Raw genomic sequence first — 144,179 nt, 5'->3', positions numbered from 1 at the left:
AAAACACTGCAGATATATTTGCCCAGGTTAAATTTCACGAATCTGGTTTACATCCACTTTAAGGCCCCGTACAGACGACCGAACATGTCTGCTGAAACTGGTCGGCGGACCAGTTTCAGCAGACATGTTCGGTCGTGTGTAGGCCCGAGCGGGCAGGATTCCAGCAAACATTTGCCCGCCGGGCCTTTTCCCAGCGGGAAAATATTTCTGGACTTGTTTTAAAACATGCCCGCTGAAATCCTGCCCGCTCGGACATGTTCGGTCGTCTGTACAGACCTACCGTACATGTCCGAGCGCCCGACATCCCTCGCATGCGTCGAATGACTTTGACGCATGCATGGAAGCATTTAACTGGCAGGGCCGCCCACGTCGCCGCGTCATCATCGCGGCGATGGCGCGGACACGCCCCGCGTATTGTTTACGCGCGGATTTCTGTATGATGGTGAGTACAGCCACCATACAGAAATCCTCGGGCATACATGTACTGTGAAAACAGTCCGGCGGACCGGTTTCATCATACATGTATGCTCGTCTGTACGCGGCCTTAGTGTAAATGGTAATGCACAGTTACAGTACGTTACGGCACATTACATTAATACTCAGGTTTGCACATGCGCTCCTTCAGATGCAAAGCTGTAAAAACAGCTTTGTTTTGAGACTGAAATATATTTATTTAGGCTCACAGGTTTTTTTATTTTTATTGAAGCGAACCTTCACCAATAGAGTGAATCCATCTCTGCTTCCTCCCTTATGTATTTACAGACCGTTTCCTGATTTTTTTTTTTATGATAAATATCTATTTATTTATTTTTGTGCAGTCGACGCTTCCTGATTCCCCAGGTAAGAATGATGTAGTAATGGCCTCCTGGGATAGCCACGTTACACATCCCAGTGTTGCAGTGTTGGACAAAACGTCACACTATTTGAATCTGGGACCCGTCATGAAAATCTGTGGCATGTCTCCTCATGTGAAAGATCTTGTGGTGCATTATCAGGAGGCCGGATGTGAGAATGAGGAAGCGACCGACATCTACCAATGATAAGAGGCTCGGGAATAAGGACACTTATTAGAGGACATGTTTAGCTTTGCTACGAAGGATGAAGTGCAATTCCACATTATCATCTTATATATGGCAGATTTCTTGTAATTTATCAATCACAATCAGTTTAGAAAGATTTAGAGAACAATGTGTAACAACTAATAAATACAATCATACATTTTTTTTCTTTCGCTTTGGATATAGTATTGATCGGTTAAAATCCCTATAAGTTAATTTTTTCTAGTCTGTGTCTCATTGGCAGACATCCCAACCTGCAAAACTCATTTCAGGGAGGTGGCAAACCCATTTCAGGGAGGTGGTGCCATGCGGTGCGCCGCTCCGTGCAACCCCCCTCCCCCCACCATCAGAGTCTGAACAGTTCCCCTTTACTGTAGCACCTCGTGGCTCCTGCTCACATGCTTTGTACCTATGTTTAAATATGTATTCCTCTTTCCAAAGGTGTAACTATAGCAAAGGTGTAACTATAGATCAGGCAACTGCTATGGGGCTCATAAGCATGGTGTCCGCTCACTTCAGTCTAGTACATGGCTTGGCTATGGACTCCATAGCCAAGCCATGTACTGGATCGGAGTGAGTGGACAGTCAGACACCATGCTTATGAGCCCCATAGCAGTTACCTGATCTGTACTTGTGTACTATCTCTGGCTATACACCTTTAGAATGAGGAATAAATATACAAACATAGGTACGAAGCATGTAAGCAGGAGGTGCTTAGTGTTTAGACGGTATCTGCAGCCACCCCTGTGGACATATATTTTTGTAAGCACTGCTTGCAAAGTGGGGCAGAGCAGAAGAGGAAAAGTCAGACAGCTGTTGATCTGAGCCAGGTGCCAGTGCTAAACAGTGACAACACAGACAAAGATGACGATCATAACTCTCACACTGCACACAGTACTCCAGATCAGAGTCTCCAGACAGGACTCGTCTCCAGGCTGCTGTGCTCCTTTTACTCCCAGAGTCCCAGGTCAGGACCCAGACTAGTCACTCTGCTGTATGATCAAGTCATCAGGTGGCGGACCATGGGCGCCAGAGAAGGTGGGTGGAGCCACTGCAGCACTAACAGGGGCCTCACTCCTGACACAGCCTCACTCTGAGAGCCTGTGTGTGTGACGTCACTGATTGCTAGACACCAAGCGGGACGGCCCTAGCAACCAGTTCCACCGGTGATCAGTTAGGGTGGCTGCCTTTGGCTGTGTGTCCTCTATTTCATTCCAGGACACTGTATTGTCCTGGAATGAAGGTGCCCAAGACCTGGGACAGAGATGTAAATTGCCAGACGGTCTTAGGCAATTCAGGACACGTGGGCACCCAAGCGGCTTGGGCTGCTGCGGCTGTCAGCCGTGAGATCGTGCCACACTCGCCGGTGTCCGTGAGCCCGCTGTCAAATGCGGGAGACTCCCGCGAGGCACGGCACACTTGAGATGTCTTTATTGGAGCAATTAATTTTCACTTCCTGTCTCAGTGGTGCAACAGGAAGTAAGTGGAAATCCTTCCACAGTGCGAGGGATTTCCCTGTCAGACAGTTGTTACAGCAGGTGCTCCATAGGAATGTTTACCCTCATCTCTTGCTTTGGTGACAACAACTGTAAACTTTTACATTTCCCATCAGCTTCTGTCTCAAGCACAGTGGTTACCAGGACAAACAGAGAGGGTGAATCTCCCAACTGGAGGCACAGACAGCAAAAAAAAAATGACATTTCTAACACTTCCCTACTCTATGCCAATCTAAAGAGAACCCTTTTGGCTACACATTTAATTTTAAATTATTTGGGGTAAAGTAATTGTCTTAAAGCGGAACTTTACAGCTTGATGAAAAATAATGTTCTAATGCAAGGAATGTGCATTCCACATTAATAATTATTCTACCAAAAAGTAGTGTTTGCTCTGAAATACTTCCAGCATTGCTCCTGCTTCTTATTGCTACTGCCATTTTGCGGAAGCCCAGAGCCCCTGAAGAACAGTAAATCTTTAGGCTTTTAGCAGATCGGACTCTAGTGGCTCTGATTTTCATCACAGTGCCAATAATGAAGACAACTGGGCATGTGCAGAGCACAGCGAGACAGTGTATTCCTGCATTTTAAACAGGCGCCTATTTTTAATATTTTACATAGCTATACAGTGAAACCTCGGATTGCGAGTAACGTGGTGTACGAGCGTTTCACACTACAAGCTATTTAAAAAAAAAAAAAACCTGACTCACTTTACAAGCGTTGTCTCACAAGATGAGCAGAATTCAAGCCTCTGGGGTGTGCAGTACCACATGTGACCAGAGGTGCGGGGGCGCTCGTAGACACTGGGAGCTGCTCCGAAACACTCCGTTCCTGGGTGTCTCTGAGCGGTCTCCAAGTTTTTTCGGCACCCCGCACCTCTCCAGCCACATGTGGTACTGCATAGACAAGCAGTGACTGTGGAAAGGATTATCTGAGTTTCCATGATTTTCTATAGTGAAACTTGCTTTGATATACGAGTGCTTTAGATTACAAGCATTCTTTTGGAACAAATTATGCTCGTAATCCAAGGTATTACTTTACCTGCAAAAGGGGCCAGCCTGACGTAATCTAGCAGGACTACATTTTCTTACTAAAATTCCACTTTAAGGCTAGGTACTACCGCAGCTGCGATTTGATAGGATTTTCAATGTGATTATGTAGTACGATGCAATTTTCATGTAACTGTGTTTTTGTATCATAAACATGTCAAATTGTATGTAGATGCATTTTTTGGTGCATTGAAGTCCATTGAAGTCTATGGGGCCAAAATCTAGGTGGAATCACTCCAAAGTGGTACAGAATCATTCTCCAAAATCGCGTCATGCTGTGCTGCAATGAGTTGAACGGGCACCATTGAAAACAATGTGATTTCCATTGTCATGCGATTCTGCGTGACTCAAATCGCATCAGAAATCGAACTAAAGTGAACCAGGCCTTAGAGTGAGCTTCTGAAAATAACCCTCATTTGAAGATGTCCTCCACTAAAGCCACTAAATTCTAACCATGAACCGTAATTCCTGTTTGGAATTATTTATCTATTTATTACAAGTACATACGGTATATAGTGCCGTCAATTAACGTAGCACTTTACACATATATATTGTATGTAGCCAGGGCAGGACTTAGGGTGGTGGGGGCCCCTGGGCTTGAGTGTTGAAGGGGACCCCTGGAGCAGAGAATTGGGGGGAGATCGAAGATGTTGAGCGAGGGGGGGTTCCTCTCACCTGTGCCGACAGCCACAGACTGTCATTAGCCCGGCTGTCGGCTTTCTTCCCTTCAGCAGCCACAGTCCTCCACACACCGCTCCGGTTCCTCCTGCTTCCGTGCTACCTCCTCTTGCAGTACGGGAAAATTTACCCTTTCGCGGGACTGCGGGAAGAAGCTGTCTGTGCGGGAAAGTCCAGCAGAATCTGTGCGTGTTGGGAGGTATGCGCAGGGCCGCCACCAGGAATTTTGGGGCCCCTTACACAGCTTAAGTCATGGGCCCCCTGAAGCAGAGAACCAGGGGGGGTGCTGCCACCAGAAATTGAGAAGCGGGGGGGCTGCCGCAAATTGAGAAGTGGAAAAGGGGGGGGGGGGCCTTTACAAAAAAAAGAAGAAATAAAGAAATATAATAAAAATAAAAAATAAACCTCTGGGCCCTTTAATAAAAAAAAAATACACATTTATAAAAAAAGGGAGGTTGCCATCCGGGGCCCTGGGGACCTCTGGGCCTTTTAATAAAAAATAAAAAAATATAAACAAAAATAAAAAAATAAACATTTATTAAAAAAAAAGGGGGGGGTTGCCACATGGGGCCCTGGGGACCTCTGAGCCCTTTAATAAAAAACAAATATATAAAAAAAATGTAATATAAAAAAAAGGGGGGTTGCCATCCGGGGGCCCTGGAGACCTCTGGGCCCTTTAATAATAATAATAATAATTATATATATATGTGTATATATACATCCGGGGGCCCTGGAGACCTCTGGGCCCTTTAATATATTTTTTGTTCTAAAAAAAAAAAATAAAAAAAGGGGGGGTTGCCGTCCGGGGCCCTGGGGACCTCCGGCCCCTAAAAAAAAAAAAAAAAGGGGGGGGGCCTATTGGGTGGGGCCCATGGGCTTGAGCCCAGTCAAGCCCAGTGGTAAGTCCGGCCCTGTATGTAGCACTACCCCCGAAGGAGCTGCTGGATTAGATTTGGCCCTTGCACGTTACCTTAACATTCGTTGTCTAGGGGGAAGAAAGTCTGTAAAGAACTACAATGTCCACACAAGTTGTAAAACCTTTAACTGTTAGGTTTTATTTTTCTCATAACTTGCAAGAAAGTAGAAGGATGGAGGAGCAGGGAAAGGTTCAGGCGCATAGTACAGGAGAAAACGTCTAAGTTCCAAAAAAGTCACTCGCCACTTCCACTCAAGTGGTTATTGCTCACCCGGGTAGGCCCCTCTCACCTGGCCTAGCAGCCGGAATGATGCACGAACAATGATCAGTAACAGTCTCTGCTACAGACTGGTTGTAAGCAAAAGTGAACAGTCCGGAATCCTCTGCCACATGATTTGGTACCCGAACATCCAGCCATACAATTTAAGAGCCTTTAAGCCGACCCGGCGAAACTGTAGGGTAACATGGATTGTAGATTATCCCTTAATAGAGTCTCTATACCCTGTAAACCAGGGGTGGCAAACACAAGGCCCGCGGGCCGAATCCGGCCCGCGAGACCTTGCCATGTGGCCTGCGCAACGTGCTGTCCGTTGCCACTAGTGATGCAACGGAACATGACCGATCCGTGGTCCGCGGAGCGCACCGCTGCCTCGGCCTTAGGAAAGGCCGCGGCTTCGGCCTAGCTCCGGAGCGGTCGGCCATCTTGGTACACCCGGCTCCTATGATGGACGTCCTGGAGATCCAATCACAGGACCGCGGGACGTGTGACGTCCATCATAGGCGCTGCAGACTCCAGAAGGCGGCAATTACAAGCCTCCTCAACACCATGCACTAGGGAGCAGAATATGACATCACTAGTGCATGGGCGGGCGGCTCTCCTCTCCTCCCCTCCTTTCTGGCTGGCTGGATGCTGTGACACATGATGTCAGGTAGGTCCATGTTACATGTATGTCAGGTAGGTGAAGTCATTGTGTATGTCAGGTAGGTCCATGTATGTCAGGTAGGTGAGGCCAGTGTATGTCAGGTAGGTGAAGTCAGTGTATGTTAGGTAGGTCCATGCATGTCAGGTAGGTCCATGTATGTCAGGTTGGTGAGGTCAGTGTATGTCAGGTATGTGAAGTCAGTGTATGGCGGGTAGGTCCATGTATGTCAGGTAGGTGAGGTCAGTGTATGTCAGGTAGGTGAAGTCATTGTGTATGTCAGGTAGGTCCATGTATGTCAGGTAGCCCATCCCATCCTATCCCACCCCACCATACCCCATCTCATCCTACCCCACCCCCATCCCATCCTACCCCATCCCATCCCACTCCACCCCATGCCATCCTATACCACCCCATCCCGTCCCCATCCCATCCTACGGCACCCCCCCCACACCATCCACCCCCATCCCATCCTACCCCATTCCACCCCATCCCATCTCATCCCACTCCATCCCATCTCATCCTACGCCACCCCATCCCAGGGTGGATGGAAGGAGAGTGGAGGGTGCAGAGGTCATATATTGCACACGTCCATAGCATACTCCTGTATCCTGCATTTTGTACGCAGCAAACTCCTGAATCCTGCGCTCCATAAAACCAGTAATAAACAAATGCAGTGACAATTATTTATAATAGTGGACACGTAGTCTTACAGATACAACTGGCCCTTTGAGGGCAACCATACTGCTAAAGCGGCCCCCAATGAATTTGAGTTTGCCACCCCTGCTGTAAACAGTCATTTCAGCAAAAAAAAATAAAAATTCCTTTACAACTCCTTTAAATTCCCTTTAGTCCATTTCAAAATCAAATGTTAAAATATACATCGTCAAGGCAACCAAATGAAATATTTCAGGACTTTCATACAAAATTTGCATAGTCACTGATGGTATTTTGGAATGCTCTGACAATCGTTTGCACAAGAATCTAACAATGTAAGGCCAGCTTGACTCATCCTGCAGACAGGTATTAGGCTCAAACTTGAGAGATAAGAATGACTATATTTGCTCATCATTATTGTGATTTTGCACTGCTCTATAAAGTCTCCTTGATCTATCAACTTGTTTTTACTAAAGCCCCGTACACACACAAGCTGAATGTTGGGAGACATCGGGCAGTTTATAAAAAATTACTGACATTCGGGCCCGTGTGTGTGCACCACCCTGTACGACAGAAGCCGGCCAGCAGCCAACTGACTCCCAATCAGCATTATACTAACTTTGCATAGTTAGTAAAGCGGCTACGACCTACAGTTAGGGTAACCACATTTCCAAACTACCAATCAGGGACACCCTCCCTTCCCAAAAATCAGCTTGTGCCGTAACGAATCACATCACAGTGATTGGACACAAGAGGGGGGATTTATGATTTCTCCAATCACAAGCAGGGGGCGGGGATTGTGCTCCTCCAGGCATTTCCGGCCAGGACAAGTACTGTCAGTGAGTAAAGCAGTGATCTGGTGGCCTTTTTTGGGGCATCAGATTGGCCCAGGGGGGCGGCTGTGTCAGTTTCATTCCGGGACACTGTATTGTCCTGGAATGAAGGTGCCCGGGACAGACCTGCAAAATGCAGGACGGTCCCGAGCAATCCGGGACACGTGGTCACCCTACCTACAGTTTGTATGTACTTACTTACAGCCACCAATCAGATTCAAACTTTCAGAGCAAGTCTGATTCTGATTGGTGGCAGAGGAGAAGTAACTCCAGTCCTTCAATCTGGAAGAACAAAATGATACATAATTTTTTTTTTTTTATCCCCAAAAATATTTTCTTCCTCTAAAATTATAAATACCTAACATACCTCCCAACCCTTCTGGATTAGCCGGGACCTTCCCAGAAATAAATTCCAGCGTCCCGCAAATCCAAGCTGCGTCCTGCAGCGGAGCCAAATCCCAGAAGTTCAAATACTTTGCTCCACTAATCCCCCTGTGCAGTATGCGCCGCTCCATGCTGCAGCTGGCGAGGCTAATGCCCGCTCAGTACACAGCCCTCCCACTCACCTGCCCCGTTGGCTCCAGCTCCATTACGAGGAGGGAGGAGGAGGTAGGCGGCTTCACCTCCTCCCTGTGTCTCCCTGTGCCTGCCCTCAACCCCTGGCATGCAGCTAATGCTGTGCTGTGAAGGGGTTGTGAGGGCAGGCACTGAGCAGCCAATGTACACGATGCCTGCCTGAGCCTGGGGTGAGTGAATACTCTGCTCTCTCTCCCATGCGCTGTAGTGATCCCTCCTTCCTTCCTTCCATATACGGTAATGATCCCTCCTTCCTTCCATGTACAGTAATGATCCTTCCTTCCATGTACAGTAATGATCCTTCCTTCCATGTACAGTAATGACCCCTCCTTCCTTCCACGTACAGTAATGATCCTTCCTTCCATGTACAGTAATGACCCCTCCTTCCTTCCATGTACAGTAATGACCCCTCCTTCCTTCCTTTCTTGTACAGTGGTGATCCATCCTTTATGTCTTCCTTATACTGTAGTGATCCATCCTTCCTTTCATGTGCAGTAGTGATCCATCCTTCCTTTCATGTGCAGTAGTGATCCATCCTTCCTGTCTGGTACCGTAGCGATCCTTCCTGCCTTCCACGTGCCATAGTGATCCATCCTTCCTGTCTTCCATGTGCCATATGGTTCCTGCCTTCCACGTGCCATATGGTTCCTGCCTTCCATGTGCCATATAGTTCATGCCTTCCATGTGCCATATAGTTCTTGCCTTTCATGTGCCATATGGTTCCTGCTTTCCACTATGCCACAGTGATCCTTCCTGCCTTCCATGTACCATAGTGATCCATTCTTTCTGCCTTCCATGTACCATAGTGATCCATTATTCTTGCCTTTCATGTCCCATAGTGATCCTTGCTGCCTTCCATGTAGCATAGTGATCCCTCCTTCTTTTCTTCCATGTATCATAGTGATCCTTCCCTCTCTCCCTAAGAGTTGATTCACACTGGAACACAGTGCAGGAAAGGGGCGTTCTGTGTGCATTTCACGCACTGCATGCAACCACGCTGCCCTTGTGAGACGCATGCAGCAGCGTGTTTGCACCACCAAACCACATGGGACTGCAGTATTATGCAGCTTGGTGTTGTAAGATTTGAAAAAAAAGCAGATTTGAAAAAGCAGTGCTTTGCAGAGCGTCCCCATTCACTTGAATGGGTCGCGGTCAGTGGGCAATAGTTAATTTTTTAGAAGATTATTTAAGAAGGATAAGGCACTATATATATTTTTTTTCTTCACATGATACACGGAATATTGGGGAGATAATAAATGTTTAGGACTGAAGAAATGCATATATAAAAAGCACTAATTGACCTATACTGAGAAGTAGGGTCATATTTATAAGGTGGGAGCACAACCACATAGGATATAGCATGGCAAATAAGGAAGAAGTACACACATGGACTAGTATAAAAAGGACTTGGGCGTTTCAGTGATCCACTATTATTATTTGTGTAATATTGGACATTTATTTATTTTATATTATATTTTGATATTTTTTGGAGTGTTATTTTAGAGTGTTCACAATTCTGAACAAGACTGCATGGTGGAATAGCGCTGCAACATTATAGTGATCAGCTTTATACTTGACTAGAACACTTTATGGTCTAGATAGAACAGCAGCTGATTAGTTCACTGCTACTATCTGTTCAGCTGATTAAGGGCTCTTTCACAGAGATAGACCGATCATGTTCGCCTGTCAGTTTTTCAGGCGGACCCGATCGGACCCTCTAGTCTTTTTTTTGGAGCAGTGCGTGTCAATGGACACATGTGTCTTTTGAAACCCGCCAACATCCGATCCTGTCCGCTAGAAACAGATGAACGGAGATCCGTTTCCCATCTGTCTGATGGATCGAAGCGGACAGCTGGGTATAAATGGACATTTACATCCGACTGCCTATAGGGGAGAGCGGGCTGTGTCTGTGTCCTCTCTGCATAAATAGAGCAGACATGGACCAGCCATCTGCCTGCTCAGCGGGGATCAGGGGACAGATTCCCTGCTGAGCAGGCAGACTCCAACAGGGCCCGTCCATGTGTAAGGCTGCTTGAGGCATCATTATATCTCTGTCTTATGTGTCAATGAAGCCAGGTGTCTATGCACACAATCTCAGTGTTTGTTTTATCTCTTTTGCAGATTGCAGATCTGGAATACACACATGGGAAATGTGATGCGGGATGCTCCGTTTTACTCATGTCTGGCTGAGGTAGTAGTTTGTGTAGTTAGGGGGCAGTGGTGTTTGCCCATGGAGATAACTAGACAAACTACTGCCTTGCCAGATGTGGGAATTGTCTTCAGGATCATCCGTATACTGGGACTGGATACCTCAAAATGAATCAGCATGACCTACAATCTGTTCTAATGTCAATGTGCATTGGATTGTTTGAAACACGTTTTGTGTTTCATATCATGCAATGGCTTACAAATACTGTATATTGATACGAGATAACAAATGTCTGTTAGAGAATTATTGGGATGCTCAGTGATCTTCCTTTTCTGCTCTTGTCAAAGGTACTTCATAGATACAGTACATTCTTATGGTAACTGAATTTGAACATAAACTGGCATAAACATACATATATCCTCAAGCAAATAAATGTTTTCAATTATTTGTGTGTAGAAGATAGGTAGCTTAAAGCTGTTCTGAAGTTATGGGGGGTTATCCACAAAAGGGATACGCCAGCGTATCTACTGATACGCCGTCGTATCCCTGTTTCTATCTATGGAACTGATCCACAGAATCAGTTTACCATAGATAGGCAGAAGATCCGACATGTGTAATTGAATTACACTGTCAGATCTTAAGGATGCAATTCTAGGCCGGCCGCTAGGTGGCGAGGCCATTGCGGCCGGCCTAGAATATGCAAATGAACACTTACAGCGATCCACGAACGTTTCGACGGGCCGTCGCGCTAAATCTACGTCGAGTTACGCCGCGTAAAAATAGGGCTGAGTCCTATTTGACTAAGCACTATTAAGTATGGCCGTCGTTCCCGCGTCGAAATTTTCAACTCTACGTCGTTTGCGTAAGACGTTCATGAATGGCGCTGGACGCCGTTAACGTCTAAGCAAATGACGTCGGAGCGACGTCAGTTAGCGCAATGCACGTCGGGTAAGTTACCCGACGGAGCATGCGCAGTACGTCCGGCACGGGAGCGCGCCTAATTTAAATGGGAATCGCCCATTTGTATTAGGAACGCCTTGCGCCGGACGGAGTAAAGTTACACCGCCGCAAATTTCCAGGTAAGTGCTTTGTGGATCGGCACCTAACTTGGGAGATTTGCGGCAGTGTAACTTAACTCTGAAAAGTTAAGTTGCGCTCGGCGGCTGTGGAATCTGGCCCATGGTTCTTACCTAGACTTTAAAGCCACCATACACAGTCAGATTAAAGAATAACTCCACTTTTGTAAAAAAAAAAAAGAAGCCATGTTTAACCACTTGAAGGCCAGGCCCTTTTTTGACACTTTTGTTTACATTTAAAAATCTGTATTTTTTGCTTGAAAATTAGCTGGAACCCCCAAACACAATTTTTTTTATGTCACACGCTATTTACTATTAATAGAAGACTCTAAAAGCCTACCACTTTAGATTTACACAGGGGGTTGGTGATAGAATTACTGCCTATGAACTGACTGATGTTTATGGTGATACCTCACATGTGTGGGACTATCACTGTTTGCGTGCTAGTGTGACCAACACGCGTGTTCGCCTTTGTGCACAAGGTGATATTTATTTGATTATTTATTCGAATTTTTTGCTTTTATTGCTGTCAGAAGGAATGCAAACATCCCTTCTGACAGCAATAGGCATGTGACAGGTACTATTTATGAAGAGATCTGGGGTCTATAAGACCCCAGATCCCTCCTTTGCCCTTAAAAGCATTTGATCACACCAAGATCAGTGTGATTGAATGCTTTTGATTTTTAAATATGGCGTTGTGTACATCCAGGATAACTGGCAGTGATGTCAGGTCATCGCTTCTGGGTTACTATTTCACAGAGCTGAACAAAGTTTATCTGGTCTTTGTACGGCTCTGCAATCTTCTGTGCATTTCCGCTGGCTGGTTGGGACTCCAGAGATCCCAGTGAAGCAATGGAAGGTGGTGGGAGGGGGAGGAAGTCCTTCTTGCTGCTTGTAAAAGCAATTCAGCAGCTAGTTGGCCATTAGGATTGCTTTTACAAGAGAGCCGACCACCGGCTGTAAAAAAAATTGGTAGCTTCAGGCATCATCCTGGTATAATCACTTGAAGTGACAGTGACATACCAGGTACCTGATTGGGCATCTGCAGAATTGTGATTTTCTGTAAAATTCCATGCAATATGACAACCTGGAGAGAGTTCCATACACAGTTGGTGTACAGAATGCTCCCAGAGATGTCATTTCCTGATTGTGTGATTGGCTTACTCATTTTCCGAGAAGTCTGCACTAAGATACAAATCAAATTTTAGGCATTCTTCACAACACAAATGAAGGTTGGTGAGATGCTACTAAAAGGTTAATCACCTCTAAAGGAATGCAGACCCTGTCACTCTCTTCATTAGAGCCCTACAAGTGCATCAGCTGATTAAAATGAAAAAGTCACTCCCGTTCATTATCAGTCCTACACAATCCTTGCAATGTACATAGATCACCCAGAGGGGAGTGATCTTTGTCAACAAAAATGTTACTCTTCAAGCTGTCTATACACTAGGAGATTTTTCAATGAACATTTGTATGAAAATTCTTTGTACGCTCAATGACTGGAAAATTCAGAATTTCATTTGCTGTTAACATTTGATTTTGGAGTGAATGTAATTTCTGGAACCAAAACCACATACCCTGTTTGAAAAAAATAAATCCATTCTACAACTGCAATTTTTTTTCTCGTCACTGTGTTAGAAAATAAACATCGATGTGACTCACTAACGATTAGAAAAGCAAACAAATGTTCTTAAAATGAAAAATTTTAAGCAAAATTCTAGTAGTGTATAGCCAGCTTTAGACAGACAAGGGCAATTTGAGACTAATGTAAGCCTAAAGAGTAGAAGACTGAATAAACCACATACACGGGATGGTTTGGTTGATGACATGAAGGGACAAAGAAGAACAGCAGATGCTGCTTACATGGCTTTTCTTCTAGGGAAGAGTAATGGGTAAGGGTTCTAATCTGTTCTTTAGATATAGTAACATTTCTGTCTTTGCAGATGACACCAAGCTATGCAGTGGAATAACGTCCTTACAGGATGTCTCCAATTTACAAGCCGACCTCAATGCTCTGTCTGATTGGGCGACTAAGTGGCAGATGAGGTTTAATGTAGATAAATGTAAAGTTATGCACTTGGGGGCTAAGAATATGCATGCATCATACATACTAGGGGGAGTACAACTGGAGGGATCCATAGTGGAGAAGGATCTGGGGGTTTTAGTTGATCATAAGCTCAATAATGGCATGCAATGCCAAGCTGCGGTTTCCAAAGCGAGCAAAGTCCTTTCTTGTATTAAGAGAGGTATGGACTCCAGAGACAGAGATATAATTTTGCCCCTGTACAAATCATTAGTAAGACCTCATCTGGAATATGCAGTTCAGTTTTGGGCACCAGTTCTCAAAAAGGATATAGGAGAACTGGAGAAAGTGCAGAGAAGAGCAACCAAACTGATAAGAGGCATGGAGGAGCTCAGCTATGAGGAAAGATTAGAGGAACTAAATTTATTCACTCTTGAGAAGAGGAGAATAAGGGGGGATATGATCAACATGTACAAATATATAAGAGGTCCATACAGTGAACTTGGTGTTGAGTTATTCACTTTACGGTCATCACTGAGGACAAGGGGGCACTCTTTACGTCTAGAGGAAAAGAGATTTCACCTCCAAATACGGAAAGGTTTTTTCACAGTAAGAGCTGTGAAAATGTGGAACAGACTCCCTCCAGAGGTGGTTCTGGCCAGCTCAGTAGATTGCTTTAAGAAAGGTCTGGATTCTTTCCTAAATGTACAGAATATAACTGAGTACTAAGATTTGTAGGTATAGTTGATCCAGGGTAAATCCGATTGCCTCTCGGGGGATCAGGAAGGAATTTTTTCCCCTGCTGTAGCAAATTGGATCATGCTCCGCTGGGGTTTTTTGCCTTCCTCTGGATCAACTGTGGGTATGGAGTTGGGTGTATGGGATTTTACTGTGTTTTTTTATTTTGTTTTTTGTGGTTGAACTGGATGGACTTGTGTCTTTTTTCAACCTGACTAACTATGTAACTATTGCACCCCAGTCTGACCAACTGCCATCAGTACTGTCAGCTAATTTGTACTATCTTTTTCCAACTAATGATCTGTTTCCTTTAACCACTTCCCACCTAACAGCATCATATGACGTGGCAGACTTTGAGTGGGGATATCTGAATGATGTCTGCAGTTACCAGCATCATTCAGATATCATCTTTTACAGCAGGCGGTTCCCTGCACCATAAATACAATCACAGCGGTTTTTCAGGAACGTCCCCCCCCCCCCTCGATGAAGAAATCCATGGCGGTGGAAGTTCACCATAGAGAATCCAGCGGACCAGATGGTCCCTGGCAGTCTCTATGACCTTCAACATTATTACTTCAGGCCTGGCCTCTGCAGATGTAAACACTACCGTTGCCTCGGTTAGAAAGCTGAGATTATTATTTTATTTTAGGCTTTCTAGCCTAGAGGCGAGATCTGGGCACTTATAGACCCCAAATCTCCCTGTAAAGAGGACCTGTCATGCCCTATTTCTATTACAAGGGATGTTTACATTCCTTAGAATAGGAATACAAGTGATAAAAAAATAAAAATTTAAAAGGACAGTGTCAAAATAGAAAAAAAAAATAAGAGTGCTAGCTCATAAAACCGAAGGCATATATGTAAACAGCGTTCAAACCACACATGTGCAGTATCACCGCAAACGCAATAATTCCAGATCAAGATCTTCTCTATAACTCTAAACAGGTGACCTATAAAAAAAAATAAAACATTGCCTATTGCCATTTTCAAGTACAGAAGTTTGGCGGCATTCCACGAGTGTGCGCAATTTTTAAAGTGTGACATGTTAGGTATCTATTTACTCAGAGTAACATCGTCTTTCACATTATACAAAATCGGCTACGTTTTTTTTTTAGTAGGATGTGTTGGTTTCTAATTTGAATATGAAAGTCAGAAGCTGATTGGTTGCCACACACAGCTACTCCAGTTTTAGTAAAATCACCTTTTGTGTCATTACAATTATAATTAATATTATGGCGTCAACCTATGCTTATACTGTTTGTGCAGCTACTGTATCTGGGTTGGAATACTATAGAGTCCCAGGTAATGCAAGTGACTTCCTTCTTTAGTAATTTTTCAGGTATGTGATGTTTGTATGCATGCTGTCCACTGGAGTCAAATATTGTACATTCCATATTCCATTCCCGATTTGTGTACTCCCTCATAGAGAGTGATAATGAAAATGTCTTCTGTTTATTAAATAATAAAAATATGTGTTAAAACAATGTTCATTAAGCTTAGTTTGATGTTCTGTGTTTCGTTTAATCAATTATTAATACAGTAGATATTAGAAATAATTTGGAGTTTAACCACAATGTACATGGTAAAAAGATATTATCCAAAAGTAAAAAAAAAAACTGTATAGATGTTGTGATGGTATTTTTTAAAGTGGGAATACACTGCAATCTCCCATGCATTAAAAACGTCAATCTGTGACGGAACACGTCTGGACACATGGTGACGTCACCACGTCATATTAGAGGAGGACGGGCTCCTGTACTTTGCCAGCCGGCAACTTTTTAATACGATTCTTCTGTGTACATGTAAGTGCATTACTTTTATCCAATAAACATCGAGATGGTATCCCGCTATGGTCCATCTCCCTTTCTCCTTTTGAGTTATCCATACTAATGTCACAGACCCAAATGACACGGTGAGGGATATCCAGCTGGTCATTCCGCTTCCTGGTCCAAATCACTCTGTACTGCAAACCAAAGGCCGCGGCTGGGTCATAGCCGAATGCTCTTTGTGCTTGCCCTCTGGTAAGCTGCTATTCGTTACGGTGGTGGACACTTTCATTTTTGTTGAACACTGTGGTGTTGCTCAAGGAGATTTATTCCATTAGGCTGGGTTCACACTACGGTTTTCCCGTCCGTCAGCCGCATACGATTTATATGGAAAACCGTATGCGGCTGAAACGGACGGGAACGTATGGAACCGCACACATGTGCGTTTTCCATTAACATTAATGTTAAAGGAAAACGTATGCGTTTGCCATACTGTCTTAAAAACGACCGCAAAACCGTGGTTGAACACGGTTTTGCGGACGTTTAAAAAACGTTTTGCCAGCAAATCGTACGCACCCGGATGCATCTGAGTGCATACGATTTGCAATGCATTCTCTATCTATACGTTTTCCCGTCCGGGCCCGTACGTTTTCAATACTGAAATCGTATGCGGCTGACGGACGGGAAAACCGTAGTGTGAACCCAGCCTTATATGGACTGCAGTTTGATTTGCATATTGTATAGCCTAAAGACTTTTTAGTTTGTCATGTTAATAGTTTGCGCAGTATTGATGTATGATATGGGCTCATATTAATCTATGTGCATTACTATTCTAATATGTCATCCTAAGGATTGATGTGTGTTAAATTTATATTGGCACAGTTTACAACCTTTTTCTGCTTAAACCCATAAAAAGGCTTACCTGTAGGTACTGTAAATATCTCCTAAACATGCACCGTTTAAGAGATATTTACTGTACATGCAGCCGGTAATGTTACTGGCACATGCGCTCTGAAGGAACAGCATACCCGTTAGTCCTGTGCCATAAACAGTGTCTCCTGCGATAATGCGCAGGAGTGAAGTCATCGCGGCTCCAGCCACTCACACAGCCAGAGTCCGTAAACCAGGAAGGAAGACCAGATGAAGATGGAAGCTTCTTCAGCAGGGACAGCGCGCCACTGGAAGGCTTCGTTTTCAGGTACGTTTCACATAATGTGCTAGTATGCTGTGCATACTAGCACATTATGGCATTGCCTTTTCAAGTTTAAAAAAAATAAAAACACCCAGTGGTTTACTACTACTTTAAGCTCACAGCTATATTTTAAGACACAACTATATACTGTATTCTGGTATATTATTCTTGGAAAGGTTTCTGCAATAAACAATATAAGGCAGAAAAAAAAGCTCAACCTCACAAATCCCCTGCAAAGTTTTACTCACATATCCATTGTATTTTAGTAACATGGGAATTGTCCAATGGAAAGTTGAGCTATTGAAAGCAGCCTATATAAATGATTATTTTTATTTTTGCTTTTTTATTTTACGTTGAACCAGCGCACACCTGAGCTCAACAAGCCAAATCCTATTAATTTTAATGGCCTCTGTTAACATATGAGGGTTATGTTGCCTGAAGCAACACGGCTGTTGCTCCAAAAAGTACATGAGCTTCTTTTTGGCAGCATTTTTGTCCCCATAGACTTCAATAGAAATGCCTGATTTGAGCGTTTTACAAGCGCTTTGATGCACATTTTCTGTTTAAACTGCAAATCTCCACCCCTAATTTCAAAAACACACTTGTAATATTCTTCTAAAAACGCTCAAATACTCTCAAATAAAAATACCAGGAATTTGCTACACTCAGGTATGAATGCTGCCTTCCTTTTAGCAGGAATCACCAACAATTAAAGCCACGTATGGCAGGCTTTTTTTGATTTCTGCAAGTCCTGCAAGATTTGGAGTCCTGCAAGCAGCTTCTTTGAGGTGCTTTTTGAAGCGTTGTATACACCGCTCCTAAAGCGCCCCTGCAAATTGAAATCAAGCCTGAGTGCTTTCACGCTGGGGTGCTGCGTTGGCAGGATGACAAAAAGTCCTGCAAGCAGCTTTGAGGTGCTTTAGGAGCAGTGTATACATCGCTCCTAAAGCACCCCTGCACATTGAAATCAATGGGCAGCACCGCTGAAGCTCCTGCAAAGCGCCTCGGCAGCGGCGCTTTTAACCCTTTATTCAGCCACTAGCGGGGGGTAAAGGCACCCCGATAGCGCTCGAAAAATTACGCAAATCTTTACAGCTGACGCCAGGGTGAAAGGGTTCATAATTGATGTAAGTGATTTCTAGCTAAAGAAAACAAAATCTTTAGGCTTCATTTCCACTGGCGTTTTTACAGCCACTGTTAGCCTTTTTTACAGCTTAAAAACGCCTGTCCATGTTTATTTTGTAAAAAAAAAAAAAAAATTTTTTTTTTTTGTGAGCTGCAGCTTTAAAAGTACCGCGGTCGCGTTTTTGCGCGTTTTTGAGCGTTTAACATCTGGCGTTTTTACAGCTCTACTCCGGAGCTTCAGAACGCCCTGGTCCTGCGTTTTTTTTACAGCTCAAAAACGCCTATGCCATTTGCCTATGTGGGCATGATGCCATAGAATAACATGGACAGGCGTTTTTAAGCTGTAAAAAACGTTTTAGAAAAGTGGCTGTAAAAACGCCAGTGGAAATGAAGCCTGAGGCGTCATTTCCACTGGCGTTTTTACAGCCACTTTTCTGAGCGTTTTTTACAGCTTAAAAACGCCTGTCCATGTTATTCTATGGCATCATGCCCACATAGACGTTTTTGAGCTGCAAATGGCATAGGCGTTTTTGAGCTGTAAAAAAACGCAGGACCAGGGCGTTCTGAAGCTCCAGAGTAGAGCTGTAAAAACGCCAGACGTTAAAAAACGCTCAAAAACGCGCGAAAACGCTCAAAAACGCGACCGCGGCATTTTTAAAGCTGCAGCTCACAAAAAATTTTTTTTTTTTTTTTTACAAAATAAACATGGACAGGCGTTTTTAAGCTGTAAAAAAGCCTAACAACAGTGGCTGTAAAAACGCCAGTGGAAATGAAGCCTTAGCCTTTAAAAGATGTTGTATTTAACTCAGGGAAGGAGATATTCTTGGCAAAACATGGCACAAGTATATATTACTGTGGCACAGGAAATATCAAAATTGCTGCTGCTGTATTGTGGTGCCACCATTAGGGCTTATGGGAATCCTTAAAGCGGGGGTTCACTCGAAAAACACATTTTTAACATTAGATTGAGGCTAATTGTGGGAGGCACAATCGGGTGTTTTTTTTTTAACCACTTGCTTACTGGGCACATAAACCCCCTTCGTTCCCAGGCGAAATCTCAGCGTCCGGCACTGCGTCGCTTTAACTGACAATTGCGCGGTCGTGCGACGTGGCTCCCAAACAAAATTGGCGTCCTTTTTTCCCCACAAATAGAGCTTTCTTTTGGTGGTATTTGATCACCTCTGCGGTTTTTATTTTTTGCGCTATAAACAAAAAAAGAGCAACAATTTAAAAAAAATATATATTTTTTTTACTTGTTGCTATAATAAATATCCCAATTTTTTTTTAAAAAACTATTTTTTTTCTCAGTTAAGGCCGATACGTATTTTTCGACGTATTTTTGTAAAAAAAAAAAAAAAATCACAATAAGCGACTGGTTTGCGCAAAAGTTATAGCGCCTACAAAATGGGGAACAGAATTATGATTTTTTTTATTATTTTTTTTTTTACTAGTAATGGCGGCGATCTGCGATTTTTATTGGGACTGGGATATTGCGGCGGACGTATCGGACACTTTTGACACAAATTTGGCGCCATTCACATTTATACGGCGATCAGTGATATAAAAATGCACAAATTACTGTATAAATGTGACTGGCAGTGAAGGGGTTAACACTAGGGGGTAAGGAAGGGGTTAACTGTGTAGCCTGGGTGTGTTATAACTGTGTGGGGGGAGGGGGGTGACTGGGGGAGGGGACCGATGCTGTGTCCCTATGTACAAGAGACACAGATCGGTCTCCTCTCCTCTCACAGCACGTGGAGCTCTGTGTTTACACACAGAGCTCCACGTTCCTGCTGTCACCTACCGTGTCACCGACGATCGCGTGTACCCGGCGGACATCGCGGCTGCCAGGTACACGCATCGGGTCTTCGGCGATGCGTCGGGACAGTTTTTACCCGCCGCGCGCCACCCAGTGGCGCGCGCGGGTAATGCACATAAAGGCCGTTTTTAAACGGCCACTTGGCACTTGAGAGCCGCGCTGCGGACGTATTTCGTCTATAGCGCGGATCTCAAGTGGTTAATCAATGCAGTACTTACCGTTTTAGAGATCGATGTTCTCCGCGGCTTCCGGGTATGGTCTGCGGGACTGGGCGTTCCTATTTGACAGCCTTCCGACCGTCAGAAAACTGCGCGTCACGAGTTGCCGAAAGTAGCCGCACGTCAGTGCGCAGGCGCCGTATAGAGCCGCACCGACATTCGGCTTCTTTCGGCAACTCGTGACGCTCTGTATGCGACGGTCGGAAGCCTGTCAATCAAATAGGAACGCCCAGTCCCGAAGATCAAACCCGGAAGCCACGGAGAACATCTATCTCTAAAACGGTAAGTACTGCATTGATTTAAAAAAAAAACACCTGATTGTGCTTCCCGTAATTAGCCTCAATCTAATGTTAAAAAAAAAATTCGGGTGAACCCCCGCTTTAGCCAGTTATAGGAACTGCTATAATGAGAATGTCGGCTGCAGAGCAATAGAGTAAAAGATATGGCATACTATTATTATTCTTACTAGGCTATCAGGATGTATATAGTGCCTACAGTTTGCACAGCACTTTACAAAATTGAATATTGGTTGGAGCTGAAGATTGCTACAGATAAAAGTAAGTTGTGGAATTCCAGAAAGTAGAGTGGTTTAAAGTGTTAGTAAACCCAGGACTCTGCATTCACTGTTTCTGGTCTCCCACAGAACATAGAAATGCAGATATTTTAGTAAATATAAACTGCTAAATGCCTTTTCTCATCAGCAGTATATAGCAGTCGTGTGACTTATATGGCCCCGTACACACGACCAGTTTCCTCGGCAGAATTCAGCTTCCGACCGAGTTTCTGGCTGAATTCTGCCGAGAAACCCGGCCGTGTGTACACTTTCGGCCGAGGAAGCCGACGAGGAGCTCGGCGAGGAAATAGAGAACATGTTCTCTATTTCCTCGTTGTTCTATGGGAGCTCTCGGGGCTGAACTGGCCGAGGAACTCGATGTGTTTGGCACGTCGAGTTCCTCGGCCGTGTGTACGGGGCCTATCAGTGTCTGGTTAAAGCTTGTAGAAGGTGTTTTCATTCTACTGCCCTATGAGGCTGCAGGACCCCTGACCTTCTGTCTGAACAGTACTGATTTGCAGGACAGATTTAAACAGCCTTTTTACACAGTGCAGAGGATTAGGTTCCACAGAAAGTATAACCAGCATGCTTTACTGCATATACAGACTGATTTTACTGTTGTGGGTTTAGTAACACTTTAAATTATTTTATTAGGCTGTACATGCAAAAGAGTTCAGTTTGGTATACATATTGGCCCGGATTCAGAGAGCAATTGCACCTGCGTAACCATAGTTACGCAGCGCAATTGCTTGCTTGCGCCGGCGTTACGAATGTTCCTGATTCAGGAACATCGTAACGCTGACTGCAGCCTTAAATCTGCGTGGCATAAGGCTCTTATGCCACGCAGATTTTAGGCTGCATTCTTGCGATGACCGCTAGGGGGCGCTACCATTGTGCTCAGTGGCCCAGATTCAGAGAGCAATTGCGCCTGCGTAACCATAGTTACGCAGCGCAATTGCTCGCTTGCGCCGGTGTTACGAATGCTCCTGATTCAGGAACATCGTAACGCCGACTGCAGCCTAAAATCTGCGTGGCATAAGGCTCTTATGCCACGCAGATTTTAGGCTGCATTCTTGCGATGACCGCTAGGGGGCGCTCCCATTGTGCTCAGTGTATAGTATGCAAATTGCATACTAACACCGATTCACAATGTTGCGCGAGCCCTGCGTACACAAGTTACGGAGTTTCTGTACGGCATCTTTAGCGTAAGGCTGCCCCTTCTAATAGTAGGGGCAGCCAATGCTAAAGTATACCCTCCGTTCCCGCGTTTTCGTAAGTGATTCGTGAATGGCGCTGGACGCCATTCACGTTCACTTTGAAGCAAATGACGTCCTTGCGACGTCATTTGCCGCAATGCACGTCGGAAAAGTTTCCCGACGGAGCATGCACTCTAAGCTCGGCGCGGGAGCACGCCTAATTTAAATGATTCCCGCCCCCTACGGGATCATTTACATTAGGCGCCCTTACGCAGGGCAAGTTTACACAGCGCCCCCGCAATTTACGGAGCTACTGCTCCGTGAATCGCGGGTAGCGCAGTAAATTTGCGGGGGCGCAGGGCAAAAACGCTGCCCTGTGCCTCCGTAAGAAAGGGGCAAATTCTACCTGAATCTGGGCCAGTGTATAGTATGCAAATTGCATACTAACACCGATTCACAATGTTGCGCGGGCCCTGCGTACGCAAGTTACGGAGTTTCCGTGCGGCGTCTTTAGCGTAAGGCTGCCCCTTCTAATAGTAGGGGCAGCCAATGCTAAAGTATACCCGCCGTTCCCGCGTCGTGAAATTTTAATTTCACGTCGTTTGCGTAAGTGATTCGTGAATGGCGCTGGACGCCATTCACGTCCACTTTGAAGCAAATGACGTCCTTGCAACGTCATTTGCCGCAATGCACGTCGGGAAAGTTTCCCGACGGAGCATGCGCTCTACACTCGGCGCGCCTAATTTAAATGATTCCCGCCCCCTACGGGATCATTTACATTAGGCGCCCTTACGCAGGGCAAGTTTACACAGCGCCCCCGCAATTTACGGAGCTACTGCTCCGTGAATCACGGGTAGCGCAGTAAATTTGCGGGGGCGCAGGGCAAAAACGCTGCCCTGTGCCTCCGTAAGAAAGGGGCAAATTATACCTGAATCTGGGCCATTATTAACAACGTATGTTTAAAAAAGCCATTGTTTTTTATCTATAGTGTTGTTATATGTTCATAGAGTTAGCAATATTTTCCCATTACATATGCAGCTCTGCTTTCTGCTTTGCAGTGCTACACAATGGGTATATTTGTTATGCTGTTTCTAACAATGTAATGCGTCTAATTAATTGATCAATTAAAAATGATTCACTCCCTGTGAGACAAATACCTTTTCTCTACAGTGGTTGAATAGGAAAGGTTAGTTAAATACAAATCTCCCTCTAGTGGTTTATCTAAAAGATCTCTATATTTATTTCTATAACAAAAATACAGTAGAAGAGTAACCATTTACAAATGTGAAAGTAAACTTTCAAATAAACACTGAAATATCTAAAAATGTGTGCTCACAAAAATATACTGTAGTTTACCTTGAAAGCCACTCTGATCCCAATAAAAAAAAAAAAAATGCAAGTTAAAAAATAAAAATAAGAATCACAAATAAAGAGGAAATATACTCACCTCTCATGTTACCCATAGCTCTCATTTTCACTGTCTTGCAGGTCAAATGCATCTTCACATTCAACACCCTTCTGATTGTGTCTGATGTCTGGTTTCTCAGTGGTGCCCACATCAATACCGGACACAGGGGCGGATCCAGAGTCTAGTCTCGGGAGGGGCACTACCAGAAAATATTTTTTGTGGGGGGCAATTTATCAGGGAAATGGCTGGTGTTAGCGATTCAATGATCCCGGTACCATGGTTGTTATGGTGTCAGGATGATTGAAGCGCATTATTTATTTTATTACATTGTAATATAAAATGAAATGGTTCAACTCACCATAATGCAGAATCAGTGGGAGCCCCGAGTGTGTCACTTGCCACGTCACCTGCCACCAGATCCAGCTTGTCACCTGTCACCAGATGCAGCTTGTCACCTGGCACACGTTGTAGATTGTCACTTGCCACGTCGCCTGCCACACGTTGCGGATTGTCACTTGCCACGTCACCTGCCACACCTTGCGGATTGTCACTTGCCACGTCACCTGCCACACCTTGCGGATTGTCACTTGCTATGGTGGTGTTTTGCTTGTCAGAGTCAGGCAGCAGAGAGATGATGTAATCTCTCTGCTGCCTGCACAGTGACGGCGGAAATTACTGCAGGGATGCAAGGCGGGCATGGGGCGGTGAGAGTTGATGTCATCTCTCTGCTCCCTCGGCTTGTTGATTGGCCAGCCGCCCGCACACCCACAGAGCCGACCAGTTACCCGCCCACTCTCTGACTCTCACTTGCCGCGGAGCCGCCCGCTCAGACCGCAAATTCCACGACTAAATCTAATTTCCCGGGGGTGGCAATTGCCCTGTTGCCCCCCCCCCCCCGGATCCGTCCCTGACCGGACTTAGGGTAACACATAGGGTAAGTGCACTGTTGGAAGTGTCAAATGTGAAGATTCTTCAGGCAGCCTTAGCTCTTAAGACAACTGGAGATCAGAGGAACAGGACAGATAAGTATATGATGGAGCTACAGTATATAAGTACCTGTAATTTAAAAAAAAACGTCTTCTTGTGCTAGTTGTGCTTTGTGACAATGTGTTGCAATTCAATGACAGAGCCACTTTGATTATTCAAGCCTACGTGTTGCTTCTTTTTCTTACTATAGCCAATTTTGCCAATATAGACTATATGCAGAAGTAGTCAGTAAATATACGTGTAAATATTTTTAGAACATATCAATGGTTTTTATTAAGCTGTCATGTACAGAAAGCCTTACATAGTAGGTGAGGTTGAAAAAAAGACACAAGTCCATTAAGTCCAACCTATGTGTGTGATTATATGTCAGTATTACATTGTATATCCCTGTATATTGTGGTCATTCAGGTGCTTATCTAATAGTTTTTTCAAACCATCAATGCCCCCCCCCCCCGCTGAAACCACCCCCTGTGGAAGGGAATTCCGCATCCTTGCCACTCTTACAGTAAAGTATGGTATTTCTAAACTGAAATCATATCCCCTCTCAAGCGTCTCTTCTCCAGAGAGAATAAGTTCAGTGCAAGTTTGACAGTGCGGGAACTGCAGATAAGTCACAGCACACAGCAGAATGGACAGAGAGTGCTGTATTTCAGTGCTTGATGGGCATAGGTGTGCCGTGTGCGCAGCCTATTACATGAGGCATGCGCTTTTCTTTGCAGGAAACGCAGGCATGGTGGCCCATTCAAATGAATGGGCTGCTGTGCCTGCGCAAATGTGGGCCGCCAAAACACATACATGTGAACCAGCCAGGCCCAAAATAAGCCCATCAAGCAGTTAAATACAGACAGTAATGCCATGTGCTCTGAGGCCTTACTCAGCCTGGACTGCAGGTCTGGTCTGTGATTTAAAGAGTTCCTCTATTTTACACATGGCATGGGGTCCCATGGTGCTAAAGCAGAATGGACAGACGGTGCTGTGACCCTATGCCATGCCATGTGTAAAATAGAGGAACTTTTTAAAACACTGACCAGACCTGCAGTGAATCATCAAATATTATAAAGACTTTGGGCACACTGTACAGAAAACGTCTATTTACAATATAGATTAGCAAACAGCGACATACCTTGAGGTGCAGGACATGAAGAAGTCAGCCTCGGCAAGAACAAACTGGGGATGTTATAAAATCACATTCTAATTCACTTTTATATACAAGCAGCACCCAGTGGCAGGAAGGGAGAAGTGCACGTCTAATGGGAAGCCAGGGGTGCTGTACATTTTAAAACACTGGGAAGGGAAGCAGTAGCGTGCCGCTGATGATTTTCAGCGCTGATTTGTGGGCAGCTCAGGGGCTTAACGGGTGGCTCTGCTTTGGGCCCCCAACAGTGACAGGGCCCTGGGCAGCTGCCCCCGGTTGCCCTATGGTAAAGACGGCCCTGTCTGTGGGTTTGGTGCACTTTCTAAATGCACTTTCAGAAAATACATCACACCTGCAGGATATAATAGAAGTCTATGGCAAAACACAGCTAACCCAGGAAAGTTGCAGATGCATTGCACCCGCGGTGTGGGTAAATCGCAACACATTGGTGTGAAAGCAGCTTTATAGGGGGCTCAGAATAGTAAAGATTCATTTACATTTGCAGTTTGGGGGTGGTAAGGCCTGATTTACACCTATGCAGTTTTAGTGCTTTTTGCATTTTTCAGATTTGCACTACAGTCCATTTAACATGTTTTCGTATGGAACACGTTCTGTAGTGCAAATCTGTAAAATGCAAAAAGCACGAAAAAAATGCATAGGTGTGAATCAGGCTTAAAACCCCATAGTTAAGACGTGTTTTTATCACCTCGTCCCAACCGCACCCCCTTCAGCTACAGTGGCCAGGGGTGTACATGTGTCACAGCTGCAGCAGGAGTTATACACCCTGTTATGGTTGGTGGGTGCCAAGCATGACCCATTCAAGTGAATGAGGCCACTCTGCAAGTGCCCTGCAACCTTGTGCAGTACAGCAAACAAGGGGTTAAAGCAGGCAGCATTGTGTTGCTTTCTCACCACCGGCTTTAACTTCTTGGACCCCGCAGAAGCATGCATTTGTGGGGCACTTACAGAGTGGCGCCGTTTACTTGAATGGGTTGCGATTGGCATGCAAAAGCACCCACCAAAAGCAACAGGGGGCCCAGCAGCTAAAGGAGATATGAATTAACAGTAGGGTTTTACGCCCAACTTTACGTGTGGACAAGCCCTAAGGCTGCTCCTCTGAAAAGAATGTGTTTGACAGGTGGGGAGGAGGCAATATGTTGCCTCCTCACCACATGATTTAAACCCATGATTGCCATGCGATTTAAATCAGGTATGAGAAGGCAACACTGCGCCCCGTGATCTTTGAGTTCTCCCATGTTGTTCAGGTAGATCTCCACCTCTTTAAGGTTGCCCAACTCTGCTATACTGTACAGCAGGGATATGCAATTAGCGGACCTCCAGTTGTTGCAAAACTACAAGTCCCATCATGCTTCTGCCTCTGAGTGTTATGCTTGTGGCTGTCAGAGTCTTGCTATGCCTCATGGGATTTGTAGTTCTGCAACATCTGGAGGTCCGCTAATTGCATATCCCTGCTGTACAGTATACCTTAAAGCGGGAGTTCACCCATTTAAAAAAAAAAAAAAAAATCTCCCCTTAGCTTCCTGCTCGTTCGGTCTAGGGGAATCGGCTATTTATATTAAAATATGAGCAGTACTTACCCGTTTTCGAGCTGCATCTTCTTCCGTCGCTTCCGGGTATGGGTCTTCGGGAGCGGGCGTTCCTTCTTGATTGACATTCTTCCGAGAGGCTTCCGACGGTCGCATCCATCGCGTCACTCGTAGCCGAAAGAAGCCGAACGTCGGTGCGGCTCTATACTGCGCCTGCGCACCGACGTTCGGCTTCTTTCGGAAAATCGTGACGCGATGGATGCGACCGTCGGAAGCCTCTCGGAAACCTGTCAATCAAGAAGGAACGCCCATTCCCGAAGCCCATACCCGGAAGCGACGGAGAGGATGCGTCTCGTAAACGGGTAAGTACTGCACATATTTTAAAATAAATAGCCGATTCCCCTAGTAATAACGAGCAGGAATCTAAGGGGGAAAAGTGCCCTCTAAGGGTGAACCCCCGCTTTAAATGAATTAATGCTATATGATTTCATACCACTAGGTGGCCTACCTTATCTACATTTTAGCTCACATTTCTTCTGTTTCTTGTTTCACAGTTGTCTTTCTTTTTTTATTTACACTCAGCAAATTTTAAAGTGGTGGTAACGTAGTTTTTTGGACTTGTACCTACAGGTAAGCCTATAATAAGACTTGTCTGTAGGTACATTAAATATCTACTAAATTTGTGGTGTTTAGGAGATATTCCCACTGGATGCAGCCGGTGACGTCACCAACATATGCCCTCTGAAGGTCCAGCATACCGTACCAGACTTTCAGATCTCTGTGTCGCAGCAGACGGCTCCAGCGCGCATATGCAGGAGTGACATAATCGCAGGCCCAGCCACTCATACAGCTGGCCCGGTTCACACTGGTGCAAAATGAAAAAAAAAAGTCCTGCAACTGTCGATCCGACTTTGCCCTGCAACTTTGGTCTGGCTTCCATGCATGTTAGGTATCAATTTACTTTTTCGTAAAACATCACATTATACATAAAAAAAAAAATCAGGTTATCTTTAGTGGATTTTTTTTCCGATTCATGAAAGTTTTTTTCCAAAAAAACACGTTTGAAAAAATTACTGCGCAAATACCGTGTAACATAAAAATCACCATTTTATTCCCTAGGGTCTGCTAAAACAATATATATATAAGGTTTGGGGGTTCTGAGTAATTTTCTAGCAAAAAAATGATTATTATTACATGTAGGAGAGAAGTGTCAGAATTGGCTTGGGTGGCAATGGGTTAATTACCATAAGTAAGTAATTTACAAACAATTATATATTGTTTTTAGGGTAATTTACTATGTTTTCAAAAACTGTACGCAAGCAGGTGGTTTAATGGACAAATTACTGAAGTTGGAAGTTATAACTTTCAACCAGTAATTTCACAGTAAATAGATAATTAGTTTTTTTTATCGAAAGCCCATGGCGTGTGAAAGACACTCAAAAACTTCACCTGGTGCCAAAAAAAATGTGCACAACATAAAGAGGCGACACAAAAATGTGCAAAGGGTGTACACAAGCCCTCTAAAATCAGAGGGCCTTGCCCTGAATCCCCCGGGGCGTTAGGCTCCTGACAGGGAAAAGGGTACTTAGACTTTGGTCCATCTTGCCGAGACCAGGCGGACCCCTTTCTTTAGAGGGTCTGCCGAAACGGACCCACCCAAGTACTAGGTGGGGCTCCCCCGAAGGGAGACCCCATGAGAGAGGGCAAACTAAGCCAGAAGGCCATGCCCCCTCCCAAGACTTTCAGGGCAGGCCCGAGGACCTACACCCTACCAGTCACACAGTGCAAACCGTATACAAAACTTAAAAATACAAAAAGGTGACACACAAAGGAAATAAATAAAAGAAAGTGGGGGAGGAATGTGAAGGTGAAGAGTGAAAAGTGGCCATTGTGCAATACAATGGTCAGGACCTCCGACCAGGAATAAAAAATTCCTCCGCTCCCGACCAAAATGCCCAGCCCAGGAGGCAGGTGCTAAAAAAAAGCGTGTTCTGGTGCAGTGACCGTGGTGACATAAATCAATGTGACCCTCACTCACAGTGATCTTCTGGCACCCCTGGACTGCCACTCCAGGGGCACATATACCATAGGCTTTCTAGTTCCTATCCGACCCCCCGACTGGATCAGTGCAGCCCTCCGCCCCCGTCGGATAGAGAGCCCTTCAAGGTTTTCTCAGGGAGAGCCACTGTTCAACCTCAGCTGCCTCCACCAATACTAACCCTTCCAGGCCCCCATCAATCCGGTGGATTTGCATGGCGCCACCCTGCCTTGCATACAGGGCCACACCAGATTGCCGACAGGGACAGCACTTACACCGACACCAGCCAGAAGGCCGGAATGAAACCTGGCAAAAAAGCCAGACCCAGTGCAGCCACCCATCCTCACCAGGAGCACCCTTCCAGACAGCTCAGACTCGACCATGGGCCGGCCCCCTGTATCTGTCGGGCAGCTTGGCGTAGTCACTACAGAAACCGTCCTTCCAGGTGCAATGACACCATTGGATTTGCATCCACCCTCCCCACTCTTGGGAGCAGCTTCAGCGCCTCCTCTGGAAACTGATAAGAACAGATACTACACTTGATCTTAGCCAAAGGGCAGAGAAATAATAATGTGTTTAGGTTATAGCCCTCCCTTACTCTATCCAAAAAAAGTTTTGCCTATAGTTTTACTTTAAGTTCCTTTTAATGTGCTCATTGTATCAACCATATAGAGCACATACACTTGGAATACACACAACAGGTAAATCTCCAAGTCTCAACCACTTCCGGACTACCGCACGACTATATACGTTGGCACTTTGAAAAGGGATATCTCTGTTACGACAGCAGCTAGCTGCCATAACTCAGATATCCTCGTCTTCAGGCAGCGGTCCGGTTTACGATAATGGAAGTCTCTTCGGCGGATTTGCCGCAAAATCACTGCTATCTGCGGCGGGAGAGGGGCCCCCCACCACCGCTCTCCCATGCCCTCTGCCGTTTACCGGAGCCATCGGCAGTGGCAGAGGCGATTGGGTCCTTCCTGTGGCTAGGTTTGGAGACAAGTGAAGGGAAGATGGCCCTCACCCGTGTCCATACCATAACAGGGCGGAAGCGACGTCAAAACGTCACTTCGGCCCATAGCTCTTAAAGGGACTTTTTAAAATTTATTTTTTCCAAAAAAAAAATGTATTGCATTTAAGTCTAACTATGAGATCTGATGTCTTTTTGACCCCAGATCTCATATTTAAGAGGACCTGTCATGCTTTTTTCTATTACAAGGGATGTTTACATTCCTTGTAATAGGAATAAAAGTGACACAATTTTTGTGTGTAAAAAATCTAAATAAAACGTAAAATAAGATTTTTTTTTTTTTTTTAAACACGCCCTGTCCCGCCGAGCTCACGTGCAGAAGTGATTGGGGACCCATGCCATAACGATAATTAAAAGGTATTATAAAGGCACTATCAGCATGTCATTTTACTAATCCCTTCCTTTTGATATATGTTTTTTCTTAAATCTGTGATATTGTGTTAATGAATTTGAATTATTGGAGCTGTTTTGGCAGGGATTTTGTGACGTCATACCAGTCTGAGGGTGGGAGAAGCTTTGTTTTTTTGTTTTTTCTGATTGGTTGATGGTTATTTAACCAGTAGTTCACCGCCCGCCGTCATATGACGGCAGGAAGATGAACCTCTTGTTCTGGGTGGATGTCTGCCGGGCATCCACGATTGCCCAGTAACTGTAAACACACAGATCCACGTCCTGTCAGGGAGAAGAATGGTGTGTCCCTTGTACATAGGGACACTGATCGGTCACCTCCCCCAGTCAGTCCCCTCCCCCCACAGTAAGAATCACTCCCTAGGAAGCACATTAAACCCTTGATTGCCCCCTAGTGTTAACCCCTTCCCTGCCAGTCATATTTATACAGCAATGAATGCAGTTTTATAGCACGGATCGCTGTAAATGTGTATAAATGTGAATGGTCACAAAAATGTGTCAAAAGTGTCCGATGTGTCCGCCGGAATATCGCAGGCACGATAAAAAAATCGCAGATCGCCACCATTACTAGTAAAAAAAAAAATAATAATAAAAATGCTATAAATCTATCCCCTATTTTGTAGACGTTATAACTTTTGCGCAAACCAATCAGTAAACGCTTATTGCGATTTTTTTCTTTACCAAAAATATGTAGAATAATACATATCGGCCTAAACTGAGGAAAAAAAACAGTTAAAACAAAATTTGATATTTATTATAGCAAAAAGTTAAAAATATTATGTTTTTTTCAAACGTGTCCCTTTTCTTTTGTTTATAGCGCAATAAATAAAAACTGCAGAGGTGATCAAATACAACCAAAAGAAAGCTCTATTTGTGGGGGAAAAAAAGATAAACATTCATTTGGGTACAGTGTTGCATGACCACGTAATTGTCATTCAAAGTGTGACAGCGCTGAAAGCTGAAAAATGGCTTGGGCAGGAAGGGGGTGAAAGTGCCCAGTATTGAAGTGGTTAAATACTTTTTAGTGTTACCCCACATTTATCACATGCCTGACAAAGGGGTTCTGCTTGACTCCGAAATGTTGCACTCTCCTTGTGTTGTGATCATGCAATAAATTATCAGTTTGGATGCTATTTATGTTGTTCCATGGTGTGCTGGCAAATATCTTTACTGCCACTTATGCATGCAGAAGCAAACGCATACGTGAGTAGCGCCCGCATATGAAAATGGTGTTCAAACCACACATGTGAGGTATTGCTGCGATCGGTAGAGCGAGTGCAATAATTCTAGCCCTAGACCTCCTCTAACTCAAAACATGTAAGCTGTAGAATTTTTTAAACATTGCCTATGGAGATTTTTAAGGTTAAAAGTTTGTCGTCATTCCACGAGCGGGCGCAATTTTGACGTGTGACATGTTGGGTATCAATTTACTGGATGTAACATTATCTTTCACAATATAAAAAAAAAATTGGGCTAACTTTACTGTTGTCTTATTTTTTTATTGAAAAAAGTGTATTTTTTCCCCAAAAAGTGCGCTTGTAAGACCGCTGCACAAATACGGTGTGACAAAGTATTGCTATGACCGCCATTTTATTCTGTAGCGTGTTAGGAAAAAAAGTATAATGTTTGGGGGTTCTAAGTCATTTTCTAGCAAAAAAAAATGTTTTTAACTTGCAAACAACAAATCTCAGAAACAGGCTTGGTCCTTAAGTGGTTAATGGAGCCAATGTTTTGAAGAAGTGAGCTGAAATAAAACAGCAGTGAGTGCAGCACTGATTACATTCTTCTTGCCCTAAATAAATTGATGCTCATAACTAGAGATAGAAAAGCCCAAAAAAAACCCCCGAAAATTTGGAAAAATAAAAATAATCAGGGTTTTTTCCAAAGCGTTTTTTCCATAAAAAAATAAATAAAAAATAAGTGTGGAATATGTTCTTTTACAATGATAAGTAATATATCTATGCCATGGTATTCAAACTATATAACATAAAGACCTTAACCACTTGCCGACGGCGCACCGTCATTATACGTCCACAAGGTGGCTCTGCTGGGCGAGAGCACGTAATATGACGTCCTCTCTCCCAGCCGCCACTAGGGGCGCGCGCGCGCCGCGCGCCCCCGACTCCCGTGCGTGTGCCCGGCGGGCGCGATCGCCGCCGGGCACACGCGATCGCTCGGTACAGAGCGGGGACCGGGAGCTGTGTGTGTAAACACACAGCTCCCGGTCCTGTCAGCAGGGGAAATGCTGATCTTCGGTTCATACAATGTATGAACCGAGGATCAGTGTTTCCCCTAGTGAGGCCACCCCCCCCCACAGTAAGAACACACCCAGGCATACTTAACCCCTTCCTCGCCCCCTAGTGTTAACCCCTTCACTGCCAGTGGCATTTTTATAGTAATCCAATTCATTTTTATAGCACTGATCGCTATAAAAATGCCAATGGTCCCAAAAATGTGTCAAAAGTGTCCGAAGTGTCCGCCATAATGTCGCAGTACCGGAAAAAAAATCGCTGATCGCCGCCATTACTAGTAAAAAAAATATAATAAAAATGACATAAAAATACCCCCTATTTTGTAAACGCTATAACTTTTGCGCAAACCAATCAATAAACGCCTATTGCGATTTTTTTTTACGAAAAATATGTAGAAGAAAACGTATCGGCCTAAACTGAGGAAAAAAAATGTTTTTTTATATATTTTTGGGGGATATTTATTATAGCAAAATGTAAAAAATATTCATTTTTTTCAAAATTGTCGCTCTATTTTTGTTTATAGCGCAAAAACTAAAAACCGCAGAGGTGATCAAATACCACCAAAAGAAAGCTCTATTTGTGGGAAAAAAAGGACGCCAATTTTGTTTGGGAGCCACGTCGCACGACCGCGCAATTGTCTGTTAAAGCGACGCAGTCCCGAATCGCAAAAAGTACTCTTTGGGCAGCAATATGGTCCGGGGGGTAAGTGGTTAATTAAGCACTTCTGGACCAAGCCCAGGGCAGTATCTTGGCCTAGGCCGACATGGCCCAGGCCTAGGGCGGCACTTTGCGGGGGGCAGCGCCCCCCCTGCACGAAAATATCCCCCCCGACCCGTCCTCCCGGCTCCCGCGGCCTCCTCCCGGCTCACATACAGCCTCCCGTGTGCACACATGTGGCGCCGGCGGCCGCATCCACCGCCCAGAGCCACTGAGGTGCCTCACCAGTGCAGAGTTATCTGCAGCCTTGCGTGCTGCGCCAGGGTCTGGGAGCGTGGATGTGTCTTCTTCAGACATTCCGCCCACTGCTTCAATATGCAGCGTGACATCCAGCCCAGACTCAGATAGGAGGACACCATTGTAAGGGGAGAGTAGGGAGCCCGAGTGTATGGCAGCCAAGAAATAATGCCGCGTACACACGATCGGTCAAACCAATGAGAACGGTCTGATGGACCGTTTTCATCGTTTAACCGATGAAGCTGACTGATGGTCAGTCGTGCCTACACACAATCGGTTAAAAAAACGATCGTGTCAGAACGCAGTGACGTAAAACACAACGGCGTGCTATAAAAAAGCGAAGTTCAATGCTTCCAAGCATGCATCGACTTGATTCTGAGCATGCCTGGATTTTTAACCGATAAAAGTGCCTACAACCGATCGGTTTTGTTCTATCGGTTAGGCATCCATCGGTTACATTTAAAACAAGATTGTTTTTTTTAACCTATGGATAAATAACCGATGGGGCCCACACACGATCGGTTTGGTCCGATGAAAACGGTCCATCAGACCATTCTCATCGGTTTGACCGATCGTGTGTACGCAGCATTAATGTATATGAGGGGCCGGGGGTGGAAGGCTGTGCAGTCTCACTGTGTTTGGAGGACTGGTGGCAGCCCGTTTTTGCTGGGACTTGTAGTGCACTGTGGGGGCTGAAATATAACAGCCCCGTTTTTCTGGGACTTGCAGTGCACTGTGGGGGCTGAAATATGACAGCCCCGTTTTTCTGGGACTTGTAGTGCACTGTGGGGGCTGAGATATGACAGCCCCGTTTTTCTGGGACTTGTAGTGCACTGTGGGGGCTGAGATATGGCAGACCCGGTTTTTCTGGGACTTGTAGTGCACTGTAGGGGCTGAGATATGGCAGCCCCGTTTTTGCTGGGACTTGTAGTGCACTGTATGGGCTGAGATAAGGCAGCCTTCTATGCTGGGACCTGCAGTGCACTCTGGAAGGGCTGACATATGGCAGGCTCCTATGCTGGGACTTGTAGTGCCTTAGACTGTGGGGGACTGAGGAATCTTCATTCCGCCACTGAGGGCACTACAAGTCCCAGCATAGGAGGCTGCCATATTTCAGCCCCCCCAGAGTGCACTAAAAGTCCCAGCATAGGAGGCTGCCATATTTCAGCCCCCCCAGAGTGCACTAAAAGTCCCAGCATAGGAGGCTGCCATATCTCACCCCCCCAGCGTGCACTACAAGTCCCAGCATAGGAGGCTGCCATATCTCAGCCCCCCCAGAGTGCACTACAAGTCCCAGCATAGGAGGTTGCCATATCTCAGCCCGCCCGGAGTGCACTACAAGTCCCAGCATAGGAGGTTGCCATATCTCAGCCCGCCCGGAGTGCACTACAAGTCCCAGCATAGGAGGATGCCATATCTCAGCCCCCCAGAGGGCACTACAAGCCTCAGCAGAGCAGGCTGCTCTTACAGAACAGGAGAAAGAGCTGGGGGTGTACTGGGAGGGGAGAGAAGGAGGCATGTTTGAGATGAGGGGGGATTTTTTTCTGAACGTGAGGATTTATGCTGGAAGGGGGAGATGGGGGAGGATTTGTGCTGGGAAGGGGAGATGGGGGAGGATTTGTGCCGAGAGATGCAATTTATGCTGGGGGGGAGATGGGGGATGATTTGTGCTGGGAAGGGGAGATGGGGGAGGATTTGTGCCGAGAGATGCAATTTATGCTGGGGGGGAGATGGGGGATGATTTGTGATGGGATGGGGGATGATTTGTGATGGGAGGGGGGATTTATGCTGGGAGGAGAAGATGGGGGATGATTTGTGTTGGGAGGAGGGATTTATGCTGGGAGGGGGAGATGGGGAAGGATAATCATTTTATTAACTCCATCACACTATGTACCAAATGAGGTTTATTGTTCATAAATGTAAAGGGGCTAAGAATATGCATGCTTCTTACATATGGAGGAATTCATAGTGGAGAAGGATCTGGGGGTTTTAGTTAATCATGAGCTCAATAATGGCATGCAATGCCAAGCTGCGGTTTCCAAAGCGAGCAAAGTCCTTTCTTGTATTAAGAGATGTATGGACTCCAGAGAAAGGTATAATTTTGCCCCTGTACAAATCATTAGTAAGACCTCATCTGGAATATGCAGTTCAGTTTTGGGCACCAGTTCTCAAAAAGGATATCGGGGAACTGGAGAAAGTGCAGAGAAGGGCAACCAAACTGATAAGAGGCATGGAGGAGCTCAGCTATGAGGAAAGATTAGAGGAACTGAATTTATTCACTCTTGAGATGAGTAGATTAAAGAGGGATATGATCAACATGTACAAATATATAAGAGGTCCATATAGTGAACTTGGTGTTGAGTTATTCACTTTACGGTCATCTCAGAGGACAAGGGGGCACTCTTTACGTCTAGAGGAAAAGAGATTTAACCACTTGCCGCCCGCCAATGACAGATTGACGTCGGCAAAGTGGTTGTAGAATCCTGACCGGACGTCATATGACATCCTCAGGATTCTGAGCCGCTGCGCGCCCCCGGGGGGCGCGCATCGCGGCGATCGTTGTTGCGGGGTGTCAGTCTGACACCCCGCAACACCGATCTCGGTAAAGAGTCTCTCACGGAGACTCTTTACCACGTGATCAGCCGTGTCGAATCACGGCTGATCACGATGTAAACAGGAAGAGCCGTTGACGGCTCTTCCTCACTCGCGTCTGACAGACGCGAGTAGAGGAGAGCCGAACGGCTGCTCTCCTGACAGGGGGGGTTCGCGCTGATTGTTTATCAGCGCAGCCCCCCCTCGGATCGCCACATGGACCACCAGGGAAGCCCACCCTGGACCACCAGGGAAGGGCAGATCAAAAAAAAAAAGACAAAAAAAAAAAAAGGCTAAAAAAAAAAAAAAAGGCAGAAAAAAAAAAAAGGCTAAAAAAAATAAAAAGGCTGGAAAAAATAAAGCATTAAAAGAAAAAAGATGCCAATCAGTGCCCACAAATGGGCACTGACTGGCAACATAGGTTAATCAGTGCCGCCCCAGTGTCCATCAGTGCCACCCTACAGTGTCCATCAGTGCCACCCCACAGTGCCCATCCATGCCCAGTACCCACCTATCAGTGCCCATCTGTGCCACCCATAAGTAGCCATCAGTGCCACCCATAAGTGCCGCCCATGAGTGCCCAGTGCCGCCTATGTGTGCCCATCAGTGCCGCCTATGTGTGCCCATCAGTGCCGCCTATGTGTGCCCATCAGTGCCGCCTATGTGTGCCCATCAGTGCCGCCTATGTGTGCCCATCAGTGCCGCATACAAGCGCCGCCAATCAGTGCCACCTCATCTGTGCCCATCAGTACTACCTCATCGATGTCCATCAGTGCCATCTCATCTGTGCCCATCAGTGCCGCCATATCAGTGCCCGTAATTGAAAGAGAAAACTTACTTATTTACAAAAAATTAACAGAAAAAAATAAAAACTTATTTTTTTTCAAAATTTTCAGTCTTTTTTTTAGTTGTTGCGTAAAAAAAAAAAAAATCGCAGAGGTGATCAAATACCACCAAAAGAAAGCTCTATTTGTGGGAAAAAAGACGCCAATTTTGTTTGGGTACAGTGTAGCATGACCGCGCAATTGCCATTCAAAGTGCGACAGTGCTGAAAGCTGAAAATTGGCTTGGGCGGGAAGGTGTATACGTGCCCTGTATGGAAGTGGTTAATCTACAAATAGAGAAAGGTTTATTCACAGTAAGAGCTATAAAAGTGTGGAATAGACTCCCTCAAGAGCTTTTTCTGGCCAGCTCAGTAGCTTGCTTTAAAAAAGGCCTGGATTCTTTCCTAAATGTACAGAATATAACTGGGTACTAACATTTATAGGTAAAGTTGATCCAGGGAAAATCTGATTGCTACAGCAGGGGAAAAAAATCCTTCCAGATCCCCCGAGAGGCAAATTGAATCATGCTTTGCTGGGGTTTCCCGCAATTGTGGGATTGTATGATTTTTTTTTTTATTGGTTGAACTGGATGGACTTGTGTCTTTTTTCAACCTGACTAACTATTTAAAGGTTGAATTTGATTTAAAATCAAAAATCATTTTTTGATCCGTAGGTCTCATCATCCTATTGAGTAGATTCATTCCATATTGACATTTTAGGATAGATAAAAAATCATTGAAGTCAGTCATTATTTTACTATAAACATGATGATTCTTTATTAAGAAGTCAGCTTGTTCTTTACTTTTTAGAATTTCCTTACATTTGCCATGTAATCCATGTGCTTTTAATAAGGCTGACTGCAAGCAGTTGCAAACATGTAACATACATTTAAATAAGAAAATATAAGCTTGATAAACTGAGTCTTTGGGAAAAGGGTTTTATGTTAAAGTGCTTTGCATTTGCTGTGCTTCCAGAATATGCCGTCGAGGTAATGCACCGTCCATGTGCCCACTCTTATCATTATAAACACGTCATCCTCTGTTTTCCATTGTTCAGTTGCTCCGTTCACCATTCAGCGGAATAACAAAGACGGAAATGTCATCCAAAGAGGCAAGCTTTCCATTTGGTAGCCTCCAGCCACTCTCTTTCCGAACTCCCCTTGTCCGAAGAACAAGCTCTTGTGCAGCAAGGTTATATCTGTAACACATACAACCATGTAAAACCTATGCATTTATTTTCAGAATGTAATGATCTCTTTAGCTTTAAAAAGTGTAGTACATAATAAAAGTAAAGGGCCAGATTCAGGTACATTTGCGGCAGTCTAACGTATCCCATTTACGTTACACCGCCGCAAGTTTTAAGCGCAAGTGCTTGATTCACAAAGCACTTGCCTGTAAACTTGCGGCAGCGTAGCGTAAATCCGTCCGGCGCAAGCCTGCCTAATTCAAATGGGGCGTGTATCATTTAAATTAGGCGCGTTCCCGCGCCGAACGTACTGCGCATGCTCCGTTTTGAAATTTCCCGCCGTGCTTTGCGGGAAATGACGTCGCACCGACGTAATCTTTTGAACGGCGACGTGCGTTACGTCCATTCCTATTCACGGACGACTTACGCAAAAAAAAAAAAATTCAAATTCGACGCGGGAACGACGGCCATACTTTAACATGGCAGTCTAAATATAAGCCATGAAATAGCAGCCGTAACTATCCACCGGGAAAAGCCGACTAGCGACAACGTAAGAGAATGCGACAAACGCGCGTACCTTCGTGGATCGCCGTAAATTAGCATAAGCATATTAGCATAATAATTAGCATACCCAACGCGGAAAACGACGCGAACTCCACCCAGCGGGCGCCGAAGTATTACACCTACGATCCGAAGGCGTACAAAGCCGTACGCCTGTCGGATTGAAGCCTAAAGCCGTCTTATCTTGGTTTGAGAATTCAAACTAAAGATACGACGCTGCAAATTTGAAAATACGCCGGAGTATCAGTAGATACGCCGGCGTATTTCTACTGTGAATCTGGCCCAAAATATTTAGTACATGCAGAAATATTTAGCTATTCCATTTCATACAAACCCAAAAAACAAACAACTCATATATAAAGTTTTATGTTTTACTTGAACAAATGTGCTTTTTACTATTGACTGTCCTTCAAAACAAAAAACTGAACCTAATATAGTAGTCAGATATCAGAAATTCTGCCTGCGGTCTGCCTCTGGATGACAGCAGTTATCATGATTCAGACAGTCTACATCTCGAATAATGACACCTCCCTTTGCTTCCCACTATATAATTAGTTAGCCAAAAACTCTAATGTCTAAAGTATAGTTTACTGGACACGTTTGGAAACTTTTTACAACCATGTCACACCAAGGCCCGAGAACTTGATGTAACACAAAAGGTCTCAATCTTATTCCGACATATCCCTGGGTTTACCAACTGAATCAGTGGCCTGAACTTTCTAAGTTTGTTTTAAATAACCATCTTTTAAATTGTCTATATGAAAGAATCTCAAAAAAAAAAAAAAATGATCCACAACACTCCTCAGACAAAAACTTTTGTCAAAAATAATTTAATCTTGGTTAAAAGATATTTTTCTGCCCCTCTCCACAATACTAATGAAAAAATATAGACCACCACAAGAGATTGACCTTTACCACCCCATCACAATACTTGCATGCTTATATCACAGTTTTTAAATTTATATGAAGGAGAAAATATATTACCTTCTTTTTTACTGAAACATGTGCTTTTTATAGCTTGCTGCTGCCTAAGGCCTCGTACACACGACCGAGTTTCTCGTCAAAAACCAGCAAGAAACTTGCTGGGAGATATTTTTTTGCCGAGGAAACCGGTCGTGTGTACATTTTCGCAGAGGAAACTGTTGAGAAACTCGACGAGCCAAAAAGAGAGCAAGTTCTCTATTTCCTCGACGGGAGTCTCAAATTGGCCCGTCAAGTTCCTCGACGGGCTGGTTTCCGACGAGAAACTCGAGCGTGTGTATGCTAAGAAACCCGCGCATGCTCAGAATAAAGTATTAGACGGGAGTAAAAGTAGCATTTGTAATGGAGATAACACATTTTTCAAGCTGTAACAGACTGAAAAGTGCAAATCGTCTCTTAACAAACTTTTACTTAACACGCAAACACATGAGATTAGCAAAACCAGCCCCAAGAGTTTAGCCAGTGTCATCGTGTTTGAGAACAAGGAGATTTTGTCTTGACAGTGTGTACGCAAAGCAACCTTGTCGAGTTCCTCGACAAGCCTAACAAGGAACTCGACAAGAAAAACGATGTGTTTCGCCCGTCGAGTTCCTCGGTCGTGTGTACGAGGCCTTAGGAACTACTACCTCCCTAAAAATGTTCTCTACCCTGCTTGCTGCAGCCTAGGTACTGCATGTACCCTACCAAATGCCAATTCTTTGGTTTTTATGTTTGGTTTCACTGCCAACAGGATGTTTCTGGTACTATTTTAAAATACCCCTAAAACAAGTTTTATTCTCTAAAGTTCTAGCACGGATGACCTAACCCCATCCACCACAAAAATGTTAGTTTTTGTTTTATTGTTGTTTTCTGTATCCAGCCAAATGAAGCACCTACCAGAACAGATATGATAATTTAACAACCTCCTTAGCAAAATAGAATTGTCATTAATATTTCAATCTGGACATCAAAATGTGTGATAGACTATTTTTTGGCAAAAAAATAAAATAAAATTTAAAGACAAAAGCTAGATGCCAAGCAACTTATCAAACAGACCATGGGCTCAAAATGTGACATTCTATTCTAACTTCAAAAGTACATACCGTATTTATCGGCGTATACCGCACACTTTTTTGCCCTGAAAATCAGGGCAAAATCGTGGGTGCGCGGTATACGCCGATACCCGCGCCGAGTTTGAATACTGCGCCGACATATACCGAGCGCAGTACACTCGGGTATAGTCGGGCAGTCTCGGCTCCTTCCGCGCTCACGTCCTGGACGTACAGGATGTCAGTTGCCGAGCCTGCCCGACAATACACGAGTGTACTGCGCTCTGTATATGTCGGCGCAGTATTCAAACTCGGCGCGGGAAACGAGTGGGGAGGACGCGAGGATGCCGCAGAAGGACGTCGGACCCGACGAAGAGGACACCCGAAGCCGAAGACGGACGCCGGACCCGACGAAGAGGACACCCGAAGCCGCAGAAGGACGCTGGACACGACGAAGAGGACACCCGAAGCCGCAGACGGACGCCGGCTTTTCCACTGAAATATCTCCCTTCCAGATTCACCAGCTCAGAGGTGGAGAATCTGGGAGAGAAGCTGGTGTGATTAGAGGAAGAAGGCTTATTTCTTCCCAATATCAGCACCAGTGGGTTAAATATATATATATATTTACTGTATTTATTGGCGTATAACACTCACTTTTTTACCCTGAATATAGAGGGTAAACTGTGCCTGCGTGTTATACACAGGGGGGCTGTGGAAAGCTTTTTTCCTGAAAATTCCCTCTTAAAGTTAGGGTGCGTGTTATACGCATGTGCGTGTTATATGCCAATAAATACGGTACTTAGTTATCGCATGTCTGAAAACATGTAGGAAACAATTCTCCTCTGTGAACTGAAGTTCTCAGTTTAATAACACGGCTGCAGAGGAGATAATTTTCCTCTGAGAACTGCTGAGAACTGAACTGAGAAAAAATCTAGTTTAATAAACCTACACCACTCTGTGATCAAACCATGACAAAAAGACCACCACCAATCCTATAAAACTCCACACGGCATGCCCAGCCTCTAGTCAGAAGTACCTCACTTTTGAAAATTACGTGTAAACCTCCAATTTACCTGCTTGGCTCATCAGGCCCATGAGATGCAAGCACTCTTTGAACAATTTCTGCCACTTCATTGTCAGTAATGACGTCCCATAGTCCATCTGTACCCATTACCACAACATCATCGGGACCATGCTCACATTTTAAGAGGTCATAGACTTCTACCTATAATGTGAAAGTAAAAAAGCTATTTAGATTTGTATATTTACTGTATACTTTTATACATTTTTTTATTGTTAAAAACATATAAATACTTAATATGGTTAGATTTTTATATAATATAAATATTTATTCAGTGCTCATGTGACCACAATATCTGTGTCTTCCACAGTGTGCACCAGGACCACAGGTGGGTGGAAGCTGCATCATCCAACCTAGGTAGCATTGCTACTGGCTTCTTTACAAATCACATCACATTTGAGGATCTGGCTGAGGATCCCAAATCTTGTGAAATTGTTCTCCAGCACAGTGTAGGATCATCTTGTCTTGAGATTTGGGATCTCCAGCCTACCCAGGATATTTCCAGAAAGAGTGTGATGTCACTGTTGCCTAGATGCCATGGGCAAGAGCTAGAGTTGTGTGTGCAATGTCATTGTAGTCAGGCAGCACACTGGCACCTTTGCTTCCATGTGCTGAGTGTGCTCCTGCCCCTTTAATGAGGGATGGGCTACCTCCAGTCACCTGCCCCTTATCTATCCATCAGCAGTCATGTGCTCCTACTGAGGAGACTTAAAATGTAATGTTATAGTTAGGACTGCAGTATACAGAGCGCCTTGACGGGGCCTGCAGCTTACACATGAATTTGCAAATGCGTGCAACTAAACCTTTGTTTTTAACGCATACTGTTAGACAGGTGAATTTGGTTGGTTGCTGATTGGTCGGTAAGTTTGAGCCTGGATATTCTACGTTTTTGTATGTATATGCGCCCTTTCCAGTGCTCCTTATTGTATAGACCAGTCATAGGTAGGCGCAGTGACTTTTGTTTGTTGTATTTATGTCATTGTGGTCAGGCAGCGCACTGTCACCTTTGCTTCCATGTGCTTAGTGTGCTCCTGCCCCTTTAATGAGGGCTGGGCTACCTCCAGTCACATGCTCCTTATCTATCCATCAGCAGTCATGTGCTCCTACTGAGGAGACTTAATGCAATGTTATAGTTAGGACTGCAGTATACAGAGAGCCTTGACGGGTCCTGCAGCTTACACATGCATTTGCAAATGCGTGCAACTAAACCTCTGTTTTTAACGCACACTGTTAAACAGGTGAATTTGGTTGGTTGCTGATTGGTAGGTAAGTTTGAGCCTGGATATATTATGTTTTTGTAAGTATATTATCACTTTTCTTTGTAACTAGAATTTAACTCCAGGTTTTTACATACATGTGTCTAAGGCTGGGTTCACACTGCTGTGTGGAGTGGCTCACAGCAGGGGTCCGGTGAGTCCCTGTTATGTTTCAGGGATGAATCAGGCACACATTTTTGTCTGGATTCGGACCTGAAATGGACCAAAAGACACACAGGACTCTTCTGCCAAACGCTTTGCTGCCGTCCCGGAGCTGTGTAAACTGGCTCCATTGAGAGCCGGTCACAGTCTCATGACATGCAAATTGGATGTGGAGAAACCCGCATCCACCGACCTTGCATTTTGCACATCAGCTGGTGGCCGAGCAGGGATTACGGTGCACCACCAGGAGACAATGCCAGGGGCGGATGCTTGTTTACCAGGGACACACTTTAAAATGGGGGCTGTCCCTTGGGAAACAGTGTTAAATAGATTGATATGCTAAGGACATGTTATGTAAACTGCAAAAGAGAGCTGAAAAACAGGTCTATCTGCAGTTGTGAAAGAAGAGCATTATGTACAATGATACTTGATACATGCAAATTTGCACAGTACTCATGTCAACAGCTGTTTCTCACACCCTGATGTAATTTAAACATATTGACTAATTAGCTACCACTGTTTGAGTCTGTTTGCCCTTTTAAACCATGACAAATAAGTGTTTCAAGACTTGCCAGTACCTTTACCTTATTATACCCATGACTATTTTCAGTGCCAGCAACAAACTGCCATCTCTCTTCATCTTCCTGGACAAATGACCAGGAATAATTTCTACAGACTGCATAACCTCTACAAATAAATACCACCCTAACCCCCTTGTAATCTAGGAATTCATGGCTCAACACTCCACTACTACAGGACACCCATCATGATAGCTACTCCAGATGCAAATGGAATATTCCTGACCATGTCCCGATTGGCTTATGACCGCTTTTGCTTCCACCTGAAAAACCCTACAGTCTCACTAGAGTAACATTAACAGGGCCGGATTCCAGACAAGGCCAATGAGGCCAGGCCTCGGGCAGCAGTGGGTGCAAGGGTGACGCCACTGACGGCTAGATTGGGATTTAGCCAGCATGCAGAGTAGTGTGTAATAAGTTCTCTCTCATTTCACTCTGCTCCCTGGCGGCCCCTCCTCTCTTCTCGTTCATCCCCATTTGCTTGTGACATCATCTGGGATGGATGAGAAGCGAGGAGAGGCCGCTGGGGAGCAGAGAGACATGAAAGAGAACTTATTACACACGCTTCCTGCATTACTCTGCATGCGGGCTGTTAAACGATGTGCCCTGATGTGCCATGTGTCCTGATGTGCCCCGTGCCCTGATGTGCTATGTTCCCTGATGTGCCCTGTGCCCCGTGTCCTGATGTGCTTTGTGCCCCGTGCCCTGATGTGCCTCGATGTGCTGTGCCTCAATGTGGTGTGCCCTGATGTGCTGTGATGGGCCCTGATGTGCTGTGCCCTATACCCCGATGTGATGTGCCCTGTACGTGTTGTTCCCTGATGTGCCCTGATGTGCTGGGCTCTGTACCCTGATGTGCTGAGCTCTGTACCCTGATAAGCTGAGCTCTGTACCCTGCCCTGATGTGCACTGTACCCTGATGTGTTGTGCCCTGGGCCGGTCTGGATGAAGGCCCCTTACAGTATGTGATGGTGTGTGTGTGAGGGGGGGGGGCGGCATTAAAGGACCCGGCCTTGGGGCGCAAAGGGAGTTAATCCGGGCCTAAACATTAACATCACCTTGGACTAGAGACCACTCTTTCTCCTAGAAACAGTGGAACCCCCCCCCCCCCCCTCAGATATCAAACAATTCAGCTGCTTAAAAATTAATTGCCAAGCTATTACTAGACTTGACAGGCTTCAGAAGTTTGTTGCACAATTGCAGAAAATCTGCATTGAATGACTCCAGAACAAGTTTGTTTGCAAACATTGTGCAAGTCTGCTGCATGTTCTGGTTCAGTAATGTTGTGCAATAGCCACAAGGGTCACTGTGGCTGAATTTTCATGTTGTAAACTTGCAGAGCTCTTGCTGTAGACTCACCACTGCAACTTTGCTCTTGCTAGAGACTTGCCACGCAAGTTTGCTACAAATTGGAAAAGTGTCAACTAGGACTTGTGCTTCAAGTGCTCTGCAAGGGTACAACTTGTCATTGAAAAGGTGCAGCAAGTTAACAAGACTTACAATTCAACACTGCCACAAAGTTGTGGCAAGTTATCCTTGCTATCTGGGCCTCAACTGACCACTATTCTTTTTCGCCGGAACGGACACAGCCACCCAGAAATCCATCTGGGCATAACACAAACCTGCCCATAACGGCAATGATGGTCAACCTTACCATCCTTCCTTCCAGAGAAAATGACAGCCACTCACTTGCATTCCCCTGGACTGAGGAGTTAACTTCAATAGAATCTAATGGCCATATAACTACTCCTTTCCCTGAGTTACAAACACCATGGGCACCCTCCTGGAATTACATCCCCTTTTACCATTTCAGAAACTGATGTATGGCTATACCACTTAAATGGCACTTTCACACTGATCCGCTGCAAAAATGTTACCATGATTGCGGTGCGGTTTTTAAAGGACGTGTGAAACCGTACCAAAAACACATCTCTGATGCGGTTTTTACCGCATTTTCCATTGCTTTCAATGGTACGTTTTTTCCCTAAACTGTTTTTTTCACTGCAAAGGAAGCGCACTGTCCAAATGTGAACAGTGATCATCGATTCATACATTTTTAAAGGGAAGCGTATTTCTCAAGCTTTTCAGGCACAAAAGCTCCTGTGTGAAAGGGCCCTTAGGGTTGACCAATACCCACCCAAAATTCCAAAAGGACACCCAGAATTAAAAATGTTAATGCCATTTCATGTGTGCACTGCTGAACAGATAGACATCTACACCCCTATGACTTAGAGCACCTGTATTCCCGTACACTAATCCCCCACAGGTTGTTTCCAGCATCCTTTAGAAGTACAGTGCATCTTTATTCAAAGATAGATCCACGTAAAAGTATTATGTACAGTTTATGCTTCTTTGGCTAAGTACATGACAGATATTTTTTTTTATATTTTCTTTAATGCTAATCATGTTTTATTAAACACTAGAAAAATTATCAAAGAATACAAAATGTCTGTGAAAATTATCCTGATGCCTGTTCAATGCTTTAATGACAGGTTTAATTAGCTTTAGCAATTTATATACATTAGGTATTTTTAGCACTTTCTGTGCAGTATAAACCCTGTGCAACACAAGGAGGAAGAACCATGTATGACACACATATGTTGTACAAGGTGAGAATAATATACTTACTCCAGGCACAGAAGATAAGAATGGCTTGATGTAGATATTTGAGTTATATACTTTAAGGTCATGATCTCCAAATCCACGTGTTACTCCAATGGTGGCCATAACCCTAGCCTGCAAAAAATGACTATTAGATACGAAGACACACAAGCTTATAATTTCACATGGATTTTTTCAACCGTCTTCCTTCTGTGTCCGTATAATCTATTTCATCAGGTTAAAGTTTCATCATTTTCACCCTTTTTTGAATTTTCTACAGAAGTGTTAATGAACAAAGCAGCCATATATAATGTGAAACAAGCAGTTATATTTACTGTACGGAAGGGTGATTTCTTTTTAGATTATACGAAGATGTTATCTATTTTTCTTTCTTTGTGTTCTCCACTTAGGCCTAGGTGCAGGTTTAACCACTTAAGCCCCGGACCATATTGCTGCCTAAAGACCCAAGGGGTTTTTACAGTTCGGGACTGCGTCGCTGTAACAGACAATTGCGCGGTCGTGCGACGTGGCTCCCAAACAAAATTGGCGTCCTTTTTTCCCCACAAATAGAGCTTTCTTTTGGTGGTATTTGATCACCTCTGCGGTTTTTATTTTTTGCGCTATAAACAAAAATACAGCGACAATTTTGAAAAAAATTCAATATTTTTTACTTTTTGCTGTAATAAATATCCCCCAAAAACATATATACATTTTTTTTCCCCTCAGTTTAGGCCGATACGTATTCTTCTACCTATTTTTGTTAAAAAAAATCGCAATAATCGTTTATCGGTTGGTTTGCGCAAAATTTATAGCGTTTACAAAATAGGGGATAGTTTTTTTGCATTTTTATTTTTTTTATTTTTTTTTACTACTAATGGCGGCGATCAGCGATTTTTTTCGTGACTGCGACATTATGGCGGACACTTCGGACAATTTTGACACATTTTTGGGACCATTGTCATTTTCACAGCAAAAAATGCATTTAAATTGCATTCTTTATTGTGAAAGTGACAGTTGCAGTTTGGGAGTTAAACACAGGGGGCGCTGTAACATTTAGGGATCACTGTGTGTGTGTTTACTAGTGTAGGGGGGTGTGGCTGTAGGAATGACATCATCGGTCGGATCTCCCCTATAAAGGGGATCACCCAATCGATGCGCCGCCACAGTGAAGCACGGGGAAGCCGTGTTTACACACGGCTCTCCCCATTCTTCAGCCCCGGGGAGCGATCGCGACGGAGCGGCTAAAAACAAATAGCCGCACCGTCGTCCGGGATCGCTCCCAGAGCGGACCCGACCTCCGCATGTACCGGGGGGGGGGTCCCGATCGGACCCCCCACCCACGTCTAGCAGAGGACGTACAGGTACGTACATGTGCCTGTCCGTGCCATTCTGCTGACGTATATGTACATGAGGAGGTCGGGAAGTGGTTAAAAAACACTATGGGCCAGATCCACAAACGAATTACGCCGGCGTATCTATTGATACGCCGGCGTAATTTCAAAGTTCCTGCGTCGTATCTTGTTTTGTATCCACAAAACAATATACGACTGAATGAGGGATCGATCCGACAGGCGTACGTCTTAGTACGCCGTCGGATCGTAGGTGTATATTTACACTGGCCGCTAGATGGCGTTTCCGTCGAATTCCGCGTTGAGTATGCAAATTAGCTAGATACGGCGATCCACGAACGTACGTCCGGCGCATTTTTTTACATCGTTTGCGTTCGGCTTTTTCCGGCATATAGTTACCCCTGCTATATGAGGCGTATCCTATGTTAAGTATGGCCGTCGTTCCCGCGTCAAATTTTAAAAATGTTACGTCGTTCGCGAATAGGGCTTTGCGTAGAATGACGTCACCGTCGTAAACATTGGCTGGTTCCGGTTTAATTTCGAGCATGCGCACTGGGATACCCCCACGGACGGTGCATGCGCAATTGAAAAAAAACGCCATTTACGTCGGGTCAAGACGTATTTACATAAAACACGCCCCATCACATCCATTTGAATGGCGCGCCCTTACGCCGCCAAAGATACACTTACGGTGCGCATTCTTTGAGGATTAAAAAAAAATAATAATAAGTTAGGGCGGCGTAGTGTATCAGAGATACGCCACGCCCGACGGATATATGCGCCAGGGTACGTGGATCTGGCCCATTATAATTACACTTATCTTTCCCAGGGCTGATTTAAAATGGTGTCTGGTCTCAGTTGCTCTACAGGGCATTATTGCAGGAATCATCCAGCACGAAGCCCAGAAGAATCATTTAACCACTTCCATACCAGGCACTTAGGCACCTTCCCGCCCAAGCCAATTTTCAGCTTTCAGCACTGTCGCACTTTGAATGGCAATTGCGCGGTCATGCTACACTGTACCCAAACAAAATTGGCATCCTTTTTTCGTGGTATTTGATCACCTCTGCGATTTTTTTTTGCGCAACAACTAAAAAAAGACTGAAGATTTTGAAAAAAAAATTACGTTTTTATTTTTTTCTGTTAATTTTTTTTTCTCTTTCAATTACGGGCACTGATATGGCGGCACTGATGGGCACCGATGAGATGGCACTGATGGACATCGATGAGGTAGTACTGACGGGCACAGATGAGGTGGCACTGATTGGCGGCGCTGGTATGCGGCACTGATGGGCACACATAGGCGGCACTGATGGGCACACATAGGCGGCACTGATGGGCACTCTTGGGCGGCACTGGGCACTCATAGGCGGCACAGATGGGAATTCATGGGCGGCACTTATGGGTGGCACTGATGGATACTTATGGGTGGCACAGATGGGCACTGATAGGTGGGCATTGGGCATGGATGGGCACTGTGGGGTGGCACTGATGGACACTGTGGGGTGGCACTGATGGACACTGTGGGGCGGCACTGATTTACCCATGTTGCCAGTCAGTGCCCATTTGTGGGCACTGATTGGCATCATTATTTTTTAATGCTTTTTTTTTTCCAGACTTTTTTTTTTGCCCCCTTTTTTTTTTGCCCTTCCCTGGTGGTCCAGGGTGGGCTTCCCTGGTGGTCCAGTGTGGTGATCCGAGGGGGGGCTGCGCTGATAAACAATCAGAGCGAACCCCCCCTGTCAGGAGAGCCGCCGATCGGCTCTCCTCTACTCGCGTCTGTCAGACGCGAGTGAGGAAGAGCCATCAACGGCTCTTCCTGTTTACATCGTGATCAGCCGTGGTTGGACACGGCTGATCACATGGTAAAGAGCCTCCGTGAGAGACTCTTTACCGAGATCGGTGTTGCGGGGTGTCAGACTGACAGACCCCGGGGGCGCGCAGCGGCTCAGAATCCTGAGGACGTCAGGATTCTACAACCATTTTGCCGACGTCAATATGTCATTGGCGGGCGGCAAGTGGTTAAAGTGGTTCTAAAGCCTTAATGCATAGGATGCATTAAGGTGAAAAACCTTCTGTGCTGCAGCTTCCCCCCTGCCCTTTTTCTTGCCCAAGCCCAATCCAATTCAGCGATGTGCAGGAGTGCTGCAAATCCAGCTGCTGTCTCGCTTCTCATTGGGCAGATTGAGTGGGAGCCTTTGGCTGTCAATCGAATGCTGTGACACGGCAGCAGGGGCTGAATCCCACTGTCTGTGTCAATGGACACAGCAGCGTGGCTCAGGAGAGAGCATGCACAGATGCCCCCATGGATAGCAGCTTTCCGTGGGGGCACCCATCGAAGAGGGGTCTGGAGTGTCCTCTACACCTGTAAAATCCACCATTGAAAATGCCTTATCATATCAGTTTGGCAAGTGTAAAAAATACCTGCTGATCGTGTTAGAAATGCAGAGCTGCCTCTTTAACACCTTTAACACTTCCTGTGTTATGTTAAAATGGAGTTCTTCCCAAAATGAGAAGTTCCACTTTAGCATCCCCCCCCCCTTTGCCACATTTGGCATTTCATTTTTTTGGAAGGGGGGGGGGGTACCTAGATTTTACAGTTCTTCTCTCCTCCTCCCTTCATGCAGACTTCTGGGAAACATCACAGGTCCTAGAAGACTGTTGAACTATTCAACAGGTGCAGCGCGACTCGCACATGCGCAGTGCGCACCTGGCTGTGAGGCCGCAAGATGTCACAGCCGGGGTGCCCACAGTTGAAATGCCAGTACGGGTGAGAGGAGAGGGAGAGAAGAGGCAATTCAGGTGACCACATTCATGGATCCTGGGACAGGTAAGTGTGCGTTTATTAAAAGTCAGCAGCTACACTTTTTGTAGCTACTGACTTAACACAAAAAACACTGGAGCTCCTCTTTAAGAAGTGTAATTAGCATTCACAATTTTTTTTACTACATTACAATTTGTCTTTATGTTGTTGAGATGATAACAGAAGGAGGGATTCAGGAGTGCTTTTCTGGCAGATTAACTGGTATTGTGCTGTATTTTCAGAGCCTTTAAAGGGATAACACTTTGAAAATGTGCCTGTATTGCAGAGATGAACTGAATATGTTTTTATTTTTTATTTATACATTTCCATGACATACACTTTGAAGAGAAGGAGCTCCAGCAGCCATGCTTAGACAGTTGAACCAGTTCTACATTGCCCTCTCTGCAGTGTTATAGGAATTCAAGAATGATCTATTGGTGACTAAGAACACAAATATGTAGATCAATATCACAAGTGATCTGTTGCTGCAGAGGTGCATGGGGTCCATTAATTCTTGAATCCCAACACACAGACACTCAAATAAGTGTTCACATTGTTGTGCAGAATTTGTGCAGTTCTAAACTGTGACTTTGTCATGCTGGCACCTCAATGAAATCTTCCCCTAATGTTGGAGTTGCACCAGAAACTGTTGGGTTTGTGATGTGATTTTTGATGCATTTGTGTTTTTTTGACAAAGTATATATAACGTGTTCAAATGATATAAACATAAATTATATATAAACAGCGCTAGTATGTGTATGACCCACACAGTGAAAAAGAAAAAAACGACACAATACAATAATAGACAAATGAGCAGAGCCCGTGATTGAAAGTGTTTGTAAGCAAAAAAAGTTCGTAGAAAAGTAACAAGGAAAAAACGTATTCTCTCTCTCAAAATGTGAAATCTTCAAAGTAATTGTTTTCAAAGAATTCTTCCACCACACCCGATGTGAACAAGTGATTCCTCCACCAATAAGATTGGCCACTCACCAGAACGATTTGCCTGACACTCTCGTGTTTCGGCACAATAGCATGTAATGATTGTTCAAACCATTAGGCGAGCCTCCATTTCCAGCCAGGTGATAAATAAGATCCTCATAAATAATGAAGAAAACGTCTAATAGTGTGATAACGTAAAACCAGTTTAATAACACACCACATAAAAAATCTGCAAAAAATGCACTCACAAACTGTAGACTTCTGACCATCTAACCAAACGTGAGAGGCCATTGCAGTGACTTATCTTCGCTAGTGAACAGCGATTGGATTTTGCTTTATGCCAGTTTTGTGGGCCACCAGTACAGTGTGGATCGAGTGGTGAGAGATACCTGGTTGTTTTTCCTGGGTCCGCCGTGACCGTAGTTTATCAGCCATACAATACTGAGGAATTTTCTGCTGTGTTGTGTTTCACGAATTTTACTTTGGCCGTTTGTGAGTGCATTTTTTGCAGATTTTTTATGTGGTGTGTTATTAAACTGGTTTTACGTTATCACACTATTAGACGTTTTCTTCATTATTTATGAGGATCTTATTTATCACTTGGCTGGAAATGGAGGCTCGCCTAATGGTTTGAACAATCATTACATGCTATTGTGCCAAAACACGAGAGTGTCAGGCAAATCGTTCTGGTGAGTGGCCAATCTTATTGGTGGAGGAATCACTTGTTCACATCGGGTGTGGTGGAAGAATTCTTTGAAAACAATTACTTTGAAGATTTCACATTTTGAGAGAGAGAATACGTTTTTTCCTTGTTACTTTTCTACTAACTTTTTTTGCTTACGAACACTTTCAATCACGGGCTCTGCTCATTTGTCTATTATTATATTGTGTCGTTTTTTTCTTTTTCACTGTGTGGGTCATACACATACTAGCGCTGTTTATATATAATTTATGTTTATATCATTTGAACACGTTATATATACTTTGTCACATTTTATCTTTTAAAAACAGCAGCTGTGAATTTTCTCATTGTATATAGTCCTAAGCGCAGAGGTGTGAGTCACTGGGGCGCATTTTTTGTGATCACATCTTGTTTACACATTTGTGTTTTTTTCCCTTAAAAAACACTGTATGTAGATGGTTGCCAAGAAGCAGGCCGGGAAGCCGGCGCTGCATCTCTAACAACCGATGAGTCATCAGCTGGCAACGGGGTTCCCTGCTAACAGCGGGTCCGGCATGGATTTGGAGGGGACCCCCATGTCAAAATGAAAAAAAAAATGGTTCCCCCAAAAATCTATACTAGACCCTTAACCCGAGCATGCAGCCTGGCAAGTCAGGTAAGGGAGGGGATGAGCATGCGCACCCCACCCCAAACAGTACCAGGCCTCATGTCTTCAACATGGGGAGGGGCCTTCTCCCTCCGCTCTCTTTTTCTCTCCTCTGCTGTCTTCTTCCTCTGGTGCTGCTGACCCGCTAGAAAAAAAAGTCCTCCGCCAACGCTGGCACGTTTTATTGTATCAGCTTCACTGTCTGACAGTTCTTATATAACCATGGGGCATGGCTATCCAGTGGCATCACCTGGAGAACACACCCCTTGTGATGTCACGTGTCATCACAAAAAAAGCAAAAACACACCACAAAACATACCCCAATCTTCCACTTCTGGGCCCGCCGGTGCTCTGGGCCTCCCCTCTTGCCGTGTGCCCCCATAGCAAGCCGTTTGCTATGGGCGGAATCGTGTGTACTTACTCCTGTGCCGATGTTGTGTGTCCATAAGACACAGAGCGTGGCTCAGCCCCGCCCCCCGCACCCTCCTCACTGGCTGTGACTGACAGCAGCAGGAGCCAATGGCTCTTGCATCTCAGCCAATAAGGAAGAAGAGACCTGGGAGAGACACTGCTCGTGAACATCGCTGGATGGAGATCGGGCTTAGGTAATAATTGGTGGAGGGGGAGTTGTACACTAAAATAGGATTTTTATAACAGCTTACCTGTAAAATCCTTTTCTTGGAGTACATCACGGGACACAGAGTTTAGTAATTACTAAGTGGGTTATATGTTCCACCTTCAGGTGCTGGACACTGGTGCAATCAATTAGAACAGGAAGTTCCCTCCCTATATAACCCCTCACATACTGGGAGCACCTCAGTTTTTGTAGCAAAGCAATAAGTGTCCCAATATCCCCAAACAAGAGGGGCGGGAACTCTGTGTCCCGTGATGTACTCCAAGAAAAGGATTTTACAGGTAAGCTGTTATAAAAATCCTATTTTCTTTATCGTACATCACGGGACACAGAGTTTAGTAATTACTAAGTGGGGTGTCCCAGAGCAATGCAAGGACCTATAATGCTGCCTGCAGCATACTGCGCCCAAAAAGGCTGCATCCACCTGCCGTCTTATGTTCGCCTGATTGTGCTTACGTTCACTAATCCCTAACGACCAAGTTGCGGCCTGGCAAATCTGAGTCATAAAGGCTTGGTAATGCACCCCGCATGAAGTGCTTACTATCCTGGTAGGGTGCACCCCAAAACAGGGGGAAACCACAAGACTTATTAATAACCTGATGAATCAACATTGGAAACAGTTGATTTAGACGCTGCCTGCCCTTTCCTGGGGCCTCCTGGTAGCGCAACAACATCAGTTTTCCGTATCCGAGCAGCCGCTTCAGATAGGTCTAGACCTCTCTTACTCTAACGAGAGAGAGTGTAACCATTTTAATAGCTGATCTGAACACTGCCCGCCCACATCTAGGGTCTTCTGGCAGCAAAACAAAACGTTAGGTTTCTATATCTGAATCCTTCAGACAGATTTTTAACTGCTATCATCTCTATTGAGAGAAAAGCAATAACCTTTCCTTCCATGGACCAAGGTTTTGAAAAAAGGAAGGCAAGAATATCTTGATTCAAATGAACACTAGATCCTTCTAGTAAATAAGGTTGGGTGAGGATTTAACATCACCCTATTGTAAGAATAATTAAGTATGGCTCTATACAAAGAAAGTTGCCCATACTGAAACTCTCTTGCGGAGGCTACCGCAACCAAGAACACCAATTCCCTTGTTAGAAGGATGAAGGGAATTATGGTGCATCAGCTCAAGGTGCTGACCCTGTGAGCTGACAAAACTAGATCCAATCCTCCGATCACAAGGGCGACCTAACTGGCAGACTTATACACGTCACCCCTTGTATAACAGCCCAGATCAAGAGTGTGAAACAAGCGACCTTTGACTGAGGTGCTCCCAGTATGGGAGGGGTTATATAGGGAGGGAACTTCCTGTTCTAATTGATTACACCAGTGTCCAGCACCTGAAGGTGGAACATATAACCCACTTAGTAATTACTAAACTCTGTGTCCCGTGATGTACAATAAAGAAAAGTTTTTTACCTTCATGCATACAATGCATGAAGGTAAAAAACATTCAGCTTTTAGAACCACATTAAGGTAGTGCATCCCGTCTGGGATGATAAAATATAAAAAACTTTAGAGAATAGTGCACTATCAAGCTTACTTCTGCTTTGCTATTCTTACATGTTTAGTGGCTTAAAAAAAGTGCCATTTTATTTTATGTACTTTTGTAAAAGCATTCACTTATTCCTTGAATATATTAAAAAAATAAAATAAATGTAATTCCATTTTGCTTTCTATATTATACTATGTTTTAGAGTAGTTTTTTGGTTGGCTGAATATAACTAATTGCTTACCTTTGTGCTATTCCGTAAAAAAGCCCTCAAAAAATCCACTCGCCTGCTCGCATCTTGTGAGTGGATTTTGAGGGCTGGCATGGAAGGGCTGCCTGGAAAGCTGGGGGGTGAGCACCGCCGGCATGTGGCAGTCCTTTTCCCAGCACTCGTGGAAGGGAAGAGAGGAGAGCGGGCAGCCGGATCATCAGAGCGCAGGGAACATCACTGGCGGCTTTCATTTCAATTGCCGTGTGTTCCCTGCACTCGCTATCACACACAACCCCTCCCCCTAGTCTCGGGACTTTGATAGACAGATCTCCCGCCCAATCACGAGTGACGTGTATCAAAGTTCCCCGGCCAGGGGGCGGGGCCGCATGTGACAGCGAGCGGCAGGAACACACGGCAATTGAAATGAAAGCTGTGATGTTCCTCGGTGCGCTCATCATACACCCGGTAATTAACTTCCTCTCCTTTGTTCCCTGCATTAAGGACAAATATAGGCAGCATGATGGGCACAGGCAGCATGATGGGCACAGGTAACATGGTGGGCACAGGCAGCATGTTGGGCACAGATTGGCAGAATGAAGGACACAGGCAGCATGGTGGGCACAGATTAGCAGCATGGTGGGCTTAGATTGGCAGCATGGTGGACGCAGATTGGCAGCATGGTGGGCGCAGATTGGCAGCATGGTGGGCGCAGATTGGCAGCATAAAGGGCACAGGCAGCATGGTGGGCACAGATAGGCAGCATGGTGGGCACAGATAGGTATAATGAAGGACACAGGCAGCATGGTGAACACATATTGGCAGCATGGTGGGCACAGATTGGCAGCATCGGTGGACATGGGCAGGCTGCACCGGCAGGCTGCATTGGTGGGCACAGATAAAGTTCTTAATATTTATTTTTAGAAATTAATTCTGCATAAAACATTTTAAGTGTAATTTCATGAGATAATTTATGAGGGCGTGTTTAGGGCGGGGCATGGTAGGGGTTGGGTGGGGTAACTGTTGGCGAGTAACCCTTGAGGCCTGGCTAGTAGCTCAGGACTTGAAATTTTGAGCCCTGCCGTAGAATAACTACTAATAATGAATATGTTAGTTGTTCAGTCTTTGATTACTCAAGCTGGCCATAGATGGATTGAAATTTAGCTGGTTCAGCAGGGACAGGCTGAATTTTGATCCATATATGGTCATTCCTCTGTATTGAATTGTATTGTGACTGTACTGTCTTCCCTGATGTAAAGCGCTGCGCAAACTGTTGGCGCTATATAAATCCTGTATAATAATAATAATAATAATATATTAATAATAAATAATTAATAAAGTTGTTGGGAAAAAAATTTGATCAGCCGGCTGCAGTCGTTGATCAGTATATTCTAACAGTGGAGGTGTACCAGTTGATTCCTCTATCTACCTCACTTGTGTGGAATTTGCTGGCTGATAAAAAAAAGAAGAAGCAATCTATAGATAGAATAGATAGATTGATAAAATGGATGGACAGAATTTTGAATGAAAATCCTTTGGAAAATTCTAAGAACATTTGTTTGTGGTTCAAAAGATTTAGTTTGCCTTTAACATCTGGTTTTGGAATGAATGGACTTTACTGAATGAAGACCACATTCTAGTTTGTTCGAGAAGAAAATTCCATTCTGCTCCTTCAAATTGTCTAATCACTGCAGTCGAAAACGAAAGTTAATTAGACCCAATAATGAAAAACGTAATTTCCCGAGAATTTGGTTCAAAAATTCTACCCATCTATGTCCAGCTTTAGTTTAATGAGGGACCAAGTGTCATACAATCTTAGGAAGGTTTCCTATTATACACAGGAACCATGGCAACATGAATAGGTAAATACTTTACTTCATTCACTCTTCACTAAAAATCTAAATGCCAGTTCATCCTGGTAGTCATGCAGAGGTGGACACCAAATCCCTTCAGAGCTTCTTTTGTAAGACCCACTTTAGCTGCTTGGGGTGAACAGAAGATGTAGAATTTCAAAGTGTATATAAAAGTAGGCTTATAAATCAAAAGCACAGACAAGTGCATCCTAACCAACAAAATAGCAGAGGATCCGTGAATTCTGAGCATGACTTCCAGGAAGAAGAGATTTCCTATAATTTTTATTAAAAGTGAAAAAAAAGATATTGCCAACATTTAAGTCCCCAAACCTTTTTGCCTTCTCCATAAACAAGAGGAAACTTCATATCATCTTCTTCAATTGTTTTATAAGCCCTGGTATAAAAAAGAGGAATGTGCAATATTAAAAAGTGTTCTTTGATTTATAAATGTTTTTGATTTATACAGTTAAATGCATAATTTTAGAAATATTCATTCCCTTATAACATTAATAACTAAACGCTATACAAAAAAAATGTGCAGGTAGACTTTCAATGCTCCCTTATTACATTAACAAATGGATATGGATACATTGATATCTTTACTGCTAATCAGTGATTGTGTATGTATGTATCCTGACTGCTTGATTTTTATATTTTGTAAAGGTTATTCATTTTGAATGCAATCAGACCTAACTTATGCTTTTATTGTTATATGGCATTTGCTTGTACTTATTACTTCAATTTCTTATGTATTTGTAAAATGATAGATGTGATACTTGTTAAAAACCATATATGTTTAAAAGTTGATCCAAACAATATATGATACAATGATACGGTATATCATACATGAATTTTTTTTTGTTCATGTGGTTAAATCTGCAAATATCTGTTTTACTACTTTTAAAGATGACACAGATTAGCAACCATGTCCTTCCGGCTCTTTGCATTTTTACCTAATCTCACTTCTATACGGTAAAGTTAAAACTCAAATGATTTCAAGTAAGTTTTATTGCATTTGTTTGTAAACTGTAATATACATAATTAAAATGTATTACATGATCAATAATTCTTAAACACAGCACAATGGGTGCTGCTTCCTTTGTTCTTTTTATCTTGTTAAAAGAAAAAAAAAAGTTTGGTCCTTACCACAATACATTTAAAAATAGACAAAACCACTGTATACTGTATTTTCTGTAATGGCATTGAACCTGAAAATACAACAAAATACTCCATGTTCCAAAGTGGATCTCAATTGCTGGCTCATGAGCATCTGACCTGGTGACCCTATGGCATCCAGAAGTGTATTGGTATATACCAACATAGCAGTGCATGTACATTCCACTTGGCTTTGCCTTTAAGAACAAACTTTTCGCCAAATGGCCAGTTCTCTCAAACTCTCCAATTATAAATAGTTAGTCTGAATGTGCTATGCTAAAAATCATTTTCAAATTTTGAGGCATCTGGTGGACCATTGAAATGTCGAGTTAAAGTGGAAGTAAACCCATCCATAAAACAGTTTCATTTCGGGCATGTGCCGCAAATGTAACACTCCCATTGGTTGCGCTCTCAAACAAACTGTCAAACCATCCAATAGCTGTGTCATAACTGATCACATGTTCAGCATCATAGTAGTTGTAGATTAAACAGAGGCAAAGATGGCAGCTTTCTTGGCTAAAAACAATAGGGGGGTTTACTTAAGAAAAAAAATCCTTAAAATCTCATTAGAGCAGATGTCAAGGTATTTTATTGTTTAAGTATAATTAAAGGCAAAAAGGTTTCACTTTTAAACTCAAACCACTATCAGGTTTTATTAGCTGTCTGTGCCCCCCATAAGGATGATTTTCTATCTTTAACTGTCCTGATCACCAATGCCACCAAGAATGAAAGTGACAGAATAACAAAATATTGAGTAGCCACCTGAACAGAATTAAAAAGGGAAAATCCTACGAATACTTGTTGAAACCCATGAAAATTGTGGATATTTTGTTTACATTGGAAATCCTCTCCCCTCCTGTTCATTCTACAGGCCAGGAAGTAAAGGTAAATCATACAGATGGCAAAAAAAACAAACAGAGCAGTTTTAACCAACTCTCCTGTACACACGATCGGTTCGTCATATGAAAACGGTCCGATGGACCGGTTTCATCGGATGAACCGATCATATGTGGGGCCCCATTTTTTTTTTTTCCCCATTGGGGAAAAAAACTTAGAACCTGTTTTAAAATTATCTGATGGTTAAAAAACTATCGTCTGTGGGCAAGTCCATCGGTTAAAAATCCACGCATGCTCAGAATCAAGTCGACGCATGCTTGGAAGCATTGAACTTCATTTTTCTCAGCACGTCGTTGTGTTTTACGTCACCGCCTTCTGACACAAACTGATTTTTAACTGATGGTGTGTATGCAAGACTGATGAAAGTCAGCTTCATCGGATATCTGATGAAAAAATTCATCGGTCCGTTTTCATCGGATGAACCGATCGTGTGTATGTGGCATTACTCTATTGTATACTGAAGGACATTTTCTTTGCTGCGAGGAGACCAAGATGTGCACATCAACCTGCCACAAGCCTGTGCTGAGAACTGGAGTCGCTCCAGGCAGATGCAGAAGTGAGACCCCTGTTGCTGTATCGCTGGGATTGGTGAGAGGACATTATGTACGGCATGGAGACTCTACTGGGATTGCACTCATGCGCACCACCGTAATTAATAATAGCTGCTTCACAAGAACTTTGCCTATTGTCTATAGTAGGAGGTATATTTTTAGGGAGTCTTAAATGTAATCGCTGCCATTAGAATGCACTCTCGTGGATATAGCCTATTGTTTACAGAGGAGTTATCGGAGTATTGATTATCATTGCCGTTACTGTTTTCTAATGCTATTACCTATTTCTGATTTTGCGGATGACCAGGTTTACTCTAATTTAGCTGCATAGAACTCCATTCTATGCTGCTATAGGTCTAGTTAACACATTGTCTAGTGCAGTTTCTCAACTTTTTCTCAGTCAAGGCATCTTTTAAAATTCTGCACAATCGAGGCACCCCATTCTAAAATATAAAACATTTAACTAAATAGTTTTACATAATTCAGCAACATCCACACATGTAGGAAAACCAACGTCAGAGGTGATTTATTCTCCCAATGCAAATACACCTTATTATTTCAATGTTGATCTTTCCCTTCAGTCACACCCCCCCCCCCCCACTCAACTAATGTGACCCCAGTGCTAATGGAGAGGGTCAGGGGAGGGGCAAAAAAATTAATAATGTTGTACATTCTGTGCAGGGGCCCGACATACTCTTTATTGACCAATAACATCATTGGTTGTAAGAATTCCAGTGGCTAGAAGGTTGTAATGGTGATGAAATACTGTGGCTTTGTGTAACTAAAAGGCAGGTTTATCCGCTCACTGACATGTATACAATTTTTAGGCAATTTTAAGAAAAAAAATTCAAGGTACCCCTGAAGAAACCTGAAGGCACCCTGGTTGAAAAAGGCTGTTCTAGTGAACTGAAATTACCTAATCCTTTACTTGCTCATGTATGTGCATACTGCTGTTTACTGCAACCCTTGACAATATATTGGGTTATTTTACCACTAACCAGTCTAATAGTTTGCTTTTTGATACTGAACCTTAGTATTTGTGCTCCCTGTAGCATCTGCCTAACCTGGTGTGTCAGTAGAGCTGAGGTTGTTTATACAGTATTTCTGATGTAAATTTACAGAAGGGCACGTACATGCTGTCAACAGTCGATGAGATCACCAGACCACAAAATGCAAGTTAGCACGGACATTGCTGATCTCTTCAATGACAAATAGTAACAGCACCCGCTGACACTGTTTTTACTTTTGGAAATATCTTCCTTTCAGCACAAGTTTGTTCTGGTTAGAAGTTGTATTTACTGTAGGTAAAGTTTAAGTGGCCTTATGTAACAGATTCTTAAACGTGCATTACCAAAACATCTACAAGCATTAGAAGCTTAGCCAGTTATCACCAGATCAAAACATTTCCACTCTATTGCCATTCTACAGACAACTCAAAATATTGGATTTTGGGGACACAACAAAATAAACCTGACAGGGTTGTAACCCTTCTATACTTTATCCAAAACTTGTGGTTCAAGGACAATGCTAAAAAGTAATGTCTGTTGAAGCTTTGAACCATTGTCCTCCATTTTTTCAGGCCATATTTTTCTAGGACCGTGTTAACCAGGACCAATTGAGAGAATTAATGTCCCTAAAGTGGATACAAACACTATTTCAATTCAATAGGGTAATAACCCTTTAACACAATTTAAATGTAAAAATAAAATAAAACAACTTTTTGCTTTGTATACATATTATCAGTATCATCAATTTTCTTTCATGTAATTTCAAATGCACCATTATATTTGACTGTTTTTCAGTTTGACTTATTACCAGTGACTAAGGAGAACATATGGCTTTCTCTATAGTGGCCTTACAATCGGACCCTAAAAAATCCCGCTTTAAAGTGTTACTAAACCCAGAAGCTGCATTCACTACATCTGGTCTCCTACAGTACACAGAATATGGAAATGCAATTATCTTCGTAAATATACTGCTAATTACCTTTTCTCATCAGCAGTATATAGCAGTCTTGTGACTTCTATCAGTTAATAATAAAGTGTGTAGAAGGAGTTTTCATCCCGCCCCCCCCCCCGACCCTCTGTCTGGACAGTGCTGATTTTGCCCTGTGCCAATCGCATGCTCAGACAATCAACTCTCTAGCAATACACACCAAACTGACACCAAATGCTCTGTTCTATCGAGAGATGGGTTGGAGTCAGGTAACCACTTCCCGCCAATTGACGTACCTGTACTTCGCTTTGAAGAAGTGGTTGTATCGGGGTGAAGCTGGCGGTCTGTTTTTTTTAGAGCTGGTGGTCGGCTTTCTAGTGATAACAACTGATCATCCGAAAATGCAGCCACTTGGCCATTATTACAAGGCTGCTCAGCCGGGTTTCCCTTTTTACCGGAATTGCCTTCAGTCGGGTTTCCGATGTAAAAACCCTGAAGCAACATCACTTCTTTACTTCTTGTTTACTCGGCTGCCAATTTTAAAAAAAAAATCAGTATTCCAAAATGCAGATTTTAGCGTTTTGAATACTTTTAAGTGCAAAGGAGGGATTTGCGGCAATAAAAGTGATCAGATTTTTTTTTAAAGGGACAGTGTAAAAAAAAAAAAAGACGATCGTCAGAGCAATAATTCTAGCAAAAGACCTCCTCTAACTCTAAACAGGTATTCTTAAAAAAAAAAAAAAAAAAAATCGAAAGCGTCACCTATGGAGATGCCGTAGTTTGTCACCATTCCATGAGCGCAATTTTAACATGTTAGGTATCTATTTACTCGGCATAACATCATCTTTCACAATGTACAATAAAATTGTACTAACTTTACAGTTTCGTTTTTTTATTTAGTGAAGTGTATTTTTTCCCCAAGAAGACCATACAATGTTTGGGGGTTCTAAGTAATTTTCTAGCAAAAAATACCGATTTTAACTTGTAAGCAACAAGTATCAGAAATAGGCTTGGTCCTCAAGTGGTCAGGATCAAACAGCCTTTTTTACACAATGCAGAGGATTAGCCCCTTAGGGGCAGATTCACATACAGTTGGACAGGCGCAGCGTATCAGAGATACGATACGCCGCCGTATCTTACCTGGCGTAAATTCGAATCCAGGAAGAATTTGCGCCGTACGTTACAGCGCAGTAGTGTTTTTCTGGCGGTGTATTTGAAATTGGGCGGGTTGGGGGCAGGTTTCATTTAAATGAAGCGCGTCCCCGCACTTAATGAAATGCGCATGCGTCGTTCCTAAATTTCCCGCCGTGCATTGCGCTAAATGATGTTGCAACAACGCCATTTTTTTAACTTAGACGTGACTTACGTCCATCCCTATTCACCGACGACTTACGAAAAAAAAAAAAAAATTTCGACGTGCGAACGACGACCATACTTTAACATGGCAAATCTATCTATACGCCACAAAATAGCCCACTACAGACGACGTAAGAGAATGCGACGACCGCGTGTACGTTCGTGGATCGTCGGAAAAAGCTCATTTGCATACCCGACGCGGAAAACGACGCAAACTCCACCCAGCGGACGCCGAAGTATTGCATCTGCGATCCGAAGCCGTACGCCTGTCGGATCTTACCCAGATGCCGTCGTATCTTGGTTTAAGGATTCAAACTAAAGATACGACGCGGGAAATTTGAAAGTACGCCGGCGTATCAGTAGATACGCCGGCGTACTTGCTCTGTGAATCTGCCCCTTAGGTTCCACAGTGATTATAACAAGCATGTTTTACTGCATATTCAAACTGATTTTGTGGGTTTAGTTACACTTTAAGAAGTAGAGAAAACAAGTGTGGGGAGGTAGGAGAAGGGGGGTTCAAACTGAAATGGCAAGTCTGGCTAAAATATAAGCAGACACAGAGATTTGCAGAAAGGATGGTAGGAAAGACGATAGATAAAGGGCGACAGGACATGGGATGGTAGGTTGGAGAGAAGAGGGGGAGTAGGGTGGCGGGGTGGGGGTAGGTTTAGAGATTGGTTTTCTTAAAACCGGAAAATGAGGTATTTTTGTATAAATTGGGCCAGTACAGGCCATTTGACTGTGATTGAAATATTGTATGTACTTTATATTCAATAAAGAAATTGAAAACAAGAAAACAAGTGTGTAACTGTCAATGGAGAGGAGTTTTAAAAGTGCACTATTATAAAAATTAAAGAGTGGGGATTTAAATTCTAATAAATGTCCTTTGATAATATGAGATTTAGGATATACAGTATTTCTAATGTAAATTTACAGAAGGGCACGTACATGCTGTCAGCAGTTGATGAGATCACCAGACCACAAAATGCAAGTTAGGACATTGCTGATCTCTTCAATGACAAATAGTAACAGCACCCGCCGACACTGTTTTTACTTTTGGAAATATCTTCCTTTCAGCATAAGTTTGTTCTGGTTAGAAGTTGTATTTACTGTAGGTAAAGTTTAAGTGGCCTTATGTTGCAGATTCTTAATTGTGCATTACCAAAACATCTACAAGCATTAGAATGTGATTTACAATGTTCCTGACATAGATTAAATTATACTGAAAAAAAAAAAGCGCAAAAATGTTGCCAAAGTACAACATAAATCTTTTAAATTAGAAATAGATCATGGACCGTGCTATAAAATACACAGGCACTATCAGGACAGTTTGATTTTTTTTTGGCAGATTGAGTAGATTTACCTAAAAAAGCTTAAAGTAAACACAACCTAGTATAAAAGATGTCCAAGGTGACAACATTGCTGGAGTTGAGTCATATGGCGGTGCCTGCACGTACTCCTGGTAGTCTTCAAATCAATACCCTTGTGTCTGTGCAACCTGTGCAATTCCTTCTGGTGCAAAGGCTAGCCTCCTGTAATCCTGCAAAATATTTGAGCCTTTACAGCGAATAAGAAGCTGAAGAAATAATGTATCCTTATAGCATGGCTGGAATGGCAATAGCCCTCCTCTAACATGAGACTGAATGAGTGCAAAACCATAAGAAAATATAAAACATTTATTATTTTTGTCCAGATAAAATAAAACAAAATTAACCATCCCAGCACACCACTCTAGACTCGCTCTTTAATTTGATCTCCGGACTCTAGGTACAGGTTCAAGAAGTCCATCCTTGCTTATCATAAGATTACATTTAATGGATAAGAACCGCACTCTTATCTGTGTTCTTTCTGATTGGCTTTATTGGATCATCCATTATTAGATATACAACCAGTGACTCACAGACACAGTGGCATCTCCACAAAAAAATAAAATAAAAAAACTCCTCCTCCTGAAGACTTGTGATGAAAGCCACATTGTGCTGAAACGCGTTAAAGATTCGTTTATTTTTTTGGGTGGAGACACCATGGCTGTAAATCCATTATAGATGATCCAATAAAGTAACCCAAAACGAACACAGATTGGAGTATGGTTCTTATCCATTCAAAAGAACATTTTGATGACTCTTTTCAGTTTAATCTAAAATCAGACAGAAAAACTGTATATTACCAGCCTGTCATGGTGTGGTCTCGATACAGAATCCGTTTCCTGATTTCTTTCTGCTGTATTCTTCTGGGGAAATCGAGGCATGTAAATTCATTTCCCAACAGATCTGGCTTTAAGGAAGCCTATGATAAAAAAGATAGTATTGCAGGTGTTGCGATTGTATGTATTTATAAAGATAATGTGCTGCCTGTCCTTTTCAGAGTACAAAAACAAACTGTATAGTCAACTAGTTAAAATGATTTACTTAATAATATCAATAATATCTTACTTAAAGTGGAACTTCATTCTCACAATCAACATGGATTATTTTTAATCCTCATGCTGTTAGCATTAGTAAATAGATAGAAAAGTATATATTTACTTGTTTTAAACTTTTCTTTTTACATTTCTTAAGTTATTTCCTGGTTTCTTGCATAGGCAAATGATACCATACATTCCAGGGGTCTTCAGAGGGGATAAGAGGAGGAGAGGTCTTCTCAGCTAAGCTACATTTTACATGAATCATTTGCCCTTACTCAATGGTTTAAATATATATACAGTTTATTATAGGGGCTCGTCTAGCAAGTCAATATCTTAAAACAAGACATCTGCAGTAACTAGACTCAGGTCAGTGTCTGACTAACAGGGTGCCCCCTAATGGGCTCCCCAAAATAAACAGGCAGACTTTGTACCTTTTTAGCTTTTTGTTAGCAATCAGCCTTTTCTATGGCAGCAGGCTCCCACAACAGAGAGGGAGAGAACTGAGCATCAGCCAACATATACAGTGCCTTGAAAAAGTATTAATATCCCTTAAAATTTTTCCACATTTTGTCATGTTACAACAAAAAACATAAATGTATTTTATTGGTATTTTATGTGATAGACCAGGGGTGTCAAACTCAATTTCATCATGGGCCGCATCAGCATTATGATTGCCTTCAAAAGGGCCATTTGTATCTGTAATATTAGATGTCCAGTGCATTCCCTCCCCTTTACTTTAGATGTCAAGAGCCACCCCACTATCAGTTGAGTCCCCCACTCTCCCTTACATCACAGTGCACCCCCTTTCCTTAGACTGCTACTGGGAAGAAGCTGCATGCATTGCTTGAAAGCAAAAAGTAAGGGTCTAAAGTAGGAATGCAGGAGAGGTGCGAGGGCCACATGAAATGGCCTGGAGGGCCGGATTCGGCCTGCGGGCCTTGTGTTTGCCACCTCTGTGATAGACCAACACAAAGTGGTTTTCCAAATTATTTTAAGTAAAAATTTGAAAAGTGTGGGGTGCAGTTGTATTCAGTCATTACTTTGTAGAACCCCCTTTTACTGCAATTACAGCTGCAAGTCTTTTTGGGGATGTCTCTACCAGCTTTGCACATCTAGAGAGTGAAATTTGTGCTCATTCTTTGCAAAATAGCTCAAGCTCTGCCAGTTTGGATGGATAGTGTCTGAACAGCAATTTTCAAGTCTTGCCACAGATCCTCAATTAGATTTAGGTCTGGACTTTGACTGGGCCATTCTAATACATGAATATGCTTTGATCTAAACTATTCAATTGTAGCTTTGGCTGTATATTTAGGGTCATTGTCCTGCTAGAAGGTGAACCTCCGCCCCAGTCTCAAGCCTTTTGCAGACTCGTAACAGGTTTTCTTCTAAGATTGCCCTGTATTTGGTTCCATCCATCTTCCCATCAACTCTGACCAACTTCACTGTCCCTGCTGAAGAAAAGCATCCCCACAACATGATGCTGCCACCACCATGTTTCACTGAGGATGGTGCGTTTAATGTGATGTGCAGTGTTAGTTTTTTTTGCCATACATAGCCTTTTACTTTTAAGCCAAAAAGTAAAATTTGGTCTCATCTGACCAGAGCACCTTCTTCCACATGTTTGTTGTGTCCCCCACATGGCTTCTTGCAAACTGAAAACAGGACATTTTATGGCTTCCTTCTTGCCACTCTTCCATAAAGGCCAGATTTGTGGAGTGCTAGACCAGTGTTTCTCGACTCCAGTCCTCGAGGCGCCCCAACAGGTCATGTTTTCAGGATTTCTCTCAGATGAAACGGCTGCGGTAACTGCTAAGGCAGTGAAACTGATCAAATCACCTGTGCAATATAATGGAAAGCCTGAAAACATGACCTGTTGGGGCGCCTTGAGGACTGGAGTTGAGAAACACTGCGCTAGACAATTGTCCTGTGAACAGATTCTTCCCCCTGAGCTGTGGATCTATAGAGCCCCTCCAGAGTTACCATGGGCCTCTTGGCTGCTTCTCTGATTAATGCTCTCTGTGCCCCGCCTGTCAGTTTAGGTGGACGGCCATGTCTTGGTAGGTTTGCAGTTGTGCCATACTCTTTCCATTTTTGGATGATGCATTGAATAGTGCTCTATGAGATGTTCAAAGCTTAGGATATTTTTTTATAACCTAACCCCGCTTGAAACTTCTCCACAACTTTATCTTTGACCTGTCTGGTGTGTTCCATGACCTTCATGAACGAAGGTTCTCTAACAAACCTCTAAAGGGCTACACAGGACAGTTGTATTTATACTGAGATTAAATTACACACAGGTGGACTCTATTTACTAATTAGGTGACTTCTGAAGGCAATTGGTTCCACTAGATTTTAGTTAGGGGTAGCAGAGTAAAGGGGGCTGAATACAAATGCACGCTACACTTTTCACATATTTATTTATAAAAAATTATAATTTTCCTTCCACTTCACTATTATGTGCCACTTTGTGTTGGTCCATCACATAAAATCCCAATAAAATACATTTACATTTTTGGTTGTAAGATGACAAAATGTGAAAAATTTCAAGGGGTGTGAATACTTTTTCAAGGCACTGTTAAAAAGGTCTGTGCACAACTCAGACATGAACACAAATGGACAGGATGTGATGTCACAGAGGGAAAGAATAGGTGTGGCAGACAGACTACACCAGGGGAGCTTCACTGCTCCTTCTAGAGGCGTGTAGCCTGTCTGCAGCACCTATCCTTCCCCTCTGTGAGGTCACATCCTGTGTGCACTCCAAGCTTGCCTAGGAGACTCCTGGGGACGGGGACAAGCAGCGGTGCCTTTATTTATGATGAGTGCTCCTATTTATCTTGTCCTGTGAGTGTTTTTGGCACTTTCCTTTTATCTTTTATTATTTTCTATACAGAGCTGACTTACTCTGGGAACCACTACTGCTATGCCAGAAGTACCCCATGGACTGTTAATGGACTTTTTACTGATGACCTTTCAGTGTCTGCGGTTCAGAAATTTACATCACCCTTTCTGTGCACTGCTATTTATCCTCTGTGGCCCGGATTCAGATAGAATGCTCTATCTGTGGGCGTAACGTATCTTAGATACGTTACGCCGCTGTAACTTTGGGCGCAAGTTCCGTATGCAGAAAGAACTTGTGCCCTTAGGTACAGCAGCGTAACGTATGTGTGGCGGCGTAAGCCCGCCTAATTCAAATGGGGATGTTGTGGGCGTGTTTTATTTAAATTTAAGATGACCCCGCGTTTTTGACTTTTTTTTGAACGGCGCATGCGCCGTCCGTGAAATATCCCAGTGTGCATTGCTCCAAAGTACGCCGCAAGGACGTATTGGATTCGACGTGAACGTAAATGACGTGCAGCCCTATTCGCGAACAACTTACGCAAACAACGTCAAATTTGCAAAACTCGGTGTGGGAACGACGTCCATACTTAACATTAGCTACGCCTCATATAGCAGGGGTAACTATACGCCGAAAAAAGCCTAACGTAAACGACGTAAAAAAATGCGCCGGCGGGACGTATGTTTCTGAATCGGCGTAAATACCTAATTAGCATATTCCTCGCGTAACTATATGGAAGCGCCACCTAGTGGCCAGCGTAAATATGCAGCCTAAGATATGACCTCGTTTTTTTTTTTTGCAGGACAAATTGGGCTTTCATTTGGTGGTATTATCAAAGGAAAACTCCCAAAATAGTAAAAAAAAAAAAGTTTTTTTTAAAAAATGTATCTGTATTTTTCTTGCTGTTACCATACATTACAAATTGCTGGTGGTGCCGCTTAAAGTAGAGGTGAAAGTATGTCCCTGTGTCCCAGAGCATGGGGTGCAGGCTTGTCCTGATACAAATCCAGAGGGCTAGTAAATGTATAGAAGTAAGGATCGCAGCTACTCCTGACCAACCCAAAAGAATAAACGCTCCTATCATTTATTCACTTGAGCTGGTCGGGAGTGGTGGCGATCCTTCCCTCTCTAGACCACATATGTGTATGTTATTTGAGGTTTGTACTTGTAGTAGGGCCCAGAAACAATAGTGAAAAATGTTTTTTTGGATCCTACCTAAAACATACTGACACTGATACTAATTAAAATTTTATTTTTAAATCCTACTTAAACTATACTGTGCCTTGAAGGAAGGTGGGCTTCCTTCAGGCTCATCTGCCCTTTATCTATCCATTAGAATGCATGTTCTTCTTCTATGGAGGTTCTCATAAATTTACAGAGTTAGTATTGCAGATAATACTGGGGTGCCGTGAGTTGGCTCTGCAGCTTACGCATGTATTTGAAAATGTGCACTAACTAAACCCCTGTTTTTAACACAAATTGTTAAACAGGGGAATTCGGTTGGTTGCAGGCTGGCTGGTGAGTTTAGCTGGGAATTGTCTTTGGTTTTGTTCGACATGCGTCCATGTGCTGCTTGCTGCGAAGGCCAGTTATAAGTGGGGCAGTGGCCATTTGTTTAAACTATACTGACCCTGACCTTGACTATAACACTTACTCCGATACTGATCTAGAGCAAACCTTGATTAATTTTTTCTTTATTTTTTACACAAACTTGTTTGTTTACATGTTCTCCCCTAGCAAGGAGAGAAAGAATCAATATATATTTGTCTTCATTCAGAGGAGAAAATAAATAAATACAGGGGTGGGCTGCACAGTGACTAATCACTGGGATGGCCATTACAGGGATTAGAAAATCGGAAATTGAGAATCCCATTTCTTGATTGTTAGTACAAGATCCTTCAGTGTGCCTGTATGTATATATATATATAAATATATATACATACACACATACACATACAGAATGTGTACAGGCAGTGGCAATGGAACAACATGGCCTACCTCCCCATCTCCCTCAAATAAATAATATATATTTTTTTCTAATAGTGTATGTAAATCCTAACAAAGAACTTGCCTTTTTTAGCAAAATACAACAGAGCAGGGCTGACACCATCCAGCCTACAAAAAAGCTGTGATGTCAGTCTGCATCAGTAATTAGGTGCCAAGTGCATTTCTGCCACTACAGTGGGTAATTTTCTGAACTTGCAGGATTTTTCAAGGGATACAAAGAAAAGTGCATATATTGCAGTGACATACCGCATATGTGTTTTATTCATGTAATTACTAAACAAATGAAAGCCGTAACAGTGACAGCATCCCTGAAAATAATGTATAGGTTAGGCTGGCTACACATTCTACAATTGTCTTGTACAATTTTCCTTTTACCAAAGCCATATAATATCAGGTCAAACCTAAACATGTTCAATTTGTATGCAATCAGGCCAGCCCTTGCACTACATAGTTGAAAGTTAAATCTAAAGAAAAGTGAATAAGAAAATTGTATAATGTATGATGAATATTGTATGGCCAACTTTACTGAACACAAAGAACATTCTGATTCAGTCGTATAACATTTTGTGCAATAAAAGTATTGTGTTTTTTTTTTAACATACTGTATGTGGGCACAGATATTTAAAGAAGAACAAAGTCTATAATAAATATTAAGATCAATTTATGATATATTTTAATATAATCTGTAAAGCAAAACCAGCTACAGCTTGTGACGGGCACGTATTAAAAAAATATAACTCTGTGTTATAGAGTTTTTGTGACTAATGAGTGGGGAAGACTTAAAATAACCATACAATCTTACTTACTAGGAACTGCAATCTTTGCCTTTCTGTTTCCGGAGTGAACTCTTGCGACATCGGAATGGTTTCCCCCTGTTGGATGATAATGGCTCTAAAATTGCATAAAATGTCAAAGTCAGACAAGTATAGCCTTTATCTGTAAAGGGCTGATAAAGCAGTAGTAAAACAACAGTCACATAGTTTCTCCTGAAAACGCTGAACATGTTCTGCGTTTATTACATAAATCCACCCATTAATGCTATTACACAATATAACTGCTTCATAAAAACAATATACCAAATTCATCTAGCTAAGACAGATGTATTTTATTTTCTGATATTTTGTATGGCCTATCTTTGAGTGTAAAAGCTCTGGATGGATTTTAATAAACATGGGGATCTATCTAAGAATGTACAATTAAAGTACAACTGAACGGAATTTTTTTTTTAAGTTGTGGATAGAGTAGAGAGGAATTAGAACACTGGTTAGATTTGTATTGCTGTTTGTGCCCATCTTAGGGAAATTCATCCCATTTGTCCTATTAAAAATGAAAGTAAAAGAAAATCACAAATGTTAAGTGATCACTGGAACAGAAACAGAGGAGAAATCTTCTAATGGAGACACTAGTTCTGGTGAACCCGGTGACTACCAGGGATTCTTTTCAATTTGGAGGAATTTCCTCTCACTTCCTGTTGTGGCTATTGGGCGGGAATTGGAGAAATTTCACCAATGGGACACAGATGTTCATGCAAGACAGCCCAAGAATTTACAGGAACTGGAGGCTTTTTGCCAAGAGGAATGGGCAACTTTACCATCTGAGAAGATAAAGAGCCTCATCCACAAATATCACAAAAGACTTCAATCTGTCATTGATGTTAAAGGGGGCAATACACAGTATTAAGAGCTGGGGTATGTAAACTTTTGATCAGGGTCATTTGGGTAGTTTCTGTTGCCATTATGATTTAAAACGAGTAAACACAGTTGATTGATAATAAGTGGCGTCAGCCAAACACTAACCATGAGTGAAAAATGTTTTTGTGTTATCATTCATATTCTCTGAAAAAGGGCCAAGAAATCATAAATTCTGCCAGGGTATGTAAACTTATGAGCACAACTGTATATAACTGGCAGAGGCATGTAAGCAGGTAGCAATTCAGCTAGTTAGGTGCTGCCCCGAATGGGAGGGTAAGGGCCAATGTTTTTCCAGTTCTTTGGTTTTGGTTGGTTATTTGGTTGGTTGGTCCGCCCCATGAACCTCCGCTTGCTCAGCGTGGATCGCTCCGTTGATCCCCGCTGAGCCGGCAGGTGAAAGGGCGGTCCCTGCACACTGTGCAGGGACTGCCCTGTCTTTTCTCCGCTCTCCTCTATGGGGGGATCAGATGAACACGGACTGTCTTTTCCGTGTTCACCCGATCCGCAGACGGATGGAAAAATAGGGTTTTCCTTCGTCTGCAGAATCGGAGGAATGCGGAACCGGGTGAGATCGGTTGTCAGCGGATGTTCTGTCACTCAACCGATCCAGGCTTGGAAAAGATCCTGACCATATGGTCCAGATCCACCCAGATGCCTGGACTGGTACCTGTCTCAGCCTCTCAGTGATCCGCCAAGAGCCTGAGCCAGCCCCTCCCACCTCCCCCCCACAACCCAGCGCTCCACTGAGCACTGGAGGAGAGAGCAGAGACGGTGACTGACAGTCACGGCTCTCTGTTTGGGACTGAAGGGAAGAACTGAGCAATCAGCAGTGTTTGATTGCTGAGTTCTCACTTCAGAGACGGTGGGGGACAGATTTTTCTCTTTTAAATTTGTGGGCTAGCTCAAACCACATTAAGTCCAGTGTGTTTTTCTCTGCATCAAAAACACATGGAGTCCATTTGCACTCGGCTGCCCATAGAGAAGAACGGGCTCTACCCATATTTGATCTGCATAACCTGAACGGACGCAGACTTGTCATCCACCCACTCTGCTCTAAAAGGGGCTGATTTCATTGCACACTGTGAGCTTTTCACTGTGTGTATTAGAAGCTGCAGTGTGTCATTTTCAGGCTGTAGAACATATTCTTTTGTGAGAGTTTAGTTTTATATAGATATGGAATGTATAATATAGTGGTTTACCATACTCAATGTACCCTGGGAAGTCTTTGTGCAAGCCTTACAACCTTAATAATAGATCAGGCCCAATATATTTTTACCAATTATTTTGTCAAAAATATCATTATTCTTTCTTGTGAAAAAAAAAAAAAAATATCATTATTCGTACCAATATCATGCACATTGGAGTTGATTTACTAAAGGTCAATAAGCTAAACATGTGCAATTTGTTTCGGTCTGAATACAAATTCGGACATATTTTTGGTTATTCGGATGTATCCAAATCTCAGAATGAAATAGTAACGAATTTCATTGATATCCGTCTTGTTTTGTTTATTCATTTTGTAATGAATTCCATCTTTGAGAATGATTAGAATTTGTATTGGTCAAAAAACGATCGACCAGTTCAAATTCTGTGTAAAGAATAGCTGGTTGTTAACCACTTCAATACCAGGCACTGATTGGTCACAGCTAATCACATGGTAAGAAGCCTCTAACAGAGGTTCCTTATCACGATTGGAGATGCGGTGTGTCAAACTGACACGCCGCACTTGCGATTGCTGCGTGCCCCCATGGGCGCGCGCCGGCATGTTATCCTGCCGTCATATGACGACCAGTCAGGATAACAGAACCACTTCCCAGCTGTCATTCTGCATATGGCGGGCAGGGAGTGGTTAAGCAGATATGACGACCAGTCAGGATAACAGAACCACTTCCCAGCTGTCAGTCTGCATATGGCGGGCGGGGAGTGGTTAAGCAGATATGACGACCAGTCAGGATAACAGAACCACTTACCGGCTGTCATTCTGCATATGGCGGGCGGGAAGTTGTTAAGCAGATATGACGACCAGTCAGGATAACAGAACCACTTCCCGGCTGTCATTCTGCATATGGCGGGCGGGAAGTGGTTAAGCAGCGGACCGGGAAGCTGGCCGCCCACGTCCTTAACAACCATGATTTATCAACCGTCAGCTGGCTTCCCCACTGGAAGATGAATATAAAGAAAATAATGTTGGCAGTGCCCGGCAATAGGGAAATGTAAAAAGTCCATACCAGGCCTCTCTGGTGCGATATAAATTTTATGAAAAATAAGTTGGAATTTGCTAGAAAATTTATAAACGAATTTTAAGGAAAACAAAACAAAATTTAACAAAAATGAAACTAAACTAAACAAATTCTGAAACCAAACTATAATGAAACAAAATAAGTTGCACTCTGCAAGAACAATTGATCCAATGTGCATAAAAGTCCAAAACAGTGCGAGTCACAGGAAATTCAAATTCCAAATGCAGTGTCATACAAAAAGTGCAAGTGCCTATTTATCCCTTTATGTGCCTGTCTGAGAATGTGAAACCAGGAGGTCCGTAAGAGTGGAGGGATCTTTTAAAAGGAATACAACAGAAATGCTTATTTTTAAGCCTATTAGGCTGGGTTCACACTACTACACTACTTTCATCCTACTTTGCTCTGTCTTCAACGTTTCCCTATGAGAGCGTCTTGTAGCGTCCTACACAAGTCGGCCCGACTTTAAAAATGCTCCCTGTACTACTTTTGTTCCTACATTGATCCTACTTCAGGCCCATTGAATATCATTGAAGTCGGACCAAAGTAGTATCCTGTTCATGAAAGTAGGATGGATGTAGGATAAATGTAGGACCAATGTAGCAGAGCAAAGTAGGATGAAAGTAGTGTAGTAGTGTGAACCCAGCCTTAAGGTGAGAGGCTGGGGGAAATGATTGGCACCAGCACTGGAGGATCAGCACTTGCACTTTTTGTATGACACTGCAATTGAAATTGGATTGCCTGTGACTCGCATTGTTTTGGACTTTTATGCACATTGCTGTGGATCACTTATAGAAATTTTCCAGCACAAGGAACTGCATCTGCACGTTGCTGTTTTTTTGGATTTGCCTACTTTGCACATATTATTGTTGTTTGATGCACTTTACAGTATACTATATATCACTGAATATTTATATTAGTTTTTATCAGTCTTATTTTTTTTTTTTTTCCTCTCTCATTGGTTTACACGGATATTTTACACAGGATTAGTTTTTTTCACATTTGGATTGCTGCACTTGGTATTTATTTGTACTGTAGAGGAAGTCATATTTATTTATTTATTATTGAAGAACATACAAGATATTTTAATGTAATATTAAAGGGTCACTAAAGGAAAAATTTTTTTTAGCTGAAATGACTGTTTACAGGGCATAGAGACATAATAGTTAACTGATTCCTTTTAAAAATGATTAAAAATAGATAAAAAAACAATCATATAATGTGCCTGCAGTGTAGTTTCGTTTTTGCTGTTGTTTGCTGGTTCTCTGATGTACAGAGAGCCACTAGAGGGCAGTCAGCCAATAGAGAGCAGTGATACTTTGTCTAAAACTCCTCAGCACCAATCCAGTTTCGTTTTACACACAGCTCCTTGATTAGTGACCACCGTGAGAAATCTCCCAGTACTGTGGTTATCAGGAAAAAGGCAACCAGGAAGTGTCCAGAACAGAGAGAATTTACAGCAACATCAAAGCAAAAACGAACAATGAGCACATGAAACCAGGACTGCAGCAAGGTAAAGGAAGCTATTTAGCTAAAAAAAAAAATTCCTTTAGTGACCCTTTAATTTTAGAGTGAGCACCCCTATACCCCCTTCTTCTATTAATTTTGCTATCAGTGTGCGAACACTTACTAGGTGGCTGCTACACATTTGTTTAGTTTTTTCTTCCCACCCCACCCTCTTGTTGGTTTGCGCATTAGTTTCCCCTAATTTTCATACCTTACAAAGAATACCCAATCACTGCAAGGAAAAGAAAACAAAAAAACAATGCATTTTTTGCATGCACATGGTTGGATGATGGAAGTTAGCAGAGCTTCCCACCATTTACTAAACACTAGAGCAACTGTCCTTGCAAAGTGCACAGTCTAATGCCTTGTACACACAACCGTTTTTCATGACGAGAAAAATGCCATTATTTAAATTGGTCATGAAAAACGGTCGTGTGTAGGCTCCAGAGCATTTTTCTCAACGCGAAAAATGGGCGTTCAAAATTTAGAACCTGCTCTATTTCACGTCGTGAAAAACGGTTGTGTGTACGCTTTAACGAAGAGGCCTGTAATGCGCACAGTGCTCTGGGTAGTGGTCTGAAGAGGCCTGTAATGTGCACAGTGCTCTGAAGAGGCCTGTAATGTGCACAGTGCTCTGGACAGTGGTCTGAAGAGGCCTGTAATGTGCACAGTGCTCTGAAGAGGCCTGTAATGTGCACAGTGCTCTGGACAGTGGTCTGAAGAGGCCTGTAATGTGCACAGTGCTCTGGACAGTGGTCTGAAGAGGCCTGTAATGCGCACAGTGCTCTGGGCAGTGATCTGAAGAGGCCTGTAATGCGCACAGTTCTCTGGACAGTGATCTGAAGAGGCCTGTAATGTGCACAGTGCTCTGAAGAGGCCTGTAATGTGCACAGTGCTCTGGACGGTCGTATAAGGCCTGTAATTGTGCACACAGTGTTTTGGACTGTCATGTGTCTTAGGGGGCTTGTAATAATGCTACACACAGTACTCTGGATGGTCATGTGCCCGAGGGGGCCTGTAATAATGCTACACACAGTACTCTGGATGGGCATGTGTCTGATTGGGCCTGTAATAATGCTACACACAGTACTCTGGACGGTCGGGTCTCTCAGGAGGCCTGTAAATGCTGCTGAATGCTCAGGACATTTATCTGAGGAGGTCTGTAATGCTGCACAGTGCATGTCATACCACTAAGCACACTATGGTTGCTACCTTGTTTGCTGGGAGGGGAAAGACTCACAGACTTTACAGGCAGAGTTCATGTGGTTAAACGTCCCTCCCACATTGACAAAAATTGGAATTAATTTGGATCATAGATTTCATCAATTGATAAAAATTTGAGTTAATTTTCGTTTAGTATTCGTCACTGGAAACATGCCGCTGATGAAAATGATGGCAAATATTTTCATCAACGAAACACTGCAGTCTAATTTGCCTTTCGTAAATCAGCCCCAATGCGTGGATGATCTTGTGACTTCTAAGAAGAAACAGATAGTCCTAACTTTATTCTGCCTTCAGTTTTAAATAAATCATACCTGCTGTCCCCAGCATTGGCTACATACAGTTTGTCCAGCAAACAGATTGCAACAAGTGCACAGCAGCCTCCTTCTATACTATTTGAGGTTCTCTCTCTTTCAATTTGTTCATCCTGTAATTTCAAAGACAAACATAAAACAGATTTATGACAGGAAGTTAGTAGAAGTGTGAACTCTTAACAGTAATGCACACTGTTTTCTTTTAGGAAAATATGAAATATTGCATCTGAATATTTAGATTTTTTTTGCCACCCCTAGGTTAGACTTACTTTTCTATTCTTGCTGTTCTGTTGACAAAGCCTCATGTTTACAGAGATGAATAGCTCAAGCTTAAAGTTCTCTGCATTTCTTGTTGAGACAGATAATGATGGAAAATATCTCGGATGGGAACGCAGACAAAAACACAAACACATTTTTAATAGAATGATGAAGGCTTAGAATTTCTGAAATGTTTTATTGCTGTCTGTGTCGTTCTCTTCTGATAGGGGTCACAAACAAAAATGAAATGCAAACTCTTCCTTATTGTGTCAAAATTATTTTAGCTTGAGTTAGGCTTTAGCATTATATAGTGAAACCAGGTAATTTTCAGTACTAAAAAGAATGACTGAATATTCTTCATGGACACAGTATATATTTGGCACAGAGGTGTCTATCACAGGATGAAATGATCAGGCCTGTTCACTTCCTGGATTTACACAGACACACAGAGGCATGTCTCCAGCTCTGCAGCTCTCATTGACCCTCCTAGGACTCATCCCCCCTCTCTTCCTGGCAAACTCTCACGAGAGAGAGAGAGAGAGAGTGTGAGTGTGAGTGTGAGTGTGAGTGTGTGAGAGAGAGAGAGAGAGAGAGAGAGAGAGAGAGAGAGAGAGAGAGAAAGCTGTGCATTAGGTCATAAGCCTAGGCCAATGACCAAACAAGAAAGAGGAAGTGGGTCGTATGAGGTATTTACTAGCAGAATATATATATATATATATATATATATATATATATATATATATATATATATATATATTTTTAAACAACGGCAGAAGATTTAATAGATGGAAAGATGAAAAAATTACTGAAGGTCCGCTTTAAGTGTTGGGGGTTTAGGATTCAGCATTGAGGGCTTACTTTAAAAGAGAAGTTGAGAATTTATTTTTAATTTTTGAAATCATACTTGCCTAGGTGGATGCACCAAGATCCTTATGCCAAAACCTGAAGCACCACTAGTGTATAGATATTTAGGTTAATATTTAGGCTATGGGTTACATTAAAGTTCACAGTTGTGTTTGAGTTTTGGATTCAGGGTAATGGTACCTTACTTAGTTACCATTCCTTAACCACTTGAGACCCGCGCTATTGACAAAAGACGTCAACAGCGCGGCTCTCAAGTGCCAACTGAACGTCTTTGGACGTCATTTAAAAGCATTACCCACGTGCGCCACTGGGGGGCGCGCAGCGGGTAAACACTGTCCCGGCGCATCGCTGGGAAGCCGATGCGTGTACCTGGCGGCTGTGATGTCCGCCGGGTACACGCGATCGTCGGTAACACTGCAGATAAGTGGAGCTCTGTGTGTAAACACAGAGCTCCACGTGCTGTCAGAGGAGAGGAGACCGATCTGTGTCTCTTGTACAAAGAGACACAGCATCGGTCACCTCCCCCAGTCACCCCCCTCCCCCCACACAGTTAGAACACACCTAGGATACACATTTAACCCCTTCCTCACCCCCTAGTGTTAACCCCTTCACTGCCAGTCACATTTATACAGTAATTAGTGCATTTTTTAGCACTGATCGCTGTATAAATGTGAATGGCGCCAAATTTGTGTCAAAAGTGTCCGATGTGTCCACCACAACGTCGCAGTCCCAATAAAAATCGCAGATCACCGCCATTACTAGTAAAAAAAAAAAAAAATTATTCTGTCCCCTATTTTGTAGGCGCTATAACTTTTGCGCAAACCAGTCGCTTATTGTGATTTTTTTTACAAAAATACGTCGAAAAATACGTATCGGCCTTAACTGAGAAAAAAAATCGTTTTTTTTTAAAAAAAAATTGGGATATTTATTATAGCAACAAGTAAAAAATATATATATTTTTTTTAAATTGTCGCTCTTTTTTTGTTTATAGCTCAAAAAATAAAAACCGCAGAGGTGATCAAATACCACCAAAATAAAGCTCTATTTGTGGGGAAAAAAAGGACGTCAATTTTGTTTGGGAGCCACATCGCGCAATTGTCAGTTAAAGCGACGCAGTGCCGTAAGCTGAAATTTCGCCTGGGAACGAAGGGGGTTTATGTGCCCAGTAAGCAAGTGGTTAAAGGAGGAATAGTTACATTTTTGGATCCAATTAGTTTTTTGGGTTGTGATATGGTAGTATTGGTATTGGTTGCATCCTCAATGTACCATTCTCAGTAATGCTAATAGTATTGTAAATATTTAAGCAGTTATTTTTTTCTCCAAAATAAACTTGTTACACTTACCTGCTCTGTGCAATGGTTGTGCACACACAGTGGTCCCAAACCTCCTTTTCTGGGGTCTCCCATCAGCAATCTTGGCTCCTCCTCTCCTCCAAGTCCCCCTATAACAAGCCGCTTGCTATAGGGCACTCATGTGGGTTCGATCCCGAGCCTGGCTGGGTAAATCCATAGATATACACAGCCCTGCTCCCTTCTTACAGTATTAGACTCACAGCAGCAGGAGCCAATGGCTCCTGCTGCTGCTGCCAAGTTTCTTGTGAGAAGAGAGGGGAGAAGAGCTGCTATAGACAGGCACAGCATTGCATTGAGATCGGGCTCAGGAAATTGTTTAAGGGGGCTGAGGGGGGGAACAGCTATTTCTAATGAACCTGACAGTATGCCTGCAATGAGTGTTGCCTGACAATTGCATTTTCAAAAATGGTATTTCAGATACTGTACTGTAACATTAATCAGTGCAAATGTCAGCCTGGATCTATCTACTTACCATTTGCCTGAAAGCATTTTCCAGTGCACCAATTACAAGACTTTCAGGAAACACTTGTTTTTCAAGGTGGAAACGTAATGCAGTCTCTAGAGGGGGTTCTGTTTTCTCCTGAGTCGGTGTATTTGAAGCACTCTCATTCTTTGTGCCACTTTCTAGACACAGAGGAGCAGCAATTGTAGGTTGCTGGAGAATATGCACAAGGTCTCTTAGCTGATCACAAATGTGAAGATGAAGAAGCCTTGATGATGTCAAAGAGCATCCATATCCTGCGTGACCATCAAAAAGTCCCCAGTAATAGAAAGATAATCCATTGCTGATCTAAAGTATGGCAAAACACAAAAGAAATTAATTAACAAGACATGTAGAATTATACCCTTTGAGTATGTGTTTTTACTCAGTTTGGGTCAGATATACTATGAGGTTTACTTCAGTGAAATGTACAAGTTAAATCAATAGAAGATTCTGAGATAAAGTCAGTTGCATTTACAGTGCCTTGAAAAAGTATTCATACCCCTTGAAACTTTCATACTTTGTCTAGTTATGACTAGGGATGGACCGAAATTTCGGCTGCCGAAACATATCGGCTGAAAATTGGGCCAGATCCTCGTACAGCGGCGCATTTATGCGCCGGGAATAGCGTATCTAAGATGCACTACGCCGCTGTAACTTACTTTTTTTTTTTGAATCCACAAAGAATCCGCGCCGTAAGTTATGACGGCGTAGTGTATCTTTGGCGGCGTAATGGCGCGGAATTGAAATGGCTGTGATGGGGGCCTGTTTTTTGTAAATATGTTGTGACCCGATGTAAACAACGTTTTTTTTTTTAACTGCGCATGCGCCATCTGTGGGGGTATCCCAGTGCACATGCTCGAAATTAACCCGGAACAAGCCAATGCTTCCGACGATGACGTCATTCTACGCAAATCCCTATTCGCGAACGACTTACGCAAATGACGTAAACATTTCTAATTTCTACGTGGGAAGGACGGCCATACTTAACATTGAGTACGCCTCATAACAGTAGCTTTAACTATACGCCGGAAAAAGCCAAACGCAAACGACGTAAAAAAATGCGCCGGCCGGATGTACGTTTGTGGATCGCCGTTACTAGCTAATTTGCATACTCGACGCGGAATTCAACGGAAACGCCACCTAGCGGCCGCCAAAGAATTGCAGCTTAGATCCGACGGCGTACTAAGACGTACGCCTGTCGGATCTAGCCGAGATGCCGTGGTATCTTGTTTTGAAGATAAAAAACAAAGATACAACGCGCAAAATTTGAAATTACGCGACGTATCAAGAGATACGCCGGCGTAATACTTTTGTGGATCTGCCCCAAAAATTGCAGATAATTGAGCCGAAAATGGAGGCGGGGCCTGGACAGGGCTCTGCCCCTGGTGCCGCCCATTAGGGGGGTGTCCTTCTGGCGCGCCTCAGTCTCTCCTCTCCTCCTCCAGTCCCTCCCTCCTCGCCATTTCCGTGTGTCACGGAGCTTAACTACACAGACCACAGTAACAATGTCCCGCCTCCTGTGACAGACGTCACACTGATACAACGGTGAGACATTGAATCAGTGTGACGTGATCACAGGAGGCGGGACATTGTTACTGCGACCCGGGCAATTCAAATACAGCTCCGTGACACACAGAGATCGCCGCTCTGATTCGGGAACTGGCAGGTTACATGACGGGCACCGACAAGCTGCATGACAGGCACTGGCAAGCTGCATGACGGGCACAGGTGAGGTTGCATCTTATGGGCACAGGCAGGCTGCATCTTATGGGCACAGGTAAGCTGCATTTTGTGATTTTGCATTTCACACTTAGGTGACACTTTGTGTTGGTCTATCACATAAAATCTCAATAAAATACATTTGCGTCTTTAACAAAAACATGACAAAATGTGGAAAGTATGAATATTTTTTTAAGGCACTGTATGTGCAAATCTTGATTTTTCCAGTAAAAGTCAAGCTTATACCCACCCCTGCTTTTAAAGCCTCCTGTTGATTACCTTAGTGATGGATAGCTTCACTGGCCAATTTGGATGCTAAGGATGTGGAACAGGCTGAGCCAAGTGCAACTTTTACATGAAATATGTGTACATGTTTAGCTGCCCACGTTTCTACCTATGTTTAAGATGCGATTTTCACTTGTCGCTGCTGCTCCATTCCTCTGTTATCAGCATGAGTACATGTGACGTCACCATGAACCCCGAGCTGTGATTTTTGTATTTGATAACACTGTTTTAATCCACTGTGTAAGTGTCTTTGCTTAAATAAATTTGATCAGCCCTTGAAGGGATTTATAAAAAAAGGGGAGTTGAGAATTTCAAACTTGGTGGTAAAAAAAAAATGAAAGAAGAAGTCACTGTGGACATCCCTATCCCTTCTGTACCATATGTCGGTCATCAGATACCTAGCTTTTAACTGTATGTGTTTTGCTTGGTACTTATAAGCAATTTTAATAAAAATACATTTGATATTTAAAAGCTTAAATCCTTGAGAGTTCAGCCATATAATTTATGTTTTCAACATACCTTAGTATCTGTATGTACATCAGAGTTCTCTGATTCATTGCATTTGCTATTTAATCCACTGCCTCTTTCTTCTACAGTCACAAATTCGCAACAAGCCTGGTCTTCATTGTGTTGACTCTTCCCAGCATTAATCACTCTATATAAGGGAAATAGAAAACGGAAAAAATAGATAAAGTGTAGGGCTGCAACTAACGATTATTTTCATAATCGATTAGTTGGCCGATTATTGTTTCGATTAATCGACTAATCGGATAATCTTAAAAAAAAGTGTGGTGTACAATTTAGTTAATATGTGAATAAATAAAATAAAGGCAATGTATTCTTAAATATCCATACACAGTGGTAATGCCTTCTATTACCTCCACTTTCCCTGGGTTCAGATGCTGATCTTCCCTGCACAGAGTCTTTAAAGTGATTTTTTTTTTTTAACAAACTTGTTATACTTACCTGCTCTGTGTAATGGTTTTGCACAGAGCAGCCCAGATCCTCCACTTCTGGGGTCCCTCACTGATGCTTCTGGCTCCTCCTGCCTCCAGAGTGCCTCAATAGCAAGCTGCAAAGTATAGTATAGAGCTATAGCAAGTTAAAAAAAACTTCAGCCTTTAGAACCACTCACTTCTTGCCCAGGACTACATGTCCCATGAGGCATTGCTCCTCACACTTTCACATTCACAAATTCTCAGGCACTTAGTGACATGTATGGATGGTGTACTGAGCTGTATGTGTGCTGCACTGTATTTCCTGATATGTAAACAAATAATGCATTCTATATGCAGGCCAACTAATGAACTGGCCGATTAATCGATTATGAACATAGTTGACAACTATTTTCATAATTGATTAGTTGTCGATTAATCGATTAGTTGTTTCGGCCCTAATAAAGTGTAAAGCATTTTAGAATAAACCAGCAGGTATGGATACCCCACATTTCTCCATGCCATAGATTCATCAATCCTGGACACCTGCTGGAGATTCTCATCTGCCCCTAGTATCACAACTTACATATGGAGTATGTGCCCTCTGACTCTCCCTTTCTTGGATAAAATACTTGTGATAAATCATAAACTAGCAGGTGACAAGATCAGGAACCCCCAACTGATTATTCTCTTTGGTGCCTAGGACAAATCATGAAGGGTCTTTTCTGTTCTGTTTTCTTTTCCGAAGGGTTGTAAAGGTAAATGTTTTTTCACCTTAATACATCCTATGCATTAAGGTAAAAAAACATCCGACGGTACCGCCCCCACGAACCCCCGTTTTACTTACCTCACCCTTCGAAAGTACCGCGCGCGTCTTCGTCATCCTCTTCGGTTCCCAGCCTGGCCGTTGATTGGCTAGGCTGGACGGATTGATAGCAGCGCAGCCATTGGCTGGCGCTGCTGTCAATCACATCTGATGACGCGGCGCGCCGGGGGCGGGGCTGAGTGATACAGTCGGCGGCTATGCCCGCCACTGTATCACAGGAGCACGCCCGCAAAAGCTTTCCACCATGCGAGCTCGCTCGCATGAACGTGGAAAGCTTTTGCAAGGAGGAGCCGAGACAGCCGCCGAGGCACCCCAGAAGACAGGGTTCGGGGACACTCTGTGCAAAATGAGCTGCACAGTGGAGGTAAAAAAAAATTTGTTTTGCCTTTAGTGTTCCATCATTGCCAGATATTGACGTAAACTGAACAATCCTTCACTTGTGGAGTGGGCCTGTGAACTGAATGCCATATGTGACCTGGAGAAAATGGTCGCTTGGGTAAATGACGAATCGGAAGCTCTTAAAATTACATGGTCTTACTTCAGATATTCATCAGACTTTATCTCATATCTGTAAAACTCTCCTGTGGGAGGTCTTTATGTACCTACCGCCTATGTAGCATCCAGGAAGACCATAGGTTTCTGCATTGGCTCACCCCCTCCCCTTCCTCATTGATTTTTTTATTTTTTATTTCCTATCTCCCCCCCCTCCCTATTCCTGCCCTGCTATACCCTTTCTTCTTTTATCATCTTCATACTTTCCATAGGGTCTAGAATTGGAATGCTTTTGTGTGCAACTTTATAGATCATTCTCTGGGTGGTCCCTTCCCTCATAAGTCATATATTTTATTTCCTGATCACTGGTATATTGACTGTCCATAAACGAATGCACATCTGTACAACGTACATGCTTAACTTCCTGTTAATCTTCTGTAAAGTTCAAGTTTTGATATGCTTTATAGTGTTTACTACTGTCCATGTTAAGAGGAACCATATTTCTCCAATATGCCTGTCTGTACCCATCAGTATAACACAGGGCTCGACAAACCTTGGGCGCCAGGTTGCACTTGCGACTAGAATTAGTGTCCTGGCGCAGCGCAGCTGGGGTATACTTTCTCCGTGCGCACCCCCCCTGACGCGCGATCGCGTTGGGCCGTGCCGGCCGGTAATTGAGGCCGCGGCTTTGCGGTCTTCTGCAGTCTTATGCTTCCTTCTGGAATCTGGCGCCTCTTGTGGTGCCCGTTGGTATGACAAGACAACCAGCAATGCTAATGGAGCTTCCCCTGCCTGTTTTCACTGCCCGCCCATCTCCTTCTCATATGACAACACCGAAGAAATTACACTTTGCTACAATGTAAAGCAGAGAGTGTACAGCTTGTATAACCGTGTAAATTTGCTGTCCCCTCAAAATAACTCAACACACAGCCATTAATGTCTATACCTCCGGCAACAAAAGTGAGTACACCCCTAAGTGGAAATGTCCAAATTGGGCCCAATTAGCCATGTTCCTTCTCAGGTGTCATGTGACTTGTTAGTGTTACAAGGTCACAGGTGTAAATGGGGAGCAAGTGTGTTAAATTTGGTGTTATCGCTCTCACTCTCTCATACTGGCCACTGGAAGTTCAGCATGGCACCTCATGGCCAAGAACTCTGAGGATCTAAAAAATGAATTGTTGCTCTACATAATGATGGCCTAGGCTATAAGAAGAGTGCCAAGACCCTGAAACTGAGCTGCAGCATGGTGGCCAAGACCATGCAGCTGTTTAACAGGACAGGTTCCACTTAGAACAGGCCTCGCCATGGTCGACCAAAGCAGTTGAGCGCACATGCTCAGCATCATATCCAGAGGTTGTCTTTGGGAAATAGACATATTGCTGCAGAGGTTGAAGGGGTGGGGGGTCAGCCTGTCAGTGCTCAGACCATATGCTGCACACGGCATCAAATTGGTCTGCATGGCTGTCATCCCAGAAGGAAGCCTCTTCTAAAGATGATGCACAAGAAAGCCTGCATACAGTTTGCTGAAGACAAGCAGACCAAGGACATGGATTACTGGAACCATGTCCTGTGGTCTGATGAGACCAAGATACCGTATATACTGGAGTATAAGCCGACCCGAATATAATCCGAGGCACCTACTTTTACCACAAAAAAAATGGGAAAACGTATTGACTCGAGTATAAGCCTAGGGTGAGAATGCAGCAGCTACTGTAAGTGGAAAAGAGGGTCAAAAATGCCCATTGCAGCCAGACCTTACTGTGCCCATTGCAGCCAGACCTCACCGTCGTGCCTATTGCAGAATCACTTTGCCGTGTACCTGAGTCTGTGACATGAAGATTCAGACGGCGGCCGGGCAGTGTTAAAAAGTTGCGCTCCTCCATGTCTTGTTCCATGATAGGCGGAACACTCAGTTTCCCAGCAGACACTGTGTTCAGTGTACCACCTATCACGGACGCCCTCTCGTCCTCTCTGAACAAACTGAGTGTTCCGCCCATCACGGAACAGGACATTGGAGGAGCACGACTTTTTAACACTGCCCCGCTGCCGTCTGCATGTCACGGTACACTGACTTGAGTATAAGCCGAGTGGGTCACTTTCAGCTCAAAAAAGGGCTGAAAAACTTGGCTTATACTCGAGTATATATACGGTACATTTATTTGGTTCAGATGGTGTGTGTGGCATATGTGGGAGAGAAGCAGATTAAGGTCTCATGCGCACTGATCGTTAAAAACTCTGCGTTTAGGGACATTTGCATTGTTTTTTCTGTCTCTAAATGCCCCTCCATGTTAGCGTAAACATCCCCGCACACATACATGTTTAGAGGTGTTAAGAGACAGGGACACAAAGAGGCAGAAAAAACATCGCTACCAGCGCATCTAGAAGCAGCAGAATTTTGGCAGAAGAACCGATTAACGCGCTTAGTGCTTGAGCGTTAATTTTTTTAAATGACCAGAATAAATTACTATTCTGGCAAATTAAATGAATTAATGCCTAAGCACTTGATGCGCCTAAACGGATCTAGACGCGTTTACACAAGCCAAGCATTTTTTTTTGCCAAAGTGCTGTTGCTAGGAGGAAAGGTGTTTAGGAGAGCTGGGCAAACACCTTGTGTGCATGAGACCTTGGGATCTATTCACATTTGGCTTTATGGGATCTTGGGCAAAATCGTCATAATTCTGCACGCAATTTCAAATTGCACTGCAATCGCAAAATGCATGTTCGGATGCCATTCATTTCAGATAGAACCAAAAACACAGAGCGGTTTTGCTGCAAGTATAGCATGATATTTTGCGGCAAGCCACAATGCACAAAGCTTGTTTCCCAAAAAGGAGCAGGAGCTTCTTTTGGGCGATAAGCTTTGCGCACGTTTGCTGCAATTTATCACTCAATCGCGCCAAAACTACACCACGTTTAGGTGCCAGTGAAAATGAATGGCACCTGAACATACGTTTTGTGATTGCAGCAATTCAGCCCATGAGCCAAGTGTGAATGGAGCCTAAAACCTAGCCTAAAAACGTACACATGACCGTTTTTAATGGTCTAGAAAAAAAAACAACGTTTTTTTCAATGTGATTCTTGTCAAGCCTGCCTTGCCTACACACGATCATGAAAAAAAAAAATGCTTGAGCAAAGCGCGGTGACGTACAACACGTACGACGGCACTATAAAGGGTAAGTTCCATTCAGATGGCGCCACCCTTGGGGCTGCTTTTGTTGATTTCGTGTTAGTAAAAGTCTGGTGAGAGACGATTCGCGTTTTTCAGCCTGTTACAGCGTGACAAATGTGCCATCTGCATTACGAACGCTAGTTTTACCAGAACGAGCGCTCCCGTCTCATGACTTGCCCAAGCCTACACACAACCGTTTTTCACGCCGTGAAAAACGTCAACGTGAAAAACGTTGCGTTCTAAATTTTTAATGCCCATTTTTGACGTCATGAAAAATGCTCTGGAGCCTACACACGATCGTTTTTAATGACCATTTTAAAAAATGTCATTTTTCACATCATGAAAAACGGTCGTTTGTATGCGGCATAAGAGGAACAGAACTCTTTAGACAAAAAGCAAATGACTAGTCACCAATATTGCCTGTGGTCCTCTCGTTGGTGATCTTTCCTCATTACGGATTTACCTATGTGTTTCGGGGCAACCATATTGGCAGAACAAGGGTTTTTCTTTCTCATGTCAAAGCCTCCAGCAAAGGAGAACAGTGAACAGCCCAATAGTGACATCATCAATTGTCAATCCAAATCTCCTGGGACAGAAGTTACACTGCAGCTATACAGGTAGAAGGCTGTAGGAACAGAAGTGCCTAGGCCAGGGGTGCCAAAAACTTTTCAAAGAGGGCCAGATTTGATGAAGTGAACATGCTCGAGGGCCGATCATTTTGCCTGACATTCTTTGAACCATTACAATTCGGTCTAAGTGTGTTAGTTCGAGCTTACAAGAATTATCTTGCCTTTGTAGCTGTGTGCGAGTAAAGAGATGAGCTCAGGCGTATTATTTGGATATATCGTATTTATTGGTATATAACACGCACCGTCACTTTAAAAGGGAAGTTTCAGGAAAAAATAAATAACAATTTAAATAAAGAACTGTGAAGCAAAATAAGGGTCAGTGCCCATCTGCAGACCCCCAATTGCCAGGAATGCAGCACCCACCATTGCCAGGAATGCAGCACCCACCATTGCCAGGAAGGCAGCACCCACCATTGCCAGGAAGGCAGCACCCACCATTGCCAGGAATGCAGCACCTACCATTGCCAGGAATGCAGCACCTATCATTGCCAGGAATGCTCTCACTATTGCCCCAGGAATGCAGCACCTATCATTGCCAGGAATGCTCTCACTATTGCCCCAGGAATGCAGCACCTATCATTGCTAGGAATGCACTCACCATTGCCAGGAATAATCAGTGTCCATCTGCAGCTGTGTCCATCTGCAGCCAGCCTGTCCCAAGTGTCCATCTGCAGCCAGCCGTGTCCAAAAATTAAGCTTTATTAGTTTTAAATGTTGCCGCCGAGATGTCCTGTGTATTCGGGTGTACTCGGCTCCTCTCGCAGTCCCGCCACTTAGCCCGGCTTCTATGATGGACATAACACACGTCCAATGACGGGACTGGGCGGGACTGGACTCTTCCCCTCACAGGCAGCAGGGATCAGCGTATAACACGCACCCCTGATTATAAGGGGGGAAAAAAAGTGCGTGTTATAAGTTGATAAATACAGTATATCTTTTGTGGTCCCGACTCTGGGCCACAAAAGATATATATGTGTAGATAACCAGGCAGGCCGTTCAAAACCGGATCGCGGGCCGGACTTTGGACATGCCTGGCCTAGGCACACTGACATAACAGGAAGTGCACTGAAATCTTTCAAGAGGAATTCAAGACAAAAACTTATGTTTTCCAGGGTGCTGCATAGGCAGAATTAAAAATGTTCCCTATGTCATTGCATATCTTCACTTTTTGAATTCAGCTCCACTTTGTAATGTTCACATGGCTTAGTTAATAAAAAAGAAAAAATATATAATAATAATATTAATAATTGTAGCACTACCCCCGCAGGAGCCGCTGGATAGAACAGGGATGGCGTGTTACCTCTGTGATGTGTCTAGGGGTATGATGATGATGATGATGATGAGCAATGACGGAATGTCCAAACAGCAAGGTGTCTTTTTCTGTGCTTTTATTTTTGCCCGACACGGCAAACAGTGAACTTGAGGTAGATAGAATAAAGGTTGGTGAAAAGGAGAAAGTTGCCGACTCAGGCTTGGATAATACAGAAGCAGTCATGCTTCAAATAACACTTTACTTTCGTCGCCCCTCAGTCAAGGGGGTATAGTCTACCTGGACAGGCCTCTCACACAAACCTGGCAGCCAGGGTATCACTCGGAGCACTGGAAGAAGAACAAGTCTCTGCCACAGACCTGGTGTAAATGAATATCGGGAAAGAACCTCTGCCACAGACCCTTTCCCCGTACGTAGGATTATGAAATGAATCTTCTCCAGTAAATTTAGTGCCTGAATCTCCCTCTCCCTACTTTTGGGTCACCGACTGATAAGTTGCAACCAACATCCAACTTCTCAGTGTCCGGTAACCCAGATCCCCGATGGATTGTCTAGGCCCTGTTGGATCGCCTGCCTATGGGCTCACCTCAGACTGACTCCCCACCGAACAGCACAACTCGCTTGGGATCTTCCTCACAGAAATTGGGGACCCAGTCGATCACTGGGGCCCCTTTACAGCTTCAGTTGCTCCGGGCCAACATGACCCAGAACTGAGAACACAGGGTAGCACGTGCGCCCCGGCCTGGTAGGCCATATGGCCGGGGCCCGTAATGTGCGCACACCCTGAAGGTGGGTGCCGCACCCGGAACAAACACCAGAAGACAAACCCCACAAAATGGCGTCCGCTCAAGAAGTACCCTCCCCCAGCATGCCCCGCGAGGGAAAAACCCTCCTGATTGGCTGCTGGCAAGAGGTGCTTCGGACTGAGCTCCACTGCTGCCACCTGTTGCTCAGAGATGGAAAGGTATGTCTGGAACACAGAATGAACTGGTAGTACAGCCCAGCTAGAGTAGAGGCCTAATTTACATGAATTAGCTGGATGAGAGTAAACTAACTCTCTCATCCCCTTCTAAATTTAAGATAGCACCTGGACTGAAAGTACACAGGCGCTACATAATAATAATAATAGGAAGTGAATGGCTTGCCTATTCCCTGATACAGGAGCATGTGCACTAATTGTGGCCACATCCACTCCATAGGATCAGAGGCTGCAGCGGAGACATACTGTAAGCATTGATGCAACGCTACTGAACAGCAGGATCAACCAGGTTTATTTTACTTTACAAATGCTGTAAAAATGCTGAAGTTGTGTTGTAAACAATGCAATATTTAAAGTGGAGCTCCACCCAAAAGGGACGATACGCTTATTTGCCTCCTCCCCCCTCCGCTGACATATTTGGCACCTTTCGGGAGGGGGGGGGGAGTGGGTTCATGGTTTTGACAGGTACCCGCTCTTACTTTGGCGCTGTGAAGTCAACCAGACCTCATCCTGAAGTTTGGCCCCCTTCCTCCTTCCCAAGCCACCGGGCCATTCACAAAGCACAGTAGGAAAATGGCTGTGAAGCCAAAAGGCTTGACTGTTGGCTTCCCTTGACCAAGATGGCGATGGCAGCACCCGAGAGCCGATTGGATTAGTGGAAAGATAAATGTCCTAATATTAAAAGTGAGAAGCTTCAGTATTTGTAACTGCTGACTTAATATTTTCTGAAGGAGCCTGGATCTCCGCTTTAATGCAAGTTTTGTACATTAGGGGTTTAACCACTTGCTCACTGGGCACTTAAACCCCCCTCCTGCCCAGACCAATTTTCAGCTTTCAGTGCTGTCACTCTTTGAATGACAGTTTAGCTGTCATGCTACATTTTACCCAAATTACATTTCTATATATATATATATATAAAAAAAAACACACATATAGAACTTTTGTTGGCATTTAATCACTACTGGGGTTTTTATTTTGTTCTAAACAAACAAAAAAAGACAGAAAAAGAAAAGAAAAGAAAAAAATTTCATAGTCTGTTATAAAATTTAGCAAACAGGTAATTTTTCTCCTTCATTGATCTGAGCTGATGAGACTGCACCGATGGGCACTGATAGGCACAGATAAGGTGGCACTGATAGGTGGCAATGTTACTGATTGGTGACATTGATAGGTGGCATTGTGGGCACTGATAGGTAGCACTGTGGGTATTGATAGGTGGCGCTGTGGGCACTGGCAGGTGGTACACAGGATGCCAAGGCTGCTCTCCTTGATTGGAACCGATGTCCCTCTGACAGCTGCCGGTGATCGGCTTTTTTTTTCTCCTTACGCCATCAGTGTGAGGAGAAAAAAAAATAGCAGATTACTGGCTCTGTTTACATCACATGATCAGCTGACAGCTGATCACGTGGTAAGGGGTCATGATTAATGATACTTAATGGTTAGCTCTTCTGCCTTTAGGCACTAGGATCCCTGGATCAAATCCTGATCTGCATGGAGTTTTCATGCTCTCCCTGTGCTGCAGTGGGTTTCCTCTGGATATTTTGATTTCCTCCCACACTCCAAAGGCATGTTGGTAGGTTGTCTCCTGTTTAAATTGTATGTGTATATACAGTGTATGCATATTAGGGACCTTAGATTGGAAGCTCCTTGAGGGCAGAATCTAATGTGAATGTACATTTTGTAAAGTGCTGAATAAACTGTTGGTGCTATACAAATACCTGCATACCTCCCAACTTTCTGAGATGGGAATGAGGGACACCTATCAGCAAAAGTATGCAGGCATAGGACACGCCCCTTGCCACGCCCCCTTAAAGGAGAATTGTACAAAAAAACAAGATTGGTTAAACCCACAAGTGCTTTTTTTTACCACTACTATTTCTTTATATTGGCTTTTGGAATTTACAAATGCAGCAATTTAGAAATCAGATGAAAGTTTAGTGCTGGGAAACACTTTTTGATAGATAAAAAGTGCATTTTATATACATCTATATAGAGCAGACCAAAATGAGGGACAAATGAAGAGAATGAGGGACAGAGGGACATTGCTCCAAATCAGGGACAGTCCCTCGAAATCAGGGACAGTTGGGGAGGTATGTACCTGTAATAAACAAACAAATGATATGGTGTTTTTGCATACTACAACCAAAGAGCCGGGAAGTTAATATTTACAGGAACATGGTCTACTGAAAAAAAAATCCCGGGCCTCCGAGCTCAGAGTCACAAGACTGTAATACCGAGTACAGCTAGATGTTGCTTCCCTTCTACCCACAAAGGAAGTCTGAGAGGCTTTGCTTTCGAAAGGTTTACTACCGCAGCTCTATAGTGTGACGATGACTGTTTTTTCCTAACCCAAGCATTTTTCTGAAAGAATTATTTTTATTTTACTATCTGCTTACTAGATGTTAGGAACCTCAATTTCTCCTTCAGTTGATCCACAGGAAAAAATGTAAAAAAAATTCTAATGATATAAATAACCAGCTCATCCTTGATAAGAGTCACAGTAGTTGATGTAATACTATTTAACCCTAGGTTCCCACCTATGCATTTTTTATTGCGTTTTGGAGAAATGTACTACAGTCCATTTAACATGGTTTCCTATGGTACACGTTTACATCTATATGCCCAGCAGGTCAGGAAAGGGAGGGGACGAACCATACCAGGCCACATGCTGATGACTTATCGGTTGTTAAAAGCGGAGGTCCGGCTTTGAAAAAAAATTAAAATTAAAAAGTCAGCAGCTACAAACACTGTAGCTGCTGACTTTTAATAAGCACACTTACCTGTCCAGGTTGCCCTAGGCTGATCCGTCGATCGTGGCTGGTCCCGGCGCCACCATCCTCACTAAGACTTCACGGCCCGTTTCCTTCTGTGAATGCGCAAGTTGCGCAGCTATTTGTGAATGGGAACACCGTCCTGTGTGTTCCAGAAGGCAGCGCGCCTCCATTTCCCAGGAGGCTTCGCGAGGAGGAGAACACAGAACCTCACCACGGAAGAGGCAGATTAAGACGATCTGCCTAGTAACAGCAATTTCTGGCAAGTATAACATTTTATTTTTTTTGCCATTTTTTTTTTTTTTTAGGCTGGACCTCCACTTTAAGAACGCAGTAGCTGGCTTCCCAGCCCGATCCTTAACAACCAGCCATACACAGTTTGTTAAAGAGAAAAAAAAGAAAACTTAAAACGCTTGTTCAAAAACCTCAAAACGCGCCTGAAAACTGCATCAACCACAACCGCATAGATGTGAACCTAAGGTAAATGGGTATTGATAGTTTAAAACCCATTTGCAGCTTCTCTATGTTGTAATCTTTGCCTATGTTCCTGTTTACTTTGGTGCCACGATCACTGACCCAGATTTCCTGTTTCAGGGAGGCACCTTTCTTTTTCTCCTATGGAGCCACCCTTGCATGCAAGGACTAGAGTTGTGTCTCCCTACACTGTGTGCATCAATAGAACCATACAGCCCCATAGTCTAAGATGGCAAGGCACTTCTCTGCTTCTTCCTCTCTCTCCCTTCTCCAAACAAAGAATGACGAGCCCTTACATTGTGGCAAGTTTATGTGCCTCCATCATCCGCTCTCTGCTGTCTGCTCTCCATTGTCTCCTCTGTCCTCCTCTTCCCCACCCCCCCCCCCCGACTGCCTGTCCGCTCCCCAATCCTGCCCTTGTCTAAAAATATCAATGTTATCCTATGCTAGCTCCCTCGGTTATATAACATTAATCTTAGTAGATGTCATTTATAAAAATATTTTGTATAATAGCTTACAGTATCTCACAAAAGTGAGTACACCCCTCACATTTTTGTAAGTATTTTATTATATGTGACAACACTGAAGAAATGACACTTTGCTACAATGTAAAGTAGTGAGTGTACAGCTTGCATAACAGTGTAAATTTGCTGTCCCCTCAAAATAACTCAACACACAGCCATCAATGTCTTAACCGCTGGCAATAAAAGTGAGTACACCCCGAAGTGAAAATGTGTAAATTGGGCCCAATTAGCCATTTTCCCTCCCTGATGCCGTGTGACTCGTTAGTGTTACAAGGTCTCAGGTGTAAATGGGGAGCATGTGTGTTAAATTTGGTGTTATCGCTCTCACTCTTTCATACTGGTCACTGGAAGTTCAATATGGCACCTCATGGCAAAAAACTCTGAGGATCTGAAAAAAAAAAATTGTTACTCTACATAAAGATGGCCTAGGCTATAGGAAGATTCCCAGGACCCTGAAACTGAGCTGCAGCATGGTGGCCAAGGCCATACAGTGGTTTAACAGGACAGATTATACTCAGAACAGGCCTCGCCATGGTCAACCAAAGCAGTTGAGTGCACGTATTCAGAGTCATATCCAGAGGATGTCTTTGTCGAAATAGACGTATGCGTGCTGCCAGCATTGCTGCAGAGGTTGAAGGGGGGGGGGGGGGTCAGCCTCTCAGTGCTCAGACCATACACTGCACGCTGCATCAAATTGGTCTGCATGGCTGTCGTCCCAGAAGGAAGCCTCTTTTAAAGATGATGCACAAGAAAGCCTGCATACAGTTTGCTGAAGACAAGCAGACTACGGACATGAATTACTGGAACCATGTCCTGTGGTCTGATAAGACCAAGATAAACTTATTTGGTTCAGATGGTGCCAAGCGTGTGTGGCGGCAACCAGGTGAGGAGTACAAAGACAAGTGTGTCTTGCCTACAGTCATGCATGATGGTGGGAGTATCATGGTCTGGGGCTGCATGAGTGCTCATTGAGGGAACCAAGAATGCCTTCATGTACGGTGAAACAGAGCCTGATCCCCCCTCCTTTAGGAGACTGGGCCCCATAGAAGTATTCCAACAAGAGAAAGACCCCAAACACACCTCCAAGACAACCACTGCCTTACTAAAGAAGTTGAGGGTAAAGGTGATGGACTGGCTAAGCATGTCTCCAGACCTAAACCCTATAATCCTCAAATGGAAGGTGGAGAAGCGCAAGGTCTCTAACATCCACCAGCTCCGTGATGTCATCATGGAGGAGTGGAAGAGGAATCCAGTTGTTAACCTGTGAAGCTCTGGTGAGCTCCATGCCCAAGAGGGTTAAAGCAGTGCTGGAAAATAATAGTGGCCACACAAAATATTGACACTTTGGGCCCAATTTGGACTTTTTCACTTTTGTGAGATACTATTTCCAAGCACTGCTTGGTGTTCACGTGACTGCCCGCTGGTCTCATCGTCTAGGCTGATGTCAGCAGAGATACACAGCACCTGCCCTTGCAGCTATCAGTTCGGGAGAGGAGACCAGTGGACAGTGACATGAGCGCTGCTCAGAAATAAGGTATTATACAGCATTATTTTATAAATAACATCCACTGGTGAGCTTATTGTTATGTAGCACCCTGGAGTTAAGGCAGGGTTGCTCCTAAATTTACCTGCCAGGATTAACTACCTTGGTTAATTGTTAGGGATCAATTGATTTTCCCCCCCCCAAGTCTGGCATTGCTGCACTGTTGTCTTCTGCCACTAGGTGGCCAGGTACCTTGTGGCATGAAATACGAGAAAGGCAATGCAAGGTTAGATTATGGGTATATGGGGTATCTCAGCCAATGGGCAGGGGATTTATTTAATCCCTTGGCCTGCTGGGAGATCCTATATATTTGGGTAGAGTCAGGTGATCAGTGTTCTGTGCCACCTGGACAGCTGTTTGGGTGGACGTGTGTTGTATTGCCCGGGCTGCTAGTTTGGGCCTATCCCGGGCACATCTGGCTGCTAGGCTGTCTGAGGGCCTATCCAGAATCAAGAGAGCAGCGCAGGGTTGGGATTGCGGCTTGCAGTCCAACCAGAAGTGACGCTTCTGACGGCCAGAGAACCTGTCGTAGTCGGAAGTAGAAGGGAAGTTTTCGCCACTAAGGGGCCAACCACCTTATTACCAAGGACCACAGTCAGCAGCTGAAGCAAGTACTGAAGCAGTATTCTCACCAACTGGGAATGGTGAAGAATCAGGAAACTTCATCGGGTATCACGCTAGGGACAGAGCAGGCCAGTGGGGTGAAGGTTAAAAAGTATCTTGAGTGCCAAGCTAGGGACCCAGCAGAGAAACAGGGGTGATGCTTGAGAAAGGGATTCAGTGGCAGTGAATCAACTAGTCTAGGGAGAGACTGGGAGCTCAGTGAGTTGAAGAACTACAAGAAGTGATTGTAGTGGAAGTGAAGGAACTGTTACGCTTTGTGTTAGAAACTGTTCTATATATAAACATCAGGTCAGGGCTAGGATAACAGCCAACAAGCACTCTATGGGGAGAAGGACCTACCTACCCAGCTTGGCTCACCAGCCGCTCTCATTAGGTACAGATGTGGGCCCTCAGGGATCCAGGAATGGTGCTCTTAGAGGTCCGGAAGCAGGGCTCTCAAAAGGTCTGGGGGCGGGACACTCAGAGGTCCAAAAACCGGGCTGGCCAGGGAATACACTGATGTGTTTCTCTGCACTAGGCAGTGTCATCATGGGACCCCAATTTGCAGGCAGCACAGGCTCAAGGGGCAGCTGCTTTGACAGGCCCCCCCCCGACAAAGACAGGGCCCAGGGCGGCTGCCCCTTTAACTCTGCATTAAAGACGGCCCTGAGTATAACTAAAGGCAACATTTATTTTTTAGTTTTGGATAGAGTGGGCACTGCGGGAGTGCCGATGCTCATGGCCTGCGGTCGCGAATACCACCGGCCATGTGTGATCACAAGCACAAGAGGCAGAACAGGGATATGTGTGTAAACACACACATCCCAGTTCTGTGAGGAGAGGCAGATCGCGAGTTCCTACTAGCTAGGGACCACGATCTGTAATTTCCTCCAGTCAGTCCCCTCCCCCTACAGTTAGAACACACACTAGGGAACACAGTTAACCCCTTGATCACCCTAGTGTTAACCCCTTCCCTGCCAGTGACATTTACACAGTAATCAGTGCATTTTTATAGCACTGATCGCTGTATAATTGTCAATGGTCGCAAAAATTTGTCAAAAGTATCTGACCTGTCTGCCATAATGTCGCAGTCCCGATAAAAATCACTGATCACCGCCATTACTAGTAAAAAATAAAAATTATAAAAATACCATAAATCTATCCCCTATTTTGTAGACGCTATAACTTTTGCAATAAAGAAATATATAAATCGCGCTACCCCCTATCCATGTGATGATCTTAATAAAAGGATAAGTCACCAAAATTGGAAATACCAAAAAATCAAAACAGTGGTATACAAATATATATGTAGCGCTACCCCCGAAGGAGCCGCTGATTGTTATGAGATCGGCATATTAAGTTACCCTGCAGTGTGTCTAGGGGTGATAGCAGTGAGCCAAAACAGTGAGCGAATGTCCAGTCATCAATTGGATTTTCTTGAATGCTTTATTCCAAGGTCCAACACAGCCAACATCAACATGAGGTAGAATAGGAAAGGTTGATGAAGCATAAGAAGAACGGAAGTATCAGGCCTTAGATATGAAGAGAGCAATCCTGCTCTCAGTAACAGTGAAATCAGTTTGTCGCCACTGTAGCCAGAGTGGGTGAAGTGCCCCCGGACAGACTTCTGCCACAAGCCTGGCAGCCGAAGTGTCACTTGTAGATCGCTGGGAGGAAGCAGGCCTCTGCCACAGGCTTAGAAATTCAATGAGCGATGGTTGGATTGAGCGAATCCTCCCAGTAAATTCAGTTAGAGTCACCGGTAGACAGCTGCACTGTACCTGTCAGTATCTCGGTAACCAGACTCCCGATGATTCGTTCAGAACTCCTGGATAACCTCTCTCTGGGTTCTCCCTGAGCCGATTCCCCACCGCGCAGCCTTCAGCCTAGGATCTTCCTAGTAAAGTTCAGGACCCAGCAAGTCGCTGGGGCCCCTTTCAACATCAGGATGGAGCTACGCATGGTGCGCAACTCTGGCCAGGTAGGCCATGGTGGCGGGGTCCATGGATGCGCGCACCCCAAAGGTGGATGCCGCACCTGGAACTTGGACCCCGCGAAGAGAGATGAATCAATGGCGTCTGCCACAGATATACCCCTCCCCAGCATGCCCAGCGAGGGAAAACTCCTCTAATTGGCTGCTGGGGAAAAGTGGCTCTGCCAGAACCTCTCTAGCGCCAACTGTCGCCCAGGGGTGGGATCGCACCCCTGGAACGCAGACTGACCCATAGGGCAGTTCCGGAATGACAGCAGCCCAAATTTAACAAATCGTGAATGGGAGCAAAAATTAACTCTCCCATTCCCCACTAACTTTAGTGTAGTGCCCGTACTGAAAGTAAGGGGGCGCTACATATAACTAATGGCATATAATAATATGATACCTAATATTTCCAATAGTATAAAGCATCTCGTGCCAGTTGGTAAATGTAAAATTTAAAGTGACCATAAAAATTGTGTTGATGACAAATAAATAAATGAATTGAAAAATATTGAACTAAAAATTTGTTAACAAAATATAGTCCGTAAGTACATTAAATGATTTGTCAAAAAATGTTGAACACGAGTGCTCTGTGCCGAAATCCAAAATCTAATAAATGAACGTGTCCATAAAGTGATGATCCTCCACCAATCAATAGAAATGGCTATAACTTTTGCGATTTTTGCAATTTTTTTTTACCAAAAATATGTAGAAGAATACATATCGGCCTAAACTGAGGAAAAAAATATATAGCTTTTTTTTAGAAAAAATTGGGGATATTTATTATAGCAAAAAGTACAAAATAGTGTTTTTTTTTCTAAAATTGTTGCTCTTGTTTTGCTTATAAAATCGTAAAAAAATAAAAACCGCAGAGGTGATCAAATAACACCAAAAGAAAGCTCTATTTGTGGAAAAAAAAATTACATCAATTTTGTTTGGGTACAACGTCGCACGACTGCGCAATTGTCAGTTAAATCGACGCAGTGCCGTAAAGCAAAAAAAATGGCCTGGTCATTAAGCAACCAAATCTTCTGAAGTGGTTAAAGCGGGAGTTCACCCATTTGTAAAAAAAAAAATTTCTCCCCTTAGCTTCCTGCTCGTTCGGTCTAGGGGAATCGGCTATTTATATTAAAATATGTGCAGTACTTACCCGTTTTCGAGCTGCATCTTCTTCCGTCGCTTCCGGGTATGGGTCTTCGGGAGCGGGCGTTCCTTCTTGATTGACAGCCTTCCGAGAGGCTTCCGACGGTCGCATCCATCGCGTCACTCGTAGCCGAAAGAAGCCGAACGTCGGTGCGGCTCTATACTGCGCCTGCGCACCGACGTTCGGCTTCTTTCGGAAAATCGTGACGCGATGGATGCGACCGTCGGAAGCCTGTCAATCAAGAAGGAACGCCCATTCCCGAAGCCCATACCCGGAAGCGACGGAGAGGAAGCATCTCGTAAACGGGTAAGTACTGCACATATTTTAAAATAAATAGCCGATTCCCCTAGTAAAAACGAGCAGGAATCTAAGGGGGAAAAGTGCCCTCTAAGGGTGAACCCCCGCTTTAAGTGTTCAGATCCTTGTTCTCATGAACAGTATATATCAGAAAGAAAAAGAATTACAATAGTGAGATCTCGCTTAGGAATACCCATGGGAATCAGTTTGTGGTAGATTTCTAAAGCACTTTGCAGGATGATTCTTGATGGTTTCAAAATGAACGTGCATTATGTTTTTCTAACAAACAATGAGGTCAGTGATTCTTGAGGTTTCTGTGAATGCTGAAAAACAAATCTAATTCATCCCTGTCTGTGCTTTCTTGTATACCATTTATAATTCTGTGCACCAGCTTCCTTTTTTTTAGCAAGAAAGCTTTATTTTTTTATTTTTACTACCATTTAGCCACTGAAGCTCAGAACATTGATTGGTGGTCTTTTTATTACAGTTATAGCTGCTTAACACTCCCACATTAACATGGATATACAGCAGGCCCAGACTGGCCATAGGGCATACCGGGCATATGCCCGGTGGGCCGCATGTCACGTCTCCCCCCAGTGTAACATGCAGGGGGTCCAGAACTGTTAGGGGGTGTCTGTGTAATAAACTGTGGGGGGGTTGTGGATTGTAAAGGGGTCCAGAGGTGCGGTGCTATGTAATGTAAAGGGGCTCAGAGGTGCAGGGTGCTGTGTAATGTAAAGGGGCCCAGAGGTGCAGGGTGCTGTGTAATGTGAAGGGGCCCAGAGGTACAGAGTGCTGTGTAATTTAAAGGGGTCCAGAGGTGCAGGGTGCTGTGTAATGTAAAGGGGTCCAGAGGTGTAGGGTGCTGTGTAATGTAAAGGGGTCAAGAGGTGCAGGGTGCTGTGTAATGTAAAGGGGTCAAGAGGTGCTGTGTAATGTAAAGGGGTCAAGAGGTGCTGTGTAATGTAAAGGGGTCCAGAGGTGCAGGGTGCTGTGTAATGTAAAAGGGTCCAGAGGTGCAGGCTGCTGTGTAATGTAAAGGGGTCCAGAGGTGCAGGGTGCTGTGTAATGTAAAGGGGTCCAGAGGTGCAGGCTGCTGTGTAATGTAAAGGGGTCCAGAGGTGCAGGGTGCTGTGAAATGTAAAGGGGTGCAAAGTGCTGGAAACCCCACATCCCATCATTAACCGCCGCAGCGAAGTGCCGCCGCTGCGCACCGCCCCCCCCCCCCAGGCTGCTCAGTCTAAAATGCCCGGGCTTATTTTTTGTCCCAGTCCGGGCCTGATATACAGTATACACTTTTTAAACAGGCCTCATTCACACAGGCATACCAATGCAGACATCCATGTGAAGGGCCATCTTCACCGCTGTTGGATGCCCAGGTATCTTCTAGGGCCGAAACAACTAATCGATTAATCGACAACTAATCGATTATGAAATTAATCGATTACAATTTTCATAATCGATTAATCGGCCAGTAACATAATGGGGTAAAAAAAAAAAAAAAAAATTAGCCCTTTATTAGTACAAAAAAGCAAATCGCTACTGTAAATATTACTTTCACTGTCCCACAGTAAAATAAATAACCCCTTACAGTAGCGATTATTTGCTCTTTTTGTACTTATTTTTGTTTTTTTAACCCCATTATGTTACTAAACATCTCAGGCCGGGGTCACACCTCTGTTTTTTTTGCAGAAACACACTACAGTTCATTTACATGTTTTCCTATGGGACACGTTCACATCCATGATTTTTTTTTCAGCTGCTGCGTATTTGGAAAGGGCAAAAACTTTTTAAACGCAAAACAGTGCTATTTTTTTATGGTTCAATATACTTCAATGGAGAAGCTTCAGAAAAGCATGTAATGCGTTTTTGCAGCAATTTGTGTTTTGTAATCTGCCCAACAACAAATTGGCCCAAAAAAAATTAAAAATGCAATTTTTTTTTTTTAAAGGCTATTAGCCGATTAATCGAAACAACAATCGGCCAACTAATCGATTATGAAAATAATCGTTAGTTGCAGCCCTAGTATCTTCACCATAGCGGGATGCACAGGCGTCTTCACCACCGCGGGATGCACAGGCGTCTTCCACCACCGCAGGATGCACAAGTGTCTTCACCATCGTGGGGATGGATACACAGGTGTTCCATGCAGCCAAGTGCAGGCAGCCTTTTTAAAGTGCATCTGTGTAGGTCTGAAGTACTAAAATGCACACAGACTGGACTTGCACTTCAGGATGCACTAGGCTAGGGAGATCCATGCAGCCAGCTTCCTGTCATAGATTTGAACAGGCTGCCTGCACTTTCTTACATCCCACACACATAGTTGCCAACATTTGAAAAAAAATTCCAGGGACACTTTGCAGCACAGCTATTAATTAATTACCACACTCACTTCCCCGAAGCTCCACCCACTCCGCAGTATGTACAGGAGAGGAGGAGTGCAGAGGGTATGATGGGGGGAGTGTGTACAGGAGAGGAGGAGGAGTGCAGAGGGTATGATGGGGGCAGTGTGTACAGGAGAGGAGGAGGAGTGCAGAGGGTATGATGGGGGCAGTGTGTACAGGAGAGGAGGAGGAGTGCAGAGGGTATGATGGGGGCAGTGTGTACAGGAGAGGAGGAGGAGTGCAGAGGGTATGATGGGGGCAGTGTGTACAGGAGAGGAGGAGGAGTGCAGAGGGTATGATGGGGGCAGTGTGTACAGGAGAGGAGGAGGAGTGCAGAGGGTATGATGGGGGCAGTGTGTACAGAAGAGGAGGAGGAGGAGTGCAGAGGGTATGATGGGGGCAGTGTGTACAGAAGAGGAGGAGGAGGAGTGCAGAGGGTATGATGGGGGCAGTGTGTACAGAAGAGGAGGAGGAGGAGTGCAGAGGGTATGATGGGGGCAGTGTGTACAGAAGAGGAGGAGGAGGAGTGCAGAGGGTATGATGGGGGCAGTGTGTACAGGAGAGGAGGAGGAGTGCAGAGGGTATGATGGGGGCAGTGTGTACAGGAGAGGAGGAGGAGTGCAGAGGGTATGATGGGGGCAGTGTGTACAGGAGAGGAGGAGGAGTGCAGAGGGTATGATGGGGGCAGTGTGTACAGGAGAGGAGGAGGAGTGCAGAGGGTATGATGGGGGCAGTGTGTACAGGAGAGGAGGAGGAGTGCAGAGGGTATGATGGGGGCAGTGTGTACAGGAGAGGAGGAGGAGTGCAGAGGGTATGATGGGGGCAGTGTGTACAGGAGAGGCGGAGGAGTGCAGAGGGTATGATGGGGGCAGTGTGTACAGGAGAGGAGGAGGAGTGCAGAGGGTATGATGGGGGCAGTGTGTACAGGAGAGGAGGAGGAGTGCAGAGGGTATGATGGGGGCAGTGTGTACAGGAGAGGAGGAGGAGTGCAGAGGGTATGATGGGGGCAGTGTGTACAGGAGAGGCGGAGGAGTGCAGAGGGTATGATGGGGGCAGTGTGTACAGGAGAGGAGGAGTGCAGAGGGTATGATGGGGACAGTATGTACAGGAGAGGAGGAGGAGTGCAGAGGGTATGATGGGGGCAGTGTGTACAGGAGAGGCGGAGGAGTGCAGAGGGTATGATGGGGGCAGTGTGTACAGGAGAGGAGGAGGAGTGCAGAGGGTATGATGGGGGCTGTGTGTACAGGAGAGGAGGAGTGCAGAGGGTATGATGGGGGCAGTGTGTACAGGAGAGGAGGAGTGCAGAGGGTATGATGGGGCAGTATGTACAGGAGAGGAGGAGTGCAGAGGGTATGATGGGGGCAGTGTGTACAGGAGAGGAGGAGGAGTGCAGAGGGTATGATGGGGGCAGTGTGTACAGGAGAGGAGGAGTGCAGAGGGTATGATGGGGCAGTGTGTACAGGAGAGGAGGAGGAGTGCAGAGGGTATGATGGGGGCAGTATGTACAGGAGAGGAGGAGGAGTGCAGAGGGTATGCTGGGGCAGTATGTACAGGAGAGGAGGAGGAGTGCAGAGGGTATGCTGGGGCAGTATGTACAGGAGAGGAGGAGGAGTGCAGAGGGTATGATGGGCACAGTTAGTACGGGAGAGGAGTTTGGAGGGTATGGCGGTGGCAGTATGGAGAGGGATTTCTTGTGGTGTCTATGGGGTAATCAGGAAGTGATGTTGGGAAGATAAGGGAAGGTAAGTGACCATGGAATGATGTCCCTCAGCGGGGGGGGGGGTATTTTGCTCGGAGTGATGTCTGTATGATGTGATCTGGGGGTGATGCAAGCTGGGGGCAGTATGTACAGGAGAGGGGGACTGAGAAGTGGTCAGATAGCGATGTATATAATAAAAAAAAACTCATCCACTAAAAACATTTAAAACAATGAATCATACAACAGTACTAGATGTAAGTACAGATCTATGTAATCCAGTTTATAGCACTCTGCATACAATCCAATTGCTCAGACTAGATAATGTGGGGTCATTTATAGCCATTCATGTAACCTGTGTGTATGTGGTGAGTTCACACTTCTGATTGCACAGACTCAGAACCTGTATACATGTACAATCAGAGGTGTGAACTCACCACATACACACACAGGTTACATGAATGGCTATAAATGACCCCACATTATCTAGTCTGAGCAATTGGATTGGATGATGTTTGCACAGACTGTTCATGCTTAGAAGTGATCTGTCAAAATGTGTTTGGGCTGCAGACCTCACCCTGCCCCCCTCGCCCACACTCCCTCCCCTCCCCCACACTCAAACTCACTATCTCCCCCGATTCTTCTCCTAAGAAAAAATCTCCTTGAAAGTTTGTACTACTACTACTATCCACCCTAGGAAACTTCCCACAGAAAAGTTCAGCTCACTCACCTCCTCCCTTCCTCTGGCCAGCCGACAGGAGCTACAGTGAGCTCCGCCTCCAAGGTCTCACAGCACACCGCACTGCTGATTGGAGGGGGAGGCTGAGTCACAGATAACAAGAACCCCGCACAGCACGAGACTGGAGGGAGGGGAGGGGACAGAAAGGAGCTTTGCATCCCAAACACACAGCGCAGGCTCAGGTCCCTGCTGAGACCCAAAAGCCGCACCTGCCTTCCCCACTAGCCGGGACAAGTCCCGGCAGGCTAAATTAGCTGGGACTAGGTCCCAAATAACGGGACTGTCCCTTTAAAAACGGGACAGTTGGCAAGTATGCACACAGGTGAAGATGGCACGGGTGTGCAGATTAGTATGCCTGTATGAATGAAGCCCAAGTGTAATCCTGTGTTTGTTTACAGGTAAGCAGTCCTAGCATAAATCTCAAAGTTGGTGCAACTATGCTATTCATACATTGGTAAGCATTAATGTCAATCAGTCTTGTTCGATTTGTTTGTGCATGTCCTGGGCCCCCTCTGATTCCTCAAGCCTCATCTATGCATGAAAAGCTTTTATGTCTTGTAGCCACTGTAGCAACTCATTCACAGCAGGCTGGTCAAGGATAACTGCCTAAATCCACTCCCACACCACGGATTTATGTTGGTTACCTGACCAGGAGGAAGTCTGTCTGTCAGCGAAGCAATACAGTAGACTGGTTGTGAGACCTACTGCATGATCTTGGTGGGCAAAAGTTCACCAGATTCTTATGCCGCGTACACACGACCATTTTTAATGTCAAGGAAAAAAACAAAGTTTTTCTCTACGTGATTCTTGTCAAGCCTGCCTTGCATACACACGATCGTGGAAAAAAAAATGCTCTAGCAAAGCGCAGTGACGTACAACACGTACGACGGCACTATAAAGGGGAAGTTCTATTTGGATGGCGCCACCCTTTGGGCTTATTTTATGGATTTCGTGTTAGTAAAAGTTTGGTGAGAGACGATTCGCGCTTCTCTTCCCCGTCGTTAAAGCCTACACACGACCGTTTTTCACGACGTGAAAAACGACGCAAAAAATTCGAGCATATTCTAAATTTTTAATGGCCATATTTTACGTCATGAAAAATGCTCTGGAGCCCACACACAATCGTTTTTAATGACCATGATGGCATTTTTCACGTCATGAAAAACGGTCGTGTGTACGCGGCATTAGGCCTAAAAATGATCAAATGATTACAATTGTTAACAGGTTTAGACAATATAGTGACATCATATCCCTGCCCCTCCACATGTCCAATCAGGGAACACCTTGTATTTGTTGAAAAAATACAAAGCGTTCTGTGAATGATGGTGGTGCGAGCAATCCCCTATGGTCAGTATGCATTGTAACCGCTGCTCAGCACAGGACCCGCAGCAACCATCAGGTATGACATATTTACATTGCTCCAAGCTGGTCTAATATTTGAACACTGAGATGGTTATCAGCAAAACCTTAGGTTACGATGCCATTCTGTACAGATTTGCTTATTTTTTTTCACTCTCATTAGCTTTCATAAATTGCTGAATTCTATATGACTAATGTCCGATCGTGTGGGCTGGGTAATCCTACGATTTCAGCCCCATACTCTACTCCTTAGGTCATCCTCCTCCTCATACTTTGCGACACTTGCCTGAAGACATTCTTGATAAATTTGCAATTTTTTTTGCTAAATCAGGAAGTATTGCTAAAAGTTTACATAAATGTCAAAATCTTGAGGGCTGGGTAATCCTATGACTTCAGTTCTGTACTGTTGGTCATTATTTCATCACACTGAGGCTGGCCATACCCGATGCAAATGTAGCACCCTCTACCATAGGTAGGTGCTAGAGTGAGGATTTTTGTGAGGAAACCTGCCAGCACAGGTAAATTTAGGCATACCTGTGCTTCAGGCTAGGTCTGTTTGTTTTGATCTGGGGGCAGGGAGTGGTTAGTGTAGCAGTGGGTGTGATCACCTGTGCTTTAGTTTTGGGACGCCTCCCCTGTTTTCAGGGAGAATGTTCTGGATGGGGCAGGGCCAAGGGCTGGAGAGACAGGCAGCTTATGTGAGGAGCCCTAACCAATCCCCACTTTGTATTGGCAGGGGGCAGGCCTCCCATATAAGCTGAGGTAAAATCTAACTGGGAAGGAGTTGTTGGCCGGAACACGTGGATAATGGAATGCTAGATAGCAGCAGGAGGCCATTCCCATCTGGAGGGGGAGGGGTGCGCCAATCGCGGAGGAGCACAGGAGAGCTGGGAGGGAGCCTCATCCTTACCACGGTCATGGAAGAGGTGTTCTGGAACACAGGGGCTGGAGAAGCTATTGGAACGCATGTCCGGATAAAGTTCTCCATCATGGACTCTGGGCAGGTAAAGGTCGGTCAGTGTGACAGTGTGGATTTCTGGAAGAGGCAGCCTAGGAGAGCTGGGTGCAAGGCCAGAGGAGAGACTGTGGGAGTTGTGTCAAATCGATACGGCCTGCGGGCGCAGGATTTGCAAGTCGGGCTAGCTGGGATCAGTAGTCCACCAACCGAATTACACCCCCCCGCTCCCACTAGCTTAGGGGGGTGTATTTTTTTCCATTATCTGTGCCCCTTTCTGATGATCATGTGCTGGTTGGAGCGGAGGGAATATTTCCTCAGTTTTGGGTGCATGCCCATTCACTTCCGCTCGCATGTTCTTCTGACTTGGCTCAAGTCCCGGTCAGCCACCTGCCTGTTTATCTCCTTTCCTTCCCTGGTGGAGTGATCTTCCTCCACCCCCCACCCAGTAGTAGCCGGGGCACGAAGAGTATGGCTTGACTGTGAGGCGGGCGGCGGCGATGGGCAGAGAGTTACTGATTGCCGCCATTACTAGTAAAAAAATAAATATGTCCCTGGATTTCATTTAAAAAATCTGGTCACCTTACTGTATGTTAAATAGTTTAGAAGCTTACACAGGGGTTAATTATGTCACTCACTTCATCATGTGACAGTATTTGGGCCCGATTATTGGCAATTGAAGTTCGAGCACTGTGCAATGGAAGCATAGTTGCCAACAGTCCCGATTTTCCTGGGGCAATCCCAATTTTGGGACCCTCATCCCGACCGGAGCTCGTCCCGATTAATTTCCCGGGATTTTGCTTTTGTCCCGGGAAAATCGTGAATGTTTTAGGGGAAAAAAATTTCCGCCGTCGCCTCTGCCAGTACATTTCCCCTTGTGTTCAGTGGAGAGAGGCGGGGCAGCCAATCGGCTTCTCTCTTCAGTGTACAAGTATTCTCCTCTCTCCACTGAACACACGTGGAAGCCGGGAACTGTGTAGCTGCTGCTGCACATAAAGGAGATGATCATCGCTGCTGGGGACAAGGAGGGCTCTGTTGCACTGGGGACACGGGTGTAAAACAAGGGCTCTGTTGCACTGGGGACACGGGTGTAAAATGAGGGCTCTGTTGCACTGGGGACACGGGTGTAAAAGGAGGGCTCTGCTGCTTTGGGACACCAGACGTATGAAGGGGCTCCGCTGCTGGGGAGGCACCTGATGCAAGGACGGACTCTGCTGGGGAGGCACCTGATGCAAGGACGGACTCTGCTGGGGAGGCACCTGATGCAAGGACGGACTCTGCTGGGGAGGCACCTGATGCAAGGACGGACTCTGCTGGGGAGGCAAGACAGAGTCAAGAAAAGTGCGATGTGAGCTTTTTGTCAGGAATTCCGACCGTGTGTATGCTCCACACTCCACACTTTTTCTGTCAGTTTTCCTGCCAAGAAAAGATTGAGAACAGGATCTCAATTTTCTTGACAGGAAAAATTCCTATCACGAATCGTGTTCGTCTGTATGCAATTACGACGCGCGAAAAAGCATGCATGCTCACAATCAAGCAGAAGAGCCAAACTGCCTATTGAACTTCATTGATCTCGGTTTGTCGTATGTGTTTTACGTCACTGCGTTCTTGACGTTCGGAATTTCAGCCAAGATTTGAGTGACCGTGTGTATGCAAGACAAGTTTCAGCCGTTTTCCTGCACAAAAAAAATAAAAACACGATTTTCCTGTCGGAAAAACTGACCGTGTGTACGAGGCATCAGGCCGAGGCCTTCGCCGTCGTAACTCCTCATCTGGCCCCGGGTATCTATGCGACTGATTCTTAGAATCAGTTGCGCATAGATAACCATTAGATCTGACATGCGTAAGGCTGTTACGCTGTCAGATCTTAAAAGTAATTTTTTTTCCCGCCGCTAGGTGTCGCATCGTCGTTTTTCCCATCGTCTATGCAAATGAGGTAAGTACGCGAGATTCCCGAACCTACGTGCGTCCGACGCTGAGAATTTACGTTGTTTCCGTAGCGTACGCGACGCGTAAGGTTGCCCCTGCTATTAGCAGGGGCAACCAATGTTAACTATGGCCGTCGTTCCCGCGTCGAAGTTTAAAAAAAATACGTTGTTTGCGTAAGACGTACGTGAATGGCGCTGGACGCCATTTACGTAAACGTCTAAGCAAATAACGTCGGGGCGACGTCATTTAGCGCAATGCACGTCGGGTAATTTACCCGACGGAGCATTCGCAGTACGCTCGGCGCGGGAGCGCGCCTAATTTAAATGGTGCCCGCCCCATTTGAATTGGGCGGGCTTGCGCCGAGCGAATTAACGATACACCGCCGCAAGTTTACAGGTAAGTGTTCTGAGAATCAGGATGTAAACCTGTAAACCTGCGGCGGTGTAGCGTACAGCACATACATTACGCTGCCCAGGAGCAACGTTAATGTATGAGAATCTGGCCCTGTGTTCCAAGGTAAGTATTTATTAATGAGCTAGTATGCGGTGCATACTAGCTCATTATGCCTTTCAGATGTAAAAATAAAATAAAAATTGTGGTGGGTATACAACCGCTTTAAGGGCCAGATTCTCGTAGATCGGCGTATCTTTGCGCGGGTGTAACGTATCCGATTAACGTTACGCCTCCGCAACTTAGACGGGCAAGTGCTGTATTCTCAAAGCACTTGCTCCGTAAGTTGCGGCGGCGTAGCGTAAATAGGCCGGCGTAAGCCCACCTAATTCAAATGTGGAACAGGGGGGCGTGTGTTATGTAAAATAACCATGACCCGACGTGATTGAAGTTTTTCACGAACGGCGCATGCGCCGTCCGTGGACATATCCCAGTGCGCATTGCTCCAAATACGCCGCAAGGACGTATTGGTTTTGACGTGAACGTAAATTACATCCAGCCCCATTCACGGACGACTTACGCAAACGACGTAAAATATTCAAAATTCGGGAAAAGCCTAACGTAAACGGCGTAACTGTACTGCGTCGGCCGGGCGTACGTTCGTGAATTCGCGTATCTAGCTGATTTACATATTTCTAGGCGTAAATCAGCGTACACGCCCCTAGCGGCCAGCGTAAATATGCAGTTACGATCCGACGGCGTAAGAGACTTACGCCGGTCGGATCTAATAGAAATCTATGCGTAACTGATTCTAAGAATCAGGCACATAGATACGACGGCACAACTCAGAGATACAACGGCGTATCTCCTTTGTGAATCTGGGCCTAAGTCTCTGCTTTTGAACCGGTATTTTGGAGCAGTTTATTGACATTAGCGTATTTTTTAGATCTGAAATTATTTACTAGTGTAGTGATGCTTATTCAGTGAACAGTCTGGAAATGGAAGAAAATCAATAACCTTACCCAGGATATAAAGAAGACTCCCATATGCCTGTGCTGGCAGTGCTGAGCAAACCACAAAACTAGCTGATCAGAATTACAAACCATTATACTGGTAAAACATTTCACATACAAATATTTCTTTTGTTTATTCAGCTGCAGTGCTACCCATGAGTTTTTTTTAATAAAAAACCTCCAGAGGCATGAAAGGATCGAAGATAATCTTAACGTGTATAGATATAAAAGCAGACTAGTTCACACATCCCAACCAAACAAACATTCTCAGATGAGATAAGCACCATGGAAATATAAACACGAGAGGGTGCCAGCATCTAAGTGCAGATTATTAAAACCAGAAATAAAAAGTGTAAAATTGTACTCACTGCATAGCTGGGGGTTAAAGGAGTGTGCCACAAAAAAACAGAATGTACCCAATCTGTGGAGCTGCCCAGTTAGGGTTGCCACCTGATCCCTTTAAACCCACACATGAATTACACAGGTTCTGAGGCTGATTTATTGCACATAAGGCACCAAGTGAGTTTAATTACCACCTTAATCAGCCACAGAACCTGTGCAATTATTATGCGTTCAGGTTTAAAGAAATGAGGTGGCAACCCTATGCCCAGTATGTAGAGGTCAGCAGGGATACGGCTGAAGATAGAAGAGCTGTGCAAGGAAGCTGCTGGAACAAGGCAGGTGCAAGCGAAGCCCCAGTCTGCTGTACGTCCTGGCGTCACAGCTGTAAGCCCTCTCTTGTTTATATTTCCATATGCAAATGGACCACTTCAGGAGGAGCAGCTCTCATCTACAGTGGTTTTCAGAGGATTTTTGCAAACCTTTACAAACCCTTCCCCCCCACCTTCTCTCCTCACTTCCCCCTTCCTCTCCTTATCCTAAGCCCATTCAATTTACTGATGAACCCTGCACTATAGCTGTAATTGAGGGAAAAGGGGAAAGGACTGTTTCAAGGCCCCCCTTTTCCTTATGGGATTCATGGCAGGGGAGTTTCAAGTCCTGTCTTGCTAAGTTTGAGCGGGAACAGCAGGTATTGGTAGTTGACAGCTGTTGCTAGGGGTAAAGGCTAAAGCCAGGATAGGTCAGTAGGGTCCTTAGGCGGGAAAGGCAGGGATTGGTTCAGTCAGCCAGGTTACTGGGGAGAATTTAGTATTTTAAGTTTACCTGATAAGTCAGTTAGGGTCATCTGACAGGTAGGAACATTCTAGAATGTGGGGTAAGCTCTATTTAAGGAGCTGGTTGGGGGGGGTCCGGGGCCAGCCGTTCCTGAGGAGGACCGTTTAGCAGAGCTTGACACCCGACTAACCTGTGTCGCGGCAGAAAGGCTATGTGGATAAATCTCTTTGCAGAAACAAAGGGGATAGTTGAATTGTTTTAAGTCATTTTATGGCAGCTCAAGTCGTAGTGGCTGAGCTGTGTTTTTTAGTTTTAACAAATGGTTGAGTAAGGTATATGTGATTGAGTTAATGGTTATAATAATTAAATCCAATAGTCATGCCGCGGCCATTATTTTATCCAAAAATAATATAGATGAGTAATATTTATCTATATATATATAAAACTCAACGTGTGTGTGTATGTATGTATGTATGTATGTATGTTCCAGCATCACCTCCAAACGGCTAAAGACATTAACATGAAACTTGGCACACATGTTACTCATATGTCAGCAACAAACATAGGATAGGTGGTTTAACCCTTACCCACCCCCATTTGCCATGGTCAGGGTTTTTCTTTAAAGTCCCATTCAACTCTATGGGAAATACATGTTACTTCATGTTCCAGCATCACGTCCAAACGGCTAAAGATATTAACATGAAACTTGGCACACATGTTACTTATATGTCAGCAACAAACATAGGATAGGTGGTTTAACCCTTACCCACCCCCATTTGCCATGGTCGGGGTTTTCCTTTAAAGTCCCATTCAACTCTATGGGAAATACATGTTACTTCATAACTTCCAAACGGCTGTAGATATTTCGATAACACTTGGTCACATGTTACTTATATGTCCACTTAAACTATAGGATAGTTAATTTATCCCTTAACTACCCCCATTTGTGAGGGTCAGGGTTTTTGTTTAAAGTCCCATGCAAATCAATGGGAAATGTATGTTCCCACATAACTTCTGTACGCCTGGAGATATTTCAATAATACCTGGTACACATATTACTTATATGCCAAATAAAAATATATGACAGTTAAATTAACCCTTACCTACACCCTTATATGGGTATATTTATATTACTATGATTTTCCTCCCCAAAAGGTTAAGATAGGAAGACCGGGCAACGCCGGGTATTCAGCTAGTATTTAATAAAGAGTGTGTTTAGTATTTATTTATTAAAATAAAAAATAAAGGATATAATAATGTGTAGTGTCAAGTTATTTGGTGTGTCCAAGCATCCTGCCTATAATCCCTTTTGTTTTTAGATAAGCACTACGATTGTTTCAGCCAATCACTATTTTACCCAGAGTCAGGCCTCCTTCACACAGCTGTTTAACTGCATCCATTAAATTCTTGCATCAAGAATTAGTGGATTTTTGCTGCCGGAATGACCAGTGCATGCTATTAGTGTTGGGCGCTCAGCCTATACAAAGTAATGACAGCAGCTTCCGCTGATCACATACGGGTGCCTGCAGTCAGGGATAGGTGTTCGAGCCTGAACAAAGTCAGATGTTCTTTTACTCTTATGGGAAGGCAATTGTAGCAGGTTATCATTACCGTAACAGCACATACTTAAACCGTACTGCGGACGGGTGGCTCATACAGGCTCAACTACGTACTTGTACATTGCGGTCTTCTTCTGTGTCCCCCCGTCCACTCCTGCTGTGACTGTATACAGCAGGAGCCAATGATTCATGGCTGGGACCTGCCGTTCAGCTGTGTCCAATCACAGCCCAGCTCTCTGTGTTAACCGGCACACAGTGCTCTGTACAAAGAGAACGATCTTTGTTTCCTCTTCCTGCAAAGCAGGGAGAAGAAACAAACAGATTTGTAGTAAAAAGCAGCACACGTTAGACACATTTAGGCCCCTTTCACACGGGGCGGATCAGTAATGATCCGCCCCGTGAACCTCTGCTTGCTCAGCGGGGATAGCTCAGTTGATCCCCGCTGAGCCGGCGGATGACAGGGCGGTCCCCGCACACTGTGCAGGGACCGCCCTGTCTTTTCTCCGCTCTCCCCTATGGGGGGGATCGGATGAACACGGACCGTCTGTCCATGTTCACCCGATCCGATCCGCCAGACGGATGGAAAAGTAGGTTTTTCCTCTGTCACACTTTGGCGGATCGGAGCGGGTCGGATGTCAGCGGGCATGTCGCCGCTGACATCCGCGGCTCCATAGAGGAGCACGGAGCGCCCGCTCAGGTCCGCCTAAAAAACTGGCAGGCGGACCTGAACGGGCCGCCCGTGTGAAAGAGCCCTAACCCTTGTTAGGCACACACTTAACACCTTGATTCCCCCCCGAGATGTTAACCCCTTCCCAGTCAGTGTCTTTAGTACAGTGACGGTGTATACTATTATCAGTGATAACTGTATTAGTGTCACTGGTGATGTCAGGGTCAGTTAGCCTACCTCCCACCCAATGCCATTTAGATTACCCGATGCCATTACTAGTATTAAAAAAATAATAATTCCAGTATGTTATATATATATATATATAATATATCATAGTTTGCAGATGCTATAACATACACTAAGTGCGAATTGGGATCCGACTTGTGTTGCCCCAAGTTGCGCGACATCAGAAATTCTAAGTGAATGAATGCACACTACTGAAGTCGCTCCGACTTCAGAAAAGGTTACTGTACTACTTCTAGGCGACTTGTACCCATTGATTTCAATGGAAGTTGCCTCCAAAGTCGGATCACTGTCTTAACTGAAACAACAATACAGGAAGAGAAAATAGTTTTCTCAGGCAAACCCCTCCCTCCCACAGAGCTGATTATGGTTTGATTGGCCACTGCCAAAGTCGCCTGACCTGGAGGCAACTTAGGCCCCGTACACACGGTCGGTTTGGTTAGATGAGAATGAACCGAAGTTCAGTTTCATCGGACCAAACCGACCGTGTGTATAGGCTAGCGGTCTGGTTTCCTTCGGTCCAAAATTTCTAAACATGCTTCAAAACCGAACCGATGGACCGCTGCCCGATCGGACCAAACTGATGGTTAGTACAGAAAAGCATCGGTTCAAAACCCGCGCATGCTCAGAATCAAGTCGACGCATGCTTGGAAGCATTGAACTTCGTTTTATTCAGCATGTCGTGTGTTTGACGTCACCGCGTTCTGACTAGAGGTAGACCCATATGGGTTTTTCTCTGGCCGATGCCGATATTTGGAAATTGGGGCGGCCGATGGCCGATATGTGTTGCCGATTTTTGCGGCTGATATTTTTATTTTTTTTCCCCTCATCTCCAAAAACCTAGGGTGGAGAGGAGATAATTGTTTAGGGTGGAGTGCAGCCTGTCAGTGCCACATCAGTGCAGCCCATCAGTGCAGCCTATCAGTGTCCATCAGGGCCACCTCATTGGTGTCTATCAGTGCCCACCAGTGCCACCTCATCAGTGCCCACCAATGCACCAGTGCATCCCATCAGTGCCCACCAGTGCATCACCTCATCAGTGCCCACCAGTGCATCACCTCATCAGTGCCCACCAGTGCATCACATCATCATTGCCCACCAGTGCATCTCACCAGCGCATCTCACCAGTGCATCACCTCATCAGTGCATCTCACCAGCGCATCACCTCATCAGTGCCCACCAGTGCATCTCACCAGCGCATGACCTCATCAGTGCCCACCAGCGCATCACCTCATCAGTGCCCACCAGCGCATCACCTCATCAGTGCCCACCTGTGCATCACCTCATCAGTGCACACCAGCGCTTCACCTCATCAGTGCCCACCAGTGCATCACCTCATCAGTGCCCACCAGTGCATCTCCTCATCAGTGCCCACCAGTGCATCTCCTCATCAGTGCCCACCAGTGCATCTCCTCATCAGTGCCCACCAGTGCATCTCCTCATCAGTGCCCACCAGCGCTCATCAGTGCCAATCAGTGCATCTCCTCATCAGTGCCCACCAGCGCTCATCAGTGCCAATCAGTGCATTACCATGTCATCAGTGCATTACCTCATCAGTGCCCACCAGTACAGCCCAATGTCATTCACTGCCACCAGCGGAGCGCTCCAGGCTCCATTCCATCTCCCAGTCCCAGCACAAGAAAGTTTTTTAATGTCCCTGGCCCCGACGTGCTGCCCCGCCTCTGCCTACAATCCCCAGAAGGCAGAGCGGGCCTGTAACAGCCTATCGGCGGCGGCCGCTGCCTACATCCTCCACTCTGGGGAAAAAAACGTCCCCTGACATGCTGCGCGCCCTGCCTCTGCCTACAAACCCCAGAATGCAGCGCGGGCCGGCAGTTAGGCTGTTACAGGCCCGCTGGTTGGCTGCCGCGCAGGGTGTACCAAGATGGCCGCGGCTCCGGAGCTAGGCCGAAGCCGCGGCCTTTCCTGATGCTGTGACCGCGGCGGCAATCCACGGATTGCCGCCGCGGTCACAGCATCAGAAAAGGCCGCGGCCTCGGCCTAGCTCCGGAGCCGAAAAAAAAAAAATCGGCCTAATTTGGAAAAAAAATCGCCCGATGCCGATTTCTCCAAAACGGCCAAATATCGGCCGATATATCGGCCTGCCGATATATCGGTCGACCTCTAGTTCTGACCCGATCGGATTTTGGACTGATGGTGTGTACGCACATCAGACCATCAGGCCACTTCAGAGGTGAACCGATGAAAGCGGTCCGACGGGCCAGTCTCATCGGTTTGGTTCGACCGTGTGTACGGGGCCTTAAAGGTGCGTTGTAAGTTGCTCCAAGTCGCGCTGAAGTGGTCTCGCAAAGTCGCGCTGGAAGTCGTGTTGCCCCTGTGTGAACCGGCACTTATTGGGATTTTGTTTTAAAAAAGACATTTTGGCCTAAATTTATGAAGAGATTAAATGTTTTCTATTTCTTTATTGGATAGATCTTGTAACAGAAATTAAAAAAATATTGTTTGTTTTTCAACATTTTCAGTCTTTTTTTGTTTATATAATAAAAATGTAAAAAACATTTAAAACAAACACACACATTGGGGATCAAATCTCACCAAAAGTAAACTCTATTTCTGTAAAAAAAAAAAAAAAAAAGATATGAATTTCATTTGGGTACAGCACAATTACCAGTTAAAATAGCGCAATGCCAAGTAGCAAAAAATGGCCTGTTCATGAAGGGTGTAAAACCTCCGGCAGCACAAGTGGTTAATATGCCCGTTTCCAAGCCCAGGCATACATTTTGTAAATCTGTCATCTGTATGGGTTTTCTTAAAACAGGAAATCCAATCTACCCAAGAGCACAAGATTGGTACAGGATTTAATTATAGCTATTCTTTAACAAATCGATTTTTTAAAGTTTTTATTTTAAACTCCTGTTCTTGTTTTTCCCTCAAGCATTCAGCATAAAATCCAGGACGTGCTTATCATGGTTGACCCCTACCAAAATTGATCTTCTGATATCCAGGAATCCATTGGCACTCTCCCTGCTTATATCTGACTAAAGACTGCAAGCTGACAAAGACATTGAGCCGCATGCGCACAACATTAAAATTACGCAGCCTTATTTAATAAACGCCATTCTACCTTTTTATAGTTAACGTAGCAAATATTTCAGACCTACACTTAATCATACTCAATAAATCCCCTTTGTGCAGAATGACTGAGATTTATTGAATCCCTTGTGTGCAAATATTTGTATTCGCAAAACTTTTACATTTTCATTACTATTAATAAATATTTAAAGAAAAGGTTACTGATTTACTGCAAATGTATTGCAAACAAGTACTGTTATGCTGCACTTACCTTTCCATTTGACAAGCCCAGATTATAGTTTAGTTAGATCTGTCTGAGTCTTACAAATGTAACATGATGTACTGCACATTATGCAGATCACCGTTATCAGTACAGGAGAAAACTCATTCAGAATATCAATGTATACGGTGCTCTGAGATGTTTTTTTCAGCACACAGCTACATAGTAAAGAATAGAACACGTATAGTGTATGGCCCCTTTCACACGGCGTCCGCCTGTCAGTTTTTTAGGTGGACCTGAATAGATACTCCATGGAGCAACGGATGTCATCGCTGACCATGTGCGCTGACATCCGACCTGCTAAAATCTGATGTATGGCGATACGTTCGCCATCCGTCCTGGCAGATCGGATGAGATCTAATGAAAAACTGACATGCTGTCTGTTTACGTCCGATCTCTCCATTGGAATCAGCGGCGCTCCCCGCTCATTGAGCAGAGACGGACCTGTCATCTGCCGACTCAGTGGAGATCAACGGAGAGGTCTCCCGCTGAGCTGGCGGACTCCACTGAAACGGATCCGCCTTGTGTGGAAGGGGCCTTATGCCGTGTACACACGATCATTTTTCAGCATGAAAAAAAACTTAGTTTTTCAGCATGTTGAAAAAACGATGTTTTCCCAACTTCATCTTTAAAACGATGTTGCCTACACACCATCGTTTTTAAAAAATGATCTAGCAAAGCGCGGTGACGTACAACGGGTACGACGGCACTATAAAGGGGAAGTTCCTTTCGCCTTTGGGCTGCTTTAGCTGATTCTGTGTTGGTAAAAGACGATTCGCGCTTTTCTGTCTGTTACAGCGTGATGAATTTTATTACTCAATGATAAACGCTACTTTTACCAGAACGAGCGCTCCCGTCTCATAACTTGCTTCTGAGCATGCGCAGGTTTTTAACATCGTTTTAGCCCACAAATGATAATTTTTTACAACCCGAAAAACGTCATTGTTTAAAACGACGTTAAAAAATGCAGCATGTTCGAATTTTTTTTTTGCTCGTTTTTCAGAACCTGAAAAATGATGTGAAGCCCACACACGATCATTTTAAACAACATTTTTTAAAAACAACGTTTTTTTCATGCCAAAAAATGATCGTGTGTACGCAGCATTAGTTAAAACTGGAAGGGGAGGATATGGGAGGGAGAAGATGGGACGGGACTGGAGGAAGACATGGTATGGAGGACATAAGATGGAGGAGGACATGGTATGGAGGAGATGGGACTATATGAGGTGGAGGGCATGGGATGGAGGAGTTGGAACTGAAGTTGGAGGAGGATGTGGGATGCAAGAGATGGGAGTAGAGGAGGAAATGAGACTGGAGGAGGAAGAGATGGCACTAGAGGAGGAGGAGATGGGACTGGAGGAGGAGGAGATGGGACTGGAGGAGGACATGGGATAGAGGATTTATGAAGTTGTACGAGTGTTGAATTAAAGTTGGTAAAGAACTTGGTGGGATGGTCAGAGGGTGGATTCGTTGGGATGGCCAGTGTGCCTGCCCTGGAGAATGTTGGTGGTCAGGGCTGGGGGGGGCCAGGCCTAAAACTGTGTAAGGGGCCCCACAATTTTTGATAACTGCCCTGTGTGCATGGTTACATAGGCCAACATACAAAGACTTTTAGAGACAAAAAAAAGCCAGATGCCCCTAGAAGCAGCATTAAAAATGTCCAGTGTGCATGAGGCCTTACGGGTGCACAGGGATTACTTTGGATAGGTTTAGTGGGTACTTCTGCTTCCTAACAATTTAGAAATTTAGAAAACGAGAAGTTATAAGGTATTTGCGTGCTTTAAAACTGATGATGGTTTTGGAACAACAGCCAGCTACAGTAAGTGCACACTAGTATTATTTAAAGCTGAACTCTGGGAAAACTATAGCTCTATCCGCACACACGGGGCAATTTCCAGTGGATTTCTCCAACTGGAATTGAAAGGCTGCACAGCCAGCGATTACCTGCAATGATCTTGGCTGGGTGCACTTTGTGCGCAGCTATTCGCACACATCTGTAAGTTTCAGCTGAAGGAATCTGCAGGTTCTTTCTTGAAGTTGCAGTGTGTGTAGCCACTTGTGCAAATGGAGTTTAAATGTCTTCCCTTGCAGTGTGGCTGCCCTGGCACTGCAAGGGTTAACCACTTCTTTAGTCTAGGGCAGTGGTCTCCAAACTGCGGCCCTTTCCCTGCATTTATCCAGCCCTTGGGGCACCATTTTCATCCACTGACACCAATAATACGGCACAATTCCTCCTAATGCCATCAACAATGAGGCCCAATTCCTCCCACTGACACCAAAGATGGGGCATTGTTTATTCCCACTGATATCAGGACCTTTTCCTCTCCCAATGACTATAGTCTGGCCCCCTTAAGTCTGAGGAACATTAAACTGGCCCTTTGTTTAGAAAGTTTGGGGACCAATGGTCTAGGGGGTGGTAGGAACACCTTTTAATTGCTAGACCCTCCCCTCCCCCAGCAAACAATGCTCCCCTATGCTCCAGCAATGGGTTGTCCAATGGTAATCTCACTTCCAATGCAGGACTATGGTACCTGCATTGGTCTTAGTGACATCAGAGGACCCTAAATCGCCAGAGTGCAGGGTCCAAGAGGCTGCAAAACTGAGGAGTCTGTAGGAGAGGTGAAGCAGGTAAGTAAAACTGCTGTACCTGGTCCCCTAAACATAAACAAGCAGTTAACCCTTGCAGTGCAGACACAACCCCATTGCAAGGGAAGACTTTTCGTTTTCCCAGAATTCAGCTTTACTTGTGCTAACAAAAGTAGTGAGGCAGTTATGACTGACTTCTTCATACTCTTATCACCCTGGCTGCCTCTGGTCTCTGAACAGGCAAAAGTACTGTATGCATGTTTGAAACTCAGAGCGAAGTCAACATTTCGGATCTGCATCATTCTGACACAGAAAATACTAAAAGTACTAGTTCATGACAGCCAGGCAACTAACATTTTCAAAGGGAGAAATCAGTCATGTCAGCCTGCATATTTCCTGGAGTACAAATTCCATTTAATTGTACCGATTTCAAGATGTACCAACAATAATTGGTGGGTGTACAGAGCAATCAGTGGGTTTTTGGGAAAGGGGAGTACATAGTATAGTATTGGTAAAGCTTAAAGTAGCTGTAAGGCATGAAGGTAAAAAAAACTTCTGTGTGCTGCTTCCCCCACAGCCCGCCTAAAACTCACCTGAGCCCCCTCTTGATCCAGCGATGTGCACGAGAGCCTCAGCTGTTCCGGGACTCCCTCTCTTCATTGGCTGGAGCTGCTGTCAACCACAGCCAGTGAGCCAATGAGGAGAGAGAGAGAGAGAGGGACGGTGCCAAGCTGCGGCTCTATGTGCCTTATGGACGCAGAGAGCAGGGCTCAAGAGCGGGCATGCACCAGTGCCCCCCCATTTCAAGTGGCTTGCTATTGGGGGCACTGGTCAAGGGGGAGGAGCCAGGAGCGCCGGCGGGGGACCCTAGAAGAGGAGGATTGGGATGGCTCTGTGCAAAACCATTACACAGAGCAGGTAAGTATAAAACATTTTTTTTTTTTTTTTAAAGCCGAACCTTTAATATCACTTTTAGCTGGCCACAGACCGGTTTAGTAGGAACCCTGTATGGACAGGCGGCTGAATACCCAAATCGATTGAACTTGGGTACAACCAGCCTGTTGGATATTACGTGTAATTATTGCTAGCAGCTTCCCCGTCAGGAGAACACTGTGAATGGCTGTGTTGATGTTGGAATTGAGCAATTCCACAGGTTGCAGGAAAGAAGAAAAATTGCTCCATCTATGGCCAGCCTTACGCCAACCATTTCATGAAACAACTAAAAGAAGAAGTAAAAGATGGAAAAATGTGGAGAGAGCTGACCCACTGAATTGTCACGATTTGGACATGACTAAGGCAGGCTATACATTATGCAATTTTCTTTCCTGAAACCACGGGTTGAAAGAAAGAAAATTGCTCGATTCCCCAATCAACACAGTCAGTGTTGATGAGGGAATCCCTCCCACAGCGCTATTCCTTCCCCACCTGCAGAATAAAGTGATCACTGCTGGCGGCTATAGCTGCCGGTGGTGATTGAGTTATATAAACCTGACAGGCTGGTTGTACCGAAGTCGATTGTTGGATCGACCTCAGGACAACCAACCTGTCCATACATGGATTGATGTTTGGCTGGTTTAGCTTCCAACCATCATCATCATCATCACCACATACTATTATAATACTGAGAAACACAAGCAAATCAAATACTATATTGATGGTGTACTTACTCAGCGTAGCCAGTGCTCCAGTACAGCTCTTCATTGGATTTTAGAGTCAGAACAATCCTGCTATTGTGGTCGCCCAATTTGTGGAACTCCTCCGAAGACAACTTCAAGAATGGGGGTCTGCAGGGGGGCTGAGGTTTTGCTACAGCGGCGGCGGCGACGGGGGGCTCCTTCTCAGGGGTACAGGGGCTGGGCAGAGCACTGTGCTTGTTGGACAGCGACCCCACCAGCCCTGATACAGCCGCTTTGACCTTACTGATCATCACCGTGCAGTAAGAGCGGAGATAGATGGCTGGGGGCAGAATGGGACATCCAGCTGTGCTCTGGGGACACAGGTGTACAGTCTGTATGAAGTCCCCTCACGCTGTTAGTTCTCACAAGTCATGCTGGTTAGGTCTTCTGCTCAAAGCAAGTGAGCTTAGCAAACAGTAGTAGATTGCACACCCAGTGTCAGTATACAGAGCCTGATAAAACTCCTCCTCTGTCAGCTCCTGGGCTGTTCCTCTGTGTACTCTCAGGTCCTGCAAAGTCAATGTAAAGACAAGGGAAAGCAGATCATTGCAGTTCAAAAGGGGATGAGGAAACAGAAATGAAACAATTCATCACATGTACAATGCAGTGTGTGTGGAATGCTCATGTGGGAAGTGTTATGTAAGAAGAACTACTGTTATTACAAACCGGAATAAACACAATCCGTTTCTCAGCACATTTTTAAATCCCAACTTTGGGCACAAGAGAAAAACACCACTGCCCCACCCCCATGCTGCAAGGTTTAAATGCTCATCTCTAAGGCTGCATTCACACCTGAGCGTTTTTTTCGCCTGAAGCACGACGCTCAAAAACGCCAGAGGGGAAGAAATACATTATTCCCAATGGAGATGGTTCACATCTCCACGCCAATACGCCTGACGCCGAACGACTGAATCTCAAACAAGTTCCGGACCCTTTTTTGTCGCACGTATCGGGCGGTTTGGTCGTTTTTGAGCGTTTCCATTTCCCATAGAAAGTAATGGAAACGCTCGATTCAAGCGACTAGCGCGACAACGAGCGTTTGCTACGGGCGTTTCGTCGCTTTAATCAATAGAACTTTTTTTACCCAGGCAGAAGATTAAAAAAATCTACCAACATAGCAACAAGTGATGAAAAGATGATCATGTTTCCTATTGGCTAAAATAAAAAAGTACAAAAACGGCAGACGACGCTGTATGCAAACGCGCAAATAAGCATGAATACGCCCGAAAAAACGACCAAACGACCGACGCTCAGGTGTGAATGCAGCCTAAAGCCCCATACACAGGGCTGCTGTTAGAAACCATGGGGCTCCGTACAGCCTTCCTGATAATGCCCCCTAACAAGTGGAGAGACTTCTCAGCTGTCAAAAGAAAATATCTGGGCGCTTCCTTCTTGGATCAAAGGGATAAACTTCTGTGTGTGTAAAGAAAAAATCAGAGCAGTCTGCCAAGTTTGTAACATGAAACATTGTAATTAACTTCCTGCCCAGATCACCGGGTGAAAACAGAGTTTCAAAAGCCTTATGCCGCGTACACACCACCATTTTTAATGGTCTAGAAAAACACAAAGTTTTTTTCAACATGATTCTTGTCGAGCTTGCCTTGCCTACACACGGTCGTGAAAAAAGCGTGGTGATGTACAACACATACGGCGGCACTATAAAGGGGAAGTACCATTCGGATTGTGCCACCCTTGAGGCTGCTTTTGCTGATTTCGTGTTAGTAAAAGTTTGATGAGAGACGATTCGCGATTTTCAGTCTTCGTGCTTTTCAGTCTGTTACAGCGTGACGAATGTGCTATCTCCATTACGAACGCTAGTTTTACCAGAACGAGCGCTCCCATCTCATAACTTGCTTCTGAGCATGCGCAGTGTTTTCACGTCGTTAAAGCCCACACACAACCGTTTTTCACTACGTGAAAAACCACAACGTGAAAAAATAGAGCAGGTTCTAAATTTTTAATGGCCATTTTTTTTTTTACGTCGAGAAAAATGATTTGGAGCTTACATACGATCATTTTTTAATGACATAAAAAAAAAAAAAAAATCGACGTCATGAAAAACGGTCGTGTGTACTCGCCATAAGAAAAAAAAATCGTTGGTAAATTGCAATATATAAAAATTTTGGATTGGGGTTTAAACTTACGTGGCTGTGGCAAGAATATGGCAGATGTTAATGCCTGATGATCGCAACCAATTCAAGTGAATGGGGCCATGCCACAACCCTGTGCAATGCATGCGGTTGCAGCACAGCGGTGCAGGCTTATAGGGGGTGAGGAGGTGACATTCCTTACCGTCTGCCAAATGGCCTCATTACAGGGCTAACGCTAGTCTAAACTAGTTGTTGGTGTGACTTTACCCGACCAAAAGGGAGCAAATAAGAGACATTTATGGTTGGAGTTTACTTACACTTTAACCACTTCAGCCCCGGACCATTTTGTTGCTAAATGCCACTTTTTGCAATTCGGCACTGCGTCGCTTTAACTGAAAATTGCGCGGTCGTGCGACGTGGCTCCCAAACAAAATTGGCATCCTTTTTTTCCCACAAATAGAGCTTTCTTTTGGTGGTATTTGATCACCTCTGCGGTTTTAATTTTTTGCGCTATAAACAAAAATAGATCAAACAATTTGGATTTTTTTCTTATATTTTTTACTTTTTGCTATAATAAATATCCCCCCAAAAATATATATAAAAAATATTTTTTTCCCTCAGTTTAGGCCTATGCGTATTCTTCTACATATTTTTGGTAAAAAAATTGCAATAATCGTTTATTGATCGGTTTGCGCAAAAGTTATAGCGTCTAAAAAATAGGGGATAGTTTTATGGCATTTTTATTATTATTTGTTTTTTTTTTTACTATTAATGGCGGCGATCTGCGGTTTTTTATCGTGACTGCGACATTATGACGGACACATCAGACACTTTTGACACATTTTTGGGACCATTGTCATTTTTACAGCGATCAGTGCTATAAAATGCACTGATAACTGTGAAAATGACGGTGAAAGGGTTAACCACTAGGTGGCGCTGTAGGGGTTAAGTGTGTCATAGGGAGCGATTCTTACTGTAGGGGGGATGGGCTATGTGTGACATGACAGTGATGACCGCTTACGTTTACAGGAAGCTGTGATCACTGTCATTGTCACTAGGCAGAGTGGGGAGATGCTTGTTTACATTAGCATCTCCTTGTTCTTCCTCACCGTGAGACGATCAGGGGTATACCCGCATTGATCGAGTCCGCGGTACCCGCGGTCGGGCTCACGTAGCTCGTGGCAAGCGCAAGTCCACAATGCTGCGATCTTAAAGGGGACGTATATATACGTCCTTCTGCCTGTCCATGCCATGCTGTTGACGTATATAGTCGTGCGCTGGTCGGCAAGCAGTTAAGGGGCATACACACTATACAATTGTCTTTAGATTTTTTTCCTTTAGATTTACCAAAACCATATAATATAAGGTCAAACCTTAAAAGTTGCAATTTGTATGCAGTCAGGTAAATCTAAAGGAAATCAAACGACAAGAGTTGTATAGTGTGTATCCAGCTTAACTGTTTGTGCAACTATCACAGACAGTGCTCTACAGCAATGTTTCTCAACTCCAGTCCTCAAGGCGCCCCAACAGGTCATGTTTTCGGGCTTTCCATTATTTTGCACAGGTGATTTGACCAGTTTCACTCCCTTAGTAATTACCACAGCCGTCTCATCTGAGGGAAATCCTGAAAACATGACCTGTTGGGGCGCCTTGAGGACTGGAATTGAGAAACACAGCATACAGTAGTGCACAAATATGGCTACAATCACCATACTACTAGGATTATAGACAGGGTTAATTCTACGGAGAAGGGAGGGGCACGTGAAAGGGTTTTTAAATGAAGGAGAGCAAGTCACATGACAGCCTTTGAAAAAGTCTATGGAGGAAACATGTCAGGCTGATGAATGTGATGCGTATCTGTACGGAAGCTTTTATAGAAGAAGTTTTAAATCTTTTTATAAAGAAAGAGGATGTCTTTGCTGTATCTAACGGATCTCCTGCCTGGAGAAGGGATGAAGGGCTGTGAGAAGCGACAGGCACGCACTGACGTCGCAGGTCCCCACCGCGCACAGCCCAGGACAGCAGGGGGGCGTCTGAATAATGGATGAAAATTACTAAAGAAATAAAGCATGTTGACCTTGCAAAGAGAAATTTCTCTTCGCAAAGGGAATTTTTCCTTAACCTAGCGAATAAGGTGAAGCTACGCTGAACTGAATCATCCAACCATATGCAAACATCTTGTTTTTGAAAAACGCACATAATTGGGTATTCTTTGCGAAGTGAATTTTCACCACTGTAGTGCTTAGGAAGTGACCTGTGCCGAGGGTGGGAACTGACACAGATGTAGATGACCATAGCTGCACTGACCATGCAGAAGGACACCCGGATATGCTCCTAGGTGACACCTAGCTTATCAGTACACAGGGGTTGTCACCTTATCCCTTTAAACCCAAACACATCTAAATGACACAGATTCTGAAGCGAATTTAATGCAGATAAGGCACCAAGTGAGTTTAATTACCACCTTAATCAGCCACAGAACCTGTGTAATTAATACGCGTTTGGTTTTAAAAGGGAGGAGGTGGCAACCCTACTCTACCCATATCCTATAGCTGGAAAGGCTTGTGCCCATTGACTCACCTTGTCCTCTCCTCCCTGTCCTGCTTGCTACTTTTTCGAGCCCCAGCAGAAAAATATAGATGGCTGACGACGAGTCACCCTGACGCAATCCACCAGATTTCAGCGTTGTCTGATTTGATGTGCGTTGACCTGTGGTGCTTTTTCTGCTGAGTGCTTTGGGACAAACACTGCACTTGCTTGCAGAGCTGCAGCACTCTGCTTGTCCTTGGGCTAGAGGAGCTTAGCCACCAGCCCCCACTGCTGCACTATACCGTGCTTTGCTGCTTCCAACACACTCTTATCTCCTCCTTCCTTTCACAAGCTAATTGCAGTTGGATAGCACAGGAAAACTGAGCTGAAAGCTTCTGTAAAGTCCCAGAAATATTGGCAAACACGGTTCACCTTCACATAGAAAACATAATCCTTGATTGCTGCTGGCGGCTCGCAGAGGGACATTACCATACCCTTGGAAAAATCTATTTAGATAATATTTATTGGATGGTGTGTGGTCTTCCCAATGTCCTCATCCAAAGCACAGGGCACTCGTTTATTTCAAACGCCAAATGCGTCTGTATTGTGTGACATTCACCCCCCCCCCTACTGTATTACCTTTAAAAAAACGTATCCATAGACGGCTTAAAATTCTTGCTGAACTGGACGAATTTCAATCCATCAACGGGCTGGCTGGTTGTACTAAAGTTCATCTCTCTGGGGTAGATTCAGATAGATTAGCGGATCTTTAGATCCGCGTAATCTATCTGATTTACGATCCGCCGGCGCAATTTTGAGAGGCTAGTGTAGTATTCAGAAAGCACTTACCTCAAAACTTGCGCCGGCGGATCGTAAATCCCCCGGCGGAATTCAAATTCCGCGGCTAGGGGGAGTGTAGTATTTAAATCAGGCGCGTCCCCGCGCCGATTTAAATGCACATGCGCCATCCACGAATTTTCCTGGCGTGCATTGCTCCAAATGACTTTGCTAGGACGTCAGTGGTTTCGGCGTGAGCGTAACTTGCGTTCGGCCGTATTCTGAATCGACTTACGCAAACGACGTAAAAATTCAAAACTCGGCGCGGGAACGACGGCCATACTTAATATAGGATACGCCTCACATAGCAGGGGTAAGTATACGCCGGAAAAAGCCGAACGCAAACGACGTAAAAAAAAAGCGACGGGCGGGCGTTCGTTTCTGATTCGGTGGATCTCCTCATTTGCATTATCGTCGCGTATACAAATGGAAGCGCCACCTAGCGGCCGGAGGGAGATTGCAGCCTAAGATCCGACGGTGTAAGTCACTTACACCTGTCGGATCTAAGGGAGATCTATGCGTAACTGATTCTTATGAATCAGTCGCATAGATCCGACCGTCGGATCTCAGAGATACGACGGCGTATCAGGAGATACGCCGTCGTATCTCTATCTGAATCTCCCCCTCTGTCAACTTCAATACAACCAGTCTGTCAGATTTTTATCGTGCGATCACTGCCAGCGGCTGTAGCTGCCCGCGTTGATCACTGTATTCTTGCGGTGGGGAAATCTCCCACTGTCAGAATACAATAGCGTAGAGGGAGGGATTTCCCCCATCAACACTGAATGTGTTCATGGGAGATTAGTACAATCAGGGGTGGAAGGAAAGAAAAATTGCACAATGTATGGCCTGCCTAATGCCTGGTACACACAATGGAGCAGATCCACAAAGAAATTACGCCGGCGTATCTATTGATACGCTGCGTAATTTCAAAGTTCCTGCATCCGCATTCCCGTATCCACAAAACAAGATACGACGGCATCTCGGCTAGATCCGACAGGCGTACGTCTTAGTACGTCGTCGGATCTTAGGTGCATTTTTTTGGCGACTGCTAGGTGGCGTTTCCGTCAAATTCCGCATCGAGTATGCAAATTAGCTAGTTACGGCGATCCACGAACGTACGCCTGGCCGCCGCATTTTTTTACCTCTTTGCCTTCGGCTTTTTCCAGGGTATAGTTACCCCTCCTATATGGTGGCGTACTCAATGTTAAGTATGGCCATCATTCCCGCCTCGCATTTTGAATTCTTAACGTCGTTTGCGTAAGTCGTTCGCGAATAGGGATTTGCGTAGAATGACGTCAATGTCGTAAGCATTGGCTTGTTCCGGTTTAATTTCGAGCATGCGCACTGGGATACCCCCACGGACGGCGCATGCGCCGTTAAAAAAAAACGTTGTTTACGTCGGGTCACAACGTATTTACATAAAACACGCCCCCATCACATCTAATTGAATTGCGCGCCCTTACGCCGCCAAAGATACACTACGCCGCCGTAACTTATGCCGCAAATTCTTTGAGGATTTGAAAAAAAAGTTACAGCGGCGTAGTGTATCTTAGATACACTGCGCCCGGCGGAAAGATGCGCCGAGGTACGTGAATCTGCCCCAATGAGATTTTCGAGGAATGATCATACTTTTTTTTTACATGCTTATCTCATATTGAAAATTACAAGAATGGGTATTTTTTAGATTCATACTTACCTAGGTGGATGCTGCATCTGTCTCCCGATGCCTCTACACTGAAAACCGAGCGATCGAGCACAGCCGATCACTCGGTTCTCACAGCTCTGTGAACAGAGCGCTGCTGACTGTCAATCAGCGGCTCTCTGCTCTGCCCCTTCCACGCTCATTGGAGCACTGGGCTGTGGAGGGGCGGGGAGCGGCCAACATAGGCTCTCAGCCACTCGTTAAGAGGCTGAGCCAGGTGACGTTCTAGGCATGTGGGTGGATCCTGACTCCATGGTGGTGATGACGTGCAGCCTGGACTGATTTCTGTGACATCAGCAGAGAGCGAATTTCAGCCCGCTGTCTGCTGAAAACAGGTCACAGAAGTGCAGAACTAACTGCAATCCTGTGATCTATAGGAGAAGTACAACCAAACAAGCTTTGGCCGCACTTCTCCTTTAAGAGTTTACTAAATTTACGAGATTTCGACAGAATAAAAATTCGGAAGTGATGTCATGTGTTGTAGTGTGTTTGTATTGTGTTTTCGAACGTCAACTGTACTCATTAAACGAAAGTCATACGATCTGGTATCATACGGGAAACATTTTTGTGCTTTTCCTACCGGATAATATCGGATGAACTGTTGTGATCGACTCTCAAAAGCTGTGTACTAACGATCAGATAATTGCACATTTGCTTCTAAAGTGGTATTTTTTTGTACGATTATCTGATCTTGTGTACTGGCCATAAGGTTCGGTTCACACTTGAGCTTTTGATGCGATTTTCATTGCGATTTATGTAGTGCAACTTTGGATGTGCTTGGCTTATTCTATAGAGCCAAACTGCACTGAAACTGCACCAAAGTAGCACAGGAACCTTTTTCAAAATCGCACCACAAAGTCGCATTGTGAGTGGGCACCATTGAAAATAATCTCCCTTGTCATGTGATTCTGTGTGACTCAGCAGCAACAAACAAATTTCACAATATATAAAAAATATATTGTACATTTTTGTTTCATATGCTTGAAAACCTTAATAAAATAATATTGAAACCAAATTTCACAACACGCTTTCCAGCTAGCCTGAAAACAAACCAAATTGACCCTGTGTAACAATTCATCGGTTTTGTTGCACACACTTGCAAAGTTATGTGTAGCAAATCCCAGAGGGAGCTGCTTTTGTTTGTTCAGTCCGTTACTCTGCCTTTCAACCCCAATGAACTGTCCCAGCCCCTCTGGCACACCTAGCAATGTGATTAATGGAATAACTCTGCAGAAATACACAACACAGTTCTTCTTGTAGTTTGCTTGAAGAAAAGTAAAATTCAGGTAAACATTAGTCAGCCAGGACCTGTGTAAGTACCCAGGACTTGGTTGAAACAGTTTAAAGAAAACAGTTAGGAACACAATGCAAACAACAAAAGCAATAGGTAACCGTATGTAGAGATTAAATAGACTCCCCAATAACTTTTGGTGTGTGTGGGATGCTGTGGCTAAAGGGGAACCCCAGGCCGGCCCACAATACCTCTAGTACACACCCAGTGAAAAAATATCAATACCCGTGGTGTGTCCCCTTTAAGAGCAACTGCGGTAATGTCCTTGAGGCAAAGCTTTGCGTTTTATTATGTTCACCGGGAATGTAGGAGCTTTGTGGACAATATTTGGATGTGGTATTCTATGACAAGCATTAAAGGTTCCTGGGCAAAGCCCCCTCACCAAATCCTGTACACAGACAGCGGTCCTCCCCTGAGCGATCGATTGATCTTAGATGCAGGTGTGTCGCAGTGACATTCAGTCCTTGAGCTGTTGCAGGGTGTCCTTCTTTAGCATGGACAGTCTGTTCCTCTGGGCTGGAGCTGCATGAATAATCTGTTCCTGTGGGCTGGAGTTGCAGGCTGTGTGTCCCTTGGTAGGCCGTGATTCCACACACACATAGAATTCAGATGCTCTCCTGATGGGGTGCAGGCAAAAAAGAGGCTCTGGCCTAGTTCCTCTGGGTTTTTTTCTCCTTCCCCACAGTCCTTTGCTGCTGTCTCATGATTGGCTCCGGCTCTTCTAATAGGGAGTTTACAGACAAACTCCAATAGGAAGTTTACAAACAAGCAGTTCTGAATGTCTGTGTGAAGAGAGAAAAAGAGGGGGGGGGGGGTGAAAAAGCCCACACTGCTGCAGCAGACAGTTCTCCCATCATAGATTCGATCAGTCTGAAGAAGTACCTGCTACATATGGAATCTGCAGTGCTTACGTGAAGGCTCCTGCTGTATACTGTGGTCCTAATTCTATAGTTATGAGAGTCTCCAAAAATGATAGATTTAGGACCGCAGTTCACAGAGGAGCCTTGGTGTGGGCACTTCGGCTTCCACATATATTTTTGTGCAATGTGTCTAAAATTGTTAGACAGGGTCAGTTTGGTTTGTTTGCAGGCTAGCTGGTAAGTGTGCTGGGAAATTTGTTTGTTTGTGATATGCGTTGTCCTTCCATGTGAACCTTACTGCAAATGCTAGTTATATGTAGCGTTACCCCCGGAGGAGCCGCTTGAGTGTTTTTGGTTCTGCACTCTGTCTCTCAATCCCAAGGATAGTCCCAGCCCCTCTGGCACACCTAGTAAGAATATTAGTGTGGCAACACCAATGAAAGGCACACAATATAATAAAACACAGAATTTGTCTGTAGCGCCCCCTTACTTTCAGTATGGGCACTACGCTAAAGTTAGTGGGGAATGGGAGAGTTACTTTGCTCCCATTCACAATTTATTTAAATTGTGACTTCTGTCATTCCAGAAAGGTCCACTGGGTCAGTCTGTGTTCAAGGGATGCGTTGCCATCCCTGGCCAGCAGTTGGCACCAGTGGGGTTCTGGCAGAGTGAGTTTTCCTCAGCAGCCAATTAGAGGAGTTTTTTTCCCTTGCAAGGCATGCTGGGGAAGGGTATATCTGTGACAGGTGTCATTTGTTCTAAAATCGTTGCGGGGTCCTGGTTCCAGGTGCGGCATCCACCTTTGGGGTGCGCGCATCCATGGACCCCGCCAGCGCGGCCCACCTGGCCAAAATTGCAGGCTACACAAACCCTCATCCGGAGGTAAAATGGGACTCCAGAAATCTGCTGGGTTCCCGGTTCTATTGAGAGGATTCCAGGCCGGGTGCCGTCCGATTCGGGGATCTAGTGACCGGAATGCTGACAGGTACGCTTTGCTGTCACCCGGTGACCTATGCTGAAAATCCACTGGGAGGATTCGCTCTGTTCATCCATTTAGCTCACCTAAAGTAATTGGCCTGTGGCAGAGGCCCTAGAGCCAGGTCTGTGAGAGAGATCTGTTCCTCCCAGAAAATCCTAAGTGACGCTTCGGCTGCCAGGCTTGTGAGAGGGGTCTGTCTGAGAGTGGAGACGAGTTATAACTTGGTACTCTATTGAGCAAGGGCTGCTCAACTAATATCCAGGCCTGATACCGCAAGGTTATCCCCTTTCTTCATCTGTTATTCCCACTTATCGTTGATGTTGGCGTGTTGGCCTGGAAATAAAGGATTGGAAAAACCTTTATTCACTGTCTGGACATTCGCTCACTGTTTTGGCTCATTGCTATTACCCCTGGACACATTGCAGGGTAACTTAATACGCTGATCCTAAAACAATTAGCGGCTCCTTCGGGGGTAGCGCTACATGTCTTTACTGTGAATTTTTTTTGAAGTAATAACAAACAGTAGCAGTATCTCTGAACAGCTGACAAGCATTTCTTTAGTAAATTAACTGTATAGCACTGAGTGTGAATCAAAAGCAATATACCCAATAGTACTGTCAAGCTGCTTTCAGGGGATTCCTCAACAATGAATAACCCTGAAAGCAGAAGCAAAACCCTTTAACAATGAGAGATTGCAAAATTGCAAACATTAGCCGATTGGTTCTAACACTACTTCAATTAGGCTCTATGGGCCGGATTCGGATACAATGGCGTATCTGTCCGGCCTGCGTAACGTATCTCCGATACGTTACGCCGCTCTAACTTTGGGTGCAAGTTCTTTATTCAGAAAGTACTTGCGCCCTTAGTTACGGCGGCGTAACGTATGTGTTGCGGCGTAAGGGCGCGTAATTCAAATATGGAAGGGGGGGTGTGTTCTATGTTATTGTGTGATGACCTGACGTGATTGACGTTTTTTAAGAACGGCACATGCGCCATCCGTGTACATATCCCAGTGTGCTCTAAATGACGTCGCAAGGACGTCATTGGTTTCAACGTGAATGTAAATTACGTCCAGCCGTATTCGCGAACGACTTACGCAAACAACGTAAAATTTCAAAACTCGGCGCGGGAACGATGGCCATACTTAACATTAGCTACCCCTCATATAGCAGGGGTACCTATACGCCTGAAAAAGCCGAACGCAAACAACGTAAAAAAAAAAACGCCGGGCGGTCGTTCGTTTCTGAATCGGCGTAAATCCTCATTTGCATATTCCTCGCGTAAAAATACGGAAGTGCCACCTAGCGGCCAGCCTGGAATTGCAGCCTAAGATCCGACGGTGTAAAACACTTACGCCTGTCGGATCTTAGGGATATCTATGCGTAACTGATTCCCTGAATCAGTCGCATAGATACGACCGTCGGAACTCAGAGATACGCCGGCGTATCAGGAGATACGCCGGCGTATCTCTTTCTGAATCCGGCCCTATGTGTCCAGGCAGGAGGAGAGCAGAGGAATAACCCTTACTAAGACCCCTTTCACACTGAGGAGTTTTTCAGGCGGTACAGCGCTAAAGATAGCACTGCTATACCGCCTGAAAAACTCCTTTACTGAAGACTCAATGTGAAAGCCCGAGGGCTTTCACACTGAGGCGATGCGCTGGCGGGAGACAAAAAAATCTCCTTCCCATTGAAATGCAGAGGCGCATTGAGGGCGGTATTAACCCTTTATCGGCCGCTAGCAGGGGTTAATACCGCACCGCTATCGGCCGATTCCCGCGGCAATCCCGGCGGTATAGCGCCGTTATTTTTAGCGGCAATATACCGCCAACGCGGCTCCCGGTCCAATGTGAAAGGGGCCTTATGTCAAACCCCTTTCTTCTGTCCCCTGAGACCACAAGCCCACTGCATCTCAGACAGTTCAGTGGCAAATAACCTAACTCCCAAGACAGACTACTTTGGTCATGCATCACATCTACTGAGCACTGGATATGTGTGCGTGTCCGTTTGGCCACAATAACTTCAGTCCCTTTGAAGAAGGCCTTGAGTCTTTGGCTAGCCACTTTATTTGGTTCACTTTGTGTCCTGTTTGCCAGGATGTACAGGCAGTGCGTTGGCAGTGTCCAGATAACAGGATAGAGAGGATAGACTGTGATTGCTTAACCACTTTACTACCGGCCGCAGTCAATTGACGGCGGCACGATAGTGCTGTTGTTCTGGGAGGACGTCATATGAAGTCCTCGCCTTGCTAAGCCACTAGGGGGCGCGCTCACCGGCTGCGTTACTGGAAACCCGATGCGCGTGCACGGCGGCCGCGATGTCTGCCGGGTACCCGCGATTGCCCAGTAACTGAGCAGGACTGTGGATCTCTGTGTGTAAACACAGAGATCCACGTCCTGTCAGGGAGAGGAGACCGATACTGTGTCCCCCTACAGTTAGAATCACTCACTAGGGTACACATTTAACCCCTTGATTGCCCCTAGTGTTAACCCCTTCCCTGCCAGTCACATTTACACAGTAATCCGTGCATATTCATAGCACTGTTCGCTGTATAAATGTGAATGGTCCTAAAATAGTGTCAAACATGTCCGGTGTGTCCGCCCGTAATATCGCAGTCACGATAAAAATCGCAGATCGCCGCCATTATTAGTAAAAAAATAAAAATGCTATACATCTATCCCCTATTTTGTAGCCACTATAACTTTTGCGCAAACCAATCAATATACGCTTATTGCAATTTTTTTACCAAAAATATGTAGAAGAATACGTATCGGCCAAAACTGTCTGTCTCTCCCTGAGAGCCTGTGTGTGTGTGTGTGAATCCCAGCAGCGGCCGAAGGAATATGTGGATCTGTAGGGTACCCACTACATATAAATTGGGGTAGGTGCCATCTTTTTGTATAGCCTGTGAATCAGAAATGGCACCAGTGTGAACCAGTACTAAGCCCCAAACTAAAAATGTAAGATGATGCACTATCGTTTATTTTCTCTATTTACAAGCTTGCTTTATTTTCAGCTGGTAATCCTGAAAATAATGCACTTCCTGTCCTTGGGTGGCTACCTCACTCCTTCACTGTATCTATGAAGGAAACCATTGTCACCCTAAGCTACTTTCCTGATATGGACTACAAGCATGTCTGTATCTCTTCATCCCCATTACATGGAAGTGTAGCGGTACCCTCATGAGAGCTGCTGAGTATATGGTCCGTCTATCACCCTGCATAGCCAGGCACATAGTTCACATTCACCCTCAGGCAGAAAACCAGGCCTTGATCGGTTGTTTTTTATTTTATTGAGGGGTATTAAACTTGGATGGGGTAAGGGAGTTTGGGATGCCCACTTGATTGAAGTACAATGTACAACCTATACACACTCTCTGTATATACACCTCCACACTTCAGCTCCAGCACTCCTCTTGCTTGCAGACTATCTCTCCTTAACACCTCCAGCGCATCACTTGCTTGCCCTTCCAGGACCAGCTAGCACTGATATGCAAGCCTGACACTGGCTCAGCCAAGCCTAAATTGATTGCCCTTTGCAGACAGGGACCACAGGTCCCTTTGGTGTAGCAAAAATTTAGAAAGTCCCAGTGCTAGCTGTCCTCGTGGCTACTGCTCTCAGTACCACCTCTTCAGGCACTGCCAGCTCTCTTGGCTGCAGCTGCCCCTCTCCACTGCCCTTGCCACCACTGGCTCTGCACCCATCCCAGACTGCAATTACCCAGTCCTCTCAGGTGTGCCTCCCATTCCTCTCCTGACTTGTGTCACTCACCAGCCTTCTTAGCTGCGACCTATTGTTCCTCTCTTGGAGACTCTGCCTGGCAGTGCTCTCCTCTCTTGCTCCCATGCCACCTGTCCAGAACACCTCTGTGTGTCATGAGAAAGGTCCTGTCCGCACCTGAGCCCCAGGCCCAAGATCACCCCCCCCCCTCAGACTGGGAAGCTCCCTGGAAGGCCACAACAGCCTAGCACTCCACGTCTAGCCGCCTTCTGCCAAACCAAGTTGAGAATTGGTCAGGGTTGGCTCCTCAGAGTACCCCAGACAGCTTCACCTTTCCTTTCCTTCTTCCTTTCCAGAAGATACTAGAATATTCTGAGAAGTAGTGTGAGGTCTTGGTGGTGCTGCCTGCGAGTCATCAGCTTTGCTCTGGGTTACTCCCAACCCAGATCAATATACACCCAGGCTTGACTGCTAACCAAGCCTGGACATTTACCTACTCTACCAAAAAACAACACTATCACTTCTAGCACATTAGTGGGTGCTACAGACGGAAGAACAATGGGTAGATTACAGAGCATAACCATGAAGAAAGAGACTCTGCATCTCGCAGGAAGTGATCGCATTTATAGAAAGACCAAAGGGTATTATCTGTATTTAAAAATGTTCTTCGCATAAAAAAAAAAAAAAAATATATATATATATATATATATATATATATATATATATATATATATATATATGTAGCGCCCTGCTCCCAAAGATGGGGGAGCTATTTCAAAGTTAGGGGATGTATGGGCCAATAGTTGGGCCCAGACCAGTTGAATTCTGTATAAATGTGCCTCTGTTCTGGCTGTGGTACCGCCTGGTAGTATTTTTCCTTTGTTGCTTGTGGGTGGCGTTGCCACTTCAGGCCCATGTTGAAATGCAGGTGTACCATGGTGTATTGAGTGTCCCCCCTCGGCAGCAGTACAGTGGGAGTGGTGACCCTGCTGTACATGCTGGGAGGGGATTCTTAAGGGGCAGTCATCGTTTTTCGGGGTCCTTCGCCTTGTGGCCCTCCAGTCTCAATACCACGTTGGTCTGAGGCTGTGTTCCTGTGAAGTAGGCCCAGTATCCTGGCTGGGGCCTACGCTTAGGAGGTGATCCTGTGCTGCCTGTCCTGGAAGAAGCCACTCAATGAAGGAACTTAGGGTAGGACCTGTCCTGGGAAGGACCGAGCAGAAGGCTGGTACTTAGGGAGAGGCCTGGTAACTTCTTGAAGGATGCACCGTTAACCTACAATACCTTACAGCCCACCGGATTAGCTTAAAGGCCCCTTGACTGTAAGGAAAGACGTTCAGGACTTTAAATCCTGTGGCAGAGGATTTCTGAACATTCATTTTGTGTACTTCAACGGTCTGTGGCAGAGATTGTTCCTGTGCTGTCCGTGAATCATCCTGGCTGCTAGGCCATGTGAGAGGGGTCTATCTGGGTGAGCAATACCCACTCAGGATTGAGTGGTGAAGATTGGAACTTTTAATACTATTGTGCATTGTGTACTGCGTACCTGAACCTTTCCCTTCTCTCTACACTCTCTACTTCCTTCACAAGTTTATGCAGCGAAACATAAAGCCTACAGTTGAAAGTTTTACAACTTGTGTGGACATTGCAATTACTACAGACTTTCTTCCCTAGACAACGAACTTAGAGGTAACGTGCAAATCCAAAGATCTAAACCAGCAGCTCCTTTGGGGGTAGAGCTATATATATATATATATATATATATATATATATATATATATATATATATATATATATATATATATATATATATATATATTGCATTGTTGTTTAGTTATCCTTTAGCTGAGCCCACCCATAACTGAAGTTAATGGTTTGAAACATCCTTTGGTTTCTGATATCTATTTGTGCGTTCATGACTTGTGCTTTCTGCATACCTGACAACTTTCTGAAATGATAAAGAGGGATTCCTTTCAGCACACAGTATGTAGGCAATGTAGGCACAGTATGTAGGCAAAGATCCTATGATTAAGTAACGTGTGTTCGTTACGATACGCGTGAGGAAGAGGAGGATTGCTGGTGACTTTATCCGCTCGCGGAGCGGAGACCGGATCGTACTACACGCTGTTTATACAGCTCTGTCTGTAAGTGTTTTAACTGTTTTTACTCATTAAATTGTGAATGGTCTTACGCTATGGAAGCCTCCTTGTGTTCTTTTTGAGTGCCATTGCTGGGATCAGGTCTCTGTTTATGCAGTGTAAGAACGGCAGGCTGGCTGTGGGACATCCTTCATTTACATGTTATAAGGCTTACATACAAGCCGCTTCAAGGTAAGGGGCTTGTATTAACTATTTCCATCTTCACTACTGCACTGTGAAAAGGTTTGGAGTCTGTCATTTTGGAAGCACGTTTTTTACTCTGCACTGAAGCACTCATCATGGAATCTTAATAGAAGTGAAGCACAGATGCACTTTATATTCATTTATTCTTTGCTTGATATTGCGTTCTTGACTATTGGATTGGATTGTTTTTCATTTTCACGTTATTATTGCACTGGACACGTTTCCTAATATATATATATATATATATATATATATATATATATATATATATGTTTTTATATTGACATTTCTTGATTTTTTTTTTTGATTTTTTTTTTAATTCCTTGGTGAATTATATGGGACATTTTTCACTGCAGTCATTTATGGATTGAATTTTTCTTCACTTTTATGCATGGATTGGAATTTTATTATTTATATTTCTTCCACTTTTTGATGTTTTTTTCACTTTTATGGATATTATTCATTTATTGCACTATGCACTTTGGATTGGTTTGAGCTCATTTGCATATTTGCACTATGTATGTTATATGTTTATGAAGATAGCTGCTACTTGTTAATTGTATCTGAACGATTCCAGATCACTCGCTATTAATATTGTGCGGGTCACTGGCACATTTGTCTTTTTTATCATCATTTATCCACTCTTATTACTCTCCACATTACTCAGTTAATGTTGGGTGGGTATATGATTTTATTCAGAGTGGAACACATTTTACACAGGAACCAGTGGAGCACATTTTCCTGACAACTTATTCACATTATGGAAATCGTTATTGATATTTAGTTTTAATTAGATCCTGTTGCAAGCGCCATTACACCCCCCCCTTGTCATGTAGGCAAAGGACACTTTCCTGCCAAGACACTCGGCCACACAGACCACACAGATCTAACATGCAGAAAGAGGGAAATCTGAGGTTGCACAAAGAACAGAGATTTAGTCTCAAATGAGGGAAAATTGGGAGCAAAGTAAAGCTGTCTATAGACCGAGAATTTTGATCAGTGGCCATCTCTGTTCCACATAAGTTGATTGTTACATCAACTTCTGTCTAATGGATAAGTTTGAAAACCTTTTCGATCAGCATAAGCAGCCACTGATCAGTGTGTTCTGACAGTGCAGAGTCCCACTGTCAGAATACAATCTCCTAGAGTGGGGTTCCTTAATCCACCTCACTTGTGTGGATGGAGTAATCTGTAAAAAAAAAAGAAGAAAAATGTATGCAACCCATTGGCTGTACAAAACAAAAAAAACAAAAAAAACCTTGTCTATGACCAGCCTGATTCTATATTGTAAAATAAATTGTGATTCAGTTGGCTTACCAATAAAGATTACATTAGCAAGGTCCACACACTGCTAGGCATGCTCCCCCCTCCCTTTGTGACTGAAAGACTAGGCCTCTTGGGATATGTGATGTGCATATCCCAGGAGGCACAGGGAGCACTGTGCACATCATTCAACTAGGTGAGTGAAGATCATGGTTGGGCATGATCGAAGCATATTTTATAAGCGCTTGCCACCCAGCCATAGTACATTTACAGCGGCAGGGTGGCATGGGCAGGTAGAATTACATACATGTACATAATCATGCCTCACCTGGTGTAGGGCGCACACTCCCATGACCGATGTATCCACCAGATACAGCAGATTGTAGCTCCCGGTACTATGCGATCATATGATCACAATGTCAACAAAGCTTTCATGAATTAATTTCATTCATATCAGCTGTGATTCCTATAGTGATGTTATGATTGTCCCACAGCTATCACATTGCACCTGGGACAATCGCAGCACCCTGTACCATGCGATAGCTGTGGGCCAATCAAAGTGTAAAATAAAAAAGTCGCTGATCATCACTTCCAGAGTAGTACACTGTCACTATGGTCACTCTGATGAAAGTACGTAAGAAACAAAGAAGTTTAATTTTTTTTTAACATACTGATACTAGTTGGTATCTCTGATTACTACCAAACCAGTCATATGATTATGTTGTGGTGACAGTATGTAAAAAGATTTATGTGAAAAAAAAACAAGCTCCAAAAGCTTTTACCCCTTTTATGACCAGGGCATATGTTGCTATTCAGCACTGCGTTACTTTAACTGGCACTTGCACAATCATGCAACACTGTATGCAAATTACAATTTATTGCACACAAATGGAGCTTTCTTTTGGTGGTGTTTGATCACCACTAGGTTTTCCAGAATTCTATTATATAAATGGAAAAAGACTGAAAATCTTGAAAATATGCTTAGCTCTCACCTTGATTAATCAAAAGGGAAGCACTTGCCCCTGCAAAATAATTCAAGTTTGGTAATGAAAGACAAGTGGAGGCATCTAGTGGATAAAAAATGGATAAAAAACACCAAAATCTCACTACAAGCATGCAAACCTGACAAAATCTGTACAACATAAAACCAACACTTTTTTTTTTTTTAAGGGTACAACTAGATCCTTAGACCAATGAAATCAGTTTTGGATGGAATGATCTTTCTGTGATTTGTGTAACATGACCATTTTATAAATACGTAATTTCTCAGATGTCCCCTTTATTACAGTTGTTTTTCTATCAATAATACAACTTAGAAGTTATATCTCTGCTTTGATACCTTTGCCTTCCCCGATAAGAAACCTGTAAAACCAGTCTTCTTTACTGGTAGCAGTTATGTAAAATGTGTGCTAGAACACATTTTCTTGTATATAACCATTTAACAGAAAAGCCAATGTTTACTGAATCTCCTGGTGCGGGCCACTTGTTCAAAAGTACCCATATTTGTGAGTACATTCCTGTCTACTTCTGGGGAGTTCTGCTACTAGAAATGAATGTAATGGCAAAGCACATACACCACCTCAGAAAACTCATTGAGGTTTTGCAACACTGACAGGTTCTATGCAGACAGACTATTCACTCAGTAGAGCATATAACCTGGTAGAGAGATTATGTAAGCAATGCATGTCCTTAGGCTCATAGCTACACCTTGGTGGCATTTTTTTTCAGCCAAAGATCAGCTGTTTAGTAAAACGGGATTTGGGTGGCTCTACACTGACCTAATCACTTTTACTGTGGCATACCTTCCAAATTTTTGAGATGGGAATGAGGGACACCTATCAGCAAAAGTATGAGGGCATAGGACACACCCTGTGCCATGCCTCCTTAAAAGGAGATTTGTACAAAAAAACAAGATTGGTTAAACCCACAAGTGCTTTTTTTACCACTAATATTCCTTTATGTTGGCTTTTGGAATTTACAAATGCAGCAATTTAGAAATCGGATGAAAGGTTTAGTGCTGGAAAACACTTTTTGATAGATAAATAGTGCGTTTTATATACAACTATATAGATCGGACCAAAATGAGGGACAAATGAGGAGGTAAGAGGGGACAGAGGGACAATGCTCCAAATCAGGGATAGTCCCTCAAAATCAGGGACAGTTGGGAGCTATGCAGTGGTGAGAACAGCTGCTAATCTGTTCTAGATCAGCTGCATTGGTGGGCAGGGAAGACATTTGGGGGCAAATGAGTGCATAGGTCCTGCATGTGTATGTGAACAGTAGGGATGAGCCGAACACCCCCCAGTTGGGTTCGCATCAGAACATGGGAACAGGCAATAAATTTAATCGAACATCCGAACACCGTTAAAGTCTATGTGACACGAACGTGAAAAACCTAAAGTGCTAATTTTAAAGGCTTATATGCAAGTTATTGTCATAAAAAATGTTTGAGGACCCGGGTCCTGCCCCAGGGGACATGTATAAATGCAAAACAAGTTTTAAAAATGGCAGTTTGGGAGCCGTGATTTTAATAATGCTTAAAGTGAAACAATAAAAGTGAAATATGCCTTTAAATTCCGTACCTGGGGTGTGTGTATAGTATGCCTGTAAAGTAGCGCTCGTTTCCCGTGCTTAGAACTGTCCCTGCACAAGAAGTAATTTCGGAAGGAAAAAAAGTAATTTAAAAGTACTCGCAGCTATAATGAATTGTTGGCTTATCCAAGCACGCAACCTGGCAGGCCGCAGGAAAAGAGGGGGGGGCGCTCTCACTTCCTTAATCGTACCAGGCCACATGCCCTCAACATGGGGAGGATGCTTTGGGGGTCTGTGACCCCTTTAAAGCACCTTGTCCCCATGTTGATGGGGACAAGGGCCTCATCCCCACAGCTCTTGACCGGTGATTGTGAGGGTCCGCGGGCGGGGGGCTTATCGGAATCTGGAAGACCCCTTTAACAAATAATTGAATTTGGGGGGACCCCCACACATTTTTTTTATCAATGACTTTTCTCTGTATTGCTGGGAGCCGACAATTCATTACAGCCGCGAGTACTTTTAAATTACTTTTTTGTCTTCAGACATTTTGTGCAGGGACAGGTCTAAGCACGGGAAACATGCGCTACTTTACATGCATACTTCACACACCCCCCAGGTACGAAATTTAAAGAAATATTTCCCTTTTATTGTTTCACTTTAAGCATTATTAAAATCACTGCTCCCGAAAAAACTTCAGTTTTTAAAACTTTTTTTGCATTGATACATGTCCCCTGGGGCAGGACCCAGGTCCCCAAACACTTTTTATGACAATAACTTGCATATATGCCTTGAAAATTAGCACTTTAGATTTCTCCCATAGAGTTTTACAGGGTGTTCTGCGGCTTTTCGAATTTGCTGCCAACACCCCAAATTGTTCGGCGAACGGGCGAACGGGCAATGTTCGAGTCAAACATGAGTTTGACTCGAACTCGAAGCTCATCTCTAGTGAACATTGACTGGACCACATGTGTGAAGTATTGCTGTAAACATCAGAGTGAGAGCAATAATTCTAGGGCTCTAATTCATGGTTCACACTAAATGGTTTCACCTATTAAACATTTTAGGTAATTTTTTGCATTGCATGGGCACATGCAATTTTGAGTCTTGACATGTTTGGTATCTATTTACTCAATGCAACCCCATCTTTCATATTTTACCAAAACATTTTGTTTTATATTGTGTTTATGTGCACTAAAATGTGTTTTATTTTTTCCCAAAAATATGTGTTTGATATACAGCTGCACAGTTATAGTGAGACATAAAAGAATTACAACTACCACCTTTTTCTTCTATTGGGCCTCTGCTTTCAGAAAATTCATAATATTTAGGGGTTCTAAGTAATATTCTAGCTCTTTGACATGCTCCTCTGTGTCATAGAACGGCTGCTGCAGGGTGGAGGAGAGAACGCCGACAATAAAGGGACAATGGGAGCTGATGGGTGTGTCATTTCCCTGGGGATTCAGAACTGTTATCCAGCGCTTCCTATTCACAGGGGAGCCAGATTTGCTAAATCACATGACTGCACAGGAGCTGATTAAAAAAGGTATTTACGCTGATCTTTTATATACAGGTTATGCAGTAGAGGCAGGAGGAGGGAGGAGAAAGCATTTTTAAAAATGTCTATAGTTAGTCTTTACTACCACTTTATTAGTAGTGGCCGCTAAGCCCATCATGGTTAAACGTGCTTGGGGTGGTTGTCAGGTGGGGACATGCTGTATGCTGTTTATAGCTAAATAAAGTTTTTTTTACAAAGTAGACACCTCATCGGTGTGTGCCCTGCAGTCTGTAACAGTCTTTGTACTAGAAGAGTGGATGAGCTCCTTTGCTGGAACCCAACGCGACTGTGGTGGAAGATAGTCTCTGTGTCTGGAGCAGTACTGCTTGGTTCAGATTGTCTAACTATAGTTGATGCCTGTTTGCCTTTTGTGCTGGATGTAGCAGACCCTGCACACCAGCAGTTTTCTTGCCATGTGTGCTGGGTGTAATGAACACCACATACTGGTGCTTCTTTTACCCTATGTGCTTGGTGCAGTTCTTGGCACTCGTTCTTATTCCTCTTAAAAAGACTATTGTGCCCTAGCACTTCTCTTGTCCTGTGTACTGAGTGTAGTTTTTGTTTCCTTTCTCATTCCATGTGTATGGACACTGCACACTAGAAGTTATCTTGTCCTTTGCGGGATGTAGTGGACACCACACTCTGGTGCTTCTCTTGTGCTCTGTGCTTCATGTAGTTCTCAGCACCCAATCTCGTTCCACATGAATAGACATCACACCTTAGTATAACTCATGTTCTGGGCATAGGGCCGAGCATCGGTTTTCATTCTACCATGTGTAAACAGTGCACCATAGCATAGCTCTTGTTCTGTTTGCTGGGTGTAGTTCTCAGAATCCTTTCTTTGGCCACCTACAATGAATCATGCAGGACCTCGGTGGACCACTATACTAGGCTAAATGCTA

At 44.3% G+C, this 144,179-nt stretch overlaps 1 protein-coding gene and 1 pseudogene across 1 annotated transcript; both read right to left on the bottom strand.

Annotated features, from left to right (window-relative positions):
* Window positions 1–29,605: 29,605 nt before the first annotated feature.
* LOC120929946 lies at window positions 29,606–29,716 on the bottom strand (annotated as a pseudogene).
* Window positions 29,717–37,958: 8,242 nt separating this feature from the next.
* LOC120927050 (protein phosphatase 1H-like) lies at window positions 37,959–126,505 on the bottom strand. The gene is made up of 11 exons (XM_040337479.1): window positions 126,246–126,505; window positions 121,567–122,084; window positions 82,839–82,974; window positions 80,304–80,621; window positions 77,358–77,470; window positions 71,195–71,279; window positions 65,309–65,427; window positions 57,578–57,641; window positions 46,668–46,775; window positions 42,036–42,187; window positions 37,959–38,404 (listed from the first exon to the last, which is right to left on the bottom strand). Exons 2-11 carry the CDS (start codon window positions 121,824–121,826, stop codon window positions 38,260–38,262), a joined length of 1,500 nt encoding a protein of 499 aa, XP_040193413.1. The 5' UTR covers window positions 121,827–122,084; window positions 126,246–126,505; the 3' UTR covers window positions 37,959–38,259.
* Window positions 126,506–144,179: the final 17,674 nt, after the last annotated feature.

This window comes from Rana temporaria, chromosome 2 (assembly GCF_905171775.1).
Source record: "Rana temporaria chromosome 2, aRanTem1.1, whole genome shotgun sequence".
In the NCBI taxonomy this organism is placed as follows: domain Eukaryota; kingdom Metazoa; phylum Chordata; class Amphibia; order Anura; family Ranidae; genus Rana; species Rana temporaria.
Note: the sequence above shows the minus strand (reverse complement) of the source record. Positions and strands in the feature narration are given on the sequence as shown.

Coding starts and splice junctions, on each gene's coding strand:
- LOC120927050 (XM_040337479.1), bottom strand. CDS start 121,826: ATGATCAGTAAGGTCAAAGCGGCTGTATCAGGGCTGGTGGGGTCGCTG. Junction 65,428..71,194: donor GGCAAAGATTGCAGTTCCTA/GTAAGTAAGATT, acceptor TTTTTATCATAG/GCTTCCTTAAAGCCAGATCT. Junction 46,776..57,577: donor TTTATGGAGAAGGCAAAAAG/GTTTGGGGACTT, acceptor CATTTTTTGCAG/GCTAGGGTTATGGCCACCAT.